Source organism: Trichosurus vulpecula, chromosome 1 (assembly GCF_011100635.1).
Source record: "Trichosurus vulpecula isolate mTriVul1 chromosome 1, mTriVul1.pri, whole genome shotgun sequence".
NCBI lineage: Eukaryota > Metazoa > Chordata > Mammalia > Diprotodontia > Phalangeridae > Trichosurus > Trichosurus vulpecula.
This window is the reverse complement of record NC_050573.1, coordinates 371,954,618-372,098,796: the sequence shown is the minus strand read 5'-3', so window position 1 is coordinate 372,098,796 and position 144,179 is coordinate 371,954,618. Positions and strand designations below refer to the sequence as shown.

General features: G+C 38.2%; 1 pseudogene; it reads right to left on the bottom strand.

The window, feature by feature from the left end:
- Positions 1-25,531: 25,531 nt before the first annotated feature.
- LOC118834315 lies at positions 25,532-26,649 on the bottom strand (annotated as a pseudogene).
- Positions 26,650-144,179: the final 117,530 nt, after the last annotated feature.

Genomic DNA, 144,179 nt, shown 5'->3' with positions numbered 1-144,179 from the left:
GTTTTGGTACATAACAGGTACTTAATAAATGTCTTTTTGACTGAATGAGACAAGATAAAAAATGGTGGAATAGTTTTTTATGTTAAGATATTGTCATCTAAGTCCAAGAAAGAATGTATGTTGGAGAGTATTTAGATAAGTATCAATGAAGGGAGGATATGATAGACCACCTAGCCAAAAGGTAAAAACAGATGATGAATTAGGAAGATAAATTATAATTCTGATATTGAGGCATTATGTAATGGAGAAAGAGAAAAAATATCTGACTCTGTGCTAGAGATCGATCTCTACTGAAAGCAGAGCAGTGAATGACATTTTAAGTTGCCTTAATGACTATTTTATTCTTCAAAGTTGGAGGAAATGATTAGGAGAACTGCTATTCTATACTTTATTCCAGTGAATAAGAAAGACCTAGCTTAAAAAGGAGAATCATTGTGAACATTAAGACAGAATTGACCACTCCATCTGAAAGTCCATGATAATTCACATGTACCCTAGATTTGAAAAGAACAGATTTTTTTTAATTTAAAGAAAAGTAGTGTCCTCTCGGGTAAATTATTTAGTGGAATTCAGATCAAGAAGCCTGGGAAGCTTTCCAGAAAAAAAAAAAAACTTTCTGTTATGTCAATCACAAACAAATCTAATTAAGAAGAATCAGGGGAGTTGTTTATAGATATCAGTGTGAAAATGTATTGAAGTTAGCAACCAACTTAGATTTTTTAAAGATAAGAATAGAAGATGAAAGAAATGGCATATAACTGGCATAAACACAAATAGTTTGGCAGAGTTGTGTAAAATAAGGTTGTGAATATTAATGTTCAGAGTGAGCTGAGGCAGATGAGGAAAAATAATGATTTTTAAAGAGCTTTTTAAAACAATAGGAAAATGAACAAAGGGATAACATAATCATAGTGGAAAGGATGAGCATAGAAGATTATGGTGAGAAGACAAAACTACTGAACTTTTAATATGCTTCCATATTGCTTCTGGACAATCTTCGAGATCCTCAGAACAATTTTTGGACTGGTAAAAAAAATATCAAAAATGCTTAAGAGGGAATCAACATTGAAGATGAAATAATTTAGAGACAATAAGAGTACACCAAATATATCCTCAATGGATTCAAGTAACTAAGTTAGAATAAATTACAATGTGGAAATAGAGAAAGAATGGACAAAGGTACTTGTTGAGGGGCAGTCAGCTATCTTTGAGAAATACAAAAGAATAGAAGGGATGCCCCTAGACTGGAGACAGGAAAATTTAATTTTCAAAAATTGAAAGAGAGTGGAATCTTCAAATTGTAGGTACATAAACTTGACTTCAACAAATGACAGAATTCCAGAATGTATTGTTAAATGAATAGGTTATGAGCATTTACATCACTACTAGTGAGTATGGTTTCTTTTGCCAAATGAATCTTATTTCTCTTTGTCAGAATTACTAAACTGACTTTTAAGGATTTTTCCATAGAAATGGCACACCTGGATTTCATCAAAGAATTTGACAGTGTCTAATAATAATATCCTTGTGTGAAAGCCAGAGAGATGTGAGCTGTATTATTTTGTAATTGGGCTGATTCTGAGCCATTTGAATGTTGAAAACCAAAGAGTAGTAATTAATGGATTTATGACAACCTGGAGGGAGGTCTCTAGTTGATTTCCCCAGAAATCTGTCCTTTTTTCTCTTGTGCTATTCAATGTTCTTATCAATGTCTTTGATGAATATATAAATTTCATACTTATGAAATTTGCTGATGGCATGGACTTTAGGGGGATAGCCAACATATAAGAGTGAGAGTTCAAAATGGTCTCAATGGGCTAAAGCAAAAGGCCAATTTTATGGCCTCAGACCTGAGAAGGTCTAATTTAGGGGGAGGGAATTATCAACAATGCTAAATGCAGAAGAGAGGTAAAGAAAGAAGAGTACTGAAAAAAATGGGTTTGACAATTAATTGATTACTAGTAACTTTGAAGAGTGAGGAAGTTAGAAGCACAATTACAAGGGGTTGAGAAGCCAGTGTGAGAAAATCATGTAAATTTAATGGGCGTAGACAACTTTTGCTAAGACTTTGGCTATGAAAGAGAGCAGAGATATAATATAGTAGCTTGAGGAAAGTGTAGGATCAAGTGAATTGTTGCATTTCTTTTTTAAGTATAAGGGAGAACTGAGCATGTTTATAGCAACCGGAAAGAAAAAACTGTGGATTAGAAGAGATTGAAAATTAAGGAGAAAACAAGGAGATGATTAAAGAAGAAATGCCTTAGAGGAAATGGGAGGATGGCACTAGTAGACTAGTTGGCATTTATAAAATGAGGGGCTACTTTTTCTTTCAGGTCTAGAATGAATGAGGAGATTGAGGACAATGGTGTAGAAGTAATTTGGAGTGTTAAGCTGGGGAGAATAAGGAGCTTGTGATTCATAGCTTCGGTTTGGGGGATTTTAACGTTGCTATTTTAGTTTGGTTTGGTTTTAGAGTTAAATATTTGGTGGTGTTCCACTAAAAGGAACCATACTCTAAGATGTTCTTAGTCTTTTGAATCTTAGAGAATAAAAAAGATGATAGTAGATTCTGAAATCAACATATGGGACAAGAACACATTAATTCTGGTTTCTGAGGTTGTGGAACACAGAAGAAATCAGCAGTGTGGAAGGGGCAACAGCAGCAGAAATGAAATGTAGTGGAATAGAGGAGAAAAATAATTACTTTCATCATTTTTCCAAGGGTTAGAACTGGTTTATATCTATATGGACCCAGAGCCATAACTACGGCAGAGAGACTGGTACACTGCACCAGGGAGCCAAAATTTAGACACTACTAATAGTACTTTTATTCATGCAGAAAGTAGAAACAATTTAGTTTAGCACTTAGTTATCAAGGATAATTAAAATAGAAGCTACCAGTTGGTTTACTCTGTCTTTTAAAACAGTCGCGTTCCAAGTAAGTTTCTCCCATGGTGGATCTCCACCTTTCTTCCTCCTGAACAGATGTCTCCCCATAATTGTTTTCAGTGTCCCACTCAAATGGGCTAGTGTCCTTGGGTTTCTCTCTACTCCTCATGGAATAGTGTCTTTCTATTTCTCCCTCAACAGGTTCTTGTGTGCCAATTTCATGATCCTTTATCTTAGGTGAAAACAAGTGCTGGAATTGATAAATATGGCTCTGACTGGACCTGGAGATGGGATGATATCTAAGACTAAGGGTCCACTATGCATATAACCTTTCCTCTCTAACACATAGCACTTTTCCAACTTTAATGAGGAAAATAGATTTCACAGTATAACTTTAAAACTAGGATACAGACCATTTCATATGACAAACACTTTGTGTGGCCTTATCATTGGTGTATATAACTCAATGTTTTGTATATTTAAAATGAAATAATAAAAGTTTCAGTCTCTAGTCCCAAAGAGGAGTTATGGTTAATGTAATCCACATAATCCTTGATTCTACAAATACATAATGAACTCTTTCCACAAAGTAGATGCCCACATATTGAATGATGACTAAACAAATTGTGGTATATGAATACAATTAAATATTACTGCCTGTAGGAAACAATGAAGGCTACAAATTAGCATGAGAAGACTTATATGAACTAATACCAAGTGAAATAAGCAGACCTATAAAATAATATGTAGAATAACTATAAAAATGTAAATGAAAAGAACAAAAAATGAAAAAGAATACTATGTAATTATAATTACAAAGCTTAACCCTCAAGAAGATATGAGAAAATGTCTTTCCCTCCCTTTTTTGAAAAGATAAGGTTCTACAGGTATAACACATTGCTTAGACTCTCAGACTGGCTCAATATGCTGTATGGTTTTGTTGAGTTGCATTTTTTTCTTGTCTTTCTTTTCTTTATCACTAAAAGGGAAGGATTGCTGGAAGGAGATGGGAGAGAACGTAGCAGTGACACAAACAAACATTTACGAATCACTTACTTCATGCCTGCCATGGTAAGAAAAGTAAAAACAGTACCTAACAACAAGGAACTCACCTTCTAACAGGGAAGATAACATACAAAAAGTAGGAGAGCTATTGTTAAGGCCTGTTAAGGGGTCCCCTGAACTTGTCTTTTTGAACTGCCATATTTTCCAGAAACCCTAGACCCAGAGCATGCAGGAGGCCCTGAACTTGTCAAGGATGAAGCCCTCCCCCCACACGCTACCTAACATGACCTGTTGTTTGCACCCCAAGCTGGATTCCCTGTGTGTCCTTGGGAGGCAAGTTGTCAACCAGTCTGTGCCAGGCTGGGAAGATGCTTGTGCATCTGGGATCCTTTGCAGATAAGTTGACTCTCCTATCTTCATAGTCCGGTAGTTTCCCAGACAAAAGATTGTGGCTTTTGTCATTGGCTTGCTCCTCCCCTTCTGGAAGTGTTTCATCCTTTTTTCACCTTTACTGCACCTTTCCCTTCCCATGCCATGCCCTTTCCTAGTATCTCCTCCTTCCTTTGTCCTGCTGTTATAAAAATGCAAACTTCTGTGCATATTGTGAACTCTTTGGGTTCCACATGACCATTCATTTCTCTTGTAATAAACCTGGTTTTCACATAAGTTTCATGACATTGTGAATGCCTGTTGACAGTATGCAATGTAACTAGGAGGTAATCTCAGAGGGAAGGTATTAGCATTGGGGGACAAAGAGGTGGAGTGTCCAGCAGACGTTTATTGCAGAATGTGGAATTTGAACTGAGTCTTGAAGGAAGCCAGGAGGTGGATGTTGGAGGTAGAGCATTCCAAGCATGCCAAAGAAAAGGCACAAAGTTAGGAAATAGAGTGTTTTTTGGAGGAATAGTAAAGAAATCTGTGTCACTTGATTGCAATAGAGTAGATGGGTGAAATCAAGTCTCAGAAGACTGGAAATGTAGGAAGGGGGTAGGTTTTAAAGTGCTTTAAAAGCCCAAAAGAGGATTTTATATTTGATACTGGAGGTATTAAGAGGCCCCTAGAGTTTATTGAGGGTAGCATGGTCAGAACAGAAGTTTAGGAAGATCACTTGGACAGCTGAGTAGAGGATGGACTGGAGTGGATTGAAACAAGGAGACTTGAAGCAAGGAGACCAACCAGAAGGCTATTGTAATAGTCCAGGTGATGTGATGGTTATAACCAGATGAGGGGATGAGCCCATCTACCAGATTTGTAGCTGTATAAATGGAAATAAGGAGATATGTTGTCCCTGTGCCTGGCATGGAATCTTTCCACACTTTTATCTCATAAGGAAGCCTAGCTTTCTTCAGAACTTAGCTCAGGTGCCACTTCCTACAATCAGTCTATCCCAATTGGCTCCAGTTGCTGGTGCCCTCCTCCTGGAAATTACTTTGTATATATTTTGTATTTTTTTACATCCTTTTTGTTTCTCCCAACTCCCCCTAGTGGAAAATAAGAACTTTAAGGCCAGGAACTATTTAACTTTGGTCATTTTCCCCCAGCACTGAGCATAGTACCAGGCACATAACGGGTACTTAATAAAACTTATTTAATTTAGCTGAATTATGTACCTTGTACAACCTTAGTATTGTAAAAAAAAAAAACAGATAAGTATAATAAACCATATGTGAGGGTCTTCCAAACTAATTACTAGTTGGAGACTGGAGTGAGGGGTAGGAGCAGAATCAGATATGCACAAGTGAGAAAATGAATAATAGAATGAGTAATAGCTCTGTCCTTAGTCGAAACAAGAACAACCAGAAGGTACAAGAAACATCAATGTGCCAGCTTATACAACTTGGTGACAAGTGAGTACTATATAATATAATGGCCACAAAATATTGTTTAGACAAGTGACGCACCATTGCAGATGCCAAGAATTGTTCTCAGTAGGGAGAATTTGGATAGAGAGAGGGGAGCCAGGCATTGAGGATAGTGGGTTTATCAGGCTAACTACATTACCCACATCAGGATACATAGGGAAGATAGGTAGAACAGATCAGAGATGGGCTCTAATATTTCATTCATTTTCCCCAGACTTCTGAAATCATGTTGGAGAATGACAAAAACAAAGTGGATTTTCCTTTAATTCCTGATTTTTCTACTCCATAGTACATATACTCGGCACTCCTCATGGCAGAAGCCTCAGTTAAAGAGAGAGAAAGATCTTTAAAACAATTTTTAAAAGCCTTTACTAACAGCCCAGTGCTTTTTAAAGTCAACATGTCACACAATATATTTTAGAGTAAAGTATTTTGTCTTTGGATGCCAACCCCTAAAGTAAAAAAAAAAAAAAAAAAAAAAAAAAAAGCACCTTATTTATTCTTCCTACTGCTTTAGCAAGAAGACCGCCACTCTGCTAATGAACTGCCAGCCATTTCTATGAGCCATCTCAAGAGTCCTACAGAGAGAGGTATCTGGAGCATAGAAGATGCCATGCTCTGCTACCCTCGTCTCCAGTATTGGTTGGGCAGGTCATGGCCTAGGGACCTGAGAGCAACAGCTAGGGAGGCATTCAGGATCCAGCCTTTGTGCATCTGCTGTTACTGACTAAATTCACTCCTGGTGGGGATACGTATACATGACAGCCATCTCCAGATGTGCAGCCTTGTGTTTGTGGTTTTCTTCCTATCAACCTACAGATCACCAAGGTCCCCCACGTTCTCAGGAAATCGGGAACGGGTTAGCTACAGGCCAGATGGGAAGAGAAAAGACATAAGTCAGTTGTCAAGCTTGGTAAAAAATAACGATGTGGGCCATTGGTTGGGGGTCTTCCATCCTATATGGATTGCATGTCAGTCAGAAGAAGCTAAGAAAGAAATTCACTAAGAGGAAATCAGCTGTCAAAACTCTTCTCTCTGAAGTGGTAGAGACAACCCACTTTGAAATTGTTTAGGAGAAATTATCCTTCATAGAGGAAGCTGAGACAAGGGTGAGAGTGTCAAAGGTAGAGGTGTCAATGTCCAGCCTTGGGTAGCAGGCTAGTGTGCCATGTCTGCTGGTTGAAGAACTACATCAGAAGAGCCAAAACAAGCCAAGCAGATAGATAGGTAAGTTGGCAGTCTAGGACCATAAACCAGTGGTTATAGCCTAGTTGGTAGTCTGGGGCAAGGGCAAAATTTGGAAATATGAAATGGCAAACCATTCCAGTATTTTGCCAAGAAAACCTCAAACAGGGTCACAAAGAATTGGACATGGCTGAATGACAGCAAAGTTTTTCTATTTGGGGAGGACTGCTAGGTTGCACAGTGGCTAGAGCACTGGGCCTGAAGCCAGGAAGACCTTATTTCAAATCTGGCCTCAGACACTTACTAGCTACATGACCCTGGACAAGTCATTTAACCATGTTTCCTCAGTTTTCTCACCTGTAAAATGAGCTAGAGAACGAAATAGCAAACCACTCCAGTATCTTTATCAAGAAAATCCCAAATGGAGTCATGAAGAGTAAGACATGACTGAAACAATTAACAACAATAAAAAGAGTATATTCGGTCAAGCATCATAGCTAGGAAGTAGGTAAGGAGGTAAAATATGCACTCAAAGTTTTACAGAATAAGATTTGTTGTGACTGTCAGAGCTGTCAAGCACATACCAGCACTTAGCACAGTGCCTAGTACATAGTAGGCAATAAATACTTACTGATGGATTATATCAAGACAAAATATGTTTCTGAAATTTCTGCCCATTGTTTCTAGTTCTACATATTAGGGTCAGACAGAACAACTCTAATCCCTTTTCTACATGTAAGCCTTTCAAATAATTTGAGGCAATTCTCATGTCAATCATAAATATTCCTCAAACTAAACTTCCCTGGTTCCTTTAAATGATATTCAGAGTTCTAGTCCCTTACTCTCCCAATAATCCCCATCTTGATGCACTCTTTCATCTATATCCTTCCTAACATGTGGCACCAGCAACTGAATACAATATTCTAGATTTGGTATGAGCAACTATAGTAAATAAGATTATCGTCTACCTTTTCTAGGATTTCTGGGCTTTTATATTGTAACTTAAGATCAAATTAACTTTTTTGACCTTCATGCCATACCATTGACTCCTGTGAAGTTGTGTATATTAAAGCTGTTGGATCTTTGGCACATGAACTGTTGACTAAGCATATCTTTTTGACCCTGTACCAATGGCACTTGATTTTTTAAAAAACTAAATATGAGACAAGACATTTATTCTATTAAATTTCATGTCATTAAATTTGGCCCATTGTTCAAACTATAGAGATCTTTTTGGATTCTTATTCTTTTATCCAATCTGTTTATTATTTTTCCCAGCTTTGAATTATCTGAAAATCTGATAGCATGCCATCTGTGTCTTTATCTAAGTCATTAATAAAAAAAAATATTGAACGGAACAGGGCCAATGACAGTTCCCTGGGGAATTCCACAAGAGATTTCCCTTCAGGTTGACATCAATTCATTAATCACTACTCTTTGGGTCCAGATAGTAAACTGGTTGCAAATCAACCTGAAGGTAAAAACTTTGATCAAAGTGACATCTCTACATCTTGTACATGTGGGGTATCACAAAAGACTTTGTCAAAGGTGTTGCTCAATTTCAAGTACACCGTGCTTATGGCATTCAAAGTTGACAGGGCACCAGACTTACAGTCAGAAAGACATGGATTCAAATCCTGCCTCAACACTTAACTAGCTGTGTGATTCTGGTCAAGTTTTTTAACTACTCTATGCCTCAGTTCACATACATACATACACACATATGTGTGCATAGATACATATGTATATATGTATGTGTATGTATGTGTGCATGTGTGTGTATGTGTACTGAAATTGAGCTTAATGGCCTATGAGTTCCTTTTCAGGTCTTAAAGCTGTGACCTTGTGATCAAGGACCTCTGATGTCATTGATTCCAACCACCAATGATCTCTGCCCATGTCCTCTCTATTTTAGAAGTGCCAAATTAAGAACCTGATCTCAGGTCTTGCTCATTATTTTCTCTATGCTTTGCCCTTACATAAACTATTGTAAATGTAGCTTTCCTGGCTTTTAGCGATCACCAAACCATTGCCTTCTTTAGATTCTCATAAACAATTCTATTGATAATATATTCTTGAATACTTTTAGGAATCAGAGTCAAGCTTTCTTTGTCTGTCTGCCTTTGTGTTCCCTGTTCCAAGGTGTGTCCTTCAGAATATTCTTTGCACTGGGCTGAGATGTAAGGTATGCAAAGCATTGTATACTAAAGGTCTGGGCAATGAAGTCTTTGTGATCAAAAGCAACATTACCTTGGGTAACAACTTCTGAGATCTTACCTATTCCCTGAGATTTGCCTGAGAATGCATAGGATCCACCCAGTTGTGTTGGTAATCAAAATGGGCTCCTTAGCACTTAGTTCAACAAGTACCCTTGAAGAGTTTGGCCTTTGTTTCCTTTGATTAATTCAGTGTCTTTGATTGAGTCTTACTAGGTGCTAAGCCTCAGGCCCAAACCCCTATTAGGTGTAAAACCTTAGTGGGTGTGGATTGGCAACTAAGGTGGGGCCCAAGGTGGGGCTAACTCCAGGCAGGGCCTAGCTTACATGTCTGGGAGAGCAGAGGCTTTTAGACCACATGGGTTTAAGTCTACCTCTCTGTGAAGATTCTAGGTCACGTGGGTAAGTCGCATGTGTGACTCACCCCTGATGCTGAAAAACATATAAAAACCAGGGGTTGACTGTTTGTTCTTTGGAGCTCTTTGGCGAAGCAGTGGTGGCAGCGTGACTCTGGGCCAGCCCTTGTTCTGAGCTCCCAGGCTGAACCTAGATGTTGGTAACTATGAATTGTATTGGGTCTGTCTGTTGATATTTGTGATTTGTTTGTATTTTGTTCTGAAGTTCAGGATGCTGGATTTTTCCCCTGAACTAAGTGAATGCTGTCTGTATGCTGGATTAAAGTAAACTTGTCAACCCATTTCACCTTGCTTTCCTTATTAAGGCAGATCAAAAGAACCTGTGCTGTTGGCAGCCTTCCGGGTGCTGGCTGTGGTTGGATCTTACACCCCCACAGAAGCTGCTAGCCAGCTTGTGGAAACACCAGTTAGCAGTTATGGGAGAAAGTGGGAGGCCATTTTACACGAGTAGAATGGCTTGAACAAAGGTACAGGGATGGGAATGAGCATGAGAATCTGATACACATTAAAACAGTTGTTTTTTTAGACATGCCATGTCATTTCACTAATTGAGATCTGTAACTCATCTCTAGCTTACTGTCACAGAGAGTTTGTCTAGAGGCACTGAGAGGTTAAGCAGATTGCCTAGGGTCTCATAACTAGTATGTGCCAGAGGCAGGACTTGACCCCAGGTCTTCCTAACTCCAAGAGCAGTTCTCTATTCACTATACCACGTTACTTCTATTAGTGACTTCATAAAGATTCCTTTGCATATTAATAGAAGCTGTAAGCTACAATAAATGAAACAGTGAAATTTCAGGCATCATCAATGAAATGTTTTTAGATAGAGAATGGTTCCTTCCAAACACCTCTTTCATTTCACCCCTCAAGACATATCTTCTGCCTCTGTCCATGGTTATATGCTTCAGCATCACCAGCACCTTTCCTAAAGGATTGCCAATGCTAGACCAATTGGGTAAGAGTAGGTAACATAGTCCACTCTTTCAAATGGATGCCAAGGGAAAACAAACACACATTTTGAGAACTTTCTGGTCAATTATCCACGTGACCTACAAAAAGTTTATTTTCAAACAAACACAAAATGCTTTACACCTAATAGATAAAGAATAAACCTCATTTGTTCCAAATCACTTGATTTTACCCTCCTAAAAGCTGATTGATGCCCAATTAAAACAGGGTAATTTTGCAACATAATTGTAACACCATCTGCTACAAAAAATAACAGTTGTGGATTTTGAGCTGCAGTAGCTCCAAAGACCCTTGTTTCCAACTTGGGAGGTGACAGACAACTCTGTTGAAATAGTAGGTGGAGAACTTCTGAATGAAACGGATTTATGAAGACTTCTCAACTTAGTTGAGAACAAGATAATTTATGGCAACTAGCCCACATGCAGTGGAAAAGGCACAAGACATATATTTTGACATTATGTAGATTTTCTAGTAAATAAGGCAGGTGCCTTTAGATAAGAACACCCCATCCTGTTGTAGACACCTCTGGGCCTTGAATATGGGGACCAAACCTGGGTGCTAGTCACTCTCTCAATAATGTGCCCAAGACTTTTAATTTTCTGGGCCTCAGTTTCCCCATCTGGAAAATGGAGATACAAAAGGCTATTATAAGGATCAAATTACCCTGGGCCTCAGTTCCCCCTCCAAATAATGGAAATGTAGAGGGCAATTGTGAAGATCAAATGATGTAATAAATGTGAAAATATTTTGAAAAGCTTAAAGTGATATATAAATGTAAGGGATTCTCATGTTCCTAATCATTCTCATCCCCAGTATTATTTCTAGATAATGCTTCCCTTCCTGGTGAAATAAATAGAACACTGGACTCAGAGCCAAAGAATGATAGTCACAGCTTCTTAGAGTTGGAAGGAACCTCAGAAGTCAGCTAGTCCAATCTATGCCTAAAAATGAATCCTCTCCACAAAAGAGTCAATGACTGGTTGACTTGAAGATTTCCAGTGAGAAGCATACTCCACTTTAAGACAACTCTAATTTTTGGAAGGCTTTCCTTTTATCAAACCTACCTTTGTCAAGTTCCTCCCATTGATTCTTGTTCTGCCCTCGGAGGTCAACTGGAACAAATTGAATTCCTCTTTTAGGTGACAGTGCATCAAATGTTGGTAGAACATGATCACATCTCTTAGCCTTCCCATCTTCAGAATAAACACTCTGAGTTTCCTCAGCTGCTGCTCATTTGACCTATAATCAAGGACCCTTCTTTGACTACTTGTTCTCTTCCAAAAGCCCTCCAGCTGACTAATGAATCATTCTCTGAAATGTGGCTTCAACAGCAGAGCACAATACTTCAGGACCAGTGCAGAGCACAAGCAAAAATATCAGTTCCCTAGTTCCAGACACTATGTCTCTCTTAATATGCCATAAGCTTAAATTAAGTTTCTTTTTCTTGGCTGCCATATCATGCTGCTAACTCATACGGATCTTATACTTCACTAAAACCCATAGGTCTTTTTTCGTATTCAGTCCCCTAGGAGTTGTCAAGTTTTCTTTTGTTTTGTTTGTTTTTAGCCCAAGTATGATTTCACATTTATCCCTATTAATGCAGCTTACTGAATATCTATCTATCTGTGCATGTGTGTGCATGCATGTGTATGTGTATATTACATATTTATTATATGGCAAAGAAAACGGAAGCAAAATAAAAATTGAACATCCTTCTAGCCCTATTAAAAAAACAATCATTAAGGCAACTTTCTGAATTCTCCTTTCTGTGCTAACCATGTTTCTACCACTCATGCACTGTCTCAGTGAACAGGGGACAGTCTTGGGCCTCAACTCAACTCAACTAAGCCAGCACTAGAACTACCAATATGTATGTGGCCTTCCCCGGTGTTAGACAACTGCATCTTTACAAATTAAGTTAAATATTTTTGGTTTTTTTTTTAATACACTGACTACATTGGATCACTTATACCATCTCAATACCTGAGGTTAGGGTGGTCAGCAGCAAATGACCACTAAACTCCTCTTCTCCTTCTCATCAGTTATGTTTCTCTTTCTGTCTTCAGAATTTCATTTGTCCCATCCCACTTAGGCTGTCTTACCCTAGAGCATTTTCCCCCATGGGATCAAAATTTCCTTTCTTAAAAGCCTTTGAAATATGTTCTCCTCTAATTTGCCAACTGTGCCTGGTTTTCTTCTCTTTTATCACAAATTTTAAGTGGTTATTCTCTCACCCCACCACACTGCCAAAAGAAATTCCCATCAAGTTGGGCTCCAATCCTATATCTATCACAACTCAACAGCTGTATGACTTTGAGTCTCAGTTTCCCTATGTGTAAAATTGGAATAAGATCTCTTGTACTGCCTGCTTCATAGGGTTGGTGAATAAACAGTGCTTAAAAATCAGTGATGTTTCAATTAGCTGTAATTAGCTGTCATTCTTATCATCATCATTATTACACTAATAATAACAATATTAAATCAATTACTCAATAAATAAGTGCTTATTAAGTGCCTCCTACAGTAGTGTGGGAAATGCTTAGGATACAATTTTAAACAGCAATGTCTGTGTCTGTGCCTGAGTGTGTCCCTCACTTCTGCTGACATTAGGCTGACTCAGAACATTTAACCTTTCACTAATCAAAACATATTAATTTGGTTGCCCCACCTTATTTAGTTTTCTGTCAGTTGAGTGTTAGATTTTACGCTATTTATATATGCTTCACTGGTCTCTTTTTTTTTTAATTCTTTTGAAAATATTTAATTATTTTTTTAACTATGGCTGTACTTAAAATCATTTGCTCAGGAAAAGTGCAAAAATTGTAGCTCTTAAGGAGCACACTTCAATAGCTGGTAAAAGCAGCACCTGTTGTTGTAGCAAAGTCAAGACAGTCAGGGATCAAAGAAACTCATAATGGAATGAGACCAGTTCCATCAAAACACAAAAATGTGATCAAAAATGAAAACTCCAAGAACTGACAAAAATTGCTGTGGAATAATCTAATCTGCAGGAAACAATTGTGGGAAATGATTATTAATAATCAATATCTTGGGGAGATTCAGAGCCCCCTTCCTTATTCCGAAGTCTTAAGTTCAGTTTTTCCTGAAGGACGTTGCTGATAATGAGATCACATTAACTCTCCTTATCTTGATCAGACCCCACCCAACCTTTCAAGGAATTGAATCTGAGGTGGGGAAGCCAGCTGTGTTCAACTCAAGCTTGTGGGGAGACAGACCCTTTGGTCTAGACAGGGGAGGCTGGGGGTGATCTGAGTAGAGACAACTTCTCTGTCCAGGGGTCACTCTCCAGCACCCATTGAAAAAGGTATACATTCTTTGAACTGATAGCCTAAAGCTATGGGTGGTCTGGTATAGAGATACTTTTCCTTTCCAAGAGATTCTCAGGCCTTAATTTTAATATAGCCCACCTCCAATCACATTAACCAATTAGATTTAATTACTGTTTGATGGACCACCTACTACTGCTTTGAAGGGTATATAAACTGTGAGTTTATAACTGCCATGATTATCTTTGGTCTGAGAGATGGCCAAATGATCATCCTTTTATTAATAACCTACTGGCTTTATTAATAAAATGATTAAATTATCCAGAAATTACGTCTCTAGAACCTTTTTAAACATCACACAATTAAAGCCTTTGAAAGGGACCTAGCAATTAAAATAGTTGCTACTGATTCCTCAATAACAAAAGACAGGTTGCTTGAATTTGTAAGATTAGCAAGAAAATCTTTAAAAAAAATAAAACCTAGCTATTAACTATTGCTAGGAAGGAAAAAAATGCTTATCGTGGGCAAGACATGCCAAAACAAAAGGGCAATTTTTACTCATTTTTTCATTCAAAATTATAATCAAACTGCTGTTCATTTTTTTTTTGCTTTTGAAGAGGACCTATGACATTGGGGCAGGGGGGAGGGGAGGATGTCTTGATTTATTCATGAATTGGATTTAAGTAAAGCAGAGTTGCACAAAGTCATCAGCCTCACTCTCTCTTCCAGAGTCATTGAAGTCCAGTGGCAAGACAAAAGTCAAGATGACTGGTAATGGCCTGGGATGCAGTGGGCAACCTTGGTATCATCGATTTCTCACCAAGCTCTAAGCACCTCTTTCAGCTGCCTACATGGCTATTGGAACAAATCTACCCCTTTTGGGGGGGGGGGGGAGTCTTCACATGTTTGGGGTAAACATTCTTCTAACTCACTAACAGATCTGAGGCCTGTCAGTTATCCTCAGCCTGGTTTAGCCTATTTGCTGAGATGGTTTTACCTGGGAGTGGCCACTGCTTTTTTGGAGCCATGAGTGAGAGTTGGGTAATAGGTATACACCAAAGGTGGGTGAAGAGCCCTGAAAAGGACTTACAAGCAAGCCCTTACGATGGAGATACCATGAACATCCCATATACTCCATAATATCAAAACTATTGTCTGGGTGACACTACATCTGTGTGTACATCTTTAGTTAGCTAAAATATCCATTCAAAAACTTGCAGGGGTGGGGGGGATATTTCACTTTCAAAGGGCATGTAAGTCTTAGTTTCCATTGAAAGCATGATTAACTCTGATAAATAGGATGATATAATGAGAAGCAGAATTATTCCAGAATTTCAAAAATTACCGGATAGAATTAGTCTTGCACCCAATCTTGCACCATGACACTCATTATGAAAAGGTTTAGAAGTTTATCCAAGTGATGGAAAGAAATGTGTTTTAATGATATATAAACTCACCTGATTGTAATCCTGTTATATTTCCTGCCTATATCAAGGCTAGACTTGGAAAAATGAACTATTCTTCAAAAGTCTGCTTATCATCTAATGTAATGTATGGTTTTATGATAAATAATTAAAAAAATTCTTATGAATCTTGTGAATTTAATGCAAATTATATCAAACTAGTGATCGCACAGGACATTTCATAACAAAGTTTTTTAAATGCAAAAGTTATAGATCAACAAATCCTTTTATAATAAGTTAATATAGCATGTTAAAGTTTGCAAAGTGCCTTACAAATATTATCTCATTTTATCCTTACAACAATGCAGTGAGGTAAAAATGCCCATTTAACAAATGAGGAAATAGAAGAATCAGGCAAAGGTTAAGTGACTCCCCCAGGGTCACATTCAGCATGTAAGTGTCTGAGGCTAATTTGAACTGTTTTTCCTGACTCCAGGTCCAGTGCTCTATCAACTGTGCCACCTAGGTGCATCACTTTAACGGGTGACAATATATACATCCACTAACTTAATTGATTTACTTTGTCATATTTTATTCACACATGGTATTTCAGGCCCTGTGCTAGGTGTCTCATACACAAAGACAAAATACGAAATAGTTACTGCCCTTAAAGAATTTACATTCTATCAATGGAGAACACATATATAGGAAAAGGGAGAGAGAGAGAAGGAAAGAAGGAGAATGAGGAGGAGGAGGAGAGAAGGGAAGAAGAGGAGAGAAGAGGGGAGGTAGAAGATGGTGTTTGAAGGAGGTGAGAGATTCTGTGAGGTAGAGTGAGGTAAGGAAAGTACATTTCAGACATAGGGGACAGACTTTGAAGAGGCAAAAAGACAGGAGATTGAGTATCATGTCTGAGAAATAGAGAAAAGGCAAATTTAGTTGTGAGAAGGGAAGTAATGTAAAAGGAACCTAGAAAAAAATGGTTGTGCCATATTGTGGAGGATTTTAAAAGCCAAACAGAAGAATTTATATTTTATCCTAAAAGCAATAGAAGACCCCTGTAATTAATTCAGTCGGGGGAATGAAAGAGTCAGAAATGTACTTAAGGGAAATTCACTTATCAGCTGTGTGAAAGATGGCTTAGAATGGGTAGAGACTTGAATCAGGGAAACCAATTAGGAGTCCATTGCAATAATCCTGGTGAAAGGTTATAAGGGCCTCAATTAAGGTTCTGTGAGAAGTGAGAATGGGATGAAAGTAAGAAATACTATGAGGTTAGACATAGTAAGATTTGTCAACTGATTAAATATGTGAGGTTAGGGAGCTCAAATTAGGATGAATTGAGAAAAGTGCTAAGGTTACAAACTTGGAAAAATGGAAGGATGGTAGTACTTTAAAGAAAACTTGGAACCATATGTGGTAGAGGGATAGGTTTAGGGGGAAAGATGATCAGTTTTATTTTGGACATATTGAGTTTGAGATAATGACAGGATGTTTAGTTCAAAATGCCTGATAGGCAGTTGGTGATCTGGAACTGAAGGAGAAAGACTGCAACTGAATATATAGATCTCCTTTAATTATGACAAGCATTCTAAATAAGGAGTTGAAGATTAATTTAGCAGGTATATCTCCTAATAAACAGTTCCAACGTTTTTGGGCTACAGGTAATAATCCTTCAAGGAACTTATAAAAAATTTCCCCTTTGGTCATCCTTTATGCTTGCCAATGGGTACTTTAGGACAGAAACAAATTTGTGATGCTTCAGTAGGAAAAGAACTAAATTTATTATCAGAGTCCATGAGATAAAATCTTGACTCTGCTTCTATTTATGTGACCTTTGACAAGTTACAAGGCCTCTATGTGCCTCAGTTTCCTCATCTGTAAAACAAGAAGGTTGGACAAGAAGACATCTTAAATGACCAAATCTCAGCACTTTTGCCTAGCCCATTTATTTTCTACTTTTTCTGCTATTCTTTTTCTGCTTTTCTGTGGCATTTACTTCTTCCCTCCACTATCCCAGGTACCTTGGACTTTCTCCTTATCTCCCTGTCAAAAACCTGCTCTCAAGGAAAAGAATAGTCATTTGACCAAGGGTCATGTGATTCTCAGTCACTACAGTCCCTTCCTGAGCAGGTTTTGGATTTTTAATTTGAGTTACAATGTCAAATCTTCTTTAACGTTTACTCCAGTCTGTCCTCTTTGGTAAAAGTTGTTCCTGATTACCTGATCTCACTGCTGTAAGAACTCCTCTTTCCCGACCCCCAGTTTGGTAGGTACATCTCTATAGGCACGTTCAATCTGGTAAAGTAGAAGATATCCAGGTGCCCATTTACATGTTATGACAATGCAGAACACTGAGACTCTGGCCTAAAACACCCCACTACTGCTGATTCTACCCTTATATATTATTCTTATGTTTCTTGAAGAATTTTTTAAGCCTTTAAGAGACTCCTACTTAAATGCAAATATCCTTGAGAGAAAGGATGCCTTAAATTCTTAGTAGATTTAGCAGGAATTAGTGGAGTGAAGTAGAAAAGGCTAGACAAGTAATGAGAAAGTCAAACACCAAACAGACTGTCTCCACCTCAAATTTGCCTGGTACCAGCCCTGGGGTTGAATTATGCTGACCATATTAGGAATCTCAGAGTCTCTTAGAGAATAAGAATAAGTATTTATGGTAACTCTATCAGTGGTGACTGGACCAAGACTGAGATTCTAGAGAAGAAAACATTTAACTGCCTCACCTGGGAATCTGGCCCTTGACCTTCACCTCATTAGCTGGAGTGATCTGACCAAGCCTGCTAACAAGTCATAGCCATTCTTTACCTAGAAATGGACATCTAGGGTGGAAATCAAATACTTCTTTACTTAGAAATGGACATCTAGGGTGGAAATCAAATACTTAAACATTTGCATCAACTGCCCATTTGTGTTACAAAATATAAGTCAAGTTCATGTTTGATCTCAAAACTCCCATGTCCTTTTCTGGAAATGACCTTTGAGGATTTCACCCAGGGTACTAGCCTCTTAAAATCCATAATAAACTCCTGTCAGCTATTGCTGCCGCAGGATAACATATTACCCCAACGTTGGGATCAATCACATCCTAGGGCCTGAGATTCAATACATCTTGTTGAAAGGATGCGAAATTTTTAGAATACATTAAAGTGAAGTTTGCAAATCCCATGGACATAAATTAGGAAATCTACTTGATATACTTTCATGTCATCACATCTTTTGTCTGGTAACTTGCTGAGTATGGGAAATGAGTTATGGTAATGTTTAAACAGAGGAGAGTGGGTGAATCCAGACTGCCTGGGCTTTCCCGGCTCTTTTCTGCAGGACCTTGGGTGTGACCTGCTCCAATTTTCTTCTCACCTTGGGAAATCAGTGCTAAATCCCAATTTCCTATTTGGTTCTTTAGAACTAACAAGTTTTCTCCTGCAAGGGGAAAGAAGGGGGCTTGATAGAAACAGGACAGGGAGGGAGGGAGAGGAGAAAAGCAATTACCCAAGCAAAAGTTCATCTCACACAGGCTGCCTGACAGGCAGAAATGAAAATGATTTGCTTGGGGACTCTTGACTAGGTTACCATTAAGTTATTTGCATATTATTCTGTGGATTTCCTGTGGTTGAGAAACCCAGGAATTGAACTCTCTAGTGTCCTCTCATCTCTGAACACTAATTCTGAGACTTGGGCTTTTAAATCTAGCCTGAACCAAATGTAATTGGCTCAGACTCGAGGGCACTGAAGAAAACCACCTTCTCTTCCCAATCCCCCTCCACATGCAAGGAAACAGAGGTTAAGAGTAAGGGAAACTTTATAATGCCCAAAGATCTTCCTGCCCTGCTTACCAATATAGCCCTGAGGAGCTCACTCATTCCTACATTGCAGGCCTTGAGGTAGGAACAACAGAAAAAGAAATAAAAGTACTCACTCCCAGATCCTTAGTACGTCTTTCTTGTTTGAGGTCCTCTTTGTTGATTTTGGGGGGGATGAGACAGTGGTGGGGAGTATGGATACTGACTAGATGATCCCTAAGGACCTTTCTAACTTTAAGTGTATGCATATGGAAAGGAAGTTAAAGAAGGAGGAAATACAGAATGTGAAAACTGTAATCAACTTCAGAGGTTAGTTAATCCTGCCCTGTAATTTTATAGATGATAAAAAATGAAGCTAAAAGTAGTTAAGTAATGTAAGTTTACTCAGCTAGTTAGAAGAATATCAAGGATTAAGATCAGATAGACAAGATGACTGAAGTCCTCTGAAGTATCCACTCACAAGCAAAGGAGTTGAATTCCTGAGTTGGAGTGGAAACAATAGATATTTACATGATACTTCAAAGTTTGCAAAAAGCCTCACAACAACCGTATGAGGCAGGTATTATTACTGTTTCTATTTTACAAATGAGGAGACCGGAGTTCAGAAAGGGCAAGTGATATACCCGTGGCTTCACAGCTAGTAAATGTTACCTGCAAGATTTGAACCCAGGTTTTCCTGACTATAAGTTTTAGAATCTATTCCTATTCTACATTCTACTTGCTGTGATTCAATTTCCTCATTTGTAAAATGACTAGATCTGTTTTTGTGGTGGCAAAGAACTAGACAATAAAGGGATAAGTTGAACAAATTATGGAATATGAATACAATGGAATACTACTGTGCTATAAGAAGTGAAGAAGGGTATGGGTTCATAAAAACCTAGGAAGACGTGTATGAACTGATGCAGAGTAAAGGGAGCAGAACCAGGAAAAGAATTTATACAATAACAGTATTGTAAAGACAATCAACTTTGATTTAGCAGTGATTAACAGAATGAACAATCATGATTCCGAATGTCTCATGATGAAATATGTTACCCTACTCCCTAACAAGAGGTACTAGACTCAGGGTACAGATTGAGAAACATTTTTTTGAAACATGGTCAATGCAGGCATTTGTTTCATTTGGCCATGCACATTTATTACAAAGAGGTTTTCTTTTTTTTTTCTTTTTCTTTTTTTGTTTTTTCTTTTTGTTTAATTGGAGGGATTGGTAGGAGGGAACAAAGGTTTATGTTCATTAACCGAAAAAATAAAATAAATGTTAATGTAGTTATAAAATGACACTGAGTCTCTAATGTTATTTCTACCTCTAAAATTCTAATTCTATGATACTTTGAACTTCTACTTCGCTCCGTCCTCTCCCTCACCCTCCCCACCCTATTTCTCCCAGCACTGATTCCTCAATCTAGTATTGGTGTTTGTTATTTGGGTTCTTAGTTGCCTTTCACTGGACATTGAAACTACAAGCCTTCTATATGTGATGGGGAAGGGTCAATAATGGGGAGTTGAGAGGATCTCAAGAATCTTCACGAATAACTCTGAGAGCTGTAGAAGGAAGGTACTGGAGTTGGTAAATGTAAGCAGGAATATGGTGCCAGGTGGTTTTAGAAAATTGTTTGCTAGAACAGATTACATATTCACTTGAGGTTCTCATTGGTATACACCTGTTTAAATGTCACGAAACAGATTATTTTTTCTTTTTAATGGCAATATGAAGCCATACAAATTGCATCGCAAAACTAACAGAGGATACAGTGCTGTGTTATTTGTGGTAGCTTGATTGACATAAAATACCCTTACCAACAGCTGCTTCTAATAGTTATTTCTCATAGGCAGGTCCATTTGCAATCCAAAAAGGGAACTATGATAACCCTTGTAAAGGCTGTTTTGTGCACCAATGGTTTAAAATCCAATTTCAAAAGAACTGCCAAAATATGGATTATAAAACAAGCTGCTGTATCCATCTGGTAACTAATGTAGTGACACAGTAACATTCTGGAACACCAGGCCATTCATCCATTCACGGTGCCTCACACAGCTATCAATGTGAATAAATACCGCAAAATATAGATGGAGCCATTAAACTGCCATCCTTACTGAAGACTGAAATATGTCTGATGGCAGAGCCACAACCAAATTCTTTGCTGTCAAAATGTGACAAAACCATGGGTCAAATTTGTATTTCTTTCAATACTTTACAATCAACAAATGTGTCTCGTGAATACCCACTATGCGCCTAGCCCTTACTGTAGATTTGTTAGCAAAGTAATACAGAGCAAAATAAACTTGAAAATTTAAATATAATAGACAGGTAAGGCCAGCCCTTGGACAAAATGGGTGAAGTTTGTTATTGATACTATATAAGTTTCCTCTTTCTTGTCTCTTCGTGCTTCTATACTGACAAGTACATCCATATATGTTGAGGTTTGGGGTGGACGGGGGCTTGAGACCTCAAAATACTGACATGCTGGGTCCTTCTGAATGAATTCAATTCAAGCCTTCTCAGCCAAAGACAAACAAAGTTTACTAAACATTCACCATATTGGGTATACTCTTAGGGACCCTGAGAATTTGTGATGCTAAAGCCAGTGGGCCAGATTAATCTGAACTGAGCTAGATTGAATCTGAGTACCTTCATGGAGGCAAGATGGAACTTATATTCAGACTGTGGAGTCTGGGGTGATGGGAGGAAGGGTTTAGGGCAGATTGGGGTGACTGGGGTAACTGGGGTGTGGTCAAACTCCAGGGTGGGAAATAGCTGAAGGCTACCTGGAGATGACAGACAACAGAGGGCTAGGGTAACAGGCTTGGATGTAGATATTTTGATACTATCAAGGGTAGAAACAGACAAAAGGCAATTCAGAGGTAACCAGACAATGGAAGGCTAGGCTAGGCTAGGCTATTTGAACCTGAAAAGCCAGATCAAATGGGAAGATTCAGAGTGGGGTTCAAGGGGGTTCCCACAGTCTAAACCCCACCACATCCACATGTGCCCCTCACTCCTACTTCTTCCAAATATGCCCAGGGATGCTCAGGACCCTCATGATGACTTCATTATTCAACCTACCCCTACTTTCCCTTCCTGTGCAATGTTCTATGATATAAACTTGCATTTTTTTTAACTCCTTTCCATCACCACCTACCTGCTCTATACCTCTTTACCTCAGGGTACTATTCTCTTTTCCAGGGTCATGGCTAGTTATCTAATTAATCACACAATCTGGTTTTCATGGATAAAAATGCATTCATGGGCCATGGGGAATTTTTATTTAAACATGGAGCTACTGAAATCCCAGTGTCTTAGCCTAAGAAAGAGTTCCAAAATGGTAGAATTTCAGACACTGTGAAAGGCTTATTGAGGTGTTGTTTGCAGGCAAGAAGGCTAGACTGCTAAATACCATTGAAAACATACCCTAGAGGCAGAATACTTAGGTTGGTAGTAAGGTTGGGGATACTGTGAGATAGAGGGAAAGAACATTGATCTTGCTTTTGCATCCTCGAATTTGAATCACTGCTCTGTCATTTACTGGTTAAAAGAACATGGTGGCTTGCTCCATCTGTGTGCAGCCCATTGAATTATTGGGATCAATGTAGGCGACTCTGGATTAGCATAATTAATTTGTCTCAAGTTTCAAACTTAGTCTACTTGGGAACTTCTAAGGTCATCCAAACTTCGTTGGCCAGGCTAATAGGTAAGATCGGAAACATGTATTTTTAAAGTAAAAAGAAAATCAAACATTCAATCAGGCTTAAAGTCATTTGTGAAGGAATAGGAAGACAATTTCAAAAGATTATATAGATTAGAGTCTCATTCCCAAGCAAATATCTGAAAAAACAATTCCCTTCAAGACACATTCCATTGTATATATCTCTTCAGAGAAATTGTGTGTTTGGACACAAAAGACACTTCCCAACAAAACAGCTGAACATCCCCATATAAAAGCTGTTACCTGAAGGAGACTAGAGATTGTGATACCAAATACAACAATAATGAAGGAGGTTCATTGAGCATTTTTTAAAATGACAAGAAAAATAGCGAAATAGGCTTTCAGAACAGATCAAAAAGTTGAATTGTAACTTCTTAGAAGTAAAAAAGCAAACTATAAGCAGTAGTAATTTGCAGTCTGAGATATGTATATAATATACATATATGTATACATATATACGTATATGTGTATATATGTATACATATATGTATATATACATATGTGTATATATTTGCTTTATGTAATGAAATATTTGTTTTATTTAATGTTTAACTTTATTCAGAAAAAGTAAAATAATTGTTTGAAAACAGTTGAACAAAAGAAGGAGGAGGAGAAAGAGGAAGAGGAAGAGGAGGAGGAGGAGAAGTCACTTCCCTTCAGCAGCTTGTTTCATCGTCTTGAAAATGAAGGGGTTAGAATATACAGCTTCAAAGGTCCCTTTCATCTCTAAATCTATGGTCCTGTGGTTCTAATAATATAACAATAATTCAAGGCAATTACATAGAATATGTGGCAAATAGCAAACAAAGAGTTAAATCAAACTTTTAGCATTTGCACTAGGCATTTTCATCACTGCCTCAGGCATGTACCCCAGGGATCCCTGATCTTAACTCGTCTTTGGTCACTCTGGGCTTATCCTATGACATCTACAACATAGAGGGATGGACACACACCAAGTGACTCATGTCAGCATGTTAGCTTAGTTTCCATGGTGTCAACATTGGCTATCTAGGGACTCTTTGCATGGCATTGCAGGCCAAAAACACTTATGGCAGGGTGTTGACATAGGAACAAAGAATTAAGAGAGTAGTGTCATTTTCATTTACATGGGAAGGGTGTGAACATTGAAGTCTGGTTATTCTGAGAACACTGCTCCTCAGTCCAGAACAACAAAACATCAGGGTCAGGCAAGGGCTGCCATCTTTTCCAGTTTTACTCTTCTTCCCACCATACCAGCTACCTAGAACTAATGACTCTCTCGTGAACTACCCCATTCTACCACTCACTCTCTCCAGCTTTGTTTGTATAACTTTCCAAAGCCTTTCCTTTCCAACAAAGGCCTGGCCAAGTCTTTACACAGCATTCTGGGACAAATAGCACAGAGCCTTGGAGTCAAATATTGAGTCAAGAGACACTCTATCCTAATGAGTTCTCAAGGTTCACCGAGCCTCAGATCATAGAAAAAACAGGTTGTGTTTGTTCTTCATTTTTGAAGAGGACCATGACATCAGGGAAATGATGACATGGCTTTCAGTTGACTTTAATTTGAGTGAGAGAGAGCTGTCAAGGTCACCAGCCTCAATTTCTCCTCCAGAGCCATCTGGGTCCAGTGGCCAGATATTCATCAGGACAACTGGAGATGGCCCAGAATGCAATGACAGACCTTGGCCCTTTTAGGCTAAGGCTTTTTCAGGTTCTCACTTTAAATGAGGTAAAGCTCATTCAGTGAATAGGCCTCTTTAAGAAGATAGTCCGGGGATGGCCTCTTTAATTAAAAAAAAAGAAAGTCGTGTCATCATTTCCCTGATGTCATCGTCCTCTTCGAAAATGAAGGACAAGTACAACTTGTGAATAGTCCAAGTTGCCTGAATGGGGACCCAGCCAATTGGGTAATTCAGCTCATTCTCTCCTTCTCCCTCTCTTCCCTCTCCCTCTCCTCCTCTCCAAAGGAAGGTAAATTTTGATGGCTGGAAACTGCCCACTTAGAAAAAACATTGAGGTCCTCTAGAGAGCCCCTTTATGTGTATGCATGTGTGTGTGAGTGTGTGTGTGTGTGTGTGTGTGTGTGTGTGTGTGTGCATGTATGAAAAAGAGAGACAGAGAGAGAGAGAGAGAGAGAGAGAGAGAGAGAGAGAATAAATGACTTCTTTTCTGTATTTTTTCTTGCTATTTAATTACTTTGTGGCTTTGATCAACTTACCTTACATCTCTGAGCTGTAATTTCCTGAACTATAAAAAGAAGGGTTTGGACTAGACCAGTGGTTCTCAAAGTGTGAACTAGGGCCTCCTGTTCATTCCCAAGACCTTGACATGGAGTCCTTAACATCAAAACTATTTTGATAATAATAGTAAGATGTTTTCATTTTTAATGTGGTAAATACCAATAGATATATAACAAATAAATAAAAGCTTGTGAGTGGGTCAATAATTTAAAAAAAACATTTATTCAGTGTCATGATCAGACTATTATATTTAGCAATCAACAGCATGGTTGCAAAAAAAAACTACATTAAAACCCTTTGTTGGAATGCTTTACACTTTCCACAGAAAAGAAACTAAAATTACCTGTTACACAATTAGTCACAAATACAGTCCTGGTGTTTTTTTGCCCCTACATAAAAAAAATATTGTCTAAAACATGTCTTCTTGTAGCAGCTAGGCCCTGCCACCACTGTGCTTGGCTGACTTCATAAATCTGTTGTAACTGGTAGTTTCCTAGTCACTTCTCTGGCGCTCTTCTCCTGCTAAGCTTTGTTTCCTAACAGTAATTAAAATCTTCTGCCACTGCCATAACTATTACTACTACTATTACTAATGGAACCACCATAGCTACCTTAGTTATATGGTTTGGCAAAATATTGGCCCCCACTATAAGGACCTGAGCTCTTGCCTCCAAAGTTTCCTCACTTCATGGAACCAAAGTTTGAAGACTGATTGCTGTAGTTGCCAAAATCATTGTAGTTTCCACCACCTCTAGAGTTTCTTCCACTGCCACAGCCAAAGCCACCTCTGCCTCCTTCATTGTTATAGCTGTCATAGCTGCCAGTCCCATAGTGGCACTGCCCTGGTTTCCATAATCCTGTCCACCACTTCCATAGCCTCTGTTTCCTTTAGAGTAACCAGGGCCACCTTCTCCATAACCACCATCATTTCCAAATCCATTGTAGCCATCTACACTTCCACCATATCCTCCACCGTCATGATTGCCACCAAACCCACTACGACCACTGAAGTTCCTGCCATGGGCAAAGTTCCACCAAAGCCACTTCCATGGCCACTACCAAAGTTTTCAGAACCACTTCAACCTCTTTGACTAGATGAAGCACTGGCCATTCCTTGCTTAGACAAAGCTTTCCTTACTTCACAGTTGTGGCCATTCACAGTATGGTATTTTTCAATGACAGTCTTATCCACAGAATCATGGTCATCAAAAGCAACAAAAGAAAAGCCTCTCTTTTTGCCACTGTCTGGGTCAGTCATGATTTCAATCACTTCAATTTTTCCACATTGTTCAAAATAATCTCTTAAATGATGCTCCTCAGTGTCTTCCTTAATGCCACCCACAAAGATCTTGTTCATAGTTAAGTGGGTGCCTGGCCTTTGAGAGTCTTCTCTGGAAATAGCTCTCTTTAGTTCAATAACTCTGTCATCAACTTTGTGAGGTCTTGCATTCATGGCTGCATCTACCTCTTCCACTGTGGCATAGGTGACAAAACCAAAGCCTCTGGAACATTTGGTATCTGGATCCCTTTTCACCACATAGTCTGATAAAGTGCCCCATTGCTCAAAATGGGTCCTTTGGTTCTCATCTAACATCTCGAAGCTCAGGACTCTGATAGAGCTTCTGAAGCTGCTCAGGCTCCTTGGGGCACTCTGACTTCAACATGGCAAGAGTGGTAGCAAACGTTTCAGTGATCCTTCTCCAAAGGTGTCGAGGACAGAAAGGAGCTAGCTAACTAGGGTAACTGCCTCCCCACCTCTGGCCCACTTTTCAATCCCTCCTCCTTGCATTCAGCATTGGTAGACTCCCCCCTCAATAATCTTTAAGAGTGTAAAGGAGTCCTGGGGTCTAAAAGTTTGAGAACCACTGGACTAGAGGATTTCTCAATTCCCTTAGGGCTCAGGGTCCTATGCATTATATCCATTTTTTATTCCTTCCCCATTCTTTATCTCAAAGGTAGAAAAAGAGGAGGGCCAACACATAAACACACTGCTCAGTAGCAATGTAAAACTCCATTTCATTCCTTGAAAAATTATTTAATTACCCATTGTGCTCAATAAATTGTAGTGGGTAACTGGAAATTTTGCTCTTAAAGAAGGTCAGATAAGTGAAGATTTTTTAAATTCTTTTAAATGTGACAATCTGAAATTTGTCTGCATTTTGTTTTAACTTACTTTTTCCTTTAAGTCACAAGTAACAGCCTTTTAGCAATATCCTGCCAAATTAAGGAAAGGAGAATCTGGCATCGTAATTGAGTCACGAATATCCAGAGTGATATTAAGTGTTGGAGAGGTCAGACTAGAATTGAGGATAAAGTAAAATGAGAATTGGAGAACTCCTCTACTCTGGAAAGGATGTTTTGGAATTCATCAGAGAAATTGTCTCTGGCCTCCCAAAAGTGTTAGTCTTTTTCATTCATTCAAGAAACATGAACTAAGTGCCTACTAAGTGTAATGCTCTCTGCTTAGTCTTGGGATGGTAGAAAGACACTTAAAAAAAGGTTCCTGTCCATAAAGAGCTTAGAACTTAGTGGAAAGAGTGGGGAGAAGAGGGAGAAGTAAAGCATAGAGATATTAATCAAAATGTACACTGAATATGGAAAACGCATTAACAAAATTCGAGTGTCATATAGACCAAAAAATACAATCTCTTTTTAATCCCTTATAATCACAGAATTATATTTGTATGTGAAGTCCCAACCATATTTTTCTCTCCAAACTAATCATTATTAAATATTAATAATGGCAATTCAAGCCTTTGATACTGGTAGGGGGTGGTATTGCCCATGTATCCAAAGGTCCTCAGGGCAGAAGATCTAGGAACCTAAATGATGTGAATGTCTTCCAACATTTTGAGATATTCAGAAGTGCTGAGAAGATTGGTCATGGATTAGAAGGAGGAAGAGATGATTTCTGCTGAGGCTCAGACCTTTGAGGCACCTTCCAATGCAGATTCTCTGATTCTGTTATACTCAAATATTAAAATGGAGTGGTGTTATCAGTGACGCAAGAATTCCTTCCAACAACTCAGACCACAGCCCCTCTACATCGGCCCATCTGGTACAATTCTTGTTGGTGTCCTCCCAGAAATTCTATAATGTATTATTAAAGGGATGGTTAATGAACATCTGCCACATGGAAAGTGGATTAAAGTTGTTCTGCTTAGTATCAGAGAGCAGAAGCGGGAACAAGAAGGGGAAATTTCAAAGAATCAAACTGAAGCTTCACATAAGGACATTGTGTTCACCACTGTCTAGGAGAAGATGTGGCACAAGCAGAGTTCAAATCAAGAAGGGATCTCCTACAAATGGTAAGGTCCCCCAGAATGCTTTGGATACTGCATTATTCCATCAAGCTCAGATTTCTGTGTTATGACCAGAAAATACATGGTATTTCTTCTGATTTGGATTCAGGGTCAGACTTTCATGAAATTATTAAATCAAAGAAGTTAATCGCTTATATTTTCCTACCTCCTCTACTAACATTCTTTTTATCATTTCTGGCACCCCTGCCTTTATTCTGGGTACCAATATGGCTATTCTTGCTAATCTTTTCTAAGGGGATAGCTGATAAAGATTTAAGATGTCAGTTTATCCAAGGGCTTTTGCATTTTCAAATCCCCTCAAAACCCTCAAACACAAATTATCAGTGAAAGAACCTATAGTGCAATTACAGACATTAGGGAACAAGGGAAAGAGATGCTTTTTGGGGGAAAGGAATTGGGAGCTTTTCAGCTAAAATCACCCCATATAAGGGGTCAGGTAAAGTCAACACTGGTCACTGGCCCATGACAGGAACCATGAATCTAACATAAGGGAGTTGGGGGGAAGCATAACAAGGATATTACATGTGTGTTAATTATGCTTATCCTAGATAAGGAGTTCAATTTTCTCTTCAAGAAGGTAGCCTATACCCCTTACCCTACACAGTTTGTTGGCTTTTGTGGCATTTAGTTACTATAGGTGTGTGGTTTAGGTGCCAACCTCTGCCCCACCCTCACCACAGTTCCCTTTCTCCAGTCCTACTCCTGCCCTCCACCTCACCCCAACACAGGCCTAAAGCAGGGGGTGGTGTTAAATGAGACCAAAGAGCTAGCAAGATAAAAAGCTAAAACATCCCTTCAATGAACTTAGATTCTTCTGAGGAGAAACGAGGTACCAAAAGATAATGAATACAAGAGGTGGGCAAAGCTCACCAGCAACTGAAGGATCAAAGAAGTTGGTATAAAGGAGATGTCCTGAACCTGAACTGCGCCCTAAGGATTCTTAGAGATGAGAAGGTAGCAGGTACACTTTATGTATGGGGGACAGGGACTGTTTGTGAGACTGTAACATGAAAACACTTTGTAGGTCCTCTGTTTGCATTTTAGCCTGCAGCACAATAGTACTTACCACTCTAGTTTGAGAGTGATACAATGCATTAAAGAGCTTTATGATTGATTCAATGTTCTAGCTTGGCTACAACATTTAATCAGTGGCAGCTAGCCGATTCAGTCTCATCTGCTACAAGGTCTGGAGAATTCACAAAGTCACACTCCAGCACTTCAGCAATTTCAGCTCAAAGTCCCATTCTTGCAACTGTGATTTTAACAGAGCTTCAAGGGACAGTAGCAATTCTTAGTAAATCTTTATTATCCCTTTTTTTTCTCTCTGCTCTTCTCTCTCTCTTCTCCTTTCTCCCTATTCCTCCTCCAGTCTCCTCAGCTCTCTTCCCTTCCCCTCCTACTCCTATTGTTATCACCCCCTCCCCATTAAATCACCATTACTGCTGCTGTTGCTTTATGATGCATTGTATTATTGTACTGTCCTTACAAAGCACTTGATAATAACTATTGTCTAGGACAGAAGACAGAGCTCCCTTATTCCACACTCATTTGATGGGTCAGTTTGTTGATGGATGGTTGTAATGATCCCTAGACACCTGGTCAGAATAAAGACCAGCAAAAATGATTCCAAGCTTTTCCCACTGCAGCCCCCACTCCAACTCCAAGGAGTTTGAATATCAAGTAATGGCCAGTTCCTCAGGAGTCTTCTCAGTGCCCCCACTCCCACCCCCCACTAATATGAATTAGCACTAGTTTCCAGATCCAGATGCTGAGCTTCCCACTCCCCCCCATGCCTATTCTTGTTTGACCTAGATAAGAACCCTATAAAAACCCACCAAACATTACTAATTAGAGTACACCATTTCCCTTGGAAGCTCAGTAGGTTCCAGACCAGTTCCCAGGAGACCTGACCTTTTTCCACCATTCCCCTTGACTGCCTTCATATTTTATGTGTGATATGTGTCCTCAATAGAGGAGACTCTGTCTTTACTGTCTTGTTTACTCCATGTTTCCTTTTACTGAAATATTGGTATTCTGAACCTTCCTAAACCTATATCAAGACAATACAGATATGTCCCTCTAAAAGTTCACAAAATTGTATGCAAAGGTGGAGGTGTAACTGACCAAAGTAGAGTGGTTTGGGCCTATTATTTTATGGAAGCTGCAGAACACTTTCATTAATGTAGCTTAAGAGCCACATAAGCTTGAAATCATACTCTACAACCCAGAAACTTTATTTTTGTATGCTGGAATAAGCACTTAGCTCTCCATGTATAGTAGCTCCCCCACCAAACACATATTTATAGAGCTTCAGAATATCAGACAATGACTGGATTTGCTGCTTAATTTCATATTACTTATAAGGAGGCACAGGGGACATGGAGGTCATTGTGATTTTTGACATTCTAAAAAATGTTTAATGTGTTAACATATTTAAATGGCGGACCCTTGGGAAATATATATAATTGCCCACTTAAGCTTCAGATAGATAGATACGTGTATATACATATATATACATATATATGCATATGTGTGTATACATTTTATATACTTTATATACTTATACATACTTTATATACTTATACATACTTTATACATAAAGTATATACTTTATATACTTATATACTTTTTATACTTACATAAAAAAACACTCAATGTTTTAAAAGCATTAATAGGAAAGAGAAAAGGGCATGGAGCAGAAGACATGCCCCTCCCTTCATGGGGAGGTAGAATTTTGCTTTTTTCTGGAATTGAGTGTTTTGTATTTCACAGTCACACAAAAGACTTAAGGGGAGGCTGAGTGGGAAGGGAGGAGGGGGGAGAATTTGGAACTCAAAGTTTTTAAAAACAGATGTTCAAAAACAAAAAAAAAAGTTTTTTGCATGCAACTAGAAAATAAGATACACAGGCAATGGGGAGTAGAAATTTAGCTTGCCCTACAAGAGGGGAAGGGAAAAGGGGATGGGAGGGGAGTGGGGTGACAGAAGGGAGGGCTGACTGGGGAACAGGGCAACCAGAATATATGCCATCTTGGAGTGGGGGGGGGAAGGTAGAAATGGGGAGAAAATTTGTAATTCAAACTCTTGTGAAAACCAATGCTGAAAACTAAATATGTTAAATAAATAAATAAATTTTTTAAAAAATGGTCTCCAAAACCCATATCTGTACTAATAGCCACAACCCCAACGAGAAAACAAACGAGCATCAGAAGAAAAGAGACAAAGGGGGCAGCTAGGTGGTGCAGTGAGTAGAGCACAGACCCTGGAGTCAGGAGGACCTGAGTTCAAATCCAGCTTCATACACTTAACACACTTACTAGCTGTGTGACCTTGGGCAAGTCACTTAACCCCAATTGCCCTGCCTTCTTCCCTCCAAAAAAGAAAAATAAAAGTTACAAAGGTGGAGGAGAGAGAGGGGGATGAAAAGGTGTAAGGCTAATCTGTAAGTGAAAAATCTTTCCCATTCATTGAATAGGCCTCAGGTGGGACCAACAAAGGGAGGCCTGATTAGAGGCAGGCCCACACCCTTTCACTAACTAGGTGTGAGGCCCCAGGCCCCACACCTTTTTGCTAAGTAGGCTCTGAGCCCTCAGAACCCTGAATAGGGTATAAGAGCTCTGAGGCTGGGAGTGCGGGGAACACACTCATTAGAAGAGTGTTGGTGAGGAGACTCTGGGTAGCCAAAGGAGCCCAACAGCTTTGAAAACCCAGATGTTGGATAGACAGCTAGAAGCCTGTCTGCTGGTTTGTGTTATTTGTTCTATTTATATAATGTATGCTTGTAATTTCTCCTGAAACTAAGTGAATGATGTATATATGTTTGATTAAAGTGAGATTGTTAACCCCTTAAAGTTGCTTTCCTTAGAAAAGCAGGTCAAAAAATCTGTGCAAGCAGTCCTCCTGTGTGCTAGTATTGTCGGTCTCACACCTCCACAGCAGCTGCTAGCAACACTGTTGTTACAAAAGGAGAGTCAGATCAGGCTAGGGCCTACTCTTTTTTGGGCAGGGTATATACTCTGGGGTCATCAAGAGAGCAAAAGGCTTGTCTCTGCCAGCAAGGGGTAAGAGGAAATGGAGAGCCTCCAAGCTTCAGGATAAGGCAGCTGGGTGCTTCTCCTCAATTCCAATAATCAACCCTTGGGGAGGTGTACACACACACACGAGTGTGCACGTGTACATTTGAGGTGTTATTTCTGGTCTTTACATTGACTGGGTGACTAGGGATCATTACTATATACGTTCAAATGTCACTTGCTTCCCATTGTTTTCCATGTTCTCCTTTTTCCCAATCCTGATCTTCTCCTTGGTTTTCTCTGGACAATAAAATGGTTCTTCATTTCAAATACTTGAAAAGATCCATGGTTTCATCAAAGTGAGTGTAGTCTCTCCATCAATACAACCCCAACCCCTATGCCTCAGTAAACAGATTTTCATTAGTTTTTGTGGCAAAAAAATAAAATAAAATAAAATCATCATCTAGTAGCCAATCTTCTGGTGATAAATATCCCAGGCCTTAGATAAGCTAATCTTGAAGTGACAGACAGTTATTAGGCCTTTTCTGAAGCCTTTCAGTTTGGGAAGACCTAAAAGACTTGATACCTAGTTGACAAGCCTTAGAGAACCCAAAGTCACCTCTAAACCACTGAAATGAGAAACTAGAGGAGGACTTGAGTGAAAGAACAATTATCATAAAACAAAATTAAAGAGAAAATGTAAAGGTCATCCCTGACATTCAGCCCATTTAAGCTAGGGGATATCCTTTCTAATCAAGGCCCCAAACAGTCCTGAAGTTGCCATAAAATAAACCTTGTTATTGCAACTGATGGAACCTGCCTGAATTATTGCCCTGCGGGCATTAAGAATTAGAATATGCATCAATCTATCCTGTGGCCTTGAGAGCAGAACTGACTCAATCTGTTTCCTTCTCAGACTGAGAGCAGGGGCAAAATTGAAAGACCTGGAAATCGTTATTTCCATCAAAACCAAGTCCCTTGTCTCACACTCCACGTTGAAAAGCTAAAAAGGTGTTTCCCTTATAAGCATCATAGCCTGGTACAGCTGCATAGATTGGATAAGAGGTTGAAAAGATTCATTTCTCACATGAAAAACAGTGCTTATGTGAATAAGAAATTTTCCCTCTTCTCTAGTTTCAAAACTCTCTTTACAATCTAGTCTACATTTTACTTCAAATTCAATACTGAACCCTAAATGGCTCTTATTTTCTCCTAGTGTCTATAAAACTCAAATAGATTTTTCATTAACAAGAGTAAAAATGTCTTTATGGTAATATACACACATATATCCATGTATATGTGTGTGTAATATATATACATTAAAAATATGCAGTGCTTTAAGATTACAAAGGACTTTCTTCACAATAGTACTGGGAAAGATATATAATGCAAACATCATCGTCCCTATTTTAGGAATTAAAAAAAAAGTGAATTGTAGAGGGTAAGTGGCTTTCTTGATCAGGGTCACATAGTGAGTATCAGATTTGGAACTCAGGTCTCATGACTTCAAAATAAATGGTCATTCTTTCTATTACATGAAGTTTCACCACTGTTATAGACCATGTTTATCAGGAAATACACCCATACTGATAAACCAGCATAGATTTGGTAATGTTCTAATTCAGTCTATATTGTACCAGTAATATAATTCCAAGAAATTATAAGCTCCTTTAGGGCAAGGTCTGTGTGTGTGTGTGTGTGTGTATGTGTGTGTATCATTTTCAGTGTGTCTTTTCCATTGTGTTTTCTCTTTTTCAAGGCAGCTATTTGGCACAGTGGATAGAGTGCCGAGCCTGAAGTCAGGAAGATTCATCTTCATAAGTTCAAGTCTGGCCTCAGACACTTACTAGACATGTGACCCTGGGCAAGTAACTTAACCATGTTTTTCTTAGTTTACTCATCTGTAAAATGAGTTGAAAAAGGAAATGGTAAATTACTCCAGTCTCTTTGCCAAAAAAAAAAAAAAACAAAAACAAAACCAACAATGGGGTCACAAAAAGTCCGACACTACTGAAAAATGACTAAACAACTTTCTCTCTGTAGCCCCATGACTCCACTGTGCTTTCCCCATAGGGAAGAGGATAGGGACTGTGATAATATTGGCATGAGGATCTCCCTTGGAGGGTGACAGATCCTCTACCAAAGCAGATGAGTACTTTTCCTACTCTTTATGCTCTTAGGAAGTTGCTTGAAGTAACAAGTAAAATGGTAAGGGACTTGTCCAGTGTCACTCAGCTGGTATGTCAGAGGCAAGACTTGAGCCGAGATCTTCCTGGTTCTAAGGCTGGCTTGTTATCTACCATATCATGATGCTTCCCACATAGTAGAGATTTAATATTTGGTGAACTGAACAGAATATCTAGAATAAACAAGGACTGATTGTGACATCCTCTTCTCCACCTGGGGGAGGGTAGTTTGGGGAGGAGGTAACTTATATAATCTCATATTTAAGACTCCTCAAAAAACTAAAATATTGTAATAGCAACAGTTATTGATTCTGTAAAGCTTGAAATAGAAAGAAAGGTAGAATGAGTAACAAAGGAGAAAGTGCATGCAGGAGAAGTAGGGAAATGAACTAACCGTTTAAGGATTTCTTGTGACTTCCTCTGAATCAATCTAGGTACTACTATCCTTAGCCCTCCTTTGCTATTTAAGTCAAAGCAGTTTTCTTCCCATGAGAAAATCTCTGAGATGAAGTGTCTTATTATTTTAGGAAGAGAAGTCCTTAATATAATGCTCAGATTTGACCTTCAATGAAAAGAAGAACAGAATTTTTAAGTTATAATAAGAGGCATAGAGCCATTCTTAATAATGCCATTAAAAGAAAATTTTTAAAAGCATGTAAATTTAAAAATTTAAGATTAAAAAAATTAAAATAAGTAATAGATAAATAATTTTTAGATTTAAATAAATAAATAAAATTTAAAAAGCATATAAGCTTTAAGATGAACTCTGTTCTCCATTTTGAGCTAAAGAAGGTATTGCTAGGCACCCTCCTTAGCAAAGCTTCCTTGCTTCCCTGTAGTAAACTTACTGTAAATGCAGGAGAGGAAACAAATAGCCAAACACTCACCAAAAGGGGTCTCATGACTCATATCCTAAAGCGTAATCATATATTTATTCAAAATCTCAGAGTGAGAAGAGATCCTAAAGACCATCCTCTCCAACCACCCTCAAGTCTCCCCCTACTCCAGTTCATTCTCCGTTCATCTGTCAAATTAATTTTCCTCAAGGGCAAATCTGACAATGCCAATAGTCAGTAAACTGCAGTCACTCCCTATTACCTCCAGGATCAAATAGAACATCCTCTATGACTTTTAAAGCCCTTCATAACCTGACTCTTTCTTACCTTTCAGTTTTCTTAGACCTTACCCCCTTCCACATGTCCAGAGATCCTGACAACATTGGCCTCTTTGGCATCCTTTGCAAATGACACTTTGAGCATTTTCATGTCTGTCCCCCATGCCCAGCATGTATTCTCTCTTCATCTCCACCACTTGGCTTTTCTAGCTTCCTTCAAATTTTTGCTAAAGTTCTATTTTGGAAAATAGGCTTTTTCCAGTTTCCCTTAATCTTACTTACTTCCTTCTAAAGCTAGCGTCAATTTATCCTGGCTCTATCATATTTGTACATAGTTGTTTGCATGTTGTCTCCTTTACTCGGCTGAATTCATTGAGACTAGAGACTATCTTTTACCCTTTTTCTGCATTTCTACACTTAGTAAAACTCTTGACACATAACAGGTGCTTAATACATAGTTGTTAACTAATTGACTGAAACATGAATCCCTTCTAGAATATACTCAAAAAGTAGCCATCCAGTTTTTGATTAAAGATTTGGATTAAAGAATTCCGGAGAGGTAGAACTAATTTCCTTTTGAGGTAGATGGATGGCTCCATTTTGTTTGGTTGGTTTTTTTCTCCTTTCCTGACATCAAACCTAAATATGGCTATCTGCCAAAGGTCTAAACCTGGCACTGTCATTAAATACCCATAGGATCTTAGACATTTCACTTCCTGCTCATTGACAACAAACTATGCTATCCCCTCACATATCACCTATACACACACAGCTTCCCCAGACTCAGGTAAGAAGAGGAGACCTTATACCTGACTATGCATCTTCCATCTCCTGCTTCAGTGAAGGCAGGAAGGTGCTGGGTACAACTTCCATCTGTGACAACAGAGACTTCCATCTGCCACTTCCAGAGATCTACATGACCCCCTTAAGGGAAGGAAGCAAGGGGCTGGGTGTGAAGAAGACCAATCTTTCCCTCTGACCATGGGCCTTCCAACTTCTGCTGTACCTGTTCCTTGAGAAAAGAGGAAGAAGAAAGATAGTAGGACATCCATCTCCTCCTGTACAGGTTCTACTTCCTTTTGCTACTCCATCTCCTGAGCACCTAAACTCTAAGATTTGAAGGGAAGAGGAGAAGTGAAATGGAGCCTCTCTTCTGACCCTGTGTCTTCCGTTTTGTGCTGCTATGCTTGTCTCCTGCCTGTTCTCCTACTTCCTCTGGAAAGATGAATGGTGCTTTCTACTCAAAGATTAACACACTCACACCTGGTCTTATCTTACATATCCCAGTGATTCTTATGCAAACCCCATTTGTCATCCCTGCTACCTGGTTTCTCATTCCCAGCCCCTTGAACTCTTCTACCTCAGAGCCTCAACCAGACCCACTCCATCCATCGTGTCCTCTGAAATGCCTGTTCCACAGACAAAAAAAATTTGCCTTACTCTTAAATCTTTTCCTCTCCTACACCTTTCATCTTCTAACAATCATTAAGACCTGTCTCCCCACTGATGACACAGCCTACCTGGCCACCTTTTTCTAGTACTTGTTATACCGTCACTCATTCCCCTTAGCTCACTGATGCAGGTGGAGGAATTGTAATATTCCTTACTCCTTGTTGCCACTTACAGGCTTTCCCCCTACCTCTATCACGCAGTAACATCTTTTCCTTTGAGGTTCATGCAATCCATATCTACCACCCAACCAAAATCCTGATAGCTGCTGTCTACACAAATCTGATTCATTGCCCTTCCTTCCTCAATGAGTTCAGTATCTTGCTCACAATTTTTCTCTGCTCTTTAACTCTTGTACTCATATTAGAGGACTTCATATACATATTGACCCTCCCTCAAATACCCTAAACATTCAGTTCCACAAACTACTGCATCATTAAGGCAAGATTCATGACCTCATGGATGTCCATGAACATGCCTGAATTGTTTGGAATCACAAAGTATGAAAAACTCTTTGGGTAGAAGGCAGAGGAAGTATAACATTTATTTAGACACCAGAGGATCAAATCCCAAGACCAATAACTCCAATTTGATATACCAGTAATTATATTCCAAAACCAGTAAGGCTACCTCAATGTAGCAACAAAGAAATTATAACACAGTATTACAGCAAGGAACCAAGTCATCGTATAACCTTCCTCCCTGCTGGGGCCTCACCATAAATACTCACAAATCCTAACTGTCTGCTTGCCTACATTCTCTCTCAGCTCAGTTCTCTGGTCTCTGAAGCTCCCTGGTTTCCACTCCACCCTCCACTCCTCACTCTTTCTGCAGCTCTGTCTTCTCAGAGTTCTTACTTCTCCTCCTTGTGTTTCTGACTTCTGAATTCTGAATTCTCAGTTCTTAATGGCTACCTACTGGGTGTATATATTCTTTTTAGGGCCTGAAGGCTTCATGCTCAATCAGCAAAAGGGTGTGGACCTGAGGCTTAGTGTCTAGTAAGTAAAGGGAGTAGACCTGCCTACAAACAAACTTCTAATCAAGTTTCCCTTAATTGATCCCACCTGAGGTCTATTGAGTGGGTGGGAAAGATCTTTAATCACTGATTGGCATCAAAACTACTCTTTCTCTTTTATGTTTCTTTTTTTTTGTATCACCACAACTTAGCATTGTGCCTGGCACATAGCAGACATTTAACAAATGCTTAATGACTGATTAATTATAGCATATAACAAAAAATGTCTTAATTCCAACCTTCACTATCTCATAAAATCATTGATAAGTATCTGGGATATCCTACTCAGGAAAGTGCTTTGAAAATTTCAAAGTTCTGTACAAATTCATTAATTGATTCATCCATCTGTTTAGTACCTGTGCACAGAAGCATATGTTAAGTATTAGAGAGGAAGTTAAAACTGGAAGAGCCACCAATTGGTAATGATAAACTGGTAGGATAATGCCAGGTCCTCAGTACTATGGGTAAGCACTCCACAACCACCTAGGAATCTATCATCAAGTATTTATTAAAAATCTCCTCAATGCCAGGCACTATGTTAAGTGATAAAGATACAAAAAATTGCAAAACCATGTTCCCTGCTCTCAAGGAACTCACATTCTAATGATGGAGATAATATCTGTCTATATCAGTTTATGGAAGATACATATGTAACATTACAGGGCAAGACAGAAACAAGTAAACAGAATAGAAAAGGCCCTCCTACAAAAGCATGTATATGAACTTAAAAGAAATCAGGTATTCTAAGGGGAGAAATGAGGGAGAATATTCCAGATGGGGGAAGGAAGGCAGCAAGTGAGAAAGCACAGAGATGAGAGATGGAGCATAGGACAAGAAGAATAGCAAATGAACTTGTCTGGGTGGATCATAGAGTGAATAGAAGATAGTAATATTTTAAAATATTGAATATATTTGAAGGGGCTAGGTTGTGAAGAACTTTAAATGCCAAATAGATGCTTATAATGGATGCTGTAAATATTAAAACCACTAGGCTTTATCAAGGAGGTGATAACAGGGTATCTATGTGAACAGAGAAAAGGGGACATACCTTAAAGATGATATAGAGATAGAAACAACAAACACTGACAACAGATTTGATACAAAGATAATAATGATACTAATAATAGCTAACATTTATAAAGCACTCACTATGTGCCAAGAACTGTGATAAATGCTTCACAATTATCTCATTTGATCCCCACAACAACAATAGTAGGCACTAATATTATCATCCCCCGTTGCAGATGAGGAAACTGAGGAAAATAGAGATTAAATGATTTTCCCAGGGTCACACAGCAGGTAAATATCTGAGGCCAGATTTGAACTCAGGTCTCCTTGACTCCAGGTCTGGCATTCTATCCACCATACCACCTAGTTGCCCTATATATGGGGTAAGTGAGAATGAATAATGGAAGATGACAAGGTTATAAACTGGGGTCACTGAAAGGCTGGTGGTGCCCTTGACGTTAATAGAGAAGTTTGTAAGGGAGACAAGTTTGGGGGAAAGATAATGAGCCTTCTTTTAGACACTTTCTTAACATAGACTTGAAGAGTTTCAGAATACTAATAGTCCAGTCCAAAGAAACTTGGTGATCACATTCTCCCCACAAACCAGTGAAGTTCAGTGGGTTTTGAAAGGTTCTTGTCTGGGTCGAATAAAACCAGGCATAAGGGAAGAGTGTGATGGGGTGGGGAGGGAGATGGGGGGAGAGAGACAGAGAGAGAGAGACAGAGAGAGAGAGAGAGAGAAAGAGAGAGAGAGAGAGAGAGAGAGAGAATTCAAACTCCTCAGTAGCTGGAAAGGGAGTTTGGGCCATTTCTGCTGGTCTTACTCTGACAGGGGGACTCAGCTTTCTTGTCAGAGGTTTCTGAGCTGTCCTAGTGTTTTTTCCTTTAGTGAGTTGGGAAGGTACTGTATGCCTCATAGACATGTTGAGTTTTAGATGACTCTGAGCATTCAGTTCAATGTGTCCAATAGAAAGTTTGTGATGCAGAACCAGAACACAGAAAAGAGACTGGGGCTGGATATGTAGATCTAGTATTCACCTGAATTTCGATGATAGTTGAAAATGTGAGCTGGTGAGACCACTGAGTGAAAAAATATATTTAGTGAAAAAAAAAAAAAGAAAAAAGGAATCAGGATAGAACCTTAAGGAAAATCCAGAATTAGTGGATAGAGTATAGATAAAAAGACAGCCATGGAAACTGAGAAAGAATAGTCGAATGGGTAGGAGGTAGACCAACAAGGTAACTGTCATAAAAACCAAGAAATAAAGGGGAGCAACAGTGTCCAGTGGTACAGAAAGTTCACAAGGGATGAGGAATGAGAAAAGGCCATTAGATTTAGCAATTATACCATCTGTAACTTTGAAGGGAGCAACTTCAATTGAGTGATGAGGCTGGAATGACACAAAAAGTGTTTTTTAATCACTCTTATTGATATCAATATATTACAAATCCATGATAATAATGAATTAACAGCAATAATAATATTCTACATAGCTTATACACCAATGAGAGCCTTTCAAACTCCAGAATCAATTCCATGATATTGATGAGTTCTCTCCATTTGGATTGTAAGTGTCTGGAGGACAGGGATTCTGTCTCACACTTTCATTCTCCCTCTTGGAATGTAAGCTCCTTCAAAGGAGGGTCTATCATTTACATCTCCAGTATCTAGAACACAGTGTCTGAGACATAGTAGGTACTTGATAAATGCTAATTGATTACACTTCTCTGTAAGCCCCACATGCCCTATACATAATAAGTGCTCAACAAATTTGAAAAGCTGACAATAAGAACCAATCAAGATGGCAAGTGCCCTGCAATGTATATAGTAGGCATTTAGTTAATATTTGCTTAGTTGAATTGGATTTTTTTTACTTTCCAACTGTTTGTTTTACATTGCAATAGACCCTACCTAGAGGTGTTTAATTATTAGCCCCGATCACATAACCTAAAGGATTTAAAATCCTGTAAATAATATTTGTGGCCACTCACGCAAAATTGAATTGAATCCTGAGGCTTCTCAGATATGGAAAGATGTTGACAGATTGCAGCAAAGTCTGAGAACTGCTAAAATGATTAAAAGGCTGGAGAATTTGATTTATGAGAAAACATTTAAAGAACTAAATATGTATAGCTTGGCCACTCAACGATTAAGGGAGGATGAAGGGTTTTGACAACTGTACATTAGCAGCTAGATGATCAGACCAGCCAAGGGAGAAACTATTTAAAATGGAGCAAAGGACCATTATTGACATTCAGCAGTGCTTTTAATTGCTAGAATAATGTATCTTGGCTTTCCTTCTCTTGACACTGAAACTCAGAGTATCAGCCACTGCACTGTGACTTTGTAAAGTTTCCTAGGATTTAGAGATGGAAGGTACATAAGAGATCTTGAAGTTTGGATTCAGTCAAAGGGCTGCATTTGAGGACCGAAGGTGCATCATATGGCCTTGAGGCTGCAGGTTCCCCACCCCTGACCTAGTCCAACTGCCTCATTTCACAGATAAATAGAGACCCAAATAGTGGAACTGACTTTCTCAAGGTCAGTATCTAGTCTACTATACACTGATAGAGGGACAAGGCTACTGGATTGGGAGTCAGGAAGCCTTGAGTTTGAATTCCACCTAAGATCTTTACTTACTATGCATTTTTATTATATGTATTGTCCCTATAAAGCAGGACATATTGCAGATAAAGAAACTGACTCTCAGAGAAGTTAAGTAATTTATCTAGAGACACACACCCAGTAAATTTCTGATTCATCCATAAAGACCAAGGAATAACCCATCTCCCACAAACAGCACTTAACTTTGTTTAGGAAATAATTGCTCAAGTTTTACAGCTGATCTGACATTTGGGTGCAACATTTGTAGATGCTTGTATCCTGTTAATAAAATCAATACACTGTCATCAGTCATGTAGTTTATAAAAGACACTTGACAGTAGGCATTTTTTTTTAGTTCCTTAGGAAATTTCTAGTAATTTAAATATATAGTCTTGTACCTTTCTAAATGTATGTTAATCTTTTCAAGTATTGCCACTTGGAGAGTTCTTAGTTTCTTAAACTATAATTGATTATTTGTACCGTGATACACAGCACAAATGTTGACTGCTGCAATAAAATATTTCAATGAAAAAAAAGATTTCAAGGTGAGACTCAAGCCTCAGTCTTCCCGTGTCCAAATTCTTTATTTTATTATTACAGTCTCTCAAGCTATTTTGGCATATCGTTGAAGAGAGGTGTTGCCATAGTACTGGCTCTGGAGAATTAGAAAAAAATGTGTTCTCAGGATCTTCTCCTCTTACATTTAAGCATATTATCACCCTCCTTATGAACTCTTGCTGAACTCTCTAGCTTCAAGTTTCTAGGAATCGTTGAGAAATTTCTACTTAGGCATTCTTTCCAGAGGGTGGCCTGCCAGGGGCTCCCCATTGTTGGACTCCACCCAGGGGCTATCTTTTGCATAGCTGAAGTAAGTTTACATACTATGGCCTCAGAGGCCTTAGGAAAGACCAATTACCACTCCCACCTCCTGTTCCTCCACCCCTCAAAGATACCTCTTACCCGGTCTTCCTTATACTTGATGCCTGCGTGGGCAACAGTGATGCTAGCAAACGAGACAGAGCTCTGTTTAGGGTGCTGGAAGAGGAAGCCATACCTCTTGTGTAGGTATGGCTTGCTTTCAGCTCCCTCCTTCAGGGGAGTAGCTTTCCTTTCAAACCTTGACAAAGATGATGGTTAGAGCTTGAAAAATAAGAGTATCCTCTTTACATTGTGTAGAGAGCAGCCTTCTCAGAAGCCTGCCATCCTCATTGGCTTATGATTGATCCTATCCCAAATGCATTTGTGATACTTGTACAACCTAATACCATTCGAGTGTGTGTGTGTGTGTGTGTGTGTGTGTGTGTGTGTGTGTGAAACAAAGAGACAGAGAGAGAAAAGAGGGAGAAAGGGAGGATGGGTGGGAGAGAGACAGAGACAGAGAGAGACAGAGAGCTACACGCCCCCAGATAGCTCCTGCTGATCAAACTTTTCTTTTCTATAAAATAAGGAATGCTGTTTTCTTATCCCCAATAGAATGTAAGCTTCCTGAAGGTAGGTACTATCTCACATTTGTATCTTTAGAATTCAGTTTAATAAACATAGCTTTTTAAAGTATTTTTACATTTTTTTACATTTTTAAGGGTTTGGTTAGCGTTGGTTAGGTATGAATAAATGAAGAATTCCTTGTATTGCTGGATTGGTTTTTTTTTTGGGGGGGTGGGGGGGTGAAGGACAGTATGGTTTCTTAGAATCACCTATATGGTTATCCTTTGTAGCATTTAAACAAAGGGAAACTAATTCCTATTCCATTTAATTTAAATGAATATTTGGGATATTTCCATATAACTATAAAAATAGTATTCATATTACATATGTTTCAATAAATATCAGCTTTCATTAAGATGAATATTGATTTCAGCTTCTCCATTACCAATATTTCACTAAAATCAATAGGCTTTGAGTGTTGCCTAAACAGGAGCCTGCATAACTCCATTAAGATAATTGTACCCTATCACAAGACACAATAGATTACAACTGTTGAAACTACTCACAAAGATGGAAAGAGAACATAACCTTTCCCCTCTCATTTATACCTACTACAAATAATCTCTATAGAATGTTTCTTCACACATGCAAATTGATCTGTCCAGACCAGAGTTACATAGAAATGCCTCACAGTAAGACATGTTTTAGATACTCATTGTGCAATATATGATTTTCATTGGTTTCCTTCAGGAAGAATATCATCAGGACTAGAAAAATACAGATTACTACATAATTGTTGTGTACATAGGCTACTGGCTCAACTGGATGTATTAGCCAATTCATCATTGCTGGTATAACAACCAACTAATTGATCAAAACAGATGAGCCGGCCCTCACAATCTGGCTCCTAACTAATTTTCTAGGCATATTTCCCATTTTTATCCAACCTAAACCTTCTACTCCAGCCAAATCATTTATTATGTATCCCCTAAATGAACAAATTCTTCCCTGCATTAGAGTTTTAATACAATTTCTTTCCCCTACCTGAAATTCATTCCCTCCCTTCTTTGTCCATCAAAATTCTTTTCCTCAAAAGCTAACCCTCAATGACCTGACCAGCCTAATGTGATCTCTCCCTTCTCTGAACATATGGCCTGTTATTTTTTTTTCTTTTTGCTACTTACATATTATTGTTGTGTGTAAGAGACCATGTTGTAGTCACTTTTATATTTTTATGTCCTCTCCTACAGCCCCAGTGCCAAACAAAGCACATTGCAAGCAGTAGGAGCTTAATAAATGTTAAGTAATGATGACAATATTTTGGATTTCAGAGACATGGCTTCAGATACTAAAATGATTTCCTCCCAGAAAAATAGTTGCATTCTCTTGAAAGAACAGAGGAGAATATGTTTATTAGGAGATTTGATACTCTGTTTTAGAGGGCTCTAAACTGAAATTTGATAAGAAAAAAGAAAATTGATGAGAGATATAAAGGATCCTGCAGTGGGTGGTGCTGGGGTAAGATTGATGGTCAGTCTTTGAACTTACAACAGTAGAGCAGTATGCTGTTCCTGGAAAAAGGGCCTAAATCTACCCCCCAGGAAGGTAAAAGGCCAAAAAAAGAGTCCCACTGATTACAATATTCACAACAAAAAAAGAAACTCAAAATAAAGTGAGTGTTCCTTGATTTTCAAATAGCTAAGCAAATTGTGATATGTAAATGTAAATATCATTGTCCTGAAAGAAACAACAAATATGAGGAATTCCAAGAGAAATATTAAAGTATATCACCATTGTTATTATAGAATTATAGATGAAGGGCTAACAGAGCATCCAAATGCCTCATCTATAAAATGAAGAAACAGAAGCTTCATCCTAACTGTCCTTTATGTAATACTTTGATAAGAGTTTTACATAAATATGTTTTCATTGGACACTCAATAATTTTGTGGGGTTAAGTATCACTATTATTGTCATATTACAGATAAGCAAAATGATACATGCTCTCTGACCTAGTTATACCACTGCTAGTCCTACAACCAAAGGAGAACAAAGAAAAAGAAAAAAATCCTATAGGCACAAAAATATTAATAGCAGCTCTTTTTGTAGTGACCAAAAAAACTGGAAACTATAGAGAAGGCCATCAATTGAGGAATGGCTCAATAAAATGTAGTATATAAATATGAATAGAATATTATTATGCTATAAGTAATGAAGAAATAGATTATTTCAAAGAAATATGGAAGCACTTGTATGAACTGCTACAGAGTGAATTAAGCAGAATAAGAAAAATGATTTATACAGGGTGTTCCTAAAGTCTGGACACATAGGCAATTGATGGCAACGTGGAGTTATTTCATTGAGTTCACGTGAATCTTGCAAAGTGCATCAACCTTTGTATCACAAATAATTGAAATCATATTGAAGATGTTATTTGTTAATATTCCAATTAAATAAAATGTTGAAAATTTCATTCATTTCATTTCTTGAAAATATGCATTTTTGCCTATGTGTCCAGACTTTAGGAACACTCTGTACTAATAGTATGGCTTTAAAAATGAACAATTTTTAAGACTTTTAAAGTTGAAGAATTAAATGAGCAGATAGGGAAGAACAATTTATAAAATAACACCAAAGCTGTAAAAGTAAACAACTTTGAAAGTTGTAAGAACTATGATCAAAGAAATGACTATTCATGATTCCAAAGGATAGAGGATGATGCATGCTATCCACCTTATCAGAGAGGTGAAGAATTTAAGATACAGAATCGCAAACACACACACCATACATATACTCACATGCGTATGTGCATAAACACACATATACGTATGTACATATACGTGTGTGTACACACACACACACATTTATATATATATGTGTGTGTGTGTGTGTGTGTATACATATATATGCATATATATATAGTATGCAACCAAGAAGGGAATTTGTTTTGCTTGACTATGAATATTTGTTACAAGGAAATTGTTTTTCTTTTGTTTTATTTTTCCAACAGAGTGGGGGTTAGGAGGGAGAGAAAATCAATTTCTGTTATTTAAAACAAATTTTTAAAAATGGAGAGTTTGGGAGGCTACAGGTATGAAATATCTTTGCATTGTTATTTTGCTTAATTGGTTTAATTTGTTATAAGAAAGCTCTCATGATGGGGGTAATGTGGAAATGTTTGTAATGTAACCACAAAACATGTCAATAAAACTTTAAAAAAAAGAAAGAAACTGAGTCTCAATGAGGTTAAGTGAATTTCTCAAGGCCACAATGCTAGGAAGTGTCAATGATTAGATACAAGTCGCTGTCCTCTTGACTTCAAAGTCCAACATTCTCATTCACTTACCTTCAGTACTAAATACTACATATTTGTGATGAGAAATCTTAACCCTGGGGGGAAAAATATACTGCTCCACTTTCCTTGAAAAGGTGTGTCACTATGGGTTAGGAATGTTGCATAAATTATCAGTCTTAGTGATTGTTTGTTTATTTATTCTTCTTAACAAGGGTAGCCATCACTGAGTAGAAGTGGGAGCAATATCTAGAAATTATATTGAGGTAAAAATAAAAGCCATTAATAAAACTTTGACTTAAAGAAAGGATGAAAAGAGAGCAAAATTAAAATTATGGGAGTCAGCTCTTATTTTCCCATTAATGCTGTCAAAATTTAGGGTTATATTTTTTGACCAGGAGAATAATTTTAGAGAAATATCCATAAATAAATAAAGATAGATTTTTGGTTCTTCCCAGATCTAAAGAGAAGAAAGGGAAGAAAGACTATTTCTGACTTATACCTAGTTCAAGCTCCTTTTTTTCAGAAAAGCCTAAGATGAGGGGCTGGATTCACAGTTTTCTTGCTCTTCCGTATTGGAATTCAAGGTAGATAAGTAGTTAGGGGCACTAGTGAAAAATAAAACAAATTTCGGCAAATAGTTCCTGAAACTGATAAGAATAATTTCCTTCTCATCAGCTGTGACTCAATAGAAAGAACTCAGAATTTGGTTTCCAACCACCTGGGTTCAAATCTGAACTCTGCCAAGTACTACCTGGATAGCCTTGAACAAGTTTCTTAACATCTCAGAAGCCTGAGCTTCTTCATCCATAAAATGAAAGAGCTGTATAAGATGACCTCAGAGGTCACTTCTAAGTTCTAAATCTATCACTCCCAGATCCAAAGCTTATGTTTCAACTGAATAGTGACATGACAAGAAAAAACAGGGAAAGCAAATTAGCAAAGGATAATACAGTAAGTAGATCAGCCCTGAATATGCCCTAAATATTTAGGAATTTGGGGATTATGTGATTATATTATATATTATATATATATTATATTATATCTGTGATTATATACAGAAAATCATAATATAAGGATCCATTATTGTTATCCCAACAGTTTGTACAGGTTAAAACTATTTTAGATCTTAAAGTGGTTTAAATGAGTTCAGATGTTTACCATGGATCACTGAGGCAAACTAAATGTTAGAGGAGTAGCACTGCAGTGAAGCCAAGTATATCCTCCCACCAATTGAACCTTGCTGACATTATCAGTGGCAGAATACCCAGGATTGGAGGTACCAGGGTCACATGCGATTAATATAATTTTATCCAACTGAATATCACTCATACAATCTATTTAAATTAGGCATCGTTTCTATTTGTGAATAAAGGATAAAGGATGAAACTTTGTGGTCATGTCTACTCACAGTGACAAATGGTTAAGAGAAACTTCTAAGTGATATTGTCCCCAGAGCCTTGGAAGCTTCTGACATTTAATTGCAATTATTAAATTGTGAACTCCTGGAGAGCAAGGACTGTCTTTTGCCCTTCTCTGTATCTCCAGAACTTAGCGTGGTGCTTGAAACATATTAGGTACTTAATAAATGCTTATTGACTGACAACTGATAGAGAACCAGTTTTAGCAACTACGTGAGATTACTTTATTAATAATAATAACATTATACTTCTATCACCTTTTGTGATTTTCAAAGCACTTTCCAATACCTTGTCTAACTTAATCTTCAAAAACCAGCCTTTGAGGTAGAGAAAACATCACTATCTCTATTCTGCAAATTAGGAAAACAAGATTCAAAATTCAAGAGTGGCTGGCCCAAACTCCAAGAGCTAGCAAGAATCAGTCAGAAATAGAGATCTCAGCCCAATGTTCTTACCTTGAAGGCAATAGAGTAGTTTGTAGCTTTTGTTTCAACTCCCCTACCCAACTACTTTTCTAATTTTATCATTAAAACAAGTTTTGTGATAAATACATATGAGACACAAATGGCCAATATTTCTCACCCCAAAAATGCTTAATCAGATTACCTTTATAGATAATGTTTCCCACACCAGATGTACCCCCTAGGCAAGTGAATTTCGCTTTCTTTATTGCATCCAAAGAGAAGCAATAAACAGGCAATAAAGTCTGGAACTGGCAAGACAAGACTGCTGCTTCCTACAGAATGAATCACTGAAGGACATAGTAAGTTCTGGGCTAATTGGTAAAAGTCACTGGCACAGCATAGAATCCCTACACCCATGATGGCAAAATGATTTATTCGGGTGAATAAGGATGCTGTAATGTGTAGTACTGTTTCCTCAGTGGATTATTTTTTCCTTAACTCTCTAAATCACACCCCCACTTCCACCAAACATCTAGTATAGTTCTCCGCATGCAGTAATACTTTATGAATGTTTGTTGAATTGTATTGAGTTGATACACAGAATTCTAGCTCTGGCTAAACTGAGTTCAGAATGTGTCTTGAAAACCTAAAAACAAGTGAACCCAGGTAACTTAAAATAGTAATATCAATAATAAACTATATCAATAATAGTAATAATGATTCTTTACCTTATAGTGTTTTCCAGTTTTCAAAACACTCTCATATCTCTAATCCCATTCCATTATGCTCAACTTTTGTTCCTGTGTGTTGTAATCATTTACCCACTGCACAGTACACAGGTTGTTTAGCAAATCATGAGTAAAATGAGGACAATACTTAAGTGACTAGTTTTCAATGTACTTCTTTTACCCTTAAGTTGACTAAAAAGAGAACTTAGATTCGTAGGAATTTAACTCAATGGAAAGAACCCAGAATTTGGTTCCCAGCCACCTGGGTTCAGATCTGAGCTCTATCAGTTATTACCCGAGTAGTCTTGGGTAAGTTGCTTAACGTCTGGGAGGCCTGAGCTTCCTCATCCATAAAATGAAAGTTATACAACATGACCTCCAAGTTCCCTTCTAAATTGTAAATCTACACTCCCTGAGCCAAAGCTTACGTCTCAACTGAACAGTCTAATGACCTGAAAGATAACCAAATTTTTTTTGTTTCATTCTACAATTTACTACCTGTCTGCCAGAAATTCCATAATTTCTTTGGACCTTCTCATTTAACACACACACACACACACACACACACACACACACACACACAACCACAGACTGAGAAGAAATTTGGACTAAATACCTCCAAAGTCCTTCTAGATCTAATATGCTAAATTCCTAGAGTCTAAATTCATCTGACTGAGTGCTTTCTGCACCCTCAAGACAAACGCCACTAAATCTTTCTGTAACTTTAGACAAATCACTTCTCTTTGGATCTTAGCTATGGGTTAACTGCTAACAGCCACTGGCACAATAGTAGATCTCAGTAATCTGGGGACGTTAATAGCATTCATCTCAGAGGGTTATTATATGTATCAAATGAAATAATGTATATATAATTTAAAGGATCGTATGACTGCAGGTTATTTTTTTATTTACATTTGGAGATTTACTTCATACCAACATACTTTTGTTCTTCACTCTCATAATGATATTTCTGGGAAGCTAGGGAGTCAGGAAGACTCATCTTCATGAGGTCAGATATGGTCTCAGACACTTACTAGCTCTTGACTCTGAGAAAGTGACAAACATATTTGACTCAGTTTCCTCATCTGTAAAATGAGCTGGAGAAGGAAATGGCAAATTACTCCTGTATCTTGGCCAAGAAAACACAAATGGGGTCACAAAGAGTCACATACAACTGAAAAAAACTGAACAAAAAAAGCAATGATGTTTTTTCTGTTTTATAGCTGTAAAAATTAATGATTTTAAATGAAACTGTTCTATGAATAATATTCTATGCCATTCAAATTTCCTGGGTGGAAAGCTATTTATCATCCATGGGCTTAATACAACAGTACTATACATTTGACTATGTCTTGAAGATATTTAAAGACCCACTGTTGTCTCCAACCTCCATCCCTTCTAATCAGCTCATCTTGGTAGCAAAATCAGAACACAGCAGGATGCAGTAATGCTGAAAAAGTTTAAATAAGATAATGGTCAAAGCTACATGAGTACTTTGTCTCAGGGGAGATTCTACAACTAGGGAAATCCTAATGACTTTTATACACCTGCCAGTGCTTAAAATACAATACTGTTAATTAAAGTGCTATTGATCCTGAATAATGCAAGTATCTTCTCTAACAATATTGCTAGGGTTGTGGCTGATGTAGGATCAATGACAGCCAGAATAGGGTATAAATGATTCCTTCCACTAAGTTTCAAGAATTAGTTATTTCCATTATAATCCACCCTTTGGAACTGCTAATTATTTCCTCAAAGATCTGTCACCTAAATCATCAATATCTGTTTACAATACAAAAATTATTTAAGTCAAATTCCACTTATGGTATCTTTGAATAAAGAAAACATAATATGTCTCCATTTTTAATTGATTAAAAAACAAACTAGGTTTACTTTTAGATAATATAAATTGGGCTGAAGCTTTTTTTGTCAATTTTGGCATTTTCAGCTCATTTAGGGCAGTATTCACTTACCAGCTCCTCACCTATATTTTGGTACAGGTTGCCAGTAATATTTGCAACGCTGGTAGAAATTAGCCTCCTTCCTGCCTTTCGGCACCTCTCTACAACCTCCCAGTATCTCCTTCTTCATTGTACTCCCAGTCCTCCAGAGACTCCATGGTTCTCTCTGGCCACAAAAAGCTCCCCAATGAACTTCATAATTACTAAAATGCTCCCTTTTTTCATGTCATTCCCACTTCTCAATAAAACTGCCATTTGCTCAGCAATGGATCTCCACTAGATCTGTGAAGACAGCAATCTGATCAGATCAATTCACACTAAGGTATGAATGACTGATATTTTCTTTACCCTTGCATTAAAAAAATCAATTAACAAGCATTTGTTTTCTCTATTTCCAAGCCATTCCCCCTCCCAAACTGGAGGAGGGGAAAATAAATAAAAACAAAACTCCTGTAACAAAAATAATCAAGCAAAACAAATTGCCATATAGATCTTGTACTTAAATCCTGATAAATTAACATTAATTGAGTCCCTAATAATTGGAATTTTAAGCCTTTGGAAGAGATATTAAAATATGAGGCTTCAGCAGTTAAGACACCTGTGATAGAGACGGAGGAGATTGAGAGAGAGAGAGAGAGAGAGAGAGAGAGAGAGAGAGAGAGAGAGAGATAGGGAGAGGGAGAGCGCCATAGGGCATAGTTGGGCAAGTTTGAGTCAGAGGACCTGTGTTTCAAACCTGGCTCTGTCAATCAGAACCTGTGTGCCCTTGAACAAATCACTTAACCTCAGCAGACCTCAGTTCTGTCTTCTATAAAATGAGGGAGTTGGACTAGATGACCTCTATGGTCTTTCCAGCTTGAAATCTAATGTTGTACGACTCACTACATCTACAAGTGCAGTGCACTGTTTCAATATAACTCACTAGTCCCACTCTGCTCTGCTTCAGTTACTCCTAAGAGATTGATCAATCCTCCTAAGGTATTTGCAGAGTGACTGGGGCACTGATGAGAATAAAACCCTTCTGGTCATTCTTTCTCACCTGGCCTAACTGTTTATCATACTAGTTGAGTAAGCAAGGAGAGATTTCTGCAATGGTGTGTTTATACTTTTCTTTACCTGATAGGATGTTCTATATATATATACACACCAGGTAATCTTCACTCACTCTTCAAGACCCTGGGAAAAATCACTCTCTCTAAGGTCTCCCTGAGTGCATTTATTCTGTCCTCAATGGGATTCTGAGATCATGACAGTGATTTCTTTTTGGCAACCCTGTCTGAGGAAGGTTACTTTTCATTCTGTACACACTCTAAGCATGTTATATCTCTGGTTTCAGACTGATTCGTTCAAGGCTTCAAATGTTTCTTCACCTTGGAAGAGAAGAGTAAATTCTGCCTCACACTGCTTGAATCATCAAACAAATTGTGTTTGGTGCAAAAAGATGGGCTGGGCTTTCCTTCCACAGTCATGATGTATATAAAACTTTATGGTTACTCTGAGCATTGAAAAATGACACTTCGGAGGAGAGATGATCCATCTGTTCTCAGCAGGTAACAGAGTATGTCTTTGTTTGTGCAGTCCAGTATGTGTCTTATAAGGGTAGAAAATCATTTGTTCCACTGCCTCTTGTGAAATACTTACTCATACATGGAATGACTCTGAGAAAGAATATTTCACCCTTTTGAAGGCAGCAAGCATTTCATGACTTCCTTCTAAGTTCCGGCCCTGAGTAAGACATTTAAGGGGATACAAAAGAGGGTGAAAACATGACCCTTTCTCTCAAAGGACTTTCAATCTTGTCTGTGTGGCAAGACAAATACACCTAAAGCGATGAGAGAATAATAGAGAATGTGGTACAAACTATGATCCATAAGAGATATCATAAAAAAAGTACTAGCAGTTTGAGTGGAAGAAGCCAAGGAAGACTCCATGGAGGAGGTGAGGGCTTGGTATTAACTTGGAAGGATTATTGAGAATGGAATCAGTAGAGAGGAGAAAGGGAAAAGATAAAGGAGCATACGGTATAGATTCTTGGTCACAGAAAAGATCATTTTTTCAATTTTATTTATTTTATCCTGAACTTAAGAAATAAAACAAGCACTTCCACAACAGAGTAGGGTTTTTTTTTTAAAAAAAAAACTAATTGTACATAAAAACTGCAAATCTGTTATGTACAACTTATTATTTCTTTTAAATATATAATAAAGTTATCAGGTAACTTTTTTTCTTTTCTTCCTGCCTCCTACCTCCACCCTAGAGATGGCTACCATTAGACCCAAATATATATGTATAAAACTATTCTACACACACTTCTATTTATCAGTTCTTTCTCTGGATGCAAATAGCATCTTCCATCACATGTCCTTTGTAGTTAATTTGGGCATTTTGACAGCTTAAAACATTGCAATGAATCTACTAAGGTGAAATTTCATAGGGTTTGGATTAAACAAATAAACATTGTAATTATAAGATTAGGGATTTATAATTAGACACCATTTTACTTGAAAAAGATCTGGAGGGTGGTGGCTACAATTTCAATATGGGTACATATGATGTTGAGTATATCAAAGAGGCTAATATGTCCTTGAACTTCATTAACAGAGGCATATTTTGAGTAACAACGAGGTAGTAGTCCCTTGTACTCTATGGTTGGACTGCATCTGGTATATTGTATATATTCTGGGCATCTCAAATTAGGAAGCACATTGGTCAACTAGAGAATAACCAGAGAAGGACAACCAGAATGAAGAAAGGCCTCAAGCTCTGGCATTATGAGAGTAGGTTGAAAGAAATGGAGCTGATTAGCCCCAAGAAGAGAGGGCTTTGAGAGGATATAATAGCTGTCTTTAAATAGCTGTAATAGCATCATATGGAAAAGTGATTAGAGCAGACTTTTTCTGTTTGGTCCCATGAGACAGAAACAGAGTCAACAGGTAGATATTTCAAAGAGGTTAGTTTAATCTTAATGTCAGGGGAAATTTCCTATTAATTAGTGCTATCTAAAAGTATAATGGGTTCTCTTCCCTATTCACTACAGGTCTTCAAATAGAGGCTGGATGACTACTTGTCAAGTACATTGTAGAGTGTATTTCTTTGGCACAGTGTGAGTTGGACTAGACAGCCTCTGAGCCCCTTTCGAACTCTAAAAACTCTGGGATTCTGTGACTTGAAAAGTCTGAACATATCACAATGGAAACAAATATAGCTAGGTAGAGAGTGAAGATAATGAAACTGCAAGTGCATTCTAATACTAACTCAGCAAAGCCGAGAGTACTAGATTGTAAGGAGGTTGTGCCTTGGTTGGTTTGGAGGCAAAAACCTCATAGCCCCAAAGAATTTTAGAGATCTTTAAAGGTTTAAAGATTACAGGTGGATCTAATTTAATCTTCTTATTTTACAAATGAGAAAACTGAGGCCCAGGGAAGCATTAAGCAAGTTATCCATGAATACAAAACAAAGTATTAGAAAAAGTGGTGGGGGTCATGCTCTCCAGAGGCCTAGCCCAGTGATCCTCTCTTTACATAATGCTGCCTCTTTGCTCACCTTATTTAGGGTTTCAGAAGCAGGACCCATCTGAGGCAAAGTTATAGGTTGCATTTGCTGTCTTCTCTTCTCTAGAGTTCTTTCTATAACCTCCTTTTCTGGGCACTTAATGGTCTCATGTTATCCTTCAAAATTTATAGTCTCTGTCCCATCAAATCTATAGTCCCTTGCAGCTGCTAGATTTTTGAGGAATACAGTAAAAAGTGAAACAGATGTGTATAGACCATAAAGGCCCACAGCTGCCTATAACTGTGAACTATTCCCTGGCCTAGTTTGGAAGTGTCAGATTGTATCCTTCACACTAATGTCAGAGAAGGCATGGTGGTGGATAAGATCCTCTTCGTATGAGAATTCTTGAGTGGAATAATTGCTGAGTCTCTACTGAGTCAAGAAGAGTTAGTCAGAAGAGTGTAGAGTAGTGGGAGTGAGTTTCTGTGGAGGAGAAAGAGATTTTATTTAAGAGAATATGATGAGAACAAAGACTTTAGAAAGTGCACAATTCATACTAAATCCTGATAGAGTTGACTTCACGTCGGTCTCTTAATCCTTGTGTTTTTCTCATGGAGAGCAAAGATGGGTTACCCTGAGCAGACTATGTCTACAGGAGGGAAAATACTGAGCTCTTTGTTAATTATGCATAGGAAAAGAGCACTCCAAGGTTGTAAATTAACCCACATCTTGTGGTAGGAATAAAATCAGACTGCCAATAAATATAAAATCAGTGCCCTATGCTTTAGACCAGAGCTCTTAATGTGGGGTCCATCAACTTGTTTTTTTTTTCATATTTTTATAACCATATGTTATTATAACTGGTTTCCTTTGTATCTTGTTTTATACATTTGCATGTTATTTTGAAAAGTTTTGCCAAACTGCCAAAGAGGCCCATGATACAAAAAAAAAAGTCCAGGAACCTCTCTTCTAGACCCTTTTATCCCCCTTGTTCCACTGCTATAAAGACTCACCTAGTCTATTTCTCGTCTTAGACTTATACTCTCCTACATTGTTTGCTTAAGTGCTAATAGGTGATTGGTAGCTTCCCGGGTTTTCCTTCTAGGTAGTCAATTAATAAACAGTTGTTAAACTCCTACTATGTGCAAATACTAAGTGCTGGGCATACAAATAGGAAAAAGAAAGACAGTCTCTGTCCTCAGAGAGTTTCCAATCTAATGAGAGAAGACAACACAAAAAAGGAAGTTGACAGGGGACCAAGGAACCTGATACAGGGGCATAGTGGAGTCAAATCAAAAGAAAGAAACTGGAAGGAAATGAAGAGTTGGTTGGCCTGAGACACCTCTTTAAGCAGAAACTTTGGGAGGAGTTCTTTGCTCTACCCTCAAGTCCTCTAATCAGAGGGGCAGAGAGTACTGATGAGATATGAGTACCAAAAGTGATATACCATCTCAGGATAGTGAATTTCCTAATAATGAGCTTGTTGAGGGTTGGGGAGACAAGGTCCAGGAATCCCAAAGTTGGAGTTCCCAGACAGTGTAGTTGATGGGGAGTACCCCTCAAGGACTTGAGTACTGGAGAGGGTCAGGGCCATCTGGAATGAATTTGCAGACTCAAGCATTCTTTAAGTCAAGGTGGCAAATATTTATTACACTTTACAGTGGGCAAGAGTTCTTAGGGAACCTGCAACCTTAGAGGGGTGCAGATAAAGTTTATATAGGATATTGTGGGGTAAAACATATGCCAAGTGTGTTAATTAGTTGTTTTGGGGTGGGGTTAGGGAGCGGTTGAGGGGTGGTCAGTTTTTAAAGGAACATGCACTTTTTGTATCTACTGCGCAGGTATCTTACCCAGAGTTCACTGAGAAATAGCCCAAGGGGGTGCTACCTGGAGGTGTGATTTTAGGCCTGAAATGTCACTAAGTCAACTAAGGGTCAGGGCTGACTGGGAATATTCAGGCTGCTTCCATCAATGTCTTGTTAAGCAAGATAAATGTAGGGAAGTATACACATGTCTGGATCTAGCATGCACACAATAGGCCAATGAGTAGTAAATATCTTTACAACCCAGTACACAGCCAGTTCAGCACATATGCAGGGAGTCTAAACTAACAAATTCTATAGGTACAGCTGGCTGCAGTATCAGGAGGAGAGGTAAGCGTTTTGCTAGGGCATGCTGTCCTGTTTTGCTAGAGAGAAACTGCTAGGGATAGTGTTTTGAGGCTAGGGAGAGATGTGATTTTAGAACTGGATGTGTTTTTGGAATTGGGGTTCAGGCACAGGCACCCAAGCTACCCATCAAACTTTTCTAGGGCATGGTAAACACCAGTCCAAGAAGTACAATTGATGGGAAATGAATTTCTATTATGTTTCTAAATGTAATTTTTGACTCAGGATGTCAAATACAGTGAACTGGTTTGGTCTACTTCATAATAATCTGCACCAATGTAGGATAATTCCTAGATATTTTAAATTTTAATTCATACGTCTAAGAACACTGCTCCTTGCTACATCATGCTAGAAGAAAGATTCAAAACTATCTAACAAAGAACAGGTTTATTAATAGATACAAGAAAAACAATAAAAATAGCTCCTTGAACTCCCTTTCCATTTAGATTTTAGAACTCTTCCTCTAAACTCATTGTTCTTCCTCAAGTAGAATCCACTTAGGGGGCTCAGTGAGAATAGTGTGCACTTCTAATACCATCTCCCTTCTCTCTGAGGTCCACTCACTACTGAGTGTGCTATTGCTCAATAGGGAGGGAGCTCACAGGCCTATTGAGCTTTCAAAGGAGCAATTGGCTACATTAACATTTGAATGACTATCATGTGGAATTCAAATGGAATCAACTTGGTTTTAGAGTTCAGGACTTGAACTAGTTGGTGGGATCCAGAGGGAAAATGATTTCTGCTGGACAAAAACACAGAGAACTTCTTAACTATTAAAGCTGTCTAAAAATTAAATGGAATACATTCTAATGCAATGAGTTCTCCATCACCAGAAGTGTTCAAGTAAAGGCTGGTTGACCAACCTTCAATTATGTTATTGAAGGGATTCATACTTTAGGTAGAGATTGGATAAGAAACCTTCAGAGGTCTGTTCTAATGTTAAGTTATATGATTCCTTGGACTTAATTTGTATTTTAGCAGAGGCTTTTAACTGACAGAGGAATTTAGATACTTGGGCAATAAGGTTTATGGGGAATATACTTTTAGGCAAGTGGAATAGATATGGCCAATGAAGAGGTTGTAGTTGATGAGGGATTGAAAACACACTGCATATATTATTGTGACAGAACACCATTGTGCTATAAGAAATGATAAGCTGGATAGTTTCAGAAAAATCTGAGAAGACTTATATGAACTGATGAAAAGTGAAGTGAGAAGAACCAAGAGAACACTGTACACACTAACAACAATATTGTAACAGTGATTAACTGTGAAAAACATGGCTATTCTGCTTAATACAATGATATAAGAGAACTACAAAGGACTGATGAAAATATGCTATCCACCTCCAGAGAAAAAACTGATGAATTCTAAGTGCAGATTGAAACATATTTTTTTTTCCATTTTCTTTATTTCCTTGTTTGTTTTTTGGCAACTAGGCTAATATCAAAATATGTTTTGCATGACTTCACATGTATAATTTATACAGATTTTTTTGCCTTCTCAGTGGGTGGAGGAGGGAGTAGAAGGAAGGAGAAAATTTGGAACTCAATTTAAAAAAAAGAATATTAAAATAGATAAATTTTTAAAAAGAAAACACACCACACAGGACATTATCAGTACCACAAGAGTTCATTGAAGACCGACTACTTGCAGATCTCTCTGAATAGTTATACTCTGCTTAAAGAGGCCCTGCCCTACCAGCAAACACAGTGGAAACCTCCTTCTGCCTTTATATAATTTATTTTAGAACTTACACATGCGCTGTCTTCACTACATTCACTACTCTTCACTTCATTCAGTGTAAGGTAACCCTTATTCTTCATCTTTCCTTCAGCCTGAGAGAGATAGACTTCTGTTGCTGATTCCTCACATAAATACACAATTGCTTCTCAATTATCTTGTGTGACCTTGGATGTTACTTCACCTGATCTTCAGTTCACTAATCTTTAAAGTGAGGCCACTGAACTTGATGATTCCTAAGGGTGATTACATTTTTAAGTATATGATTCTGTAACCTAGACTGATGAAGGGACCCAAGGGATAAACACCACAAAAATAACAGCGGCTAATAATCCCCAAAGAACAACATGCAGATTTGACTTTCAATTTCAGTGAAATATACTCTCTTAGACATGCCCAGATGCCAAGTCACAGGTATGCTTATATACTTCCCCTGTGGATATGAAGTTGACTCTTCCCAGAGAATTATGAAATCTTAGATTTCTAAGGGACCTTGGTGATTGTGCCGTACTACATTCTACATAATGTAGAGATTCTTTATACAGTTTCCCTAGCTTCCAGTAATAGAAGGCAGTCATTATTCCATTCCTTGATTCTTCTCTTCTTTGTATGAAATATCTCCAGACTCATTTGCCATGGGAAGGGAAGAAGGAAAGAAGGAAGGAAAAGGGGATGGGGAGGAATAAAGAAAGAAAAGAAAAGATAAGTGTGGAAGGAAAAGGAAAGGAAAGGAAGAAGAGAAAGAATAAGGAAGAGATAGTAAAATAGAAGAGAAAGAGGAAGGAGAGGGAAAGAGTGAGATATGAAAGAGAAAGAAGGAATAAGATAGAGAAAGAAAAGAAAAAGAGAACTGTAAGATGGGGAGAAAAGAAGAGCTACTATTTGCATAACAAGCATGTATTGTTCTTTAAGGGAAAGAAAGAGAATAGAAAACTAGTTGGTTTAGATACATTTATAAAGGCCATTATTACACATGCATACAAATACACTCACACATGAACACATACACACACAAATAAAAACAAAACAAAAAATATGAAATTTTCTCAGTTTGTTTTCACTACTTAGCCAAAACCTTCTCTTTTGCAATTGTAAAGAAATGTGCCTTCACATTTGTGAGAATTGTATGCAGGTTTGACTGGATATTGCTGTATGCTTGATGAGTAGTATTGTGGAAGGAGGAAGCAAGGAATTAAGATTCTATTAATTTGGGCACCTTGCACAGCCCTCCGTCACTCAAATCAAAGTCAACTGCAAGTCATGTCATGTCAATTTAGGCAGGACTTTGAAAACTTTAGTAAGAGGAGCACCAACTTTGAATGGAAAGAGAAAGCTCTGAGCTGGGCATCAACATATCTAGGAGAGTAATAGATTTAGGGTGGGGGTGACATCTCTGTGGCAAGATGGTAAAACAGTGTGTTTACCAGAAGACAGGGTTATTTAACCCCAAAACTGTGGTCTACTTGTACATCCAAAATAAAGTTATTCCTAAAATGGGATAACTCGATATTCAGTGAACTTGTTGTAGTTTATTTTCTTTTCCTTAAATACTCATAAACCCGCCTATGATACCTGACGATGGTGTGAACATAACCCTGGACATCTAAAGTTTATGTCAATAGAGGACAAGCTAACTGAAGAAAGGCTATATTTATGTCTCTCAGTGAACTAAAGGGAAAGATGGGGGTGTTCAGTCCCATCCATGCAAGGATTTGGTAGCATCAATAGAAAATTAAAGGCAGGACCATAACCCCAAAAGCTTTGGGGTCTCATCACATAAAGGAGTAAGGCAAAGCGGAGAGTCAAAGAAAAAAGCAATGATATCAGGCTCATAGTAAGGCTGCCACTAGGTGTGAAACACAACTCTTAGGGCTAATGTTCTTGTGGGTTTTACGTCACCTGAAATTTGTCTTCGCAGCACTCTCAGACTTCCTGTGGCCTCTCACCAAGCTCCTATGGTACCAGTTCTACTCCTGATATCAAAACTTGCTGTCAGGATAAAGCATGATCCTAGTCCTTTGCCCCTTAGTTTAGATACTGTGCTACTTCTTTCAGGGAAAGTTGCACTTTAACATGGGATGAGAAGCTTTGCTATCTGTCAAAGGAATATCAGGAATGATGGAGTGGGGTCAATGTATTTGGGGGGAGCAGAGGGACTTCATGACATCACCTTGTTTATGTGACTGTATCTCCCACACACAAGACTGGCTTCAGTGATGACAGGATTATGCATCTTCTTCTCAGAGCCCATTCCCTTTCTACAATATTCCCCTGTGGTCCCTGTGGAAATCTGGGCAATTCTATTTATCACTTTGTGTTTCAAGGGAGGAATCAGAACTCTATCAGCTATTAAGGACTGAATGATGGGAAGAAGAACAAAACCCCTCAAATTTGGGCCGGGCAGGAGCAAAGTTGACAATGGTCCCTGAGAGGCAGTATCTTTTTCTTGTTTATTACCTGTCAGTGAAGGCAGGAAAGGGGCCGAAATAGGGCACAGTAAAACATCTGGGCTCCATCATCACTCAGGCAAATATGATCAGGGAAGACAGAGAAAAAGATAGATTATGACAGTTCTAATTATTAGGAAGTTTTCCTGATATTGAGTCAAAATCTATTCCTCTGCAACCTCAAGCCATTCATTGCTCCTGATTCTGCCCTCTGGGGCCAAGCAAAACAAGTCCAATCCTTCCACATGACAATCCTTCAAATACTTGAAGACAGCTATCATTCTCCCTGATCCCCAAGTCTTCTTTCCTCAAAACAGATCATCCCCAGTTCCTTCAACCCTTTCTCCAGTATGATTGCCAGTCCCCTCCTCATCTTAATTGCCTGTCCCTAGGAAAACTCCAGTTGGTTCATGCCAACTAACAAGCAGTGCCCAGCAATAAATACAATACTACTGATATGATTCAACCACCACATCAGAGTACACTGGGACTATCTCTTTAATAATAATGATGATGATGACGACAGTAATTATGATAATGATAATAACTAGATTTCTATGGCACTTTAAGGTTTGCAAAATGCTTTACTTACTTTGCTTTTACTTTTTTAAAAATTACTTTATTTACTTTAATTTTTTTATTATCTCATTTTATTCTCACAACTACCCTGGGAAGTCATTGCTCTTATTAGGCTCATTTTACATTTGAGGAAATTTAGACAGAAATAAGTTCATTGAATTGCCTAGGAGCACATAGCTCTTAAGTGTCTAAGACTTGATTTGAACCTGGGTCTTCACAGCTGCAACCTCAGTCTTCTATCCACCGTGCCACTTAACTGCATCACCATTATGATATTTCTCTTAATCCAGCTTAGATGGGTATTCACTTTTGCTGTCTATCATATGGCCATGTTGACTCAAGTCATGCTGAGTTTTTAACCCCTAAAAATTCCTTGGTCTTTTTTCACATGAAATATTATCTAGGTACATATTCCCTAAGTTATATTTGTGCGGTTATTTGTTGAACCTACTTGTTGGACTTTACCTGGATTTGTATTAAACATACCTTATTATATTTGGATCATTTTTCTAGCTTCTTAAAAACTTCACAAGCTTGATTCAGTCTCTTTTAACATATTAGCTGGTCTTCTTGATTTAGATAGGATCACAGGAAAATAGATTTAAAGCTGGAATGAACCTTAGAAGCCAAAGTGACCCATCCTTTTGCTTTAAAGAAGGTCCAGGAAAGGATTCTGGGAAGATGGTGGAGTAGGTCAGAGAATTCCAAGCTCTTAAGATTTTCCCCCACAAAAGAGTAAAAATAGAACCTTAGGGTGAACAAACTGTGGCTGGAGACAAAGAATACAACCAGGATCTTCCTGGGACAATTTGAGAAGATCCCAAGAAAAATCCCAGGAGGAGGTTTGGTCCCTGAGAAGAGTAAACACCTCCAGGCTAGATTCCCTTTTAACAACAAGCGGCAAGCCCCTTAAACAATTAGTGGCAAATTCTGGGTTTAGTTGGTTTGAGAGGCTGCCTCGGCCCCAGCCATAGGAATTTTCCACCCCAGGATAGTGAAGGGAGTTGGGCATTTGAGCCCAGGAAGATTGAGGGGACCTCTGCTGATGAGAAATGCCAGACTCAGCTGTGCTGCGAAGAGCAGTGGTGGCAAGAAGGGACCAGCACATGCCTGGTGAGTGCAGAAGCAGTGGGGCAGAAAGCACTTACAAGAGGTTGGAAGTTTGACTTTGGTTCCAGGCTAGAGGGTAGAACTGAAGATCTGGAGCAAGAGGCACCATTTCCCATACCCAGGACTAGAGGTGATTACAAAAAATCAAGCTATTACCACAAAAAATACACAGTCAAAGGAGAAAGAATACAATCATAGAAAGCTATTGCAGGAATAGAGATGACCAGGGTTAATTTTCAGAGGAGGATACTGAAGTAAAGAAACCCTCAAAGAGCAACATCAAATGGTCACTTGCCCAAAAAGAATTTATAGAAGATTTTAAAAAGGACTTTAAAAATCAAATGACAGAAATGGGGGAAAAACTATAAATAGATAAATAGATAAATGAATGAATCAATAGACAGACAGATAGATAGATAGATAGATAGATGAATGAATGACTGAATGAATAAAAATAATCCAAGAAAAACAAGAAGGTTATGAAAGGAAAGTCAACCAATTAGAAAAGATCTAGAATCTTAAGGAGGAAAATGACACCCTGAAAATTAGAATTGGGCAAAGTGAAGCCAGTGAAATTATAAGAGATGAAGAAATAATTAAACAAAACATGAACAATGAAAAAATAGAAGAGAAATTGAAACATCTTATAAGAACAACAGATTTAGAGAATAGATCAAGAAGAGAAAATGTAAAAATAATTGGACTAACTGAAAGTTATGATCAAAAAATGAATCTTGATACAATAATACAAGAAATAATTAAAGAAAATTGTCCTGAAGCATTAGAACAAGGCAGGGAAGTAGAAATAGAAAAAAATCTACCAAACACCACTAAAAGAGATCCTATGAGGAAAATTGAGAAACCCCTAGCTCAAGGATAAAATATTAAAAGCATCAAGACTAGAAGAATTTAAATATTATGGTGCCACATTTAGAACTACACAAGCCCTAGTAGCAGAGACATTAAAGAACTTCAGGTCTTGGAACACAACATATCAAAGAGAAAAAGACCTGGAGCTCTGGCTGAAAATATCATACCCTGCAAAGTTAAGTATAATCTTGAATGAAAAAAAATGGATATTTGATAAACTCTCAGACTTTCAAAACTTTGTTGAAAAAAATCCTGAGCTTAATAGAAGATTCAGCAAAAAAGAGCCAAGAGAAACATAAGGTACCTACCAAAGACTGACTATAAGGGTTCATAAAGATAGACTGTTTACCTTTTATATAACGTAAAATGTAAAATGTATGTCTAAGGTTCTTATTAATAAATGACGAGCTCATAAGAAAGAGAAGGATAAACCTATGATATGAATTTTAAAAAGTAAAGCCATTTAGAAATAGTTAAAAAGAGTAACTATTTTATACAAATGAAGTACAAGAGGAAGAAAGGATACAGAGGAATTAGATGGGCAAGGAGGGCTGGTAGTTCTGGTAACCTACTTCATCGGGAATGGGTTTAAGAGGGAACAATACATACATACATATATATACATATGTATTTGTATATATAAATATATATATATATTTAGAAGAGTATAAAAGGCTTCTAAATTTAAAAGAAATAAAATGGTAGGGGCATAGAGAGGAGGGAGAGGACAAGGGAGGGATTTTTAGTGGGGAGAATGAGGGAATAGGTAAAAGGGGGTATAGAAGGGTGTTTAGATTTGTGGGAATGGAAAGATAGGGGAGAGATCCTTGGAGGGGGATAGGACAGTAATAGGAAGGCAAAGTAGTTGGTAAAAGTAAAGTAGAGGAATCAGGAGGGATAGGAAACAGGAGATATGCACAAATATAAAAACAAAGATTAGGAGTAGAGTATGTTTGGGAAAGTATATGTCTATATATGTATGTTTATATGTACGTATATATCTATAGCTATAGAGAAACATATCTAAACTTTATTGTAGCCTTCAGGGGAGTGGGGGAAGGGGAAAAAAACAAAGTAAAAAAGTGCACAGCAGAGAACAAAAGAAAACTCACAAAGAAGCAAAGATGGACAATTCTCGACACGTATTATTTATCATATAGGCTTTCTTGAAATGAAAATCTATTGTTATATGTCTTGAATCTTCTCTTATGTTCTGCTGTGCACATGACATGCTTTTTTTCTTACTTTGTATTTAAGTTTAAATATTTAAATTTATGATATGTTTTGTTCCTTTTCTCTATTCTGTATTTGTGTTCTGGCCCTGGAGGCTAAAATTAAATTTAAAAAAAAAAGAGGAGGGTTCAGAGGCCCAAAGATGGGGAGTGACTGGCCCCAGGTCACATGGACAAGGGTCAGAGAGAGGACTTGAACACAAATTCTCTGATTCCAAATCCAGGACCATTCTTTTTTTTCACATTGTTATTATTTATTCAATATTTTTAGTTTTCATCATTAATTTCCACAAGATTTTGAGTTACAAGTTTTCTCCCTACTTCTACACTCCCCCCTCCACTCCAAGATGGCATATATTCTGATTGCCCCTTTCCCCAGTCTCCCCTCCCTTCTGCCATCCCACTCCCTCCCATCCCCTTTCCTCTTACTTTCTTGTAGGGAAAGACAGATTTCTATACTCCATTGCCTGTATATCTTATTTCCCAGTTATGCAAAAACAACTTTTTTTGAGCATTTGTGTTTAGAACTTTGAGTTCCAAATTCTCTCCCTTCCTCCCTCCCCACCCACCCTCCTTGAGAAGGCAAGCAATTCAACACAGGCCACACATGTATCATTATGCAAAATACTTCCATAATAGTCATGTTGTGAAAGACTAACTATATTTCCCTCCATCCTATCCTGTCCCCCTTTATTTGATTTTCTCCCTTGACACTGTCCCTTTTCAAAAGTGTTTGCTTTTCATTACCTCCTCGCCCTATCTGCCCTCCCTTCTATCATCCCCCCTCTCTTATCCCCTTCCGCCCACTTTCCTGGGGGGTAAGATACCCGATTGAGTGCGTTATTCCCTCCTTAAGTCAAATCAAATGAGAGCAAGATTCACTCATTCCCTTTCACCTGGCCCCTCTTCCCTTCCAACAGAACTGCTTTTTCTTACCCCTTTTATGTGAGATAATTTACCCCATTCTATCTCTCCCTTTCTCCTTCTCCCAATGTATTCCTCTCTCACCCCTTAATTTTATTTTTTTTAGATATCATCTCTTCATACTCACCTCACCCTGTGCCTTCTGTCTATATATATATATGTATATATATACATATGTATAGTCCCTTCAACTACCATAATACTGAGAAAAGTCTCATGAATTACAAATATCATCTTTCCATGTAGGAATGTAAACAAAACAGTTCCACTTTAGTAAGTCCCTTATGATTTCTCTTTCTTGTTTACCTTATCACATTTCTCTTGATTCTTGTACTTGAAAGTCAAATTTTCTATTCAGCTCTGGTCTTTCCATCAAGAAAGCTTGAAATCCTCTATTTTTTTGAAAATCCATATTTTGCCCTGGAGTATTATACTCAGTTTTGCTGGGTAGGTGATTCTTGGTTTTAATCCTAGATCCTTTGACCTCTGGAATGTCATCTTCCAAGCCCTTTGGCCCCTTAATGTAGAAGCTGCTAGATCTTGTATTATCCTGATTATGTTTCCACAATACTCAAGTTGTTTCTTTCTAGCTGCTTGCAATATTTTCTCCTTGACCTGGGAACTCTGGAATTTGGAAACAACATTCCTTGGAGTTTTCTTTTTGGGATCTTTTTCAAGAGGTGATCAGTGAATTCTTTCAATTTCTATTTTACCCTCTGATTCTAGAATATCAGGGCAGTTCTCCTTGATAATTTATTGAAAAATGATGTCTAGACTCTATTTTTGATCATGGCTTTCAGGTAGTCCAATTACTTTTAAGTTATGTCACCTGGATCTGTTCTCCAGGTCAGTGGTTTTTCCAATGAGATATTTCACAATGTCTTCCATTTTTTCATTCTTTTGGTTCTGTTTTGTGATTTCTTGATTTCTCATAAAGTCACTAGCTTCCACTTGCTCCAATCTAATTTTCAAGGCAGTATTTTCTTCAGTGGTCTTTTGGACCTCCTTTTCCATTTGGCTAATTCTGCCTTTCAAGGCATTCTTCTCCTCATTGGCTTTTTGGAGTTCTTTTGCCATTTGAGTTAGTCTATTTTTAAGGTGTTATTTTCTTCAGTATTTTTTTTGAGTCTCCTTTAGCAAGTCATTGACTTGTTTTTCATGGTTTTCTTTCATCTTTCTCATTTCTCTTCCCAATGTTTCCTCTACTTCTCTTACTTGCTTTTCCAAATCCTTTTTGAGCTCTTCCATGGCCTCAGATCAATTCATATTTTTCTTGGAGGCTTTTGATGTATGCTCTTTGATTGGGTTGACTTCTTCTGGCTGTATGTTTTGATCTTCTTTGTCACCAAAAAAGATTCGATAGTCTGAGTCCTTTTATCTGCTTGTTCATGTTCCCAGCCAATTACTTGACCCTTGAGCTTTTTGTCAGCATATGACTGCTTGTAGAGTAGAGAATACTTTGTCCCAAGATTCAGGGGTCTTTCACTGATGTTTTCAGAGCTACTTCTACTCCACAGTTACAGCAAGTTCTGCCACACCAGAGCTCCTCCTCCCCCAAGAACCACCAACTAGGACTGCAACCCAGATCCAAGCAGGGCAAAGCAAGAGAACCCTGTCTCTGTGCCAGCAAAGCAATCCCTGCACTCTCACTCTGATCTTCCACTTGATTCCTCCCACTGTGTGGGCCAGGGACTCTGGAAGCAGCTGATACTGGAGCTCTGGAAACAGCTGCAGGAGCTTCCTGCTGCTAGTGCTGCACCCCAGTGCTAGGGCCGGACTATGCACTTCTCTCACCCAGATTCAGAATTTTTCCCACTAACCTGCTCCATTGTCTTTGGCGTTTGTGTGTTGAGAAGTCTGGTAACTGCCACAGCTCAGTGTTTCATGGCCCTGATGCCTGCTTCACCTGTTCTGCCTGACTCCGCATCTGGTCTGTCTTAGTGCAGCCTACCTGGGCTGTGCTCTACTCCCAGCACAGTGCGATAGACCCTTCCCAGAGACCATCCAGGCTTTCTTGGGCTGGAGACTTGTTTCCCTCTGTTATTTCATGGGTTCTGTAGCTCTAGAATTTGTTCAGAGCCATTTTTTACAGGTGTTTGGAGGGATTTGGGAGAGAGCTTAAGTGAGTCCCTATTTTCCAGCCACCATCTTGGCTCTGCCCCCAATCACCTCTTTCCTGGACCATTCTTAATGTATTATGCTATGCCTCTATCTAGAAATATAGAAAGCATTCCATTCATGCCAGCATCCAATCAACTGATAGCAATGTTGAACAGAATAGAGACAAAGTCTGAGCCTGAATCTGTGGATCTGTGCATTTATCAATTGCTTATCATAGCCCTTCTACACCATCTTGTTCTGTCAAATTTTTGTACATGTCTATGTAAAACCTCCACAGAAGCTCTAGCTAGCATACAGGACGGTATGAGCACCTTGGCTTGAGTTAGTAGCAAAACAAGAAGTAGAGAGCTGTTTCCATATTGTGACAAGAGAAAGCACTAAGATGTTCACAGCCTAGCTACATAATGGCACCAATATAGGCTCACAGGCAAGCAGTGGTGAGATCTGGGAGGAGGCAGAGCAGTTCTTCCTGCTGGTACTTAATAAACTGTCTACTATTGTGGAACCTTCTGATAGATGTGATTTTTTTATAGAAACTGACAGTTTCCAGAAGAACATTTTGGTATTATATAGAATTCCCCAGCACTTTCCCTAATGTGAAAGGATAAATATGTATGTTTATGTGTATTTATATATATATATATATATATATATATATATGTGTGTGTGTGTGTGTGTGTGTGTGTGTGTGTGTGTGTGTGTATGCATGTGTATATGTATATATGTATGTTATATATATATATATGTGTATATATATATATATATATATATACTTATACACACACATATATCAATAGAAGGATCATTTAGTTTCTCCATACCTCAGACAAGTATGTAAGAAGATGAGAACTCCTGTAGAAAATTGTCTGTGTTAGCTTATCTGTTGCTCTCTCTCTCTCTCTCTCTCTCAATTAAGCATACCCTAAATGCATGCATAAATCATTATCCTATCAGATTTTGTAAAGATGAGAAAATAGTCATATGGCTTGCTAGTTTCTCCCTCCTTAGCCACCTTTTCTTGGTGAAAGAAAAGGATTTACATTTTTTTTTCCATTCCCTCTTTGGGATTCTAAGATCCCACCTTAGCCAAGGGCAGTAAAAATGTGTGATTAAGCTAGCATCTGGTCAGAGAAAACAGTTGGCTTGGGATAGAGGCTGAGTTAAGAGATGAACAACTGTCAACACTATCAACAACTATCAACAAACCAGGCCTGGTAGATAATAATTTATGTACAGAGTGTTGAAGTACAAAGGGTTAAGACAAATAGGAAAACTAGTTGCCAGAACAGCAGTTTAGTAATGGGGATAGGTGAGTGAGTAAAAGAGCAGGAGTACTGAGGAAGAGACTACTTATTTAGTTCAGTTTGTCTTCCCAAAGCTTTGGTCTTGTTATGGTAGCTGAAGGTGTTTCTCCACCTCCACCACTTCCAGCCTCGTTTTTTGAAATGCCATAGCAGGAAGTTCTTCTGAATCATTTATGCTTGTAAGGCTCATAAACTAATCTGCCCCCCACCCAAAAGTAATTCCCCAGATTCAGTATCTAAGTCAGATGACTCTAGCAGAAGGCCTTTATCAAATTCTATGGTGTACACAATGTATATTATCTTCCATGTCTTCTCTTCATGATCACATCACCTCCATTATTCAAGAACATCCTATATAAGACCCAGAAGTTTGGGACTATAGTAAGCAATATTTTATATGTTGTTAATTAGCAAAAGTATCAAATAGTTAATATTTATTAAGCATTTGGTGTGCTTGAAGCACTTGCTAGGCAAAACATATTTGTAAAGTTATATATAATTTTAAAATACATTTCTCCTTTCATCTTAGAATGGACAATTGAAAATCAATTTTCAAATAGAACGTTTCTGAGCCCAGAAAGGGCATTATGCAATTTGGAAGCAAAAAAGTTAAAAAGTCACGCTATTTTCCCCCTTCAGTGTAATAGATACACAATATTTAGTAACATTGACTCATGGGAATGTTGAAGAACAGTTTCTAAATTTGAAAAGTTAAATGTTTATTTAACACTTAAGCTAAAGTTGTTCATTTCTAGATTTTCAGTAACACATTCTTTCAAAGTAGAGATAGAGCACCTCTTAAAAATAATATGGACTTCCCTGATTTTGCTCAAATTTACATTTCATATTTTGAACTCTTCACTATATACTTTGCTACAAGGTTGATGGGGGTGGGGAGGCAGGGGTGAGTGAGTCAGAAACATGGGTTAAACATGAAGAGAGAAAGATTTTGGTTTGATGTAGGGGGACAAAATCTTTGTTAATGAATCTAGGTGTCTAAAATTGGAATGGATTGCTTTTGTAAGGTAGTGAATTTCCCATATAGAGGTCTTCAGGCAAGGGTTCAATGAATGCTTCTCAGGGCTATCATAGAGGTAGTGCCTGTTCTGGTACAGTGGATGGCCTCAGCTACCTTACAAGTAAGATTATTCATTTTTATTTACTCTGTATATACATACATGTGTAAATGTATGTACATGTATATACAGGTATGTATACATGCGTGTATAACATGTGTATGCATATATATTTTTTTCCCTTTAGAATGCAAACTCCTTCAAAGTAGGGATTATTTCCCAGTGCCTAAACATATTGGGCTCCTAATATATGCTTGTTGTTTAATCATTTTTCTTTCTAAGAGCTCAAAACCCAACTTTAACAATGCATTACAATAATTAAACGTCAATACTACTACTAAGTATATGCCCCCAAAGACATACAAAAATAGAAAGAATCTGTGGGCACAAAAACATTTCTAGCAACCCATTTTATTATACCAAGGAATTACCAGTGACAATTGGAAAATGACTAAACAAAATATGAAATATGTATACATGCAGTAATAGAACATTTTTCTTCCATTAGAAATTCGAAAATAAAGGGATTTCGGAGAAGTCTGTAAGATTTATATGAACTGATACAAAGTGAAGGGAATAGAGCCAGAAGAGCATTGTTTACAATTACTATAAAATTGTCGAGAAAAGAGACTCTTGCTGAGCTAACTCTGATCAAAGTAATGACCAAATAATGAATCCTGAGGACAGATGCTTAAGTATGCTTACCACTTACTGGAGAGAGATGATGAACGCTAAGTGCAGAATAAGATACACATGTTTAATCATTACCAATCTGTGAAGCTATTTTTGCTTGACTGTACTTATTTGTTCAAAGGGAAGGTTTTTAACATTAAAGGAAAGAGGGAACCTAGTAGTGGTGATGTCTCAAAAAAAAAAAAAAAGAAAAGGGATGAAAAGGAGCATCAACGAAGCATTTAAAATGATGCACAATAGAGAACAAAAGGAGATTCAGAGAGAGATACAGACAAGCCCGAGAGCTTTAAGGAAACAAGCTGTGAGTAGTTGTGATTCACGGTTTTATTTGAAATCCTCTTGTTTCATGTCTACTGATGTTTGTTAAATTCAGGTAACAAAAAATAAAATGAAAAAGAATGAATTCTAGAATTTTGCCAAAAATAGAAGTCGAGCTCACTAACCTATGCTTTGAAGAATCTATGTTTTACCCTTTTCAAAAAATTGAGGCGACATTCAGTCCTACAATTTCTCTCCCATTTTCCATCATTTCCTCCCTCAAGATTGCTGACAGTGGTTCAGTAATCATCTCCACAAATATGTTTAGTGCCTTGAGATATATAGTTCATCTAGGTCTGATGACTTCATCTCAACTAAGAGCTCTTTCATAATATGTATGCATATACATAGTATACCCAGTATAATATGATCATCTTATAAAATTAAAAATTTATTAAAAGAAGGAAAACAAGACAGAATCCCTTAACTAGACCTTGGGACCTAAATGCCCTATGTAAATTCCCAGTGCCAGAGTTTCCATAAATCACCAGGACAGCCTCAGATTCTTATGTGTGGTCTGTTTTAGCCAGCATCATACCTCTTTCCAGTGGATCTTTCTGTAGTACTGACTAATTCCACCAAGTGGTTCCAGGTGTCACTTTGTACTGTTCTCTATTTTGCCCCCTGCTGGTGAGTTCTTAGCATAGTTTTCTTGCTCTGCCACGTAGCCTTTCAGAAAGATGAGCTCTGTTAATCAGCAAAGTCACTGCCAATAATGGAAAGGGAAAATTCCTTCAAGAATTCACTTTGTCTGGAAAGAGTTACTGTTCTCCTTTATGTACTTCATAGTTTTAGTGTTTTAAAGCCAAAAAAAAATTATTTTTAAAAAATTTATTTATTAAATTATTTTTTAAAAATTACTTTTTAAAATGTTTTTTTAAAGAATTTATTAAGTACAATACTAAGCACTGGTGACACAGAAAGAAAAGAAGCTCCCTCTACTTGGGAAAGACAACATATATAACAAGGGAGTTCAGCTGGAGGAAGGATAGAAAGGTCTAGAAATCCTACAGTTGTTGCAGCTGGGTAGAGAGAAAGACATGATTAAAGTGCATTGGCAGATGGGGTGGCAGTGGCTAGGAGTCTGGAGGGCATAGTTACAGGGCATTTGGATAGAAGCCTATCGGACCTTAGGACACAGTGACAGGGGTTATGGTAAGGCCTAGAAGTCCTCCATCTTACTGGAAGGATTGTAATTAATGATTCCCTGTTTATCTAAGTAATGCAAGCATTGAAGTTTACTTTTCAGAGAGAATGGAAAGGCTAGATTCACCATCATTGAGTAGAAGAGAGTGGGCCTCAGAATCTAAATGGACTGAGTATTCTGGGTTATCTGCCATAGGGATAAGGATGGGGAGAGGTGCTAGTATCCAACCAAGATGAGTGAAGATCGCTTTTGAAGAATGCGGAGAAGGGCACTTGCTCTTTCAGGCTGTCTAATGTTTACATGCTTCTTGGTGGTCTGGAAAGGGAAGAAGAGGGAGAAAGAACTGTCTAAACATACTTCATTTGCCTTTCTGGTGAACTGCTCTTGACAAGAGCCTGGAGGCATTGTAGACAACCTAAGATGTTTTCCCCTCTAGGAAAGAGAGAAGGGGCCCTCTTGCTGGCCAATTGTCCTATCATCCAGCAAGAAAAAGGCCTATCTGGGTGAGGGGGTCAACTTGTGATCATGAAGAGGCTTTTATAGTGCTCCTGTGCAACCCATATCAACCAATTGCCAAGTTGCTACCATCTTTAGATTCTATCTACTCCAACCCATCCTCCACATAGCTTCTAAAATCATGTTCCTAAAGCAGAAGACTGAGCCTGCTCAAGAAGTTCCAATAGTACCCCGTTGCCTTGAGAATAAAATGCAAACGTTTTTCCTGCATTTAAAGCCCTTCCCAGTCTGTATATAGTCTAAATTTCAATACACATTACTACTTCTCACACACTCTGTGGCCTAGCCAAAATGACCTAATTGCTGTTCTTCATCTCTTGTCTCTGCCTTTTTCATTCTGATTTCACTCATTCCTTATCTCAGTCCCTTAAAATCCCTTACCTCCTACAAAACTCAAGTGCTACTTACTGCATGAAAAACTCCACCACCACACCCCACTAGTGTTCCTCTTTCCCAGATTATCTTGTATTGATTTTTTATATCTACATGTAACCAATCCATATCTGAGTTCCTTAAGAGTAGGAACTGTTTCTTTGGCTCTTTCTATACCTAATGCCTAGCATAACACTGTATTTAGCACATAGGCACTTAACAAAAGCTTTTTAAGTTTGAGTTCCTTAGCCTTGATTTAAAAGACTGAAAAGGACCTGCTATTGGATTCTAGTTTCGTAAGGGTCCAACACAAATGCCATGTTGTGGCAAGGTAACCAGAATTTCTGATGTTTTTTTCACCTTCTGACTTCACCCAAGGAGAAGAATCCCATAACCAGGAGAAAATTCAACCCAGTTCTTTTTGGATTACCCTTGAATTATGCATTTTAGAATGATTGTTAAAAGTGACCCAATTATAATCTCTCTCTGACACAAATTATACCGCAGATGAAGTATTTTTAAGGCATGTGTGCCCTCACATTGAACTCCCAATTCAACTCCAGGGAGAGGGATAGAGAAGGGAAGATCCCAGCACTTAATGAAATACTGTATATCCTCCCATTACCATATTGTAATCATGAGTCACTGAGTCTCATTTATATCTATAACATAGTATTTGCCTTCTTGTTTTAAAACACTTAGTCCAATTTATTATGCACAATCTAGTCAATACTTCTACATAGGCATCTGAGGATGTGAGCCTCTTTTCCCAGATGTTGTTGTTTTTCAATTATTTCCAGCTCTTCATGACCACATCTGGGGTTTACTTGGCAAAGATACTGGAGTGTTTTGCCATCTCCTTCTCCAGATCATTTTACAGATGAGAAACTGAGGCAAATAGAGTTAAGATAGAGTTATCCCAGAGATTTCCTCCTATAAACTACTCAGTATTCTCCACTGCTATTTTCTCTCCTATGTTATACCTGCTACTCTCTATGACACTTGACTTAGCAGATGTATGTAAGCATCTTCCTCCCTCCTACTTCACTTTTACTTGAAAGCACTTTTGATCAAATTCACAAGTCTCCAGACAAATATATTCTTCATGTACACATTTCTTAGCCTGTCATTTCTCTATCTGAAACTCTGGTCTAAAGATTCAAATCCCGTTCTCTGAAACCATCTTCCTAACCATCTGTGAACTGTTCATTGTCCTAAAGCAACTTATCTTTAATCAATATCGGTGACAAAAACACCATCTGTGCACCTAAGGTCTTCAGTTTCTTTTCCAGGACTTCATATTCCCAGTTGTATAAGAACCCTAGAATGTTAGCGTTGGAAGATAATTTAGAGGTCAATGAGTTCAAACTTCTTCACTCTCCCTATGAGAAAACTGAGCCCCAGAAAGGTGAAATAACTTTATTGCTAATCAAGAAACAACTGCAAGAACAAAGGCAGCTTGCCCTTTAGATCATCCCTTCTCTCTTATCTTTCATCTCCACATAGCTAGTGGTTCCTGCCCAACTGTTGAAGGGAGCCTGGGATCTAAAATATCTTAAACTAGCCCCAGTATACTCCAGCTATTATTTCATATCACTCCTTCCTCTTACTCCCAACAAATATACAAACATACAAAATAATGAGAAAAACACTTTACGAGCTCCTTAGCATTTAACAGGGTAGAAACAAATGGAATACCAAATAGCAAAAAAGCAAAAAGAAAATTGTTCTTTTTCTTTTAAAAAATTTTATTACTATCTTTTGACTTTTATGTCACAGTCATTTCCTGATATAGTCTGATATTGACACTAAGACTATCCTTGCAACAAGGAAAAACTACTAAGCAAAACTCACATACACATACCCAAAAAAGGAGGGGGCCATGTGTGAAATGTTCTACCACTGTAGCCCCTCACCACTCTATTACCAGGAAGGAAGTAGGTTACATCATCTGTTCTCCAAAATTAAGATTGGTTATTGTAATTACCATGAGTTTATTGCTGTATTAGTACTGTTTTGTTTATATAGTGGTAATCATGTATCATATATTGTATTCCCATGTTTCTTTTTCTATATTCATTGTTTCTTCAATAATATTCCATTCCTTAGCCACCATTTGATCTGCTGTATTTGCTTTGTATTGCTACCTTAGAAAGTAGTTATGAACATTTTGGTATAGAGGGAACCTTTCTGCCTTTGACCTTCTTTGGGATACATATACAGATTACACACACACACACACACACACACACACACACACACACGTAAATATTTCCATATGTATATTTCTATAAGTATGTATTTGGAGGGGGGAGTAAAGATGGCAGTGAAGTTCTTTTACATGATTCCAAGTTGTTGTCCAGAATATTTGGACCCATTTATAGGTACATCAAAGTACATTGGTGTACCCATCTTCCCATAATCCCTCTTATGTTGGCTATTTCCAATTCTGTTCCTTTTGGGGACAATTTGCACAATAGAAAATGAAACCAATCTTTTAAAATGCATTTATAAGTACTATTGATTGGATATATTTTTCATAAGTGGTTTGATAGTTTCTGTGGCTTCTTTTAAATATGGTTTGTTGATATCCTTTTTGCCATATTTATTGTGTACTCACTTTTCAGCTCCTTCCAACCTGGTTTTTAGCCCCATTAATTGATTGAAAATACTTTCTTAAAAGTTATTCATGATACTACTATATTTGCTGATGATTATGATATGTGTACAGTTTGAACTTGATGGCCTCCCTTCCTCCTCTGACATTATGTTTCTATATCTCTTAATTCCTAAATCCTGTTATTCTTAATTTTTCTCAGTCCTTAATCTCCTTCACATCCCTGCTGCTTTTGATACTGTATCTTCTAATTTATATTTCCATGAAATTGTTCTCTCTCGCGTCTCCTCTTACCTAGCAGATTCTTCCTTTTCAGTCTCTTTTGCTGTATTATCACTGATCACTCCCTATTTACAACTTTGGGTATTTCCAAAGAGTATTAGAGTCATTTTCTCCTTTTTCACTTCTCTCTATCTTTTTACATTTCCATCTGTTCTCATGGGGTAAATTATAATCCCTGTGAAAATGATTCCCAGATCTGTCTATCCAGCTGAAATTATTCACCAGAATTCTATGCCAGCATCACCAACTGCTTTCTGGACAACTTGACCTAGATATCACATAAGTATCTCAAATACAATATGTCCTAAACTAAATTCATAATCATCTGCCACTAAACTAACACTTTGTTCAAACTTCTTGACAGTGTTTTCACCACCGCACCTATCAATTCACATAACCTATAGATTTTCCACATATTTGTAAGCTTAGTTGTCCTACATTCTTTTCTCTCCCTAACCCTTATGCCTAAAGACAATCAACTGCCAAGTTTTGTTGATTCTAACTCCCCAAAAACTGATACTTGTCCCCTTCTCTACCCTTACCTGTCACCACCCTGATTCAGATCCTCTTCAATCTTCACCTAGATTGTTGTAACCCCTGATTGGTGTCTATACATCTAGTCTCTAGCCTTCCCATAGATGCTAAAAGAATTTTTCTCAGGCACAGGTCTGCCTATGTTACTTTCCTCACAAAACCTTCAGTAGCTCCCTATATCCTCAAGGAGAAAAGACAAAATTTCCAACCAAGCATTTCATGACCTCTACAATCTAGCTGCACATCAACTTCTCAATTTTATGTTTTAAATTATTCTACTCCATTCATAATTCATTTTAGACAAACTAGATGACTGACTAGCTGTTTCCTGAATTTGACATAATCTCCTGCCTCCACAAATTAGCACAAAATGTCCCTTCAGCTAATAATGCACTTCCTCCCTAGCTACATTCCTAAGAATGTTTACTTCCCTTCAAGGCTCAGTTCAGGTGCATCCTCTCCTGGGAAATCTTCCTTGCTGCTCACAGTTATTGACATGTTATCTCTTCTCCCTCCTCAAACCATATTTAACAAACTATATTTAAACTATACCATATTTAAACACATCATATTTAAATATATCATATTAAAACAAACCACATTTAAAAGAAGCCACACAATCAAAACCAAATGAAAAAATGTACCAAATCAATAAAAGTAATAATAAAAATGCATTTTAAGGAAAAAAAGCCTTTGAGGTTTCATCTCACATTGAGCAAATTTGCTAGCATATCGAAATAATGTTAGAAGGGTTGTGGGAAGATGGGTAAAGCAATAAATTTTGATGAACCTGTAAATGGGTCCAAGTATTCTGGACAACTTGTAATTATGTACGGGAAATCACATACACTTCAGTTGTTTATACATATATTTCTTCCTACCTCATGTTTATTTATCCCCTGCCTATGTAATATACCCACAGTGGTCTTTCTCCAGTCATGTAGTGATTTTTATTTCTACAATTTTCCAAAGATCATTTTTCTCTCATTATTATTCAGTTAGCTTTGAGCCCCTGCCTCAGTTTATAAACAAACAGAAATATCTGTTTTCCTATAAGCTTTCATTTATCTCTCTCTCTAAAGATAAAACGCCAAGATCATAAGTTTAGAGTCAGACAAACATCCATGATGCCAGCTATAGAAGTTAAGAGTATAATAAACAATACAATACAAAGACGTACTTAAAATTTCAAAAATGTGAGCTATGAGAAATAGCAGTCAGAGTCTCCACTAATCATCAGCTGCAACTTAATTCTTTACAGGTACTATGCCATAGTTCCACCATTATCTCTCTCAAGATGGCAGTTAAAGTCTCTCAAGAATTCTCTTCAGGATATCTTTTGCATAGCATATCTTTTCAATAGGAAAACTCTATTCTTTAGAAATGTCCTTCAGTCTCTCATACAGAAGACAGATGAATCACTCAGGAAAGAAATTTTTTTTGGTCCTTTCTTCTCATACCTCACACACTCTTTCTCCACCCAAAATGACAATTATAGTATCTCTCTTCTAGTTTCTATTCCATCTTAAAGATAGAAAACATAGCTATCTCTGTGGGAGGGACTAAGGGAAGCTGAGGTGCAGTTAGAAGAATTTTGACAAGTTGGAGCACACCCAGAGAAAAGAGTAAAGACCAAACAACGTCAGGAAAGTTTGGAAAAACTGGGTATGTTTAGTTTGATAAAAGAAGACTAGGGAGGAAATGAAAGCAGTTTTCAGTATCTGAAGGGCTACCATTTGGAAGAAGGATTGCACTTATTCTTGACAACCCCAAAGAGCATAACTAGAGGCAAACAACAGAAGTTGAGAAGAGGCAAGCTTCAGTTTGATATAAGGGGAAAAAAATCCTTAATGATTTGAGCCACCCAAACGTGTAATGGGCTTCCCCAGAAAGGCATGGTTTCTCCCTCAGTGGAGATTTTAAAGTGAGGCCTGGATATGATAGAGGATTTATTTTAGATATGGATTGTTCTCAATTACTTCAGAGGTTCCTTCCCATTCTGAGATTCTGTGAATCTAAATGTCATCTAAAAGAACTATGAGAGTACCACAACACAAGTCTACACATACCTTAGGATATGCTCCAAATCCTGGTGTTCTCTGGGGAGAAAAACATTGAAAAGTTGTCTAAATGAGAGATCTCTTCCATGCAATAAGTATAAGTTCCTATTCTCTTATGTGCTGCAGCCATAGTAAACTCATGGAAGATGTGTCTCTAGAAAGATTAATTGACTTTCCCTGGCTCTTGCTTAAACTGGTCCTCAATGACCATGAATATAGGACAAGACCTGGAGATATGAAGACAAGACAAGATATGGAGAAACAGTGTGGTGAAGGGGATAGATATTCAGCCCTGGAGTCAAGATGATGTGAATTTGAGTCCTGCCTTTTAGCATTATGAACCTAAGCAAGTAAGTCACGTTATATTCTCATGCCATGGACAACTCTCTAAAGATTATAAAATCGAACCTCAGTTACAGGTCTCCAGTAGCAGGGGAAGTTTGCTCATCTGGGAGCCCACTATATCAATGATAATGCAGGTCTAATTTTTTTGTTTGTTGTCTTGCTTTTTTAAAGAAAGCAACATAGCATCTTAGCACACAACAGACATGCATGAACAATGAGGATCATTTTTAAAAAATAAATACAATTATTGTAATCTCAGAAAAATATTTTCTATGGCTCATAAATATTTATCTTGTGGTAAGTCACTTCACATTTTTATAATGAAGGTTTAAAATTAAATCTTGCTTTAGTGCACATGAATGTCTTAACCCAGGTCTGAAACAAAAGTTTGAAAAGAACTAACAGATGAGTCAATTCATTTCCTTTGATTGTACTTTCTACATTCCCCTCTCTGAGCCTTTGCTGATACCATTTCCAGGAGCCAGTAAAGTTTGTCTTCATTACCCATTGATTGTTCATTCTTCTCTCTTTCTCCTTCCTGGTCTGGTCCTAATGATGGTCTCTTCCATACCCTCAGGAACCAAATGCCTTCATCCTTTGTGATGATCAAAACCTGTTCTCTGGAAAGGGGCTTGTGAGTTTTCATTTTCATTTCAGTTTGAATGTATGTATGTCCCTATGTTCCCTCCAGGAAAGGGAGGGGATAGGTTTTGGTGTCACCTCTCATTGTGAGATGAAGGACTTTGTCCTTGGGAAAAAAAATTACTGAAATCAAGTATTCAGAGATGTTTCTTGGTGCCCTGTAATCTGCCCAAATGGTCATCTTTGCTCATTCCCTTCCACTCTAGGCCATAGACAGTCTGCTTTCAGTTTCCTCCATGACCAAGTATCTCATTACATTGCTTTGATAATGTCCAGAAAGCTCCAGTTAACTTAGTAATTATCTTATTCTGTTTATAAGCTTTCCCCATTGTGTAGATGAGGCTAAGAATAAGATAGCATTTCAGTCTCCAATTGAGACAGATATTTCCTCTCCACCATGCATGCCAGAAGGAAAAAATATATATATATACATATATGTGTGTATGTACATGCACATATATATTCATATATACATATATACACACATACATATGCATATATACACATACATACACATAGATATGTCATAGGACCACAGATTTATAGCTAGAAGGGACATTAGAAGTCATCTAGTACAACCCCTTCATTATACAGAAGGGAAACTGAGGCCCATAGAGGTGAGGCAACTTTCGCAAAGTCATACAAGTAAGAAGCAAAGCTAAGATTCAGACCCATGGTCTCTGATTCCACCCTTTCTTCTGCCCCCTGCTGAAAATTTGTAATTAGATGCTTAGCACACAGTAGACCAGGGCCAAGTGGATCTCTATGCATAGCCACTGGAAGGAAAACATTGTCTTAGTTGAGTAGAGATGATGGTTGTAGTGGTGGATAAATGTAGGAACAAGTACCATGATTTACAATTGACATCATGACTTGGGTTATTTACTCTGACCATTGCTTGACAGGTGGCAGAGTCAGCTTCCCCACCCATGACAGTGTGGTTATTATCTGACAGGTTTATTGGTGTGAGGCTCAGCCTGAAAGGCTCAACCTTGGACTTCTCTGTATGACTTTGCAAGCTAGTAGAATATTAAATTCATTTCATTTAAAACATTTGTTAAACACCTGTTTTGTGTTCAGCCCTGGGCTAGGCATAGTGGGGGACACATTCATTTGCTATTATCAAGGAGCATGACACAGATGAAATAGTTGAACTCAATCCTTCATTCCTTCAACAACCATTTTTATTTAGGGGGCCCTGTAAGTTGAAGGCTATGCTTGGTACAAATTTTCCATAAGGCATGATTCCTGCCCTCATGGAGTTTGCAGACTGATGCAATAACAGAGTCACAGAATGTTCGAGCTGGGAAAGACCTTTAAGAACAACTACTCTAAGACTCTCCTTTTGGAGATGAGAACCCCAAGGCCCAGTGAGATAAAATAACTTGCCCAGGGTTACATAGCTAGGAAAAGCCATTGCTAGTAAGAGGCAAAAATTGGACTCAGAGAGGCTATGTAATGCAGTAGAAAATCATTTTACTTCGATAAATGTCAGCATCCTCATCCATATAACGGGAAGTATAATTAATACCTGTTTTACCTGCCACTTGAGAGTTGTTAAAAGAAAAGTTCAGAGTCAATAAACATTTGTTAAGCACCTACTATGTGCCAGGCTACTATGCGCTAAGTGCTAAGGATAAAAAGAAAACCATAATACAGTTCCTACCCTCAAGGTGCTCGTAATCTAAAGAGGGAACACAACACATTAAAAAAAGAGCCGAAGGGAGATGGAAGGGTACATGGTCCAGGGGCATTTTAAAGCCCTGCAACCAGGGTAGGAGATGAAGTCGATTTCATACAGTAGAATGATGAGTTTCTGGAGATCCTGATGTCCAGGAGAGCAGCCAGCTGAGAAATGAAGAGGTAAATTTCTTGGGTGCCTTCCTCAAATGCAGGGTCTGGGAAGAGCTCCCAGATATTCACCGCCACCCCTACTTATTCAACCAGAGGGTGGAAAAAATAGAAAGTCACTTTAATTCACATATATTCTATATGATGGGGAAAATAATACTCAAATGACCTGCCCCTTAATGTTGTGGAGAGAAGTTTGTTGTAAATCTAAAGAGCTATATGAACGTAAATTATAATCATTTTGACTCCAAGTCCAGTGTTCCATTCACTACATTGAGTTAACAGTGTCAGGCAGTCTATGTCTGCAAACTAAAATGACTGGTTCAAGCTGTAGGTTTCATAGACATTTCATCCCAGGAGGAGAATCCCACCCCCTTGGGCAAGAAGGGGATAAGCATGGCTGGTCGAAGTCAAGCCGCTGAAACACAGGAGATGAAACACTAAGCAGAATGCCACAGTGGGGATCTGGAATTCCCACAGTGAAGTAGTAATGAAGCCTTGGAGGAGGAAGGGCAGTAAAGCCAGTCCCAAATGCTGAGACACAGCTTGAGGAGGGAGTGTGTGTGTGTGTGTGTGTGTGTTCAGAAGGAATGGAGCTGAAATACTGTTTGCCTAAAGGCTGGTCTAGCAGGAGAGCAGAGTGAAATAAGGCAGGGAATAAAATAAAGCTAAGAGGTTTGGGTACCCAGAGCAGCTGCACTTCTCAAACACACTACTACATTAGCCCTGGTTTGCTAGAGGCTACCTAAAAGCTCATATTGTTTCCAGGGACTGGTAGAAAAACAATCACTGGGGTGAAGGTTCAAGCACCCCAGAGTGTGCTTCCCACTCCACCTCAAATTAGTTAGTGAAGGATGGGTTTGAGACCCAGGTCTGGTACTAATTAGCTACTGGACCTTGAGTAGATTAGTCTGTGTGTCCCATTTTCTCGACTATAAAATGAGGCAGTTGGGATAGATAAGTCTAGGGTCTCTTTCTGATCTAACATCCCATGAATCTAAAAAGTGTACATCTATGCATTCAAGCAATTCATTAAAGTCCTGAATTTCTGTTTCCTCATCTGTAGAATGGGGATGATGCCAATCCAGCCAATCCAATAAGGTTGTTGCAAAAGTCCAATAAAATAATCACGAAACATCTTTGAAAAATTCAAGAATGGTTCAAATGTAAGATTCTTGGCTTTATCTGAGGCTGATGAAGTGTGAGTCACACACCAACAAAACAGGAGCTGACCAGTCATTAGCTCTTTAAAACATTTAGATGTTCTGAAATCAGGAGCATATAAGATTGCCTAAGGAAGCTTAATGCTTCTTTTCCTCCAACAAAGGATTTACAACATAGGAGGAGACAAAGAGAAAGCTAATCTCCAAGAGGATTCTATCTCACAGATGCCGCTTCTTCCTATCTCCTCCTCCCAGCTATAGAGACTTCTAAATCTAGGATCCTTTCATTTCAAAGGCTGCTCTGAATAAAGAGCAGCTCTCTGAAGGTTGATGTGATTGGGAGGGAGTTGGAGAGATAGTGAGGGGAGGATGCCTTCCCTCTGTTCATGTGCAAAGTGACCTAAAGTCAGGCCCTTACATTGGAGCAGTGACCCTTCTCTGGAGTACAAAGAAGTACCATCAGGCAGATAGTTTTTGAAAAGAAGGAAAGCACCCAACTCAGATAAGTTATTGTCGCTCTGAAATTTCTTTTCCTCATCCATAAAATGAGGTGACTGGATTAAATGATATTTAAGGTGTCTTCTAGCTCTAAATCCCCTGGTCCTGTGTCCCCAGCTGTGACAAACTTCGCAAAGGAATTTTTGAGCAGATAAAGTGATGGTAATGAAGAGCTATGGCTTGTGCTTGGTTTTTATTTCTTTGCATCCCTTTACTTTGTTCAACATTTGGAGGTGGTGGTTCTCAACTTGTTAGGGCTTTTACAATTCTGCTCCAAAATTTTACCTTGTTCTTTATCTCTGAAAAACTGGGTGAAAAAAAATTAGGGACATAAAGAATGACTCAGCTGGCTGCTCACTGTTGTTTAACTGCTCTTCTTTTATTTTCCCATCGCTGTTCCCATTTTCCTGGCATTAATCACCTAATAATAAGGGCTCAGACCTAACTCCAGTAACCAGTTTTCAGTCCACTTCATCTCTGTCTTCCCCAGACTCCTAGAGATCTTAGTCTGTGACTCTTCTTGGGCACTTGGTATGTATCACCTGATGGCCTCTTTAATCTTGTATTTTAAGCTGGACCTCATCTTCCCCATATGTAATGTGGGGGTGGGGAGCTTGACATTTGGGAGGACACTGGACTCTGAAACAGAAGCATCTTGATGTAATGGGTAAAGAACTGAACTTCAAGTCTCAGGACCCCAGTCCAAATCCCAAATCTAATGCCTACTAACTGAGAGCCCTGGGATGAGTCGTTTAGTCTCTTTTTCTGCTTCAGTTTCCTGATCTGTTAAATGAGGGTGTTGGAAACTAAGTGGTCTCTAAACTTTCTTTTAGTTGTACAGCATCATTGTAATTCTGACAATTCTGTTTAATTTGTTATTTCAATATGAATTGCCTCACCAAGTCTAGAATTTAGACCAGGCTGTATACCCCTCAAAGGTACTCCACAAATATGAATGAAATAAAAATGAATCTACTTTGCTCTCTCCATCTCTACCTTGTGATCCTCAGAAGCATTCAGGAAGAATATTTTTGCACCTGATACTACATTGTGTCACATGCAGACTAGATCAGTACCTTCCCATTGTTCCTGCAAATAAGGCTAGTTCTGAATTGGCATACAATCAACAGAGTCCTGAAATGTACTCTAGAAATAATGATGAGTGGGTCAGGAAAGAGAATATGTATTGATAGGCACAAACTATCTCCATTACTAGAACACAACTGAGAACATGACTGGCAAATGTTTACAACACGGTTAACCAGGGTTAGGATGTCATCCAGGGCCACAGAATACCGCAAAACCTATCTGGCCAACCAAAGATCGAATCTAGAACTTCTTTAGAATCATTTTAAAAGAAATCAGCTTACTGCCTACCATTTAGGCTTCTTATTTTAGTTTTTTTTTTTAATTCCTCTTAGTGGCAAGTAAATATGCTGAGATTTTTTTTTTAAAACTCATTTCATGCCATGTATTTTCAATGACCCTTTTCCTCCAAAGCTCCAGAGCCTTTTTGCATAAAACCAGTTGGCCTGGCTTAATCATTAATCCAGTACCATCAATGAATCTCAGCCTGAGGTCAAAATGGTACCAGTCAAGACCAGAATCTATACCTCCACTTCTTTTCTTCTTATTAATGTCTTAAGTCTCTACAATCTGGCTTCTGACCTCATCATTAAACTGAGATTGCTCTCTCTTAATTGCCATATCTAATGACTTTCTTTTCAGTCCTCATCTTTCTTGACCTCTCTGTAGCTTTTGACTTCTTGATACTTTCTTCTCTCTAGGTTTTCATGCTATTACTCTATACTGATTCTCCCTCCTACCTGTCAAGCTCATTTGATTGGTCTTTTTCCAAGTCATATACGTTCATGGTGGATATCCCTAGGCTCTATGCTGGGTCCTCTTCTCTTCTCCCTCCAAACTAATTTGCTTGGTGATTTTATAGGTTCTGATGGATTAAATTATCATTTCTATGCTGAATCTCAGATCTTCTTATGAGTTTTCACCTATCCTCCAGTCTTGACTCTCCAACTGCCTATTAGATAGTTCAAACTAATTGTCCTGTGGTTATTTTAAATTTAAACTATTCCAAACTAAACAAATAGCCAAACCCATTTCCTGTTACTGTGGAAGACACCACCATGCTTTTTAGTCACCCAGGTATACAAGTTATATGTCATCCTGAACCTCTCCCTATCACTCAAATCCCATATGATGCCAAGTTCTGTCAATTTTATCTTCCTGATATCTCTCCTATATGCCACTGGTATAGGACTTCATGACCTTATCCCTGGAGTATTATAATAGTCTGCTGGTTGGTCTCCCTACCTCAAATCTTTCACCACTCCAGTCCATCTTTCATTCATCTGACAGAATAATTTTGTTAAAAAGTATAAGTCCGATAATCACCCCTCTCCTCCAGGATCACACCCAGGATCAAATATAGAATTCTCTGTTTGAAATTCAAAGTCCTTCATAACCTGGCCCCATCTCAGCTTTCCATTCTTTTTACACCTCAGTCCCCACCATATATTTTACAATCCAGTGGCACAACTCTCTTTACTATTTCTTGCTTAAGATACTCTATTTCCTTACTCCCAACATTTTTACTAACTTTGCCCCATGCCTGAAATTTTCCCTCTCCTCATCTCTGGTTTCCTTCAAGTCATAGTTAACATCCCCCTTTTTACAAGAAGCCTTTCTCAATTCCCCTTAATGCTGGTGATTTCTCTGTTGATCATTTCCAACTTATTCTATACATACCTTGTTTGTACACAATTTTTCACATGGTGTCTCCCACAATAGACTATGAGCTACTTGAGACAAGGACTGGTTTTTGCCTTTTTTTGCATCTCCAGCACCTAGAGCAAAGTCTGGCAGATAGTAGGCCCTTGATAAACACTTATTGACTGATTAAGCAGAGTATGTAGCTTGATGCCCAAAAAGACAGCCCCCAGCTATCAGCAGATACCAAATGTCTACCTACAGCAGTTCTTTACTAAAATTTAGCCACATTGAGAGAAATTTCACTTTAAGCTATTAATTATTTATACCATAGTATGTAATAGAATTTATAATCAAAATTATACCTGTAATCAATATAATCAAGCATAGTTAAAATAAAAACATTTTGATAAGGAGACAAGAGAGAAAGAAAACGGTATAAAGCTTGTGGGCCCATGATCACCCAGAAAAGCCCTGTGTTGGGTCCATGATCACCTAGAAAAGCACTGTGTATCAGAAATAGAGCACAGAACAGAGAGCATTGGGGAACAGAGACCAAACATTGCCTGCTTCATAAAAGCATCTGAAGGACTCCTAGAAAATCATTCTGGTTCAGACTCCTAGACTAAATGCTCCTGCCTGTCTGACTTACCTACGATCCTTCTCCAGCTCCATGCCAATAGTCCTGATGAATCAGGAATATATTTGCAGATCCAAGGACACCAAAGTATAAATACAAGGTGGATATTATGGCACAGGGAAAATTGTGACCTTTCAAAAATGACCAACACAATGAAACAAACGAGCACTGTCAATTGAGAATGATAGGAGCTGAAGCCCGTATCTCTGTGGTGCTGAGTATTCCTCTTATCCTAAGCTACTAATGAGAACACTGGGTGTTTCATAGCTCCTTATTTGCAAAACCACAATGACAAGTTATGGCCTCTGGCTCCCCATAGACCTGACCTTGTCAGGAATTTCAACCTGTATGCCCCTAATCTTCCACACCTCCCATGGACTTCTGAAAGATGCTGTGACATAGAAAGGGAGGTTGGAGAGCCAAGGATCATCAGTTCATCACAGCTAAGCCTCTGCCTGTCAGGGAAGCACCGGAGGCCCCTGCCATATCATGCCAGGGGACGTCAATGTTTCCTGCCTGGCTGGCGCAGCTGTGGAATATTCCATTAACAAGATCACAGGCCCTGGAAGGCTAAATCTCAGGGAAGGAGCTGACCACTAGCTTGGCAGGTGTCAGGCTGTTTTTCTTCATTAAAAACTATGAAGGTGATTTAATCCAGCCCTAATACATCATTTATCGCCTCCCCTCCCCCTTTCTGTTTAGTCTCCTGAACTATAAACATAATGGCTTGGCAGGTATAATGACATAGTCAATGATGCTAAATTGCATCTGACTCACCCTTCCCATTAATATCCAAATAATTCACTGAGATGAAAGATGTTACCAAAAAAAAGGGGGGGTGGCAATTGAAGTAACAAGGATTAGCTGTTAATTTGAAAATGTCTCTGATAAATCTTTAGAAATGATTATTTACAGGCAACGTAGGAAACTCATCAGACAAGGCCCTACCTTGCTTCGGCTATTGTTTATAAACGTATAATGCTGGATTTACATGAAGGTGGCTATAATCAGAATAGATATTAATAATGGCTGAATGCAGAAGGAATGACAGAGAGAAAGCAAATCTTACAGATAATGGTTATCATAATAAAGAAATTTCTGCATTACTGGACATAGATGAGAATATAAGTCAATTTTTCACGTAATTGAACTTTATTCTTTAAAAGGGAAAACTTTTTGAAAATTTAAACATTTTGTAACAAAGCTTCCAGCAATATATATTTCCCTGCTTCATTAAGCAGGGTTGAGTTTTTGTTTTAACTTTTTTTTTTTTGTCCAGACTTGTGGCTTCATCACTATGGGAAATTCCCACACGTGGAAATGTTTCGCATGGATGTAGATTACCAACTTATAGTCTCAGAGAATTTCTTCAGTCACTGAGAGACTAAATCAGGGGTGCGGAACCTACAGCCTCTAGGCCACATGTGGCCCTCTAGGTCTTCAAGTGCAGCCCTTTTTACTGAATCCAGTTCAGTCACACTTGAGAACCTAGAGGACCACATATGGCCTTGTGGCAGCAGGTTCCCCACCCTGGGTTAAATGACTTTCCTATGCTGATACAATAATTGTCAGGCAAGACTTAAACCTAGATCTTACTTCCAGATGAGCCTTCCATGCCAAAGGTATGAAAGTGAAACAGAAACAAGGGCCACAAAAGTATACATAAAGATCCCTGCAGGGCATCCATTAACTTAAAAACCAAATGTGATTGTTATTTATGCTTTTATAGTATTTTTATTTGTTTTGTTAAATATTTCCCAATTACATTTTAATCTGGCTCAGGATACACTCAAGAGTGTTGTGGACTGAATTCAGCCATGGATAGTGTGTTGGCAACCTCTGCTGTATACAAATTGACTTTTGGACTATATTGAACATAATTTACCCTTGTTCTCATGATTCAAAGTCATTATGATTAGTAGAAATAATTGTATCATTCTCTAATACAGAGATGATCTCACATGCTTGAAACTGCAATGCTTTTTGAATTCTTGTGTCTGCTTTTTCTAATTCCCCAGCTTCTCCTTTGCCAGCATTCTTCTCTCGATGAGCCGCTCTCTAGGATTACATAGCCCAGGAAGACCTGATAAAACTGAAATTCAGGACCAACTCAAATAGTGACATAAATTACGACTTTCTCAATGGGTCCTGAGAGTCTAGCTCTCTCTCCCAAGAGTTGCTAAGGACTGGGGAAAGCAAAGACTAAACTATTTTTTCTAGGTCCATTACTAAGAGATGACCCTAGGTAAACACTTTCCCTTCAGCAAAATAGTAAATTAGCAATTTGTGTACCTGAAGCAGGTCAGGAAGAGAGGAGAGGTAATGGACTTACCTTTGGTGCAGTCAGTAGAAGAAGGAGATCTCAGGAAAGCATGATGTCCCCAGCTTGCTTTGAAGGAAGGAAATACTTCTAGGATTTGGCATAGGTCATCACCCCAGGGGCAGGGCTAGGCAGAGGAGAAAGCCTACTCTGCTATGGTGCTCTTGGCATCCTTTAAAAATTTCCCAGTCTAAGGCAAAGTCATGATAGCCCTTCCCCAAGAATGACTTTGTCCACCAGGGTAATTCACTGCTGATCCAAATCAAAGAATTTGGAAAAAATGAAATGTCCTCCACCAACTCTCTGCTTTTATAACTTCTCATTCTACAAAGTCTGGTTCCAATCCTGCTGCCTTCAAAAGGTCTTATCAGGCAACCCTAGTTTCCTTCCCACAAACTCCTATGGTATTTATATGCTATACCTTCTTGTCACTTACCAAATGCTGTCACTTGTCAGTTGTTTTTTCAGATTTCTATGTGTTGTCTCTCTCCCTAGGTTGTAAACTCATTATGTTTCACATAGCAGACGTAACTGATATCTATTATTTGATAGGTATTTGATAATTGGTAGTATTATTTGATTGGATATTGGGTCAAGTTCACATCTTAAGATCCAGCTCATAAGTAGCAACAAGTAGATTCCACAGACCTAGAGCTGATGGAGTCTAAACCCAAATAGCAGAGAATTTAGAACACACTAGTGGAGCCATCTACTGTAGACAGCCTTCTCAAGGAATCTAATTGAGAAGAGGAGAGAAAAGAGACTATAGGTAGCAGGTGTGCTAATAAATAAATAAAAGTTTTGTTTGTTCAGTAAGAATGGAGGAAGAGATGAGTGTGTTCGTAGGCAGCAGGGAAGAAAGCAGCAGATAGGGACAAAGTGATAACTAGAGAGTGGGGATGATCATAGAGGAAATCTGCTAAAAAAGATAGAATGGGATGGAATTAAGGGTGAACACAGGCCAGATTGTGTAGGGTTTTAAAAGCTAAGCATGGGAGTTTATGTTTTATTCTAGAGGCAATAGGAAACAATTGGAGTTGATCGAGTAGAGCAGTGACCTACTATCACCACACTTAAGAAAACCAGAGTTATTGAGCTGTGAAAGCAGCAGGTCACAGTTGTGGCCAGTAGCCCTAAGGACAGCACCTGCTTCTCTTCTTGGCAAGAGCTGCCAGCAGACAGCAGATGAAAGCAATAAGATACAGAATTTTGAGGTTAGTCTTTGTAAGGCTAGCCTAGTCAATTGCTGTTGTAAAGCTTATTTTATTGGATAGAAGAAATAAGTAAGATCTCTGTGGTGAGCAGTGAAATTTTAGGGGTTTGTCATTCCTGGCAAACTTTTCTTTTGTTTTTTATGCACACACGTACACACATTCATATACATACACAATTTATATATTTATTATGTATATATTGTATACATACACATTTTTATGTACATACATAGGCATATCATTTTTCTCTCCTCTTCTTCTACATAAAAAAAAAGAAAATACCTTGTTAAAAAACATGCCTTGTCAAGCAAAACAAATTCCCACAATTGTCATATGACCTTCAGAAGGTTTTGATAGTGGTGAAGCTGTAACACAAGGTCATTGTCTTTGCATCTTTGAATCCATTCCTTTTTGTTCTGTATAAAGGAATATGCCCACGTAAAGGATATAAGACTTTTCATATATAGAATCGGCACAAATTACAGTATTAACATGTGGGTCTGTAATGGCAAGCAAAGTGGGACTTTTTGCTATTTTTTTCTTTTGGAGTGCTTCTCAGCACTATGGCAATCAAATGCCTTCGATTGAGTCTTTGATTGAATCAAGAGTCTTTGATGACCTTCTGAAGTCACAAGAAAGCCTAAGTCACATGAGTTTGGGTCACATGGTTGTGATGCTCTCTGTGTGCTGACACTGAAGAAGTGTATAAATACTCTGAGGTTAGCATTTTGCTTGGGGGCTCACTCATTGGAAGAGTGTACCTGTGATTTGGCCAGATGAGACTCTGGGTAGCTGTTAATGAGCCTCCCAGCTTTGAAAATCCAGGTATTGGTGCTTTCCTCTCTGGTAACTATGCATGTATTGCTATGGACAGACAGTTAGAAGCCCTGTTTGCTGATTTGTGTTATTTGCTCTGTTTATATAATTTCTGCTTGTAATTTCTGTTTGTATTTTCTCTGAAGTTCAGAGTGCTGACTTTTTCCCCTTAACTGAGTGATATATGTATGTTCAATTAAAGTAAGATTGTTAACCCCTTAAAGTTGCTTTCCTTTAGAAAAGCAGATCAAAGAATCTGTGTTAGCAGCCCTCCTGTGTGCTGGTGTTATTGGCTTAACACCTGTACAGTAGCTTCAAGCAGCATTGTTGTTACAGGGGCTGATTGAGCTCAGTTCTCAAATATTTCTTGCCAACATCTCTCCACCCAATACAACTAAATAGGGCAAGCAGTCTTTATAGTTACTGAAATGGTAAACAACACACCTGTGCCCTTCCCTTACAAGATGGTCAATGACAAACATTGGATCATAGGATCATAGATTTATATCTGAAAGAAACCTGAGAAGCCCCACTGTCCATCCACATATTACCAATCTTACAGATGAGAAAACTGAGTCCCATAGAGGGAACAGTTTTATCTGGAACTAACCGTTGGAAATTTGTCTAGCAGGTGAAATTTTTCTTGAGAGCTGTGCACCTTCAAATAACTCTGATAGTCAGCCAATAAACATTTTGTTAAGAGACTATTATTTAAAAGGGGGCAGCTAGGTGGCACACTGAATAAAAGACCAACCCTGGAGTCAGGAGAACCTGAGTTCAAATATGGCCCTAGACATTTACTAGATGTGTGACTCTGGGCAAGTCACTTAACCCCATTGCTTCCTTTAAAAAAACTAATGGAGCCTATTACAAGTCAGGTATCATGCTAAGTGCTGAAATAATCCCTCAGGCCTATAGATGCTTAACTAACCCTTGTCATTCTCCACTGTGAAAATAACAACCCCTGAAATGATAGCTGATTATAGCTGGAGGTTTTCCCTTTGAAGAAGGATTTGCCTTTAAATAATTTAGACCATGAAGACTATGAAAACTGGATCACAAATAATGATTCACTGATGGTGGAATTCTTGTCACTGTTATGGGAGGGCTGGAAATGTTTAGGATCAGGTTGTATTCCTGGTACTCATCTCTCTTCTGCATTCCTTTTTTTTCATGGCACTATCTACTTCTTCCAAAGAATAACTGTTTTTATATAACATGAAGTAATATAGAAATTTAGCAGTGATTCAGATCATATGATTAGATAACAGAAATGAAGCTGACACTGTCATTCATAGTCTCTAGGTAGTCATACATCCTCACTTCATTTAGCGTTGTTTTGATTCAAACTATGTAAAACATGGGCATTGGTAGCTCTTCCTGGAGAGGGAAAGGTTTTAAAGAGAATTTTTCTTTGTGTTCAGCACAGTTCATCTAAAGTGTTTCTTTAGAGCTGATTGTGGAGCTCTTCCCTCAGTCTGACTTGATTATCTTCAAGTTAAAAGCCTCCATGTACCTGCAATGTCTATGCTTTGGTTAACTATGTCCAGTATTTGATTTAAAAGAAGAAAGTAGGATAATTCCCAGAAGACTCCCTTAATCCCACTCTGTGCTTTCTCCCATTCTGCTTTCTCCCACAATGTCCTTCCCCATTCCTTACTATTCATATCCATATCCTTTGTTCTGTCCCATTCATCCCCCAACCTAAATATCCCATAACATTCGCCCTTCTCTCCCTACCCACTCATCAATGTAACCCTTACCACCGAATCACAGAATAGCTGTCTAAGATGAAGGCTATATAGCCTCTGGCCAGAGAACAGAGAAAACCTAATTGGCCCACGTGGGGATTGTGCCATGACCCTGGACTCCACATTCTAACTGACCTAAGTGGTCCCAGGCAGTAACAAGGCAGTAGTCCTTAAAGTGTCTTAGTGTGTACTCTCCAAGAAGTAGACCAAGAAATTAATGATTCAGATTATTTGTCATGAAATAATGGCTGAATGACTTCCTAAATGCCTCTTTATCACCATACTGAAAGCAAATGGGAATTGCTATAAGCAATTGTCCATTTTTAAAATTTTGATTTTTTTTCTAAAGACACCTTCCCCCAAATGATTTGAGGTTAATAGGTATTGCTCAGGAACATCCTGGCTCATTTCCACATCAGTAAATATTCAAGTATTTTCACTAAGGCTTTTTAGCATAAATCAAATAAATGGCAGTAGACAGATTATAATTGGACTTTGGAACCCTGCATTTTGTTGAATCTCTTCTGGGTTTCTATTTCCTATTCTGCTTAGCTATGTTGGATGCTAAGGGATATGGGGGGAACAAGAGGTTTGGAGTAGGGAATGATTTTCCAACCAATATAGGTAATAAAATAAACCAGTCTTTTTACTGTCTGGTTTGAGGGATATATAGCAAGTGACACAGATATTAGGTATTAATCTACTCTTTGCCACATTAGCTCTTTCTTTTTCTTTTTTATAACTCCCAAGATATTATGAAAAAATGACATACCCACTTCCCATAAATTTGATTTTAAAATTTGGGACACTTAGTAGTCCTAATGATGGTATTGGTTTTTAATTTTTTTTAAAAATATATTTTATTGTTATTTATCAATTTTTATGTTAAAAACCAAAAATTATTTCTCCACATGGACTATCCTTGACTAAATACATCTCTCTCTCTCTCTCTCTCCCTCTCTCTCCCCTGATTACCCTTGCTCTAAGGAAAATACCTCATAGACCCTGGTCATGCAAGCTATTTTTGTGTTAACATAAATTAAAGATTAGGTAAGAGACAGTCCATAAAACATAATTAGTCAATTATATTTCTCTGTTCCTTTATACTTTGCAGACTTCTTCCCCCATCTGATCCTCTTGACAACCTTGAAAATCAAATAGAAGAGGCATTTTTATCTCCATATTGTAGAAAGGAAACTGAAGTGTATAAAGGTGAAGTTGTCAGGTGATGAACAAGTTACTATGTGCTAGGCATTATGCTAAGTCCTGGGGATACAAAGACATTTTAAAAAACATTTTCCCTGTCCTCAAGGAGCCAATTTTCTAATGGGGAAGAGAACATGCAAAAATCTATGTCTACATATGGTGTTAATGGATGGTAATCTCAGAGAGAAGGCACTTGGAGGAGACAGTAGAACATGAGGAAAGGTCTCCGGCAGAATATAGAATTTGAGATGTCTTAAAGAAAACCAGGGAAAATAAGAGGCAGTGGGGAAGAGGGAAAGCCTTATAGGCAAGGGGGAAACTCAGTACAGAGGCACAGAGGCACAGAGTAAAGAGGTGGAATCCAGAGATAGAGTCTTATGTGAGGGACAGCAAGAAAGCCAGTATCACTGGATTGTGGAAAGGTGGGAAAGCGCCAAGTTGTGAAGAACTTTAAAAGTCAAACAGAGGATTTTATATATGAATCTAGAGGTAACAGTGAACTGTTACATTTTATTGAGTAGACAGGTAACATGATCAGACCTGAATTTGAGGAAAATTGCTTTAGCAGCTGAATGGAGGATGGAATAGAATGGGGGAGAGATGTGAGGCAGGAAAACCAATCAGAAGGCACCAGTATAAGCATGAGATGATGAAGGCCTACACCAGTGTGGGGGCTTTGTGAGTGGAGACAAAGGGACTTATAGGAGAGATGTGGTGGAGGCAGAAATGACAAGACAAGGTGACAGACTGTATATGTGAAGTATATGAAGAGTTTAGGATGACACCTGAGGTTGTCAGCCTGTGTGACTGGATGTATTGGTGGTGCCCTCAACAGAGACAGTGAAACCTAAAGGAGAGGAAAGCTTGGGAGGAAAGATAAGCAGTTCTGTGAATTTGAGATGCGTGTGGGACTTCTAGTTCAAATGATGTAATTTGCCCAAGGTCACACTGCAGGACATAAAATAGTAAGGACTTTAAAGATCATTCAGTCCACCCTCTCATGCCACAGAGAAGAAAACTCAAGTCTACATGGGAAAAGTGACTTGGGAGAAGCCCTAAAGTTAAGTTACTAAATGCTATCACTTGATCCAAATCTTCCAACTTTCAGCCTATTCAGGGAGGACTAGTATCTCTGGTATGAGGGCTGCAGAGTCCTTTTCAGTGCTGCTTATCAACCTTTGGTGTCCACCTGCCACCTGAATCTCACCTGTGGCTCCAAGAAGCTACAGCATGGGCAGTGGCTACACCCTGGTAAAACGGTCTCAGCAGATGGGTTAAACCATGTTGAGGGTAACTGAAAGGCAAGCAAGTTGGTGAATTAGGTGGGATGTCTACCCCAAGCATGGGAAGACTTCCCCAATGGAAGAGGCAGCTGTGAATAATTTGTTCCAAGAGCCATGAAGTTGGTGGAAGTGGGTGCTGTGGAGCACTTACAGCTTGGTCAGACATCAAAGACACCAAGGTCATCCATTGCATCCTGAACCATTGCCAGTCATCTTGACTTTTGTCGTCTGACTAGACTTCAATGACTCTGGAAGAGAGTAAGACTGATGACTGCACAACTCTACCTCACTTAAATCCAATTTATGTGAAGGTCAAAAGACATCACCCATAGCATTTGTCTACTATTTCATTATTTTGTTATTTTACTGTTCATTCAACTATTTTATTATTCTGTCATTTTACTACATTACAGTTTTACTATTTTACTTACCTTGAAGTCCTTCAGCAACAGGCTAGTGATGAAGCAGCAATTATAGACACAATGGAAGCTGTGTTCACAATCCTGCACACAGGCAGCCCAGGACATAAGGTGGTCTTCTCACTGGACTGAAGCAGTGGGATTCAGGAGTCTCGTGCATGTTTGAGAGGCCTTTTTAAGAACCACACTGCTCACCATCTGGCATGAAGAAGAGGCTAGCAAAGGGGCCCTAAAAATTGTCTGCTTCTCAGAACCCTGACCTGCTTACTGCAGCATGAAGGAACACCATCCTGCAGTCAAAACACCAAAAAAAGTACAAAAACTTTTGCAAAGATGATTCCATTCATTGTTGGTACATGGAATGTGTGCACACCTGTGAACAACACAAAATCCAGTAGGCCTGAAAAACAAACAGCTCTTATTGTGAGAGAATTCACAAGGTATCACATTCAATTAGCAACCCTGGGTGAAACAAGGCTGGCAAATGAACACCAGCTTACTGAAAGCAGAGCTGGATACACATTTTTCTGGGGTGGCTGCTGTGATGAGGAGTACTGTGAAACTGAAGTAGGTTTCTCAATCAAATCTAATCTAGTCAACAAGCTGGTATGCCTCCCAAAAGGACTGAATGACAGGCTCATGACAATGCAATTGCCACTTGCAGGAAAGTGCCACACCTCCATTATCTGTGCGTATGTTCCCACCATGATGAACCCTGATGAGATAAAAGAAAAATTTTATGAAGACCTAGAGATCCTCATTGTCTGTAATACTGGGTGATTTTAACGCCAGAGTAGGTACAAACTACAAGACAATGGCAGAGAGGGCTTGGGAGGAGTGGAGTTGGAAACAGCAGAAGCAATAGTCACCTACTATTGAAATACTTGTGCATTTCATGACCTTCTCATTACCAACACTAATGCAATAAAACTTCATGGGCTCACCCTTGCAGCAAGCACTAGCATTTAATAGTCTACATCATGGTAAGACAAAGAGACAGGATGTGAGAGTGACAAAGGTGATGTGTGGTGCAGAACGCTGGGATCATAGACTTGCTCTCCAAGCCAAACACTTGCATTCAGCAAAAGCAGTGTACCCCAAGGCAAGACAACTATCAGAAGATGTATTATCCACAGATTAGAGCATTTCTCCCTGCATGAACAGTTTGTCGTTCACTTGGAGGGAAAATTGAGCCAATGCACTGTTGGCAACAGTGCAGGAGAAAAGAAGTGGGCAACTTTCAGATTTGGTATATACAGCACTGCATTTACTCATCTGGGCCAGAAAACTCACAAATATCAGGAATAGTTTGATGAAATTGGTAGGGAAATTCAGAAACTACTAAACACAAAATAAATTCCACAAGGTTTGCTAGCAGGACAGTTTGTCTGTCTCTAAGGAAGTAATGCTTAACTCCATCAAAAGTAAAGCGTAAGTGAAGTGTAGAGAGATGCAAGATTCTTGGTTCAGTAAGAAGGTGAATGAAATTCGGTTTTACATTGATAGTAACAATCCAAAGAGTTTCTATGATGCCCTGAAGGCTATTTGTAGGCCAAAGACCTTTGGTACTTCTCAACTGCTCAGTACTGATGGAGCTATATTGATTGGTAATAAGGACATGATCCTGGAGAGATGGGCTGACACTTCCATGGTGTTCTCAATAGACCATCATCAAGCAATGCTGAAGCCATTGACTGTAGACCTCAGGTTGAAGTCAATCCTTCTCTAACCAAACTTCCAACTAAAGAAGAGGTTTTAAATGCCATTAGGCTCCTTTCTTGTGGTAAAGCAACTGGTGCTGATTCCATTCCACAGGAGATCTACAAGATTGCTTATACAAAAACTGACTGAAAGTTTCCAGATTATATGACAAGAAAAGTTTATCCCCCAGGAGATCAAGGATGCCTCCATGATCCATCTCTATAAAGAGAAAGGAAATAGGTTATCCTATATCAATCATGGTGGGGGGCGGGGAGAGAGTTTCTCTCCCTTAGTCATTACTGGTAAGCTTATTGCCAGAGTCTTCCTCAATCAGTGATCCTTAACCTGGAAAATGGTCATCTACCCAAGAACCAATGTGGCTTTAGAAAGGGCCAAGGAATGGTCAACATGGTGTTTGTTGCTACCACCTCCAGGAGAAATGACAGGAGTAGAACAGAGGTATATACACAATGTTCGTTGATCTGATCAAGGCCTTTGATATGGTCAGTCAGGAGGCCCTGCAGAAGATCATGGTGAAATCTGGTTGCCTGGAGAAGCTCATCAGTATTGTATGCTGGTTTCCTGATGGCATATTTGCATGGGTTCTTGATAACAGAAGATTCTCTTGCACTTTCCTAGTCACCAATGGAGTGAAGAAGCAGGGTTGTATGCTTGTTCCCATGCTCTTAAGGATGATGTTTTCCATAATGTTGTCAGACATGAGGACAAAAACAGCATCAAGGTCAGCTACCACACTAATGATAAATTATTTAACTTCAAAAGACTACAAGCTGAGGGAGGGAGAGTTGGCGTGAGACTTTTGTTCACAGATAATTGTGCACTCATTGCAGCCTCTGAGACTGAGATGTAATAGAGAATTGGTCAATTCTTTGGGCTTGTGCTGATTTCGTTCTCCACCAGTCAGCCCCACACCATCCAAATGTGGAACAACTGGGTAGAGCAAATGAAGAAATTCTAATGCTGTGGATAAGTTCACTTATCTTGGCAGCACACTTTCCAGGGATGTCCACACAGATGATGAGGTTGACATGCACACTGTCAGAGCTAGCTCAGCATTTGGGAGGTTCCAAAAAAAAGTGTGGGAGAGAAGAGGTACTAGGCTGCCTACCAAACTGAAAGTCTACAGAGCCATTGTGCTGACCTCATTGTTGTATGCCTGTGAAACCCAGACTGTCTACCAGCACCATGCCAGAAAATGGAACTGCTTCCATTTGAATTGTCTTAGGAAGATTCTGAAGATCAACTGGCAAGATAAGGTACCAGACACTGAGGTCTTCTCTTGAGCTGAACTGCTAAGCATTCAAACTCTACTGCAGCTGCAAAGAGGACAGCTCCACAGAGTTGGCCACATTGTCTGAATGCCAAACATAAATTTGCTTAAATGAGTATTGTATGGAAAACTCACGCAAGGCAAGTGCTCACATGGAGATCCGAAGAAGTGATACAGGGATACTCTAAATGTCTCTCTGAAGAATACTGAGGACAACAACATCATATCATGGAAAGTCTGTCTATTTGTCTTTCTCTGTCTCTGTCTCTGTGTGCGTGTGTGTCCCTTTCTCTCTGTCTCTTTCTCTGTGTCTCTGTCTGTCTCTCGGTGTCTCTGTCTTTCTTTGTCTCTGTGTTTCTTTGTGTCTCTCTGTCTCTGTGTCTCTCTCTGTGTCTCTATCCCTGCCTCTGTCTCTCTGTCTCTCTCTCTGTGTCTTTCTCTGTGTCTCTCTGTCTCTGTCTCTGTCTCTCTCTCATATACTTAGTGCAAAAACATTGCAAAAACAGGACAAATCCCCAACAATGTTGGGAGTAAAAGGGGAGATAATACTTTCTCCTTAACTATCTTGGTCCTAGAGGAGAATGAGTTCAAATTTAAGGCAATGTCTATATAGTGTTCATCCCATCCATTTTATTTTCAAATGTAGCATGGTCAGTGGATGGATGAGACTATATTTCTGCTACTGCTTGACTGAACTGGACCTCTTCACTATCTAGCTTGTAGCAAATCCTGCCATGAACTCTAGCTCCTGGACTCTGATGACTTGCTTTCCTGTCATTTTGGAACTCACTGGGTCAGATCCATCTCCAATCACTTTCATCCCAAATGGGAAAAAAATATAAAATAAAACACCAACAGGCAAACAATAGAGTCTTGTTAGAAAAACCAAAAGAGTGACTCTCTCAAGAGCAGAGCCAGGTAAAATAGTCCTCTTTTCTATCAGCCTGGCTAGCTTACAGAGTTGTTGTGAAGATAATATTACAGATACAAAATATTTTTTAAAAAATAAAAGTAAAGCATTATCATCCTTTTCCTTTGAAGTTCAACTCACGCTTTCTTTTTCAAGATCCCTTTGCTGCTATCCCTTAATCACCCTGATTTCTTTGATTAGCACTTTGTCTTACACCTCTTTGATGCACTGACCAGGCATTATAATGTAGTATAGTTATCCCTCTATGTACCTTACCTCCTATTACATGGTAAGCTCTGTGAGGACAGGGACTGGGACTATCTTTTCAAAAGAGTCTAATTTTAAGACTTTTTAACTCTTTCCCCCACTATATTTGGCACAGTAGCTCTAAAGACAACTCACATTAGATAAAAATGTTATTGAAAATTTTGTTTTGAGAGTAAATGTTGATATTAAGGGTAGAGAACACAAGGGCATTGGACTCCTAAAGTAGAGGAAAGACCACCCCAAAGGGATGTGGAGAGAAGGAAGCAGGCAGGAGAGATCAGGGCCACAGAAAGCAAACAAGATTTGAATTATTTACTTTAATATTAATAATGTAAAGTAACTGATAACATTAAAGAATAATTTAATGACTGGAAATTTTGGCTCCAAATTATGTAGATGAATAGGCCTTTTTTTTCTGTGCAAGAATTATTTCGTGCCTACAGTTTCCCTTGGGCTGAATATGTCCCTACAAATATACACATAGTGAATTTTTTCTCTTCAGGTTGTCCCTAGAAAGTATATGGAACCAGAAAGAATATATTTCTTAGATTTAGTAGTATAAAATTGACCAAGTATAGGAAAAAATACACAGCTGAGGACTATGGTCAGGGTTGTCAACATTTTCAGGAAGGACTACCAAAAGATAGAAGTCCTCAGACTTTGGAGAGTAATAGCTTTATTCCTTGTAGTAGATCTGATGTTCCTCTCTATCTCAATGAGTATTTGTTCCTTCTTTTCTTCCTTCTCCTCCCTCCTCTTCTTCCTCTTCCTCTTTCTCCTCCTCCTCTTCTTTTTCCTCCTCTTCTTCTGTCTTTTTTGTGAAGGAAATTTGGAAAGCCTAAAGATTTGTGACCTACTCTGTCATCTTCCCTGAATCTACTCTCCAAATTATCTTTCTTATGGTTGAACTACTTATGTAATTTCTACACTCAAAAATCTTCAATGGTTTCCTATTGTCTACTGAATTAAAGTTAAACTTTAGCCTAGCGTGTATAGTTCTAAACCATCTGGTACAAGCTTTTTCAGTTTATCTCACCCATGATCACTCTCTGTTCTCTATGACCTAGAGAAACTAGCATAGTAGCTGTCCCATGTAAACTTATGTAGTGTTCCTACCACCATTCTTTGTTCATGCAGTTGCCTAAGCTTGCCTAGCATATAGTAAGCACTTAGTAGTTGTATTATTAATATAAATCTGTTAAGAAAATAAATCTTGGCAAAAATTTCAATGCTTGGGGCACATGTGGAATGAGAGGCTTCTTATAATAATAATACCACCACCGGGACCCTGGGGATCCCAGGTCCCCAGGGTAGGAATCACTTATCTATAGTCTTGTATTATGATTTAACTTTTCATTGATGCATGACTTGTCTCACCCTGTATACAGTAAGCTTCTTCAATTCAGGAAAGTATAGACTATGTCTTACACCTTGCATCCCCCACTGAAACAAGCACAGGGGCTTTTATACAAAAGGCATTGAATAGAATCTTAGAGTTGGCATGGGAGCAGCTAGGTGGTTGAGTGGATAGTGCACTGCCCCTGGAGTCAGAAAGACTCATTTTCCTGAGTTCAAATCTGGCCTCAGACACTTACTAACTGTGTGACCCTGGATAAGGCATTTGACCCTGTTTGCCTCAGTTACTCATCTGAAAAAAATAAAAAAGCTGAAGAAGGAAATGGCAGATTACTCCTATCTTTGCCAAGAAAACCCCAAATTGGGTCACAAAGAGTTGCGTACAACTGAGAGTTGACATGGATCTTCACCCTTGACCCCTTGACCCATACTTGACTCCTTTCCATAACATCCCTGACAATGATTATTCAGCTTCTGCTTGAACATTTTCAAGACAGCTCATTTCACCGCTGAATACCTCTGATTGTTAAGAATTTCTTCCTTACATTGGGCTGAAATCTGTCTCCCTACAAATTTTACTAGTTGGTAATATTTCTACCCACAGAAATACTGACAGCCCTCAAGATATTTGAAGACAGTTATGCTCTTCCCCCTCCCTCACCCCCAGTCACCATCACCACCACCACCTGCAGTTCCTAGGATCCATTTTCTTCCTTGTCTTGAAAATCAGGATATACTGATGGGTTGATTATGAGCTTCCTGAATAAAGAAATGCTGATGGTCTAGGAGTGCAGGGCTCAGCAGATACCCCAACACCTGTCCCCAACTGGTCTCCTTTAGCCGTCTTAGCATAGATTCCCCAAGCTGGACTGTCTCCCAGTTTTCCTTCAGACAGGGGCTTCTCAGAAGAAAATAGTGAGACATCTGGGTCTGCATATGTGTCAGTCACTTCAACTGTCAATCTGCAACAATGATCTCATCTCCCTTTCCCTTCTCTTTTTGGATTTAGATTAGGGATTCTTCAAGTAGCTGACTAAGTGTTAACAACCAGCAGATGGGGGAGGAGGGCAGCTGGGGATCCCAGGAATGTAGCTCTGTGAAAATGAAAAAAAAAATCACTATGGATTGAACTCATTATCTCCCCTTTCAATGAATGCTCAATCTCCCACCCCTTTTAAATCTGATTAGGATAACTAAGCAGAAGCACTTCTATATATTTTTCTTTTTTTAAAGCTATAATCCTTTTTTAAGAAGATAACAGAGTGGGGCAACATTTCAAATGCGTTTTCTAATGTGCTTGGAAATTTAAATCACACTTTGCTTATATGTCTGAAATGCTTATAAGAATGACGAGCTTTAGATAGTGCTTTGTACTTGTCAATGTGCTTTCTTTCACTTACTGGCTTGTGCACCTACAAAGTAAAGCAATTGACCTTTCAGCAAACACACCAAAACATAGTCATAGGGCAGTTGTCCTTTAAAGATGTCTCCCTTAGAGGCTGTGCTCTCATGGTGGAAGTGCTCTCAGAGCTCACAGCAATTCCAGAGTTACTCCATAGGGATTTTCTGTAGATCCAATTTATAAGACAAAAGAAAAAAGTAGCCTTATTTGTAACTCAAAACAGTATTGCTCAGCTTAATCGCTAGATTTTCTTTCAAATTATGTTTATCTCTATCTATCTGTCTGTCTGTCTATCTGTCTATCATGTGTATTCCCGTAAGTAAGGTGGATTTTAGTGTAAGGTGGATTTTAGTGTGTGTAAAGTGGATTTTGGTTTTTATTTCTTAGAGTTCAGTTTCCCAGGATCCACAGCCACAACAATCTCTTGTTCCCAGGTATTGGATATGAGTTCTCATGATTATGGTTCAAAACATCTCCACCATGCTTGCACAGCATTCTATAATGATAAATAATACAAACATTTGTGCTTAAATTGGAAACATCCACTGAGACTATGCAATAAGATACAGGGGTGAGGTGATATAAACTTGTGAGGCTATTAGCTGGCAATATGCCTTCTTTGTCTGATGCCCTGTAAAGTAGGTGGGCACTTATCAGTGAGTGGGGAACCCTTGGGGTTGGTTGTACAAGTTGGAATGCTGTGTGTGCCATGATTGGCCCCCATCAAGGCTTGGGGGGAATCTGTGTTTGCCTGCACTGAGGAGATTAAGGGGAGTGTATGAATTGTGCCTGTCTCGATTAACCCCATAGAGACATAGGGGTAGTTGCCCCTCCTTCTTGCCTGCCCTGTGAGAAGGGTGATTAGGGAATGCTATAGGAGTTGGTGCTTCCATTATGAGCAACCCTTACGAGACAACTAGACTAGGATAAAATAAGATTATTAACCCCTTTGATGCTGTCTTTTCTGTCTGGCCAGATCAAGAGGGGACTTGTGCTAGCAGGCCTCCTGTGTGCTACTGTCATCTGTCTTACAATTCCCTAAGGGAGAACTATGACCACTACCAAGGGCAATTGCAAAGAGTATGCCAGAGGAGCTGATGGCTATTTATTTCCAGGAAGGTCATAAGAAATAGCAGCATCCTTGAAATAAGTGTAGCCTCCAGAGGGGACTAGTTTGGAGAGGGTCATACTAGATTGCAGAGAACCCTTAGGGACAGCACTTATTTTTTATGTATAAATCTTGACATACCTGTTAAATAAAAACCAGATGCAATGACTTCTACTCATATACTATATAATATCTTATTTGATTTTTTACAACCACCCTGTGAAATAAGTAATAAAAATTGTATTGGTTTCATCTAAGTACTGGCCTGGATTCTGGTACAAGACTCTTTATATTAGTTATAAAGGCATCAGATGGAGATGGCAGAAAAATGGTCAGGAATTTCTGACTAGAGCACGTAATAGGAAGTTAATAAGTGCTAGGTGACTGACTTACTGACTAAATTGAGCCTCTGGGACACAGAGAAGTTGTTTCTGACCCATTGAGGAACCACACCCAAGGAAGAAAAAATGGTAAAAAAAAAAAAAAAAAAAAAAAGGACATGGAAAGAATACAACCCTTGAATTATTTGTACTATACTAATCTGGAAAGGGAGTTGAATATCCAGGGCCCCAAGTGCTATAATCTGTGGAAAAGGAAATTTGGTAAGATATAACCTAGATAGGCCTAAATGTGATAACATATATAAAATACCAGGCATGTCTTAAAGAATTATAGAAATGTTTATTATGGAATTATCCACTGAATAAAAACTTAATAAACTCCTCTTATTTGTCAGACGTGGTGCTAAGCATTGGAAATATAAAGACTAACAAAATTCTCAAGGAGTTTATGTTCTATTAAGTGGCTTGTTCAGGGTCACACAGCTAGTAAGTAGATTTGAACTCGGGAAGATATCTTCCTGACTTTAGGTCCAGAGCTTTATGTATTTCACCACCTAGCTGCCCCATACATATATAGGCCTACATAAATATTTGCAAAGTAGATCTAAGATAACCTTAGAGGCATTGTTGTTTTTATCACATTATCCTATTTTTTTTATGAGATTCAGATAGCACTGGGACAAGTTGCTTTCTTGCTATTATTCTTTTATATTTGATGTTTTATGGATGATTGCACAGGCAGATAAAATCACTGTTTGATATAATTGGATAAAAATATTAATGTGATGGGAATGTGGCACATGAGCAGACCCCATCTGCTTGCTCAGCTGATGTATTCTCTTTACACAGAGGACACTAGAGAGCTTGCTTCTGGAAGAATTGTGGTAATGAATCAGGGAGTCAGAGTCCCTGCCAGGGTGTTTCAGTCAGCTTAGCATCAGTACCCTATAGATGTCAAAAGGGCTGACCCTTGGAAGGATCTTCAGAACCCCATCCCAGTGACAGTTGAGACAATAAATATGATTTCATGTCTAAATGTAGCATCATCTTTGGATATGAACTTGGTGGGACTGGTCTTTATTAAGTTAAATAGAACCAAGGTTAGCCCTGTGAAATAGTGAAGGAAAATATAATATACCTAGCTCTGGAGCTCTGGAGAGGCTAGAGCAAACAGGCTATAGTAAGACATACATTCTTCCTCTGTGGGCTTCCATCATTGGTACAATACCAGTAGCAAACAAAACAGGGATGCTATGAACCTCATCTTGTGCCATGTGATTTAGATCTCTTCTGCCAACTTTCTCTATTTTGAAACCTTTTTGTTCCATGCAGCTTAGAGACTGTAAGTATTTGGCATGGTGATATCTATTAAAAATGTCCTTAGCCTTTTTTGGATCCATATTATATACAAGAAATGGTAGAAAACAGTTTAGTTTCTGATAAAAGCTTGTTTTAATACAGTTAATTACCTGAAATTTTCAAGATATTTTGAAGTCTTCATTTGTAGTTTATGAATTTGTTGTCTGTCAGTCCATAAAAGATAGAGACCTTCTGATGTATGATTCTAACCACCAGGCCATATATTTAGACCTGGATGAGGCCATTTAGTCATGTGCCCCGATTTTAAGGATGAGGAAACTGAGGCCCAGAGACATTAAGTGATTTGCACAAGGTCATAAAGGCAGTAAGTGGCAGAGCTGGGATTTTAACCTAGATTCTCTAACTCCAAATTCAGTGTTATTTCTTATACATCACTCTATTAGTCAGAAGCTACTCACATTTTTCAGGCTTTGGTCATGGTGTGTTGTAAGTTTCTACCATTTTCTTGCATAATCTAAGTTGATCACTGTCTCTGAACTCCTTAAAGATAATCCCCCTGTAATTTTTGGTGGCAGTAACCTGGTCCTGTATGGCTATCATAAACCTCTTATTTTCACAAACAAATTCATAAAACAGTCATTTGTTCTATGCATCATTGTTGCCACAATGTTAGCTGAGAGCTTGCTTGTGGAAGCAATGCCTCCTGTAGATGAATTCCATTTTGGGCTTTGTATGGTTTCATAGAATCCATTGGGAAATAGACCATTCTTGGCTTTACTCATCAAAACCAATGATCGGCACCAGTTGTCTATCTTTACTATATTTCAATCAATTGATATGTGATTTTTCCAAAAGAGTTTTATGTATATATTTATCATGTACTCTAAGAATATGTATCAATCCCCCTCCTCTTTTTTTAGGGAAATTATAATCATTTTGTAGCTGCCTAAAGGTAAAGGGCCTTATGTTTCATTAATAATGAATGGGTTTTCATACCAATAAAATTACTCTCAAAAAATTTTATAGAGCTAGGAAAAACAATAACAAAATTAATCTGGAAGAACAAAAGGTCAAAAATATCAAGGACATCAATAAAATATGTGAAGGAAGGTGGCTTAGCAGCACCAGATCTCAAACTGAATTACAAAGCGGTAATCATCAAAATAATCTTATATTGACTAAGAAATAGAGTGGTGGATCAGTAGAATAGATTAGGTACACCGTGCATGGTAGTAAATGACCATAGTAATCTATTGTTTGACAAATCCAAAGATCCAAGATTTGGGGAAAAGAAATTACTATTTGACAAAAAATTTCTGGGAAAACTGGAAAGCAGTTTGAAAGAAACTAAGTATAGATAAACATCTCACACCATATACCGAGATAAGGTCAAAATGAGTACGCAATTTAGAAATAAAGAATGATATCATAAGCAAATTAGGGGAGCATGGGATATTTTACTTGTAAGATTTATAAGTAAGGGAAGGATATGACTAAACAAGAGGCAGTGAGCATTTAAAACGGATAATTTTTATTACATCAAATTAAAAAGCATTTGCACAAACAAAACCAATGTAGCAAAGATTAGAATGAAAGCAGGAAATGGCGGTGAGGGAGTGGGGTGTTAGAGCAAAGATCACATTTCTCAAATATATAGAGAACTAATTTAAATTTATAAGAATGAATTATTCCCCAATCGATGAATGATCAAAATATATGAAAAAACAGTTTTCAAAAGAAGAAATCAAAGCTATTTATAGTCACATTAAAAAATTCTAAATCACTATTGATTAGAGAAATGCAAATTAAAACAACATTGAGGTACCACCTCACACCAATCAGATTGGCTAATGTGACTGAAAAGGAAAATGACAAAGGGAGGGAATGTAGAAAAGTAAAGACACTAATGTGCTGTTGGTGGAGTTGTAAACTGGTCAAACAATTCCAGAGAATAATTTTAAAATGGACCCAAAGGGCTATAAAACCGTGCAAACCCAGCAATACCCTCTACTAGGTCAGTATCCCAAAGAGATCAAAGAAAAAGGAAAAGTACCAAAATGTACAAAAATATTCATAGCAGCTCTTTTTTGTGGTAGCAAAGAATCGGAAATTGAGAGGATGCCCGTCAATTGGGGAATGGCCAAACAACTTGTGGTATATAATTATGATGGAATATTATTTTCCTATAAGAAATGACAAGCAGGATCCTTTTAGATAAACCTGGGAAGAATTGTATGAACTGATGCAAAGTGAAATAATCAAAATCAAGAAAACGTTACACACAGTAACAGGAATATTGTATGACCATTTAGCTATTCTGATCAATACAATGATCTAAGATAATTCTGAAGGACTTATGATGAAAAATATTGTCCACCTCCAGAGATAGAACTGATGGAACTGATATTGAAGTATATTTTTTTACTTTCTGTATTATTCCTGGATTTGTTTGTTTTGGTCTGTTTTTTTTTTCTTTTGTGACATGGCTAATATGGAATTGTTTTGCATGACTGTACATGCATAATCTATATCTAATTGTTTCTCTTCCGAAAAAAAAGGAAGGCAAGGGAGGGAGAGAATTTGGAATTCAGATTTTAAAAAAAAAGAATGTTAAAAAAATTTGCTTACATGTAATTGAGAAAAAAAAATAAATGTAAAAAAGATGGATTTTTATTGGGATATTTCCCAAATGTATTTTAGTCCACTTTGAAGTTCACAAATTATACAAAACTGGTTTTATTTAATTTGTTAGTCATACTTAATTTTATTTTGGAGAGACTATAATAGATTTGAGGCTAGGAAAAACCAGAATGGTCTTAAACTGTCTCACTAAATATGTCACATTATATTAATTATTCTTGACACTTTTATGACAGGTTTTAAGTTCTTTTTGTTATTGTTCATCCTTCATTCTGAAAGAGGACCAGTGAGAGTACACAGGTGATGTCTTAACTTGCAAGTGAATTGGATTTAAGTGAGTCAGAGCTGTGCAAAGTCTTCAACCTCACTCTTTTCTCTAGAGTCATCCAAGTGTTCTCACTATACTTGCATCTAATTAGTATATTTTCAGTACATGGATGTAATGTTAATGGAGTAGGAGGATCCTCCTCATCCATTAATGGGCCTATGTAGCCACATGGGTTCAATAAGAGATGTGATATATCTTGAGCCACATAGAGCCCATTGGGGGAGGAACTTGCCTAAGGAGGAACTTGCTTAGGGGGAGGCTTGCTTATAGGAAGGCTTTCACAACTGTTGGTACTAAGCTAATTAGGCACTGAGTCATGAGGGTTGTGATGTCTTCTGGCTCTGAGAAGTGTATATTTATTCTGAGGCTGGTATTTTGCTTTAGGGGTTTGTTTATGAGAAGGACCTTTTGATTCACTGGATGGGACACTGAGTAGTCATTTGTTCAGAGCCCCTCAACTACGCAGATGTAGCTGTGCTCCCCCAATCCAGCGATGTATATAGGTGGTTGTATTACCTTGTTTAGACAGCTGGAGTCCTGTCTGTTGGTCCTTGTGCTAATTTCTCTGCTTGTATTTTCTCCATGTTCAGGGTGCTGACCTTTCCCCTGAACTAGTGAATGTAATTAAAGGTTGTTGACCCCTTAAAGCTGCCTTTCCTTGAAGAAAAGTAGATCAAATAACCTGTGCTAGCAGGCCATCCTGGGTGTGCCAGGGTTCTTGCTATTATAATAGATAAGCCATAAGCTTGGAACTGAGTGAAAGGCTTTTCAGTAGTAATCAATTAAGGCTTTTAGACTACTTATTTAATAATTACTGATGCAACAATTTTTTCTTTATATCTCTGGTACTTTTAGACACATTTTTTTTTAAAAATCCAGAATTAAAATAATCTTTTTCTTGTGAAACACAACCATGTGGGTGAGTGGGGTGTTTGTTTTTTAATTATACAAGCTGTGAATTTTTGTATAAACTATTTAGACATATAATTGAACTATACTTGGAGGGGTCTCTGGTGCTATGATTCTTTGGTCATAGACAATGTGATGCCTCTTTAAAGAAATACAGCATCAGAATTATATCTGAGAGAAATCTGGTAAGGTGACTTGCTAGTAATTCATGAGTCATTCTTAATGTTTGAGCCTACTGAAAGATTTTACTTACACCCACCTTTTTTCTAGTTTTGTAGGAAAAAAACTTCCCTTGACCTAACTGCTCTACAATCACCTGCCTGTTCCAGTTAGCTCTCTTGATGCAACTGCTACGTCATTCATTGTATGAATGGCGAGCAAGCTTTCTCTTTCTCATTTGATTCTGTTGGCATTTCTATTGGGTTGCACTTCTTGTGACCATGGAGATGGCCAAAAAATTTGCACATCTTCCTTCTTCAGTGTTTCTCTTTTTCCTTTACTTTCTTCTCAAGCTACTGTATAAATTTTTTGATTGACATTAAATTGCTTATTTTGGTCTTTGTGCTGTTTCAACTCCTTGTCCTGCTAGAACCTTTTAATTCTGCTTTAATTTCCATTTAAGGAAACTAGAATGTCTATTTTCCAGATTCCAATATTTTCTATTTTGTTGCCTTTAATTGGACAATATAATATTCAAGTTTTCTACTACCTATGCCAATGTGATGTTCAGGTTTTCTGCTACATGTATCAGAGAGTCATGTGATCTTCTAATGCCTTTCACAGATTCTTTATTGCTCTTTCAAATAGCTTCTGCCACTATGGTATTTGATTCCTATCCTGTTATTTTTTCCTTGATTCCTCCACCTTTCCTTTCATGGTTTATATTGGGACCATAGCTGTCACATATACTACTTTATGAAGCTCCTGGGATGTTTTTTTAATACTTTCTGAGAAATAGAATGGAAGACTTCTAGTCATATTGTCATCTTGTCAATTTTCCCCCACGCCATGAAAGCCAAGTAGAAGAAAAGAATACAGAGGATGAAGAAGAACATCAGGCAGCGGCCCAAGTAGCCTGACTGTGCTGACCACAGAGGGCAGAGGAACAGACATATGGAATTTCTGACCCATAGTAACACCTTGATGAAACCTACAAAGATGGTATCCCATCCAGGACTAAACCAATTTTCCCACTTGATTCAGAACTTTTATCTTTATCATCTTGAATCAGGTAGGTGGAACAGTGGATAGAGCACTGGGCCTAGAGTAAGGAAGACCTGGGTTCAAAGCCAGACTCAGATGCTTGCTAGCTAGCTGTATGATCCCAAGCAAGTCATTTAACATCTCTTTGCCCCAATTTCCTCCCTGTAAAATGGTGATGACAAAAGCACCTAACTCTCCAAGTTGTTGTGAGTATCCAATGAAATAATATTTGTAAAGCACTAAGCCCAGTACCTGGCACATAGTAGGCCCTATATAAATATCAGGTATTTTTATTAGGTGTTAGCATTATCATTCTCAATATAGGACTCTTGCTATCGTTTGAATCTTCGTTGGTATGAAATCAGTTCACTTACTTCTGTGCAAAGAGACATCTCAACATTCTGGATAGATTATTTTATTCATGGTAGAGCATAATATTTGTATATAATAAATCATCTCTATTTTTGGTTGAAAAAAATACCATGATATAATCTATTCATTCAAGATTGTTATAGCATATATCAGCTTTTTAAAATAACTCTCTTTTGGTGTAATTTTGCTAATTGGACTCATACTGCCAAACTCAAAGATCTTTTCAGAATTTTTCAGAATTTCAGTGTATGTATGTTCACTACTTTTCAAAAATCATTTAAGCTGTGGAGCTTTTGGAAAATAGAGATTTTTCAGTGACCTTTATGGTTTTCATCTTTATTCTCTTCAGCTTACTACTAAGGACAAAAACAATCTGTGAGTATCCTCTCCTCCTCTCCCCTTCCTTCCTCTCACCTCCCGCCCTTCCCCTATCCTCCCCTTTTTTTCCCAAAAACCAAGCCTTAAACCCAATTCACTCTTGGAGCTCATAGATTGGACAATAGGTCCCTGCCCTCCTAGCACAGAGTGAATGTAAATCCTAAATAGTAACAGTTTCTCTTTTGTCCAGGAACCCCCAAGGATCTTCCCCTCCCAGTTTGATTTTTTTTTTTTGAGTTTTGATTAAAGGGAATATCCCTTGATTAACTTCTGAAAAAGGCCTATTCACTGAATGGGTGTTACCTCACTCACAGTGAGCACCTGAAAAGGCTTTGGCCTAAAAGGGGCCAGCATCTCCCAATGCATCCTGGACCATCTCCAGTCATCCTGGTGAATTTCAGGCCACTGGACCCAGATGGCTCTGGAGGGGAAAGTGAGGCTGGTGACTTTGCACAGCCCTCCCTCACTCAAATCAAAGTCAACTGCAAGTCATGTCATCATTTCCCTGATGTCATGGTCCTCTTCAAGAACAAAGGACAAACACAACAACAACAAATTTATCTACTATTTTGTTTACACTGGACTTAGAGACCATGAAGCTATTTTTCCATGCTTGAACTACCCTGGTCAATCACACAGTATTTTGAGATTTGGATTTGGTAATATCATTGCCAAAAAGCACTAGGAAGTCCTTGCTTATAAGTAGTAAAAACTGTTTCGGCTTGAAATATAGTGTTGTACATTAGACTATTACAAAGGAAATCCTCCTACATTTCTATATCCATGCTTCAAATCTACTCATGTTCCAATGCATCCTTCATGTAACTGCAAAAGTGCTTTACCATATGTGCAGAAGCGATTGAATCATTCTCCAACTGAAAAATTCCACTGGCTTCCTATTGCCCCCAGAATAAAATATAAACTCAACTATCTGGCTAGTAAAGTCCTTTAAAGCCTTGCCCCAATCTATCTTTCCAGCCTCATTATACATTATTCTTCTTCCCACAATCTCATTTAACCATGATGGCTTTCTCTCTATTCCTCACAGCACACCATCTCCCATCTCCCTGTTTTTGTGCTAGCTCTGGCCCTTGCATGGAATATATTCCTCTTTCATCTCCTCTTCATCAAATTCCTCTCTTCTTCTAAGATGAAGCTCAAGTACAATCTTCTACCAGGAGTTCCTAAACTTTTTATGTCATGGACCCTTTCAACACTCTGGTGAAGCCTACAGACCCCTTCTCAGAATAATGTTATAAATGAATATAATAAAATATATAGAATTATAACAATTTCCAATTATATTGAAATACTATGATTAAAAAAATTTTAAACCAAAGTTTTGGACCCCAGATTTAAAACCCCTACTTTATATGAAATCTTTCCTTATCTCCCCAAAATGCTCACACCCTCTCTCCTTCACAGCATTCTATCCATTTGTATGTATTCTTTGTATATTTTTATACCATATATGCTTATTTATGCATATGCTTTCTTTCCCAATAAAATGTAAGCTCCATGAGAGCAGCAGTCTTGCATTCTTTGTATTTTTATCTCTAGTACTTAGTACAATGCTTGACATATAGCAGATGCTTGATAAATGCTTATTGATTAATAGCATGAAAGGCATCTATATCTATATATATATATATGTGTGTGTACATATATATATATTACATATCACTAAATAGCATGAAAGGCATATAACGAAAGTATCCATGATTTCATTCCATTTCACATGTACTCATGCCAGGCTCACTGTTGTGGTCAGCTTCATCTTCACCAAAGTATTTCCAGTAGTTAGGGTATTGGTATTTCCTATTTATTTCAGTGTATGTTGACTTCTTTTGTGGTGCCAGAACATGAAGGAATTCCATTCTCTCCATTGTCCTCTGTAAAGTTGATCTTCATAACAGTTTCAAGTAGTGACAGTCTTCAACCTTATGTAACCTCATCCATTGTTTTTTATTCTTTGTGGCAGTTTCATCACTAACTGGGATGTACATAATCAGGACAACTCCAGACCCCAGTTAGCTATTGTTTCAGGGTTCATTTCAGAGCTTGACAGCTACCATAGCAGCTTCAGAGTGCATGCATCCCTTTCTCAACACCACCTACCGTAGCGCCAAAGCAATACTCTCAGTGCCTACGGCAGTTATGAATACGCCAGCATAGTTCTGAATTGCAAAATATAACAGATTCTCTTCATTGAAGACAAAACCAAAACACTTATTCAAACACCAGAAAGCCAAATCCCTCATAGCAACAAAGAAATCTATACACATTATCATTGCGGGGGGCACCAACATCCCCAAGCCTTCCCTCTCTTAGAGCCTTCCCACAAACAAGGGCAAAATCATTCCCTCTCTCTCATGCTAGCTGATGTTCTGTCTCTCTCTCTCTCTCTCCCGTCTCTGACTGCTCTGTCTCACTTCCTCCCAGTTCTGCTCCACCCTTCCTGCTACAGCTCTTCCTGCTCCACCTGTTCAGCAAGCTCCTCCCATCACAGGCTCATGTGACTCAGACTTCCATGTGACTGAGACAGGTCACATGGGCCTATTAATGGATGGGAAAATCTTCAATTGTATTGACATTACACCTAGGCTAGCTGACTCTCCCTTATTTTGCCATTCCCCACTCCTCCCTTCACCTTACAACATTAATAATGATGCTTTGGGCTTCAAAGGCATCATTTTTATTACTATTTCTATTATTATTTTTAGGACAGTATGGATCCCTGAGTATGTGGAGCTCACCAGGGAGGAAAGGAAGATAGATTTGACTATTTATATGATCCGAGGAAATATCTGGGAACAGCCATCATGTAATTATAAAATATTATATTTTTGTGCCACATTCTAGATTTTAAAGCCCCTTCAATGCATTGTTGTTTTCTTTCTTTTTGACCTTCACTACTGCCCTTTAAAGTGAGCAGGGCCATTATGCCCTCAATTTTACTTTTACAGTGGAAACAACGTTGGGTTCAAATCTCAGCTGCTACTCTTATGTCTCTGTGTCTTTAAGCAAGTTAACCTCAGAGGTCCTCAGTGTCCTCACTTGTGAAATGAGGAGTTTGGACTGGATGCCCTATGGATTAGTTCTCACTCTAGGTCTATTATCTTAAAGTAATAGTGATAGATAAGGTAACTGAATCTCAAAGAAGTGACATGAATAAACTTGGGTCACATGGATGATTAGAAACAGCTCCAGAGCAAGAGGACTGTTTCTTGTTTCAGAGCCAGTTAGTCATACCCTTCCCACACAACAGTCCTCCTGTGCCAGGTTAAGTATAAGCCCATCACTTCAACAGTGTCTTCATGAGAGATCCTTTCCAATATCATCAGAAAACTTAAACATATGAGACCTGACAGAAGGTAAAGAGATTGACAGAAGGCTGAGGAGGTGTGAGTAATGGGTTCTTATGGACCAGATGAAGTTTTGAAACTACAGGAAACCAAATATGTAAGAAATCTGGCAGAGAAGAAAAATCTTTGCTTAAAATCAAGCTTGCAATGTTAATTTGGTTTGAACACGCATCAAGCTCTAAGACAGGAAATATGACACAAATAAATCTTCCATCAATAATATTAATTTATTTTAAGTCTATATTTCCCCCTATCTGTTCATCAAAGAATTTATGTCTCCTTGCTGTCAGGATAATTGTCTTTCCAGTGTGTTGCAATGGAACCTAGGTTTCGGTAACTCACTGTAACTCGAGCAGGGCTAGCCCCAAGGAAAATAACTGAGTAGGTAAGGTATGTCCTCAGCACCCTTTCAGTGAATTTAGATTCGGAGAATTTGGGCTTGAGTCCTGTTTCTGCTTCTTACTAAAGATGTGACCTTGAGCTAGTCATTTCCTCTATGAGGTCCTCTGTTTCCTCATCTGTCAAAAAAAAAGTGCTTTGATTGATGATCTCTAAGGTCTGCCCATTCCAGCACTCTGCTCCAATAATTTCAGTATGTTAGGAACTATAGGGGATTTTACAATCCAGCTGGGCAGGTGAACATTTATCAATGTTGTGAGTGTTTCTCTTAAACCTTTAATCATTTTTGATGCCCAGTAGGTGCGAGAACAGGACAACAAACAATCTGTGGACAACATCACCTCAACACTCCCCCTGTAATAAGATCTGATAGTGTTTTTCTTCGAAATGTGATGCCAAGATCTGCTAGAGAGAACACACTAGTGGGGAATTTGTGGAAACATGCCGTATAACACAGCTGCTCAGAAATCATTAGTAAAAAGTCAGCATGGAAGTACTTACCGGTGGTTGGAGTGCTTAGTTCCTGTCATTTGACTAGTGGTTACCCCATTATCAAAATGTCTCTTTCATCCAGATGGTTGTCCTTTCATTGTTTATTTCTGTGACATATATCTAGTCATAAGATCAAGGAGGTACAGCAGAAAGAGACCGTCAAGGTTATCCAGCCAAATCACCCATTTTACACATAAACTGCTTACCAGAGAAGTTTATTGACTTTCTCAAAGTCCCACAGGTAAGATGTAGTAGAACCGGGATTTGGACTAGAGTCCTCTGACTCCAGCTCTGCACTTCACTGCCTCTATAGGACGATAGAACCGAAGGGACCTTGGAACCCATCTCATCTAAATCCCTTATTACACAAATGAAGAGCCTGAACTCTGAACTCAGAGAGGGGAAATGACTTGCTCAGAAACCACACAGTTACTTTATAGTTTCATTGGATTTGATCTCAGGAAGATGAATCATTCTGACTTCAGTCCCAGTGCTCTATCCACTGTGCCATCTAGCCACCCATAGGCCTAAGGAGACAACATCTCTATGCATGTCAGACGATGATATGTATTGAGCAATGGCTATGCACAGGGTGATAGCATGGTGGACTGGAAAAAACAATAACAATATTGAATTGGACATCAGGGGGCCAAGATCCTAAGTTAGACTCCCTACTCATTAGCTATCTGGTTTTTAATCTCTCTGGAAATGAATTTTGCAATTTTAAAATTTGACATGAAATTCTGATTTCCTAGGTGTGTTGTGATGAGAAAGAAGAAAATGCTTTTAAAAGTTGAAGGTGCTATAGAAAAGTAAGGTGGTATTTACTAGTAGGTGGTAGATGAGAGTGGATGAGATTTAATAATAATAATAATTCATATTTGAGAGATAATATGGAAGGGTCAGTCTTATATTCAGGAAGTCTTGGGTTCAAGTCTTCAAATACTTCAGTAGTCTCCTATATTGGCTAAACAAAGAAGTCCTGGGGAACCCCAAAACCTCTGAGTCTCCAGGTCAAAATAAGACCAACTGTAATAGGCAAAAGCCCCTCTCTCACCAATAGGGAATTTGAATATCAACTAACTGCCAATTCCCCAGGATTCTCCTGTTTTTACTCCTTAGATGTGATTTGTGGCTTGGTGGATAGAATGATCCTGCTGCCCTGCAGGACTGTGAGGGAGGGAGTTGGTGGGAGGGACTTTGAGAGGAGAGATAACAGTTCCGGACTACAAAAACCTTACTCCAATTCTAGTCTATTCTCCGCCCAGCAGCCAAGTTGATCTCCCAAAAGTACACACCAGATCATGTCACACCCCTATTCAATAAACTCTACTGGTTCTCTATCACCCCCACGATCAAATCTAAATTTGGTTTGGCATTTAAAGCCCTTCAAAACCTGGCTCCCTTCAAATTTTCCAGATTTCTTATACAATACCCCTCTTCCCCACATAGTTTGTGATCCAGTGTCATGGGACTCTTTGCTGTTCCTTGCACAGGACACTTCATCTCCATATCTGGAATTCTCTCTCTCCTCTCCATCCTCTGGCCTCCCCGGCTTCTTTCAAATGCTCATTAATATTTCGTCTTATGCGAGAAGTCTTTCCCAGTCCCCCTTAATGCTAGTGCCTTCCCATTTATCCCATATATACCTTGTTTGTATATAGTTATTTGTATGTTGTCGCCCCTATTGGACTGAGAACTCCTTGAGAGCAGGGACTTTTTTTTGGCAAGGGTGGGGGGGGGAAGGAGATTGTCTTTCATTTTATTCCTAGCAGTTAATATATTTACTGACTGCTAACTAACAACTTTAAAGTCTTATTATGTGCTCCATGATACCTTGTACCGAATTTTAGTAACCCAACTTGTGATAAGATATAGTCCTACCTTTGATGCCTAATGGCTGTGTGCTCTAGAGAAAGTCTCATCACCCCAGGCTATGTTTGAAGTCAGACTACAAATTGCAGACAAGTGGCTAATCATCATTAGTGGAAGGAGTTTCCCAACTTGGAATTCCCTACACTGATAAAACCACAGGTTCAGATACCATTTCCATCGAGGAGGAGGAGGAGGAGAAAGAAAGAAAGAAAGAAAGAAAGAAAGAAAGAAAGAAAGAAAGAAAGAAAGAAAGAAAGAAAGAAAGAAAGAAAGAAAGAAAGAAAGAAAGAAAGAAAGAAAGAAAGAAAGAAAAAGAAGAAGAAGAAGAAGAAAGAAGAAAGAAGCCATCCTTCTGGATCAGAAATATTTAGGGTCTGGATAAATATAAATTATTCCCTCTAGAGGAGAGTGGTCGATTTCATGGCCCCTTCCCCTCCAGGCAGAGATCAAAGTTTCCCTTGGGGAGTGTTGGGCAAGATATTTTTCCTGAGATATTTATCAATGCCTATCTGTGAGTCACATCTAGACAATTCATGTACACTTATATACCTTTTGCAAATAGAAAATATATTAAACAAAATGTATTATAGTACTTAGTTCCAATAGACAGCACCCCTCCTCTACTCTATGATAAAATCTTTCTGTTCCACAGTCAGTCAACAATCAGTCAACAGACACTTATTAAGTGACTACCGTATACTAAACACTGCGCTAAGCACTGAGGATACAAAAAGAGGCAAAAGACAGACCCTGTCTTCAAGTGCAGAGTGTGATGATTTGGGTTGCCTTGGGATATTCATCACGTTGGAAGGACCCCAACTCAATATGAGTAGGCTTTTTCATGGCCTTAGGTGATTAGGAAACCACAGAAACACTGGCTTAAGCCTTAGCCCCTCAGGGCCAATTGGTTCTTAGGGACAGTTTCCTGGCCTTTTAAAGAAAAAAGTAACCTAAACTAAATCACAGATTGAGGGTGGTCGGGTGGGTGAGGTCGGTGGGGAGGATCTCTGTTAGTGATCCTATCGCACTGTGTTTTCTTAAAATCTAGTAGAGGACATAAGTCACTTATATATCAAACAACTGGAATATACATGTTCCTATTTCATTTTAATAATGTGGGTCCCTGTGGGGTAGTGTAGTCAAAAGAAGACTAGAACAGGACTCAGTCTTTGCAATATAACTTGGGGTAAGTCAAATGAAATCAAAGGATCATAGCTTTGGGGCTGTAATCAATCAATCAACAAGTGAATACTATATGCTAGGAGCTAAGAACATGGGGGCCATCTCCAGTCATCCTGATGTGTATCTGAACACTGGACCTAGATAGCTCTAGAAGAGAAAGTGATTTTGCACAGCCCTCCCTTATTTGAATCCAATTCACTTGCATGTCATGGTATCACCTCCATGATGTCATGGTCTTCTTCTAGAATGAAGGACAAACAAAAACAACAAGAACATAAAGAAAAGAATGAAATAATCTCTACCCTCAAGGAGACTAAATTCTATCATGGGAGATAATAAATAATATATGTGTATCCAAAGTAAATGCATACATATGAGGTCTATGGGAATGGGGAAAAAGGCACTGGCTGCTAGGGTGGGGAATCTGGAAAGGACTTACATGGAAGCTGGTATTTTTGCTGAGCTTGGGAGCAAACTAGAGGTCAACAGTTTACAAATGTGTAGATAATTTATAGGAATATACCTGTACTACCTATCTTAAAGCATTTGTATTTCTGTGTGCATGTGTGAAGTAAGCACTTTTAGAATATTAAAGTACAATATATGAGACACATCTAAAGGTATGTGATTTCTTCAATGTAGTGAACCCCTAAGCATACAAGTCATCATTCTTTGATTTAGTGTGTAAGCCCTGGGGAGTTCCATGAGGCATATAGAAACTGGGGGATGTCTCAAAGATGGGATCAGATCCCAAAACCTCTTTACTTAAAGCCCAAATCAGTTAACCTCTCCTAGCCTCAGTTACCTCATCTGTAAAATGGCAATGATAACAAACACCTGTAACAACAATGCTACTGCCTGCCACTACTGCGGCTGTGTAAGAACAATAACATCAGCACACAGGAGGGCTACTAACACAAGTTCTTCGATCTGTTTTTCTAAGGAAAGCAACTTAAAGGGGTTAACCATCTCATTTTAATTAAACGTACATATATCAGTCACTTAGTTCAGGGGGAAAAGCCAGCACCCTGAACTTCAAAGAGAATACAAACAGAAATTACAAACAGAAAAAACATCAACAGACAGGCTTCTAGCTGTCTGACCAAAGCTATACATACATAGTTACCGGAGAGAGAAGCACCAACATCTGGGTTTTCAAAGCCGGAGTAGGAGGGCTCGTTATGGGGGTTGAGGGGCTGGGATCCTTAACGACTACCTAGAGTCTAGGCTGGTCAAATCACATGACGCTCTTTCAGTGAGTGATCCCCAAACAAAATGCTAACCTCAGAGCATATATACACTTCTTTAGGGTCAGAGTGCTTCACATGTCTTGAGGGTTTCACATCTCCCATGAACTAACTAGCAAAAGGGTGTGGGCCTTCTTACAAACAAAGGCAAGACTCAGTCAAAAGTACTTGATTGCCCCATTGCTGAGAAGCATTCCAAAACAAAAGACAACAAAAAGTCCCGCTTTGCTTGCCCTTTCAACACCTCACATTTATCTCAGAGGATTCTTGTGAAGATCAAATGAGATGACATATGTAAAGTGCTTTGTAAAGTGCTACATAAGTTCGAGCTATTGACATTAATACTACTATTATTTTGTTTACCTGTCCCTGGACATAGCTATTTTTTAATATGTTCCTAGAATAGACCATAATGTCTCTATTCACAGGAAGAAATTTCTCTGGAAAGTCAATGGCTTACCCCAGCAAGATTTTATTCTGGTTCATTCCTTTGCTATCTAACTTAAGTGACCAGCCATTTGACTGAATTAACCACTCAGTGCTCTCAAAACATATTTCCTTGAGCGAAGATTGCTCAGAGTTCTCTCCCACATCACCTTATCTTTACCGCCATCGTGTTTCTCCTTGTGACACATACTGTAACAGCTCTCATTGCCGGCATTACTTTGGTGTGAAATGGAATGTGGAGTCACTGTGATGGATCAGGGCCAGCAAAGAACATACCAGAAGTCTGAAGCCCACCACATAAATCAGAAACTACCTCATGCTGTGATCCTGATAAATAGATCTTAGAAATATCCAACAGGCAAAGTATAGTTGGGATTTAAAGAGCACATAGCATACCTGAATTAAAAGGCAGCTTCACTAAAAATGAGCTCCTCTGCAGGCAAGTAAAGCTATTGTTTTCAAATTTAAAAGCATAACCCTATAACGTGTTATGGAGACCTTGCCACAGAAAATACATCATGTATTTTGCTGAGGGGAAGCCATACCATTGGACATATGAAACATAAAAGAAATTTTTCATAGTGCTAAAAGATGGGTTATAGGCCCAGAACAGTGAATAGACAATTTTTTACTTATCTGTACTCTGCCAATTTCCCATTACCTCTCAGTTTCAAGTAATATTCCCTACCTATTAACATTAAATAGCAATCCTAGTAAAGAATATCACTCAGACTTTGTCACTGTTAGGCGGAAAGCAGATATTTAACACTTTAAGTACCGCATGTATGTATTCTAGATTACCTGGTTAGAATCCCCAACCCCAACCAGCTCCTCCATTTGCAAGGTTCAAGACTAGTCTTTCTTTCTCTCTTTCCTCTTAAAAAAGTCACAGACTCAAAGAAGTAAATGGAACCTGGGGATACACAGCATAATCCACTGGGAAGAGGGTGGGTTGGGAGTGGATAGAGATTTTTTTTTTTCTGAACCAAGCTATGTCACTAACAAGCTTGTAACTATAAAGAACACCTTGAACCTCCATATGTCTCCCTTTCCTCATCTGTCAAATGGAAATGACAAAAAAAAAACCCTCATATTTGCTGTAAGTAACCTTTATGAAACCACACATTTCATAGTTCTAAATATGTAAATTCACTTTATAGTTTCAAACTATTTTCATAAGCATTATCTCATGTGGTTAGGGCACTTTTTTTCTTTTAATCATCACTGTAGAGATAAGGAAATTGAGGCTTGGAGAGCTGTAGGGACTTTTATGAAACTTAAGTGAAAAAGTGACAGAGTTGTAACTCAAACTTAGCATTTCTGATTTGAAGTTAATTTCTTTTCTCACTAGATCATGCTTTCTCCCTGTGATTTTTGAGAAAAGAAAATAATAGTTGACAAGTTGCTTAGACAAATGGAAGTTATTTTATTACTATTAATATATTTTAGTCCAAAGAAAGGCAATATGAAATGTCATCTCTTTTACCATTAGGTCTTGGTATAGAAGAAATTAATGGAAAATGGTAATATGATATGTGTCTTCAAGTATTTGAAGGACTTTCACAACAAGAAAAAATAGAATTTTCTGCTTGGCCTCAAAAGGCAGAAGTAAAACAAATAGGTAGGTGTAGCAAAATTGCAAATTTAGATTTAATACGAGGGAATTCAATTTAACAAATATTTGTGGACAAATAGCAAAAATAGGTTTCAAAAACATCCACCAGGTAAAGTTTAGTTGAGAACGAAAACAACCAGATAACCCCTGCCCTCAGGAATCCTACTTTCTGTTGTGAGAACATAACATGTACACAGATAAGCAGAAAAAAATTCCTAACAACTAGAGTGGTATAAAAGTAGAATAGGATGCTTCTAAAGGTACTGGTGTTTCTCCTCACTTGAAGTCTTTGAAGCACTGACTGCTTAGTGGATACACAATTGGTTGGACTAAATATCTCTTCCAAATTCAATAGAATCTGAAATCTGAGTAAGTTGAAGGAAAAATAGAGCAAGAATAGTGGAACTATGAATACAACCAAAATGAGGTCCCTTCTAACTCTGAACTTCTGTAATTCCGATTCTGATGGGTATGGAAGGAGGAAAGTGAATCGAGAAACAAATACTTGAAGGGGTCAGTGCACACTATTCAATAAAACGTTAACTCTGAGAAAATGAAAAAAACCAGAACAAGATTAGTGGAAGCAGACGCACTACTGAGATGAATGCTAGAAAAAGAATAGGCATATTATGCCTGTTAGGAGTTAATCTGGTGGGAGCCAACAAAAGTAACAAGAGGTCACGCTGGGCTGTACTTAATAAAACATAACTTCATCCAAATGCTATGAATATTGCTTAAATTATTCATAGTCCTTTTATGCTTAGTTATAACTTTATTGAAAGAGTAATAAAGCCTCAGGGCATGGAGATTCCCAAAATTTTTAAGCTTATCCAATGAATCAAGATTCACCTCTTAATGGAGAGGAAGTAACTACGTGACTAACTGAATTAAAGCAAGAAGGGAGCCAGTTGCAAATAATCGATCATTCAGTGACCTTAGGAATTGAACAATAATATAGATCTGATCAGGAATATGGCTTAAGGGAAAAAGCATGGGATCAAGATATGAAAGATCTGGGTTCTAGTCCTGGCCCTCTCTGTCAAAAATTTGCTATGGGATTTTAAACAAGTAAATATATCTTTCCTTATTACAGGAAAAATACAGCTGTTTCTTTTTCTACCTCATATTCTTGTTGTTGTTTGTTGCTGTTCAGTCATTTTTCAGTCATGTCTAGTCTTCATGACACCATTTGGGGTTTTCTTGTCAAATGTATTGGAGTGATTTGCCATTTCCTTCTGAGGTCAGTTTGAACTGCAGAAGGTGAATCTTCCTAACCTCAAAAGAATCAAATTAGATCATGGCTGGGAATATACATATACATATGTGTGTGTGTGTGTGTGTGTATGCATGTATGTATGTGTGTGTGTATATATACATATATATGCACATGCATATATATGTATATATGTATGTATGTATGTATGTACGTGTGTATATGTATATACATATATATGTATAGGAATGGAGGAAAGAGATAATATGGCAGAGTCAGAGGTGGCCTTATACCTTAGCTCCCCCACAACCTTATCCATAATGATCTAGAAAGCACATCAAACTAAATTCTTGTTGGAAAAGCCAAGAAAAAGTCATAATGTTTCATTTTTTTCTAGCCCAAAGTAGGTTAAGGAGGTAGACAGAAGTTTGCCAACTCTGGGGTATGGCTGGCCAGGAGTGCAGTACAATGGCAGCAGTAAAAGAGACAATGAGCTGTAATGGTGGCAACCACGTCAGGGAATAACCCAGAATGCAGAAACAATAAAGGGAATGAACTCTTGGTCAGAAAGACATCCCAGGACAACTCTGTACTGTCACTGGGATTGGAAATAGGTGCCATCTGACAGTTCTATAGACCACTACTGAATTCTGGGTCATATATCCAGGGCAGAGAGGAAGAGTCACTATTTCAAAGGAACATGGGTCCTACTAAGGAGCAAGAAACAAGTTCCAGGAATGCAGAATGTATTATGCTTTAGCTAAGGTTAAAAAAAAAACCAGGAAGAGCATTAAAGATCTCAGATAAAGCAAAAGCAAAAATATACCTAATTAAAGGAGATAATCAGGGAAATTATATTTTACTCCATGAGTTAATTTCAATACTGAACATATATGCAACAAATGGCATAGCATACAAATTATTAAATGAAAAGTTAAATGAATTACAAGAGAAAATGAAGTGAAACTATAATAGTGGGAGACCTCAATTTAATTCTCTTAGACCTAGATAAATCTAACAAAATAAACAAGAAAGAAGTTAAGGAGATGAGGAGAATTTTAGAAAACTAGCTGTTATAGACTTCTGTAGAATTCTGAATGGAAATAGAAAGGAATATGCCCATTTTTCAACTGTGCATAGCACCTGCACAAATATCAACCATGTATTATTGACCGCAACCATAGAAACTTCACAAACAAGTACAGAATAACAGAGCTATTAAAGGCACCCTTTCCAGACCATAATGAAATAAAACTACATTCAGTAAAGGTACTCAGAAACATAGATTAAGAATTAATTGGAAATAAGTAATCTAATCCTAAAGAATGAATGGGTCAAAGAATAAATCATAGAAGTAATCATTAATTTCATTAAAGATAATAACAACAATGAGACAGCATGCCAAAATGTTTGGGATGCAACCAAAGCAGTACTTAGGAGAAAATTGGTGTTTCTAAATGCTTACATCAATTAAAGAGAGAAAGAGGAGATCAACAAGTTGGATGTGCAACTGAAATAAAGCCATGGATGAAATCCCTAAGGGGGCAGGAGAGGGTGGAAACTTCAATACCAGATAGATTTATAAGTCAAATCCACCAAATATTTAAAGAACAATTAGTATCAATATAATTCAACATCATACACTATGACTAGGCTGTCTTTATACCAACAATTCAGGGCTCGTTCAATATTAGGAAAACTATAAATATAATTGGCCATATCAATAACAAAAACAACAGAAATTATGTGATTATAGAACAGATGCTAAAAAAAGGTTTTGAATAGTATTTATCTAAAACCAAGTGCAAGCAAGATATGTAATTGGGATAAACTAGAAGCCTTTCCAAAATGGTTAGCGGTGAAGCTAGGATGTCCAATATCAGCTTGATTCCTATAGCACTGAATAAATAAATTAATTAAGGTAGTACTATCATTTTTATTATATTGGCTTGGCCTATACATGAGCATTTAACTTTCTCCTTTATATAGATTTGTCTCTATTTGTAGAGTTTTTTAATTAGGGGACAGTTAGGTATTTTAGTGGATAGAGCATTGGGTCAGTAGTGAGGAAGACCCAAGTTCAGATATGACCTCAGACATATACTAAGGTTGATATCTGTTGTGGTAGGAGCAATGTCCTAACCCCTGATCCTCTACAAGTTGAAACATGGAGCTCTAGGGCTTCAGTCATGAAGTCTTGAGTTCAAATCTAGCCTCAGATATGTACTAGCTATATGATCCGGGGACAAGTCACTTATCGTCTGTCTCAGTTCCCCCATTTGTGCAATGAGGATAATAATAGCAAATGTCTTTTAGGGTTATTGTAAGGGTAAAGTGAGAAAATTTTTGTAAAGCATTCAGCATATAGTAAGTGCTATATACATGTTAGATATTTATTATCATCATCATCATCATCATCAGTATGACTATTATTATTAATTGTGTTCATATACTTTGTGTGTTTCTTGGCAGGTAGACTACCAAGTGTTTTATACTGTTTGTAGTTATTTAAATGGAATTTCTCTTTTTGGAACAAGAATTCAGTATTTGACAAAACTGCTGGGAAAACTGAAAAGTAGTCTGGCAGAAATGAGGCATAGAGCAACATATACCAAGATAAGCTCAAAATGGATTCATGATTCAGACATAAAGAGTAATATCATAAAAATATTAGTGGAGCTGGGAAGAAATTCCCTGTCATATTCATTGATAGGGGGAAAGTTCATGACCAAACAAGAGATAGAGAGAATCAGAGGAGCTAAAATGAAAAACTTCAATACATTTTAAAAAATTTTCACAAACAAAAGCAATGCAAGTAAAATTAAAAGAAAATCAGGAAATGAAGTAGGGGGATTCTTTACAGCACTTCTCTGATGAAAGTCTGGTTTCTAAGACAGATACAGAACTGAATCAAATTTAAAAGAATAAGAGTCATTCTCTAAATGATATATGTTCAAAGGATATAAATGGGCAGTTGTAAGAGGAAGAAATCCAAGTTATCAAAAGACATACTTTTAACATATTCTAAATCACTAATAATTAGAGAAAATGAAAATTAAAACAGCTCTGGAGTACCACCTCATACCTACTACATTGTTTAAGATGTTAAAAAATGACAAATGCTAGAGGGACTTCAGGAAAATAGGTATACTAATGTGTTGGTGGTAAAGCTGTGAACTAGTCCAACTGTGCTGTAAAAACAATTTGGAACTATGCCAAAAAACTATTAATTTGTGCCTACCCATTGGTCCAGCAATTATAATACTATGTATATACTCCAAAAAACCCATAGCTTGATTCAGGGGTGTTGTTGTATGAATGGAAATAATTCAGGATATATCATTTTAGATAAATATTAAAACTAGTTTGCATTCATTGAGCACACTCATTGGCTAAACAGCAGCAGTCTGGAAATATGCTAGGAGTGGCAGTGAAGAAAGGAAAGAAAGATTTAATAAAGAATTAAGGATTTTTTCAAAATAGTCCATTGAAAATGGGGCAGCTAGGTGGCACAGTGAGTAGAGCACTGGCCCTGGAGTCAGGAGGACCTGAGCTCAAATCCGGACTCAGACATCTGACACACTTACCAGCTGTGGTAACCCCAATTGCCCTGCCTTCTCCCCCCCCCCCCCACACACACACCAAAAAAAAAGAAATAGTCCATAGAAAATAATATGATGGTAATACTGTAACAAGAGAGTTTTTTGTTTTGTTGGTGGTAGTGGTTGTTTTTTAGCATTGCATATGTATCATATGCCACGGGCTTGCCCATGATGAGAGGGTGGAGTCAGTTTTTTGTGAGATAGAATAGGTGGCCTTGCATAATTTATTTTGCCCCAAAGCACTATATAAAAGTGAGCCACTATTTTTCCTGTGGCTATTTGTCTATTAAGACCAAATTTCCTCTAAGAAGATTGATATATGAAATCTTGTCAGTCATTTGCATCCTTGTATGAACAAGTTTCAGAGTTTTTCTCTCCAGAGAAGATGGCAATGCAAGAGGATGGAATGAGTAAAAGGACAATGAGGACCCAATGAGGTTGGGTGTACTATTGCAAAGGTAAAGGGGCACATTAATGGGAGGGTGGGGGCAAAAGTTTTATATAGATGTGGGCCAGGTGGGCCAGGTGTGCCAGCAAACCCTAAGGAAGGGTTCCTTTTGGCCTTTTCCCACAAGGCAAGGAACAGCAGGAATGCTCCCCAGGTTGTAGTCCTCCAGTAGGAGCACTGAAAACTGACTGTGCTGTTTTCAAAGAGCCAACCCTACCAAGAACAACCCAGATATACTGACCCCTGAGTTCTCTGGAGTTCCTTTTTGCAGACTCCATAATGCTTCTACCCAGCCTAAAGTCAAAACAAGACTTTTTTCAATGAAGTAACTACTATTTGCTTTCTCCTTTACAATTAGCTATATGCCAATATTTCAACAGCTATATGCTGTTGTCACTGTACCATCTGCTATTGTGGGCATTTCTTCCACCAATACAAGTCAAGTATCAATGACAGAGCAGGAGTGGGGAACGTGCAGTCTCGAGGCCTCATGTGGCCTTCTAGGTCCTCAGGTGTGGCCTTTTGACTGAGTCCAAATTTTACAGAACAAATCATTTCATTAAGGGGATTTGTTCTGTGAAGTTTGGATTCAGTAAAAGGGCCTCATTTGAGGACCTAGAAGGCCACAGCTTCCACACCACTGACTTAGAGTCTTAACCATATATCTGAGGTTCAGAGATGCTGGTCTTGTTTGTGATCACACAGAGAGCTGTCAGCAGGATTTAAAAGGAAGGTCTTTCAGCTACATCTAACAATCTCTCTACTATGTTGTTCTGACTCTCAACTACACTCCATTAGCCATGAGAAGTATAAATGAAAGAGAAACAGAGCTCTTCCCCAAGGAACTTACACTTTGTTTGGAGAATATAATACACTCATAAAATTAAGAAAGGCAAAGTGTGGTAGAGGGTTAAATTTGAAAGACAGATGTTAGTATATAAATGGGGAAAATATTAAATACTATCAAGAAGTTTAAAACAAATCAGAAATCATTCATGGTGTGACTTTGGTCACGTCACTTAACCACTCTGAATCCTAGCTTCCTAACTTATAAAATCAGCATAATAACACATGTCCTCTCTACTTCATATGGTCATGATTAAAGTTAAGTATGGTAATGGACATGAAAGGGATGTGAAACATTCAATATTGGCATAAAGTCATGTGCCCACACTTGGAGATTTGTGTACATTTTCAAGGCATAAAACCTAACCCAATGATATGTTTATACAGTCATCATAGGATGCATGACTAAAATGATCAAATGGATGGTTAATGTTGCTATATGGTGGAAGTATCCTTCCCCAGAATGGGGCCAGTTTTACTGTCGACAAGGAGCAAAGATGTAATTGTTGTCAGGGGAGAGAGGGTTGTCTAGAAGGAAAGTTTATAGAAGAGGATTTAATTTCCTGTTGACATACTGGGGGGTTGGAATAGAGGAGTGGGGGAATGTTGGTGAGATCTAAGATGTGAAGGTATAAAGCCTGCATCCTAGTACAAATGATAAAATAAAAATGAAGCAATAAAAGGACTCTGAAAAAGAGCAAGAAAGAAGGATGGAGATAAGAAGTTAGGTAAGAAGCTATATTAGAGAAATCTGAAGTTGGGGAAACAGAAAAATAGGAAAGAAAATAGGACAACCAACATACCTATGCTGATATTGATAGAAAAATAAGTACTTTATTAGCTCATCAGCCAAGAATGATTTTGAAGAGAGGAAGAACTACTAAAGAAATATAACCAGATGAACAGAAAGGACCAGGAGAAGAGAGACTTGGTGAGAGATATCAGCAAAATCAGGAGCAACTTGTCTAATCTAGGTTCAGATGACTGAAAGAAAAGTAGTTTCAATTCGAAGTTCAGGACAGAATCCTAAAGTTCAGATACAAAGAGCATTACATCATCAGGGGGCCAAAGGATTTCAGAGAATGATTGTATCCATGTACTTTTAAAATATATATATAATCAAAAACATCCAAATGGTAAGCAAAGTTTTCACTTTTCGAATTATTTAAATATCATGCAACACAAGCCAGAAATTCATCCATTACCTATAAATGCTAACAAATGTCACCCATCCCAAGAGAACCAATCTACTTGACTGTAACTCAAGGGCAATATGGAAATATATGTGTGTGTGTGTGTGTGTGTGTATGTATGTATGTGTGTATATACACATACATATATACATATACATGTGTGTGTGGATGCTGCCAGGAGTAAAACTTAAACATTTTTTCCTATAAATTTATACAACAAATGTTGACCAAGCAGAATGCCATATTTTTCTTAATATGTTTTAATGAAAGCAATCAGAAACCCATATCTATATAATTCCTGAAAGGATGCTCTGGGGAAAAAGTAGTGTTTGTGAGGTAGTTTGTAAACACACCAGGAGCAATCCAACATCTGACAGATGGTAAATGTAGGAATGTGGCTGGCTGAATTTTCACAAGCTCATAGAGAACAGAAAAGTTGCAAGGGAGGCAGCAATTGCAATGGATTAAGGAATAGATATGCAAGATAGAAAGGCCAAAATGAGCCCTCTAGAGCAGCTCTGCATGAATGGCTTTGCCAATTCCCACTGGATCTCATCTCACAGATGAATTGTAATGTTTCATATGGCCCATCACGTTCCCAAGATAAATGTATGGAAGATGCCCTAGGAATAAAGATCCTCTTTTGACAAATGCTGCTTCCAACGTGTGCTCCAGAGAGTGGAGGGAAAGATGAAAAATGAGAAAAAGAGATGTATGCCATTGAATATGTCCTTAAACCTTGTGGTTAAGAAATGATGCCTGGAGGAGAGGATAAAGGATTGAATCTTAATCCAAGAAGGACTCCCACAGAGAGAGAATGGAACTCTTGCCTGCAAAGAGATTTTAAGAAAAATTCATCTGATGACAATTATCTTTTGTGTCACTTTCAGGCTTAAAGTATTATAGTAATTTGTAGCCTAAATATGAGTTTGGCACAGGTGCCAAAGTTCAAATGATAGGAGGAAGCTTATTTTAAGAGAACACTTTTACTTTTGTTATGAACCAAGGGAATTCAGTACAGGTTGTCTGAAGCATGTAAAGAGTCTCGTCAATGTTCATATACGATAAACATCAGATCACTTCTTGATTTGCTTTGCTGACAGTTTCATTTCTTAGATGATAGAAGAAGCATGAAAAAAAATGTTACTCTGGACTTGACTCTTATTAACAAGGAAGAACTGGTAGCTGAAATGAAGGTGGTTGGAAATATGAGAGAAAATAGTAGTGCCACTTTGGAATTCCTAATAGCTAAAGAAGGAAGTACGTAATCGGGTACGCACTAAAGACTTTATTGTAAAGAACATTGTAAAGAAAAAAAACGAGCTCAGAGCAAAGGTAAATGTAATAGAGAGTGATTCTAAAAGAGCAAAGAACTTGAGAGAGAAGGAGACTGAGAAATCAAAGCCTTACCATATAATCAGAAAGCATTTTTTTATGAAAAAGAAAAGGGGAAGACAAAGAAATCATTGTGGCTGCACAGAAAATTCTTGGATGAGTTCAGATTTTAAAAGATTAAATAAAAAAGAGAGCTATATAAAGATAATTTTGACTATGGCTTGAGAATTTAGGAATAGTCTCAGAGAGATTAATTCACACAGTGCTCTCTCTAGCCAGATATATATGTATATATGTATGTATATTATATATATATATGTACATATATGTGTGTGTACATATATATACACACATATGTGTGTGTAAAGATAATTTTGACTATGGCTTGAAAATTTAGGAATAGTTTCAGAGAGATTAATTCACATGGAGCTCTCTCTAGCCAGATATATATGTGTATATATATATATATATATATATATATATATATATATATGATAGAAGCTATTTTTTAGCTATTTCGGCTATTTAGAATTCCAAAGTGGCACTATTATTTTCTCTCAGCTTTCCAACCACCTTCATTTCAGCTACCAGTTCTTCCTTGTTAATAAGAGTCAAGTCCAGAGTAACATTTCTTTTCATGCTTCGTCTATCATATATATATCACATATATATTCTATATATATGTATATGTGTGTACATATATACACACACACATATATACATGTATTTATATATACATATAGATGCATATATATGCATATGTATGAATGTATTTCTTAGTTTTGTTGCATTCTGAAAGTATCTAGCCATCTTTTGCCTTATCAGTTTGCACATGGAATACCGAGCTCAGCTTAAAGTTCTTTTGAAGGAATGATTTAAGTTGTTCCCTTTTGATTAATATCTAATTATTTTCTTTGGTATGTTCCAAATTTCCCTTTGATTTCTTATAAAAAGAGAGTCAATAGAGTATTGTGGTTAGAGAGTAGTTTTGAAGCCAAGAAGATCTAAACCTTCTAAGTCATTAGCTTGACTATGATGATTTTCTGAGTTAAATTTGAGGTTTATTTCCATTGGCTTTCTGTGGATTCTCTTGATCTGTAGGTGTAACTTCTTGGGTCATGAAGAAAACCTACCTATGATGCAAAAGGACTCTTCTAACAAATGTGGAATCAAAAAAAATCAGGCAGATACTTTCCCTGTCCTTACTGTAAGAGTCAGTGTAGAACTGGAACTGGAAGCTGTGGCAGGCAGGTATTGCCTCCATTTTATAAAGAACAAAGAGTAGGAGGATTTAAAAGTCTTGCCTAAGGTCAAAAAGGTAGTACATGAAAGAGTCAGGAATCAGACCCACATATTCTGACTTCAATGATCTCTCCACCCTACCTACCCTAAACAATGTCAGTTAATGAATTGTCACCATAGAGAGACGTCACAGCTGGCATGCCAAAGGACTTTGAACAAAAATCACAGACTGAAAGTAGTTCATGTGAAAAAGGTAGCAAGGGGCACAGTGCTGTACTCAAGAGATCTAGGTTCTAATCTTGCCCCAGAAACTTAGTATTTGCGTGACCTTGCACAAGTCACTTAACTACTCTATGCCTCAGTTCCTCCATATGTAAATTGAGAAAAACAATAACATCTACCTCTCAAGGTTGTTTAAAAAATCAAATGAGATGGGGGCAGCTAGGTGGTGTAGTGAGTACAGCACCAGCCCTGGAGTCAGGAGGATCTGAGTTCAAATCTTGACACACTTACTTAGCTGTGTGACCTTGGGCAAGTCACTTAAGCCCAATTGCCCTGCCTCCCCCTACTCCAAAAAAAAAAAAATCAAATGAGATAACAAATAAAAGTGCTTTGCTAATTTAAAGGCAATGTGCTAACATTTTTTAAAAGGCATTTTTAATCGACTATAAGACAATAGTGTTAACAATCTGCTAAGAATAATGTTATCTTGAATTGTACTAGGAGCATCCAGATCAAAGGATACAATAGATCCACTGTATTTTGCACTGGTCATAGAACTTCCAGGTTATTGTGCATAGTTCTGAGTGCCACACCTCATGAGGGATATTAACAAATGGGAGGAAGCATGACTAGAAGAGTTTAGGGTTCAAAATCATACCATATTAAGAATAATTGAGGACACTGGAGGATTTTAGTGTGAAGACTTGTGGGTATGCAAATATCTAAAGGATTGTCATGTAGAAGAGGCATAAAAATTATTCTATTTGGCCCCAGAGGGCAAAACCTGGACCAGTGGGTAGAGGTTATAGAAAAGCAGGTTTCAACTTAAAAGAAGTCAAAGAAATTAGCTACCCTCATAAAGTAGGCCACTCATCATAGGTATAATCCACATGGTATTATTTTATAAGAAGATATGGTACTCATTTGGAACTATGCCCCTAAAATCACTAACCTGTGCACACCTTCTGATTATTTGATGCCACTACCAAGTGTATACCCCAAAATGGGCTAAGAAGGAGGGAAACGATCCATATGTACAAAAAGTTTATATCAGACCTTTTTGAAGTATCAAAGAATTGGAAAATAGGAGGGTATTCATCAATTGGGAAATGGCTAGGCAAATTATAGCATATGAATGTAATGGAATATTATTGTGCCATAAGAAATTGTGAAAGGCATGGTTTCAGGGAAACCTAGGAAGATTTGTAAGAACTGGTACAGAGTGAAGTGAGCAGAACCAGGAAAACAATTTATGCAATGACATAATACTATAGAGGCAAACAACTTTAAAAGACTTAGGACTTCTGACCAACCATGATTCTAGAGCATGTCCAAAATGCAGTGCTATTTATGCAGTCTGCCTAAAAGCATAGAAATTTACATAAATGCTTTAGTAAACGAAGCCAAGCTACTGCAGAGCTCTCACTAAAATGGCAAATCAAAATATATTGTCTATTGTTTCAATAAAAACCTAAGGTTGGACAGCCCTGCTCTAGAGGACCAATAATGAAGTTTATTAACCTCCAGACAGAGCAGCAATGGGCTCATTTTTTGGAATGAGACATTTTTCGACATAATTTAAGAATTCTTTCTTGACTGTATGTGGATATTTTTCTTTCTTTTTTTTAAATGAGGGATTGTGAGGAAGAGCAAATAAATGCTTGATAATTGAAAAAAAATGGGAAATGCTAGCACAGGACTACCCAGCATAGTATGCCTGTAGCAAAGAATGTGCTGTACTCCATGAGCAAAGCAGAACTGCAGTAGCACAAAGGAAATATGAGCATGCAAATCCAGAGACAGCTCCATCCTAAATGTTCTAAAGAACTACTTGTGGCCAATTTGTGATAGAGCCTTCTGAACTCATATTGAACTGATCAGACACAGCCCACAACACTGTACCCTGGCCCCAACATCATGACGTCATTGGTCCTCTTGGAAAACAAAGGACAGACAACCACAATCCTTATTGCCTATAAGTCCTGCTCTGATTACCCTGATACCATCAATAGGAACAGCAGTTACTCATGGAGCACTGGGTGCGTAGGATTGTGCTAGTTACTCAACATATATAAAATTGAACTCATATTCCCTCCAAAACCAATCCTTCCTCCCCACTTCCCTGTTTCTGTTGAGGGCAGCAAAATCCAGACTCTAAATATCTGCTTTTTTCTTTGACTATACCCTGCCACTCACTCCCTTAGCTGCAACCAATCACTTTGCCTATTACTGATGATTTTTTTTCTATAACATCTCAATACATCTCCTCCAGTGCTAAACTGGAAACTTAGCATGCTCAGAATGAAGAAAGCTGGAGTGCAATGAGTCCAAGAGGTTTGTTTAAGTGAATTATTTAAAAAACAAACAAAACAAAAAATATTCAATATATTCTATACTCACATGGCAACCAGCCTGATCCAGCCCTTCATCACTTCTTGACTGGCTAGACTATTATAATAGTCCCATTAGCTAGTTTCACTGCCTCCCATTTCTCTCCTCTCCATTTCATCCTCACACAGCTGCCAAACTAATCTTCTTAATGCATATGTCTGACTTGGTCACTGCTCTGCTCAAAAACTTTCAGTAACTCCCTATTGCCTCTAAAATAAAATATCAATGCCTTAGTCTGTCATTTAAGTTCAGCCATAATCTGACTTTTATCACTTTTTTCAGTCTTATTTCACATTATGCCTTTTCACACATTCTACTAAACTGGACCACTGTAAGGCCAATCTGTAAATGTAAATCTTTCCCACCCAGCCCATTGAATATGCCTCAGGTGGGACCAACAAAAGGAAGCCTGTCAAGAGGAAAGCCCACAACTTTGTGATTCTGATCAGGGATTAAAGACTCTTCCCAACCCCTCAATAGACCTCAAGTGGGACTAACAAAGGGAGACCCTATTAGAGGCAGGCCCACACTCTTTCACTAACTATATGTGATACCCCAGGCCCCACACCTTTTTGCTAAGTAGGCTCTGAGCCCTCAGGGCCCTGAACAGGGAATAAAAGCTCTGAGGTTGGTGTTTTGCCTTTGGGGACATACTCATTGAAAGAGTGTTGGTGACTAGACAAGACTCTGGATAAGCAGTTGAATCAGTCCCCCTCCCTTTGAAAACCCAGGTGTTGGTGCCTCTCTGGCAACTATGTATTGTGATTTGATTAGACAGAAATGTTGATCTGTTTATATTGTTTCTGTTTGTAATTTCTGTTTGTATTTGCTCTGAAGTTCAGGGTGCTGGCTTTCCCCCCTGAACTAAGTGAATGGTATATGTATATTTAATTAAAGTAAGATTGTCAACCCTTTAAAGTTGCTTTCCTTAGAAAAGCAGATCAAAGAATCTGTGTTAGCAGCCCTCCTGTGTACTGGTGTTATTGGCCTTATACCTCCACAGCAACTGCTAGCAACATTGTTGTTAGAACCACTAGTGCTTTCCTTATTTTAGCCTGCAATCTCTCACCTCTGTGAGTTTGTTACAGACAATTTCTCTTGCATGGAATGCACTTCTCTCCCATCTATACTTGTTAAAAGTCAGTTCTTTAAAGGCTCAGCTGAGGTAATGCCTCCTCTGAGAAGTTATCACTTGAATAATTCCTCTATTTGAAATTGTCCTTGCCCACCTCAAATTTTCCTACATTTCTTTATTTTTTTTCTTTTTCTCTTTTCCCTAATTGCTTTTTTTTCCCCTAATCACAAGGTATGTACCTTGGATCATATTCATGTCTATTTTGGGTGTCTCCCTTTCTCTGTAGCCATCTTAGAATATAAGATCTTTGAGTGAATGATAAAGAAGACAGAGACAGAGATACATACAGAGTTAGGGATAGGGTTAATACAGATAGCAATAGAGGTGAAGATAGAGATGGAGAGAGAGAAAGAGATAACTATCTATAGATATAGATAGCAATTAAGGATTAATTAATAATAATTAAGGACTTACTATTTTATCAAGACATTATCTTAGTTGCTAGGGGTTTCATCAATCTATCTATATCTATAGATTGATGTATAGATACATAAATGAAACAATCCCAAGCAGCCTGGGCAATGTCTTGCAAATAGTTAACTCAATTCATATTTGTTGAATTGACTAGAAAGTCCCTGCCCTGTGCATTTAAAATCTATAAGGAAAGGAATAACATATATTGAAAATATATTATCTGTGTATAAAGATGGTAACTATCTCTAAGGTGGGGGAGGGGGCTGGGGAAGGAAGAAAAAAGGAAATTTACCTGATAAATTTATTATATATTTAAAAGGAATAGCAAGTTATACATGATAGATTTGCAGTTTCTTGTACTATGTTATGGAAATGCTTGCTTTATTTCATAAATGAAAAATTAAATAAATATAAAAAATAAAATCTATAAGGAAAGGAATAACATGTATTCAAAATATACTGCTTATATTCATAGAATCTCAGACTTTGAAGGGACTTCAGAAGTGACCTAGTCTAACCCATTGCTGTGCATAAATCTCTTCAGAAACAGCTCTATTTCATATGATAAATGATCTTCCAGCTTTCACATGAAGATATCCAATGATGGAGAACTTAGCAAATCCAAAGGTAATCCTGACTTTACCCTGTCTCTCACTCTTCCAGCCCCAACCACTCATTTTGCCTATTACCAACAAGATAGTGATAGGAAACTTTAGGATAGCTCTAATCATTAGGAAGATTTTTATTTTCCTTATACCCAGGCAAAACTGTCTTCTTTGAAACATCCTCCCTCTCCCATTGCTCACAGTTCTGGTTCTTGGGCTGAACGAACAAGTCTTAAGACCTTTACCATATGAAAGCCATTTACTTGCTTGAAGAGAATTATCTTCTCTCCCAAGTGTTCCCCTCTCCATATGATATATTCTTAGTTTCTTAAATTGACCCTCTAATAGTATAATTTCTAGTTTACTATTTCATTGCCCTCACCTAGAGGCAATTTAGCTTTTCATTATTCTTCACAAAACATGGACCCCAGAACTGAATACAATATTGTAGAGGTCGTCTCACCAGCACAGACACAGTGGGACTATTACAGCCTTCCAGGAATTATTATCTGATGCTCCAAGTGAAATTCATCTGACTTAATGACAGGAGAAGTGAGCAGTCTAAAATATGATAAACTCCTATAGATCCTTGAGATAGACTGATGGTGTTGTGGAACTGAGAGGCCAGGATATTTGAAGGAGACAGGAGAGTGGAGTGGAGAAGACTATAAGACAGATAGTAAGTGTAGGGAGGAAGAAAAATTACATGGAAGTCCAAGTATGGCAGAATAGAATCTGGACAGAATGGAGTTAACTTTACTATCACTCAGTAGACATCTTCCCTCAGTTCTACACTCCTTCTTTACTCACTTCCATACCTTCATTCCCATCATTTCAACACTTCCCTTCTCCCTAGTTCTATATTCCTATTGTCTCCATTTTATATTTCCTTTTGAAAACATAGATCAAGCATTAACTTTCTCCCTTTCTACTACACTTTCCCCATTCTTACCCTCAAAGTTTAATTTTATTTTCTTTCTTTTTTTCTTCATTTGTCATCGCTATAACTGCCCCTCTTTACCCTGTATGTCTTCCCTCCTACATAAAAGCCTTCCCTTACGGCAAGTATGTTGTTGTTCAGTCATCGTTGACCCCATATAGGATTTTCTTGGCAAAGATACTGGAATGGTTTGCCATTTCCTTCTCTAGTGGATTAAGGCAAATAGTGGGTAAGTGATTTTCCCAGGATCACACAGACAGTGTCTGAGGTTGGATTTGAACTCAAATCTTCCTGACTCCAGGCCCAGAGCTCTATCTACATAGCTGCCTCATAAAAAGTATAGTCAAACAAAATAAATCCACACAGTGGCCATGGCTGAATACATGTGTCTTATTCTGCACCTCTAGTTCATCACTTCTCAAGGTGAGAATCATGAGTCATTATCATTCTTCTGGACTCACGATTTGTCATTGTGTTGTCCAGAGTTCTCAAAGTTGTCTTCCGTTATAATGTTGTAGTCATTAAATAAATCATTCTCCTGGCTCTTCTCACTTTAGTCTGCATTGGTTCATCCAAGTGTTCCCAGAACTTGTCCCTTTTGCCTTTTTTTTTTCCGGGGCACAAAACTATTCCCTTATAGTAATTTGCCATATTATGCTCAAGCATTCTCCACTTGATGATCATCTACTTTGTTTACCGTTCTTTGATAAAACAATAACTGTGGTTATTATAATTTTTTTTTGTTTATGTGGGCCTTTTCCTTATTTATCTGCTCTCTTTGGGGGATATGTCTAGCAGTTTTATGGCTGGGTCACAGGGCTCAAACAGCCTAGTGACATTTGTATATAGTTCTAAATTGCTTCTGAGAATGGTTGAATCAATTTGCAGCTCCACCAATAGAGTATTTCTTTATACCACTCTTCAAATGGTATCACATACTGCCTTGAATTGTAATTGATTGGGTAGCATTGTGGAGGGATGGCTAGAGGAAACTATAGAGTCTTTTTCCCAAGAGATCTTTAAAGCTGAGATACTTTTCTAAATGGGACAGTCCAAATTGAATCCTCTGTTTCTCTCCATTTTCATCCCCAGGCCTTTTTTCTATACCCCAATATCTCCATCCCTGTCAATTTTTCATTTGCTTATTTCACACCAAAACCTAGACTCGGTTCTTTGTCTCTAGACTCTTTGGGGTCTTGAATTAGTGGTTCAGTTCCATTTCTGAACTTTAAGACCACCCATTTTAGATAAAAATTTCTGACATGGGAATTCTCTGACCTAATCTTCAGTGGACGTCCTCTGGACTTTTCTATTAATTATGCTGGATGAGCTTTCACACAACCCTTTAACTGAACTTCTCTCACCATTTTCCCATCTGCAGTTCTGTTTTCTCCAGTTTTTTTCTGTTTTATTCCCTATTCCTCTCATAGATTTTAAAGTTTTTCTCATGGGATTATTCCTCCAGTCTCAAATCAAAAATCCTCAGTTCCTCTCAACATTCCATCCCCAGTTTTGTTATCCAGCAGAGCTCAGCATGAAGGCTCCAATTTGTATCCCCATCAAAGCAATCCTAACCCAGAATCTTGTCTGAGAGTGCCAACAGTCTTCCTTTGAAACATTTTAACTACGTCAGGTTCAATAATGGACATTTTATTACAGTTTCCTAAATTGCCAATGATTTATTCATTGTAATTGGGGGAGGGGAGGTGACGTTTTTATCCAAAGCTCCCCAAAACTTTTTTTTAATGTGAGGAAGGATAATAGCTAAATTTTAACCCCAGATATGTGACAAAATAATAGATTTGGGCACGGAAGATCTGGGTTCAAATTTCGGTAGCTCTGCTACTTACAATTTGTATGACTCTTAAGAATGTCACATCCCTCCTCTGCATCATGTTTCTTGTGTGCCAAATGAAGGGGTTAGGCTGGCTGACCTTAAAGGCCCCTTTTGGGGATGTATTAAAGATATAGTGTGAACAGGGGCAAGAATGCTGGATCTGGAGCCAGACAGTCTGGGTTCAAATCACAGCTCTGATGTCCTGGATGTGCCTTAGCATATTATAAATGCAAGATTCTTATTAGAGAAAATATCTACTTCATTATAATTGATGGGGTGGAGCTCCTTCCTCCAGAAGTTAATTTAAGATGCTGAATATGCCCAAAACCACAGTTTGCTGGTAATTGATGCAGTCATATGTTGAAAAGATAGGTGAGCTGTGAGCAAATGAACTCCCATTGAGACAGTAGGGGATGACATGTGACCACAATATTTATGTGATGAAGCCATGATTACCCAAACAGCCTCGTCTATTTTGAAACAAGAGAAAGTATTATCTACAGATAAAGATGGATTTAATGTTAAAGAACTGCAAGACGATTGGTGCTCGAATGGAGGATTTTTCCCTAGAGAAACACTGAAACAAATACAGTCAAAGTTAGGGATTATAGATTTTACTTGGATGTTAAACTATGAAACACAAAAGATCTCACAGACTAATTCCTGTAAAATTGATTAACCTTGAAGAATGCATACACACACATACATGAGTAGAAATATAGTGCTCTTGTTTTAAGCTTTATCAATTCTTTCAGGCTGCTCTTCTCTTTTATTTGAAATTTCTCATTTTTCATAGCCAGCAAGCTTCTTCGGTAATGACATTTTAAGAAGACAAGAAAACAGTTAAAGAATCATAGCACAGTAAATTTGCAAAGGGTCTCAGAATTCACCTAGTCCAACTGTCATTTAAAAGAAAAATTAACAGAGGCTTGTGGAGGTTGGGGGACTTGATCAAGGTCACACAGATAATAATTATTGGTGAAGCCAAAATATGAACAGAAGTATTCTCATTCCTTGGGCTGACACACCTTTCTCTATACCACATCATCTTGCTACTTCAGCATAGGTCATGCAATTAAATAGTACCTGAAAACTGAAAAGAGATGAAAACCTAACTTTCTATGTGACTTTTGTTCAGCTCAAACATTTTGCGTCTCAATTTTCTCCTTAGTACAAAAGTGACAATAATTGCATGGGTCACCTAACCACCTTTCCTGAAGTTTTGGTAACAGCATGTAAACGATAACCAGGCCTTCATCACCTCTCACCTATATTAAACAGTCTCTAGTTGGCTTCTCTGACTCCAGTCTCTTCTCTCTCCAGTACATCCTTCATATTGCTACCTTATTAATCACCCTAAAATATTCCTTCTATCATGTCAGTCTCCTAAACACTAAACTAACTGGCAATGCCTTTATACTGCTGGCAAGCCAGGTTCGAATTCCTCTGTCTAGCTATCAGACTTTGGATAAGCTGATCTTACTACATATCCAACTATATCTGACCCGACTGTGTAACTTGATCCATCTGCTCACACTTGGCCAGTCTCTTTCCAGTCTCCTGCATACCCCATGCCCATGCCTACTTCCATACTATTTCCCACACCTGAAATGCCTCCACCCCCTACTTACTCTTCCTTAAATGAATCCTATCCATTCTTCAAGATCTAAGTCATCTTACCTCCTCTGAAAAGCTTCCCCTAACTATGTCATCTTTCACTGATTTCTCCTTTCTCTGAATTTACAATTCAATTACAAACAGGACATCAGTATCATATAATAGAGTACTTAATTACTCTCCAGATATTTAATATATTCTAATCATGTCACCAATCTAGATCACAAACTCCTTAATGATTGAACCCATGTTGTCTTCTTCTTTTTGTATTTATTCCTGTTAAATGTTGTGTTATTAATTTAGTTTATTGATATTTTGTAAATTCTGATTCTGACATCCAAAGAATTAGACACGGGCCCTAGACAGTCTAGTTAGTTCGGCCATTTCAGCAACCGAATTGAATCTGCCCAGCAATGACTGTTCAGCAAATGGAGATTGTAATGACCAGTAAAAATAAAATACCCCAATTGCTTGCATTCTAGTTGATTCAAGTCGATAGGGGTAAACATTTGCAGGTTTTCCCCTCCAGACAGTAGCAGGCGATCTGAAAGCATCTGCTAACTATGCACGGAGTGTGCCTTAAAACAGCACAGGCTGTCACCATTAAGAACAAATGGTATCACCTGCCACCATGCTGGGGCATTCCATTTTATAAAATGATATGTAGTTATTAAGCAGTGAGAGATATTGATTTCTTGGTGTGTCTCTTGCTTGCTCAATTGCTTTGGTTACAAAAACAACAACAAAATGTATGTTAAATAGACTGGGTAGACATAAAAAGTTTTATTCCTTCATCCTCAATAATGCAGTACTTACCCTTTGCCCTGCTGAACCATCGACTCCTGCAAAGTCTGCCTCAATTAGACAGTAGCTCCCTGTCTCCAAAGAAAGATAGAAAATGCAAGAAGGGATTAAAAATAATAACCAGAAAACTGCAGTGACGATGTGGTGTGATGGAAAAATCATGGCATTTTCAAAAGTGAAACCTAGATTCTTATCCCATCATTAGCATTAGCTGCATGTTCATTACCAGAAATATCTCCTTGATAAAAGTTTCAGCTTCTTCATCTCTAAAATGAAGCAGCTCCGAAAGATCAGAGTTATGGATAAGTTGTCCATCTGCTTTGGTGGAGGCATGTTTGAAACTGGGAGTTCCCTCATGCTAAATGAATTCACATGCCTGCCACTAAAACAAAACAAAGGAAAAAGAGCTAATCACATTCCCATGACCTACTTTATAAGGTAGTTGTGAGGAAAGGAGCATGTAGAACTTAAAGCTTACTGCCTTGTTGACTAAAGAAAAGTAGTCTAGAAATGTGAGTAGTAGTACTAATAGTGGTTGTGGTAATGGTAGAGTTGTTATTGTTGTGCCTGGTACCAAAGTCACAGAAGAACTGCCTGGGGTCCTATTTTGATGGTTGCTGCCCTAGCTTTCTTGAGGGAGGTAAGCTGAAACTTCTATATTTCCCAATTAGATATCAAGCCAAATGTTGACTTGCAAAGGTGACTCATCCTTTTTTATTTAAGGAAAATCCAGTGAGATACTCCTTGAAGATACGAAAAGTCAATTTTTCACTAAACCAAAGGATGAAAGAATGCTCAAGAAGTTCATTAGAAACTTTAATTCATCCTAAAAGGAACTAATCTCTCCTTTTTCATAAGTAGAAAAAAGATGAATAGTTCTAAAACTGTGTGTCTGTACATGTGTGTGTGCATAGACAGAATTAAATATTAGAAAGTTACATTGGGGAAGAAAGGTCAGAAAATGAGCCTCTGCCAAAATGGGAATTGTCCCCTACCCAACTGTCTGCTGGGCAGAGAGCATTTGTAATTACAGCCCCACGATTACCTTGTAGACATTTAATAGCTTAATAAGAATTTTAATGGCTATCTTTCAAAATGAGAAATCCCACTGTGTAAAATGGGCCTATAAAATGTGATGCAGCTGTGCTGTGGCCTCAAACCAATCACAAACAGACACCATTAAGTACCCCATATAGTGGGAAGCGTTGGCTTTCAGATTGGTAAGACTTTGTCTGGGCTTCTTTTCACATATCCTTAAAGAGCAATCTTAAAACCTGTAAGGATGAACAGACTTTAACATTTCACTTTAGTGCTGCCTTCTAGAGAAGGTCACTCCTGGTTCTACAAACTAGCGTTGCTAAAATTACCCTATATTTGTATTTACATATATAGAGACATGTATAAGTATGTATTTGTACATATTTGTGTATATATATACAAAAATGCATATATACAATATATATGCACATATATATGCATACACACATATTGACTACCTCATTAGAATATAAGCTCCTTAAGGTCAGGGACTTTTCTTTGTATGTTCTATACTTATTATATGTTTGTTTGTTCTTTGTTTTTGAAGAGACCATGGCATCAGGGAAATGATCACATGACTTGCAACTGACTTTGATTTGAGTGAGGGAGGGCTGTGCAAGGTCACTAGCCTCACTTTCTCCCCTGGAGCCATCTGGGTGCAGTGACCAGATATTCATCAGGATGACTGGAGATGGCCCAGGATGCATTGGGAGACCCTGGCCCTTTTAGGCTGAGGCCTTTTCATGTACTCACTTAGAGTGAGGTAACACCCATTCAGTGAATAGGCCTCTTTAAGAAGTGAATCTAGGGCTGGCCCCTTTAATTAGAAAAAAAAAAAATCAAGCTGGGAGGGTAAGACCCTCAGGATTGCTGTTCCAAAGAGAAACAGTTACCACTGACATTCCCTCTAAGCCAGAAGGTCCCAAAATACCGCCATTAAATGGAGCTTGGGCAGGGACCTATTGTGGTCCAATCTATGAGTTTCAGAGTGAACTGTGAGAAAGAGAGAGAGGGGGGGAAGGAAGGAAGGGAGGAAGGAAGGAAGGAAGGATGGAAGGAAGGAAGGAAGGAAGGAAGGAAAGAAGGAATGAAGGAAGGAAGGAAGGAAGGAAGGAAGGAAGGAAGAAATGTAGCCAGTAAACCTCAAGTTAAGTGAGCAGCTTCTGGCCATCAGAATTTACCTTCCTTTGGAGAGGAGAGGGAGAGGGAGAACACAAGCTGAGTTACCCAACTAGCTGGGTCCCCATTCAGGCAGCTTGGTTTACTCACAGGTTGTGTCTGTCCTTTGTTTTTGAAGAGGACCATGGCATCCCATGTCCTATACTTGGTCCATTTCTGGCATTTAATGCTTAATAAATTCTTAATTCGTTCATTGGTTAATTGGAATATGAATGAAGCATGGATAGAATCAACTAGATATAAGCCACTTAAGTGAAAAAATATGTAAGTAAAATCTAAGTAAACATAAATGAAAAATTCTGTTGGTAAGCAAAATGGGCTCTTAGCATTTAGTTCAACAAGTGCCCCTGAAAAGTTTGGTTTGTTTCCTTTGAGTAATTCAGTGTATTTCATTGAGCCTTACTAGGTGCTAAGCCCCAGGCCCAAACCCCTATTAGGTCTAAAACCTATGTGGGTGTGGATTGGTAACTAAGGTGGGGCCCAAGGTAGGGCTAACTCAGGGGAGGGCCTAGTTTACAAATGAGTTTGAGTGATAGGTTTGGGACATCAGAGGCTCTTAGAC